The sequence below is a fragment of the Nomascus leucogenys genome, chromosome 21 (genome assembly GCF_006542625.1).
Source record: "Nomascus leucogenys isolate Asia chromosome 21, Asia_NLE_v1, whole genome shotgun sequence".
NCBI lineage: Eukaryota > Metazoa > Chordata > Mammalia > Primates > Hylobatidae > Nomascus > Nomascus leucogenys.
Window position 1 is genome coordinate 17,607,943 of NC_044401.1, and position 144,179 is coordinate 17,752,121.

Here is a 144,179-nt window from a genome sequence, read left to right on the forward strand (position 1 = left end):
TTACATATATATTTGGGTGTAATAATTTTAGCTATTGGGTTAATGATTGCAGTCCATTTATAACTGTATGTACGGCTAACTGGGTTGTTCAATGCAAAGCTATCGAATATAAACATGGAGGAGCTGCTCCCTTGCTAAGTATAATAAAAGAAACAATAACTTCCATTGTTAGGTACTTATGACAGTTTCAGCTTTGATATATTCTCTTTTGGTAAAAAAGAGCACACTTAATTTCTTCTTTGAAAATATGTATTTATTGTGGTTAGCAAAGCTAATAAAATAATTATGAATACTTGAAATGGTTCTTTGATCCTGGAAAGTGAAAGTATTTCCATTTGTGCATTACAGTATTGCCAGGACACTGGACATTTTCATAATATGAACCATAATAAAACAATATTTGGTATAATTAATGTGAAAAATTTTAAAGAAATAAAGGGCTGAAAGTAGACCACATGCTACTTGAACCAATATTTATTGAGGATTCGGTGTGCAGAAGATACTAGAATAGATGCTAAGGAAATTGTGGTGATAAACAGTCATGGACCATACAGCAGTGAAAGAAGAGAGAAGAAAAGTATACTTGACTATGTGCCTAATTAGAAAGATATTCTGCTAGATGGATGAATAAATATGTTTGTGTTTGTGTACATTCAAAAATACGTTTAAATAAACACTCTCAAGGTTAGTTACTTCATAAGTATTTCAAGGAAGAACACTTTTATCCAATAGTGGCAGACAGAGTTCTACCTCTATTTACAGTAGGAAAAGTTTGCTTCCGGAAGAGATGTAAATTCTGGGAACATTTAAGAGATGAGTGGCACTTTAAATAGCCTGTAAGAGACAGTTGGGACTTACACATGTCATGGAGGAGAGAAAGCCGTTCCAGTAATGAATGGAAGAGTAATTACTTTATAGTGATTAGTTTGATTTGTTTGAAAAGAGGAGACCTTGAAATGTTTGGTAATATTTTTAAACAAATAGATTTAAATTAGAGTATTAAAATACTTGACACAGTCTAAAGATTTAAACTTCAGACTGTTGGAAAGTAAAGCTCCTAGCTTTGGGGAGCTGAAATGAGTCATGAAGACAAATGCAGTTCGGGATGTTGAGCCTAACAGTAGTCTGTGAAGAAAACTGAGATGGGAAGTGACTGGAAATGAGATCATTTAAAAAGCTATTAAAATATTTCAGGTAATAAGTAGCAATGGACTGAACTCTGATAGTAGTATAGGAACAGGGAGGTGGGCCAAGGTAAGATAAATTATCAGACAATGTCTCATATTCCTGTTCCATTTCTATCTATCTTGCAAAATGCATGTCAGCTCAGCTTTTTTTCACACATTCGTATGTGAAGGCAAATTTAAAGTTAATAATCTTCTAACTTGATATCACTGTTTCATTTTCATTTTATTATGTAGAAATTATCTTGCATTTCTCTATTTTTTACAAGTTAGCTGTTGTAAAACATAAATTGAATAACAGTATTTTACAACAATCTAAGAATATGCCACAAACCAAACAGCACAGTTTGCAATTATAGTGATAAAATGCAGGCTTATTTTAAATCTCCTTATAGTGTGGATATGGGAGTCTGAATTTATCCACAAATTTCATGTGAATGTCTGTTACTTCTTAATTCATTTTGCATTACATATTTTATCAGATTTATCAGTACAGAAAATTTGCTTTTCTTTCTAGTGTGCTTATTCAAAATGTGTATTGTTAGCTTCATAAAACTTCCATGAAAGATAATACTTTGACTCAAACATGCTAAGCGGTTATCATGAACATATAACTCAGACAAATAAAGCAAATGTCAAACTCAATTTAGCAAAGCAATAGAGTGTATTACGCAGACACAGGAAGAATATTATCAAATTGCACTACCCATTAAAAATTGTCATAAGAAGATGTGTTGCCTCTAAAGTGATTAAGGGAAAATGATATGTTTGTACCATCACAGTCCTCTAGATTTTTTTTATATATCCAATAGAACCTCTAAAGGTGATACGAAAGGATGGGAACCTGAAACCGTGACATCCCCATGAGTATATTGGAGGCAATCCTTTATTTACAAAGCTATTAAACCAGGCCTGTATAAGATGGTTTACCTATCCTCATTCAGCTTTTTTATTCTCTTTCTGAACTTCAGACAATGGATATAGAGGAGGGGGTTTGGAGCAAAAGAGGGAACTCATTGGGTGTGTAGACATTATTCACATCTCTTTTGCATTTTATATTTTTATTTTTTCAATATCTACCGAAATTCGTTTTAGATATGCTTCATCTCAAGAGAGTAGTTGAATTATTTAAGATTTATTCATGGGTAAAATAATATCATTAAAATTATATCAGTATTTCCTGAATGTCTGAACTACTTCAATAATACTAGTTTTCATTTATTCAGGATGTTATAGCAAAATCCTATAGATGGAGTAACTCATAAACAACAGAAATTTATTTCCTACAATTTGAAGGCTGGGAAATTCAAGATAAAGGCAACAGCAGATTCATTGTCTGATGAGGACTTAGTTCCTTGAGCCTTTCTAATAAAGATACCAATTCCATTCACTACTGCTCTGCACTCATGATCTAGTTGTCTCCAAAATCCCTACCTCTTAATATCATCACCATGAGGATTAGGTTTCAACATAGAATTCTTTGGGGGACACATACATTCAGACTACAGCAATACTGAGTTGAAAAATTATCTGAGAAAGATTTAGAAAGCTTCTGTGGCTTTTGCTTCTTTATGCAAAAACAATATTTTGTAAACTCTCCATATTATTTACATAGTCAAAGTATGAAATGGTATTTTCTATGTATATGTATATGTACATATTAAAACAAGAGAGATAACTACTGTGAATACCAGAATATTATTGAAACAATCTCTATTTCATACTAAATTACTTCTGAGCTTCTTAATAACTATGATTTAAGTATATAAATATATTGTGAAGTAAGCCATTATGTGGAAATTTTAAAAACATTTTTCTAAATTATATTTTCTAAAGATAAGGCTGTGTGAAACATACATTCTGTTTAAATAAATTTTAAAATATCATATCTAAGTAACATTAAATATTTAACAAAATCATCCAGTATAAAGAAGGCCAGATATTTGGAATATTTCTTTGGATATACAAATGAATTCTCTAGAAAGCTTATAATGAGTGTTTATGCTTACTGTTCCCTAGAACGTATTTACCAAGTTCTTTTATTTTTTTGCATAAAAAATCTGCTTTATATATACTCAAAGGTAACTCAAGAAGATTTACCATTAGTTAATTTTTATTAGGAAACTTTCTACCCAATTAAACCTGACAGTCAACTCTTGAACTCCTATCAGTGTTATTTATGTGTTGAGATAATAAAGTCATATGGCTGCAAGAGGAAGGCAGTAAGTAAGATAAAGGAAATCAGATGGATTGCAGAGATATTAGAGCATAGACACAAAAAGAATAAGCCCAAAACTCATGTCCAAATGATTGTCCCCACATTGTAATTCAAGACTAGTGTTACAAGATAAACTGTTTTATCATTTTTAAAAAGAATCCATAAATGTCTATATTTAAAAATGAAAAGTGAAATATTAAGTTTGTGGGTTTTGTTTTTGTTTTTGTTTTTGCTAGGGGGAAGTAGGTTAAATAAAACCCGCTGTTTGTAACTGGCTAGTCTCCTCTCACATGGGAAGCCAGTTTCTCTAGAATATCCACTGGATTAGTAAAATTGCCAGGCATAAAATTCATAAGTAATTAAATAATAAAGGCAAACATTAGACTTCTAAATAGACACATATTCCTATTAAAGTATGATATCCAAGGCCATCTAATTATTATTAGAAAGACATCATAGTGGAACATCTAATTCATGATCAGTGAGCTTTACATTATACTTTCTTAATAATTATCTCATCTCTTGGTATTAAGGAATTTGGATTTTTTAAAGAAGTAGACAGCGAAGCTATATAAAAGATTCATTATTTCCAAGTTAGTAGTAGTGTGATCTATTAGTCATGGTATAGGGGAATGTGCAAGACTTTGTCTGCCACAGAACTTGGAGAAGAGAAGACTGCTTGTGTTTCTCTTTTGTTTTAGTCTTTCATATTTCAATTTTTTAATCATCTATCAACCAGGAATTATGTAATGATCATGTATCCTACTTATTGCTTAGGATTCAAAATATAACTGTGAACCAGCAAGAACATAACTTGGTGTTTTTTTATTGAAGCCAGGCAGTAATTAAAACATGATAAGTACTCAGAAAAGAGACTTAGAATGTTCCATCACCCTCTCTAATATATATCATGGATTATTATTCACTATGTAGTTCATGGTTCAATATTATACTTGGAAATGTGATGATGATGATGATGATGATGATGATGATGATGATGATGATGATGATGATGATTTTGAAACAGGGTCTTACTCTGTCTTCCAGGCTGGGGAGTAGTGGCAGGTTCACAGCTCACTGCAGCCTTCACCTCCCACAACCATGCCATCCTCCCACCTCAGCTTTCCAAGTAAGTGGGACTACAGGCACACTCCACCACACCCAGCTAATTTTTAATTTTTTCATAGAGATGGGATATCGCTATGTTGCCCAGGTGGTCTCAAACTTCGGGGCTCAAGCCAGCCTCCTACCCTGGCCTTCTAAGGTGCTGGGAATACAGGTGTCAGCCACTGTGCCTATTTTTTATGTATGCAAATTTATCTAGCTGAAATTAACTGAAGTATAGGCCTCGACACTCAATTCTGAACACAATTCTACTCAAAAAGACCTGAAACCATATGCATTCAGTTTGCTGTCCCTGTAGTTACTATGCAATCTTTATGAATTCTGGAAAATTTAATCTTGTTACTGGAATAATATTTGTATTGTAAAATATTTGCTTAGAAGACAGTGACACTTTTTAAAAAAATATTTGAAGGGATTAAGATAATTCCCAGCATGGTATTGTTGTGACTATGATGCTCAGACATTGAAACATGTTATCATATTGACTCTGCTTTCAATGTAGGATGTCTGAGCAAAGCAGACCTTCAACAAGGTCTGTGGGAAATGTTTGATTTGCTTGAGATAAGTATATGCCCCTAAGTTAAAGCTCAGATAAGGGGGTGATGGGATGAGGATTAGTTCTACTTAATTCTCTTCTGTAATACCTTACAAACCTTATGATAGTCTAAAACGAGGATCTTCTTAAAACAGTTTTCTGCTATTGCAAAATGTTGATTCTCAAGAGGAACTAGAAAAATGCTTAATATTGCTACAAATTATATTCCCTTTGCTTATCCAGTGAAAATGTCCACAAGCCCAGGCTTGCTGTTGAACTGGAGGTGCCATCAGCAGCTTCCTGCTATCCTTATGAAATGTGAGCAGTTCTGTATGTCTTTCCCAAACACTCTTCGCTTGTGTGCTCCTCTTTAATGTGTGTCTTTTTGGTGACTTTGTAACACAATTTGAATTGCTTTAAATAGAGTCATTCTTAAGAATTCCCAAGAAGTATAAAAGCAATTTGCACATACTTAGGTCTATCATTTCTGGTGGATACATTATTATTTATCTAGGGGGCTCCTTTGCCAATAAACAAACTAATAAAAAAAAATACTGAGGAGATTCTCTATGTGAATCAGGGAGTGAGATGGCAGTTATAGGTAACTCTATTATCTTGGTTAAATTGTCTAATTTATCAAAATCTTAATGTCTTTTTCTGTAAAATGAAGACAATAAAAACATGTTGTGTTGTTGAAGTTAATGCCAGTTAAAAATGTGGGTGAAATATATTTTTTAAAAAAATCCTAAACAAATATCAGGTAATATTGAAATTTTTCTATGAATTTTTATTATCTCTCTGATAATGAGGGCTTGGTGCATTTGGCAAAAGAGGGTCAGCTTGAATAGATATGCCAATAAAATTGTATGAGGGGCTCCAAATGAAATTACAGGAAAATGAGATTAAATATGATTTGCTTTCCCATTTCACAGACTGAGTTGTGGCTTTAAGGGATCTTTTGAAATGAGCTAATTTGGTGAGAATATTTAGATGGCTCTTCCTCTTGAATTTCAATCAGAGTGTTGAGAACTATAATTCCAATGGCATTTAGAAGAATCCTTATAGATGCTGAGTATCATTTAAGATGATAGCACGGCTCTTCTGCCTGTATTTTAAAATGTCAGCCCACATATTCTTCATCAGTATATATTCAGGACCAGTTGATGCCCTTAAAATAATAGACTAGTACTAGAAATATTGGCAGATTTTAGTATGGTATCCAACAGCAGAATATCTCCTAGATAATGCACTTTCATTTGATTGAATGTTGCTCTCTCATGACATTGTGCAGACCTTCAGACTCTCAGATCTGCCCTGCAGAAAGACAGGCAGGCCTCCACACACATTAAGAAACCTTTGCTCTTTCGCTGTGTCTTGCTTCTACTTCAATGCATGCTGAAAGAGTTTGTTCTGGTAACTTTGTGTATAACATCAAAGTGCCTGATTCCATTCTTCAATAGAGCTAGCCAATTCTTAATTAATTATTGATATTTGGTCTGAGAGATATTTTTCCTCAGTGATTTCTAAGAAGCAGTTCTACTATAAACAGTATAACAATGTTCTGATGTAGACTACAAAAGGATAAAAGTTTGAACTATTTTGTTTTCTACTCTAGTATCTTGTCCAGTTCAACTTTTTAGGAAGTGATGCAGCTTTAATTTTCAGATTAAAAAAATAACTAAAAGAAAAGGAATCATTGCAAGATGTAAAAATCATTGGATTGTTACTATTGTTGTTGTTATTGTTTTGTCTTTTTGTGAAATATTTTTTCAGTATTTAATCTTTGCCTACTCCAGGACTCAGTGTTGTGGTAGATTGAGGAGAGAGAGAAAGCAAGCACACTTTGGCGTAGAAAAAGTTTACCATTGAGTTGAAGAACTCTCTTTATAAACAAAAAAATTGAGGCCCACCTAATATTAATGGATTCTGATTTTTTTCTCATGTTTGTTTCATTTTACTTTTAGATAAGTTAAAAGATGAGGCTTTAAAATTTTTCATTTATGTGGAGGAGTGTAAAAATAAAACAAACAACAAAATAATTCTAGAAACTGTAGAGGCAAGTGCTTCTGTTATAAAATCAGCATTTTAGTAATGTGCTTTTCAAAGACTAATATACTATTATTCTGCAAGCTGTTTATAGTAAGACATTATCCAGGGTGTGTGCGTGTGTGTGTGTGTGTATATGTGGGCGCGCGTGCGCGTACATTATCCTTTGACAATAAGAAATATCACAGCACCAAGTAATACCCATTGAATAACTGGATATTTTGTTCTTTTTTTGTTAATTTTTTTGTGACCAACTTGTCTTGGATGTATCCAGCAACTCAAAATTAATTCACGCCTTCACCTCTTTGTATGCCCCAGATATTCTTCTTCAGGAAAGAGGATAAACCTGTAGCTCAAGCTTACTGACCTCCAAATATTAGTGACCTACACCACTTCTTTCTTTCATTTCTGATGTATTGGATCTAACTAAGAAACTTTGTTTTTTAAAAAAGGAAGAAGCAATTAACCAAACATGTAAACATTGTCCAAATGCTGTGGGAAAGACTATATCATGATCTTCTCAGGCACTTTAAAGATTAATTATATGAACAAGTGCAGTCCTGAAGTGAGGGGAAGGGGAGTTTGGCAGAATTCAGTGCAAATAACTAGGGCCATCAATCAAATGAGCCTAAATTCAAGTCTATTGCAAATATTTTTAGGTACATGGCCCTTAATGAATATCCTGATTTCACCTTTAGTGGTCCTGAGTAGTATCTTGTTATTCCAATGGTTGAATAGATTTTAAATAACCAGTTAAATAGAATGAGACTTTTAATAGTTTAAAATTTTATACAGATTTTAGAAAAGTCAATTTCCACAGTGATTCCTAAACCAAAATTTTTCCTTTCCTTTAGTTGCAATCTTTCATTTGTAGAAATTATTCTTTATTTATTATAGCCTTTCCTATGAATTAGTCGGGTAAAGGCCAAGCAGCATATGAGGGCAGTGAAAGTAAGTGGGATTTTTATCTATTTTTCTATTCGTCCTTGCTCCGTAATGATTGGTTCACCACTTGAGTAGGAAAATGAACTTGGGCTACAGATAGCTTAGGGCTGCAGAAAGAGCCAATAAATGTTATTACAAGAGGAGATGGAGAAAGCTCCACTGGGTGGTGGCAAAAGGAGTCTCAGTTGGTAAAAATAAGATATTATGTGATGGCTCAGACTAGAAGAAAAGGAACAGATGTGAAAGACAAGAAGACTTGAGTTCTAGTCTGTGTGTGTGTGTGTGTCTGTGTGTTTGTGTGAGCATGCATATATATATATATAATTATATATATCTAATTATATATATATAATTATATATATAAAATTACATATATATATAATTAGATATATATAATTATATATATAATTAGATATATTTATAATTATAATTATATATGTAATTAGATATATTTATAATTATAATTATATATATAATTATATATATATATATTTCCTATTTTTTATTTAGGAATTAAATGACCTTAGGCAAAATATTTAACCTTTTGGAGATGTTTTTTGCTGGGATGCTGTGGGGTGCTCATTTTAAGTGATGCTTTTGTCACTCAAATGAGATAATTTGTGCTATATAGAAGTATCTTCTCTGCCTACAGGTATCCTACAGGTATACTTGTTTCCATTACAGATAGGCTACGATTGCAAAGATAAGTGGGTAGGAATAAAAAATTTTTGGAGAGGTATATCTGACCTTTTTTTTAAAAAAAGTAATAACTGTTTTCTTTACTCATGTAAAAGCTCTAGCCCTTTTAAATCTAAGAAAATACCTTGGTCATTTCCGCTTTAGTGTCTATTTTCTTATATTTTCAGCCTAAGTAATTTGCCGAGAAGGAAAATTCTCTAAGACATTAATATGTAAATAAGAAGATTAGATATGGATGCAATTTAGCAGCATGTTTTGTCTTTTCTTAATTTTTAAACATTCACATGGACTTTTTTCTCCTCTCTTCCTAGAATGTCCTTATCTAACAGCATTCATGTGATTAAGTCAACTTTGCACTCTCTATATAAGCCACATTCAAAAACAGCCTCATGGCTTCAGAGGCAGCTCTTAGGCAAAGTTTAGAAGTCCACACATTATTTTAGGGTGGCTCTCCTGTTACCCCATTCCTTTTAGCCACCTATGCTCTGTATCATTCCAATAGCACCATTTTCTTAGCTTGTTATCCTCGTTGTTTTCAGATATTACTCTGATTCATCGCATCTTAATAAATAATTTTTGGAGATCATTGATGTATTGAGATTCTGATTAATTCCTGAATGTGAAATTTGAATTCAGTTATAATATTAGGAATGAATATTGTGGACAGAAGTTCTTCTCTTATATGAAACCCCCAAACTATATGAGTTATGCATCCTAAGCCTTCCATTTGCTAGCTCACTCTGACTGCTAACTTGTCATTTTTTATAAACACCAAGCTTTTCCATCAAGGAAGTGAATATTCTTGATGTGGCTTCTTTATACACTGTTAGATACTTACTTATTGCTAAGATTGAGATAAGCAATAAAGGAATGTTGTCGTTAAAGAAATCTGATTATGTAATGCATATTGAATTTAATGTCAGACGATATCATGTATCAAAAATACAGTTTGGTTGGGATTTTACCTTATTACATATACCACCTAGCATTTGTTGTTGCCTAGTTGTTTATTTGTGTAATATGATCTCTTTTGGCCCTAAAGAATGTGCAACCTTTATACAGTAATTAGATCTCTTGACCAGACTTAAGTAATGATTTGCATTCAATAAACTCCTGAGGGCCTTATCCATATGAAAGATGCCTCGACTATCAATGTGGAGCCCTTCACAGTAGACAGCCGGCTTGCTGCTCCCCTTCAAAGTGGGGTAGCATTCTGTCTGTGACCTTGAATTCTCAGTTGAGAGTATAATGATTTCTATTTAATTTTCTCATTCCCTTTTTATTCTTTTATGGTAATTGGATGCATGAGGTGTTAGAGACTGCTCTATTTGCTTGAGAAAAGCTGTTCCTCTTTCATGACTGAAATATCTATTTAGGATGTTCCATCAAATAACATGTCCTGGGGCTGTGATACACAATGTAATATATTTTCTAAAAGCTTATTTTAAAATTACATAATAGAGTCTAATTTATCACATGCTTCTGGCTAAAGAGAATCTTTGGGTGCTCAGTTCTTTTGAAAATGGATGCAGTTTATCTTCTAATCTCTGACTTGATTCATGAACTATGAGGAATTTTCATGCTATTTTTAGGGGTGAAAATTTAGTTGGAAGAAAGGGAATAAGGGTCTTACTCTGAAACTATGTTTATCCAGTTTACACATATGTTACACAGTTTACACATATGGTGAAACTATGTTTACACAATAAAAAACACATTATTTTTATTTAGAGGATAGATAGATGATAGGTAGATAGGTAGATAGATAATAGACACATACATACACACAGATCAGTTAAAAACAGCAATATTTTCTAAAGGTGTTTTTAGCACTTTATGAAAGGCTTAGGAAACTTCACTTTTCATATACCATATCATATAAGGTAGCTTTAGCAAAACTGATCAAGGTCCATATCTAGAGTTTGCTTCAAGTCACCCATCCTAACTACTCCTGAATATGATTTCGATTGAATCCGTGCTTTACATATCTTCTGATTTACACAGGTTGTAGTTCAGGTACACTGTGTGCTCTTCCACCTGCCCTAGCAATTAGGAGACTTGAAGCAGAAGGTATTTTGAGACAATTTTCTTTTAAGAAAAAGTAAGGTAATATTTTAAACAGATTTTTGCATGTGCGTGAGTGTTAAGTTCTTAGCTTTTATTTAACGGTCCATTATAAGGGGACATAAGAACATGGTGCAACTATTCCTTTAGCCGTGTGCACTATTAATAGTGTTTTTAATTAGTTAAATAGCAAGGGGAGATATTTTACATAATCTACATATTTAAGATGGAGACTTTAAAGGAAAGTCAATTAAGTCAATCTTGGGTTACTTTAAATAGTATATGTAACTTAATTTAAATGGCATTTTAATTTGAAATTAGTATTGATTTTAAAATAACAGTAAGGTGATGCTTGGCTTTTTGAATAAATTTTAGAAACTTATTTTCTTTACTGTTGAGGACTTCTTTCTTAAGAAAATAACCAAATAACATAATACAGTTGATCCTCATAATTGGTGATTTCTGTATTTTCAATTTTGCCTACTTGCTAAAATTTATTTTTAACCCCAAAAGTAATACTTGCAGTGCCTTCAAGGTCATTCAAGGACAGGCAAATACGTAGAGTGGCAAAAATATGTCAGGAAAGTCTGAGGTCAAATAAGGCAAAGCTTTGCATTTATTTCAGCTCTTATACTATAAACCATGTCCTTTTTTTCCATCTATTTAGGGCCACATTTTCTGTATTTCTGTTCATTTTGTTTGGATTTCACTGTTTGAAATGTCCTCCAAATGTAGTGCTGAAATGCTGCCTCATTTTCCTGAACTCAAAAAGGCTATGTAATTTATCTTATGGTGAAATTACATATGTCAGAGAAGCTTCCTTTAGGCATGAGCTCTGGTGCTGTTGGCTGTGAGTTCAATGTTAATTGTTCAACGAAGTGTCTTTAAAGAGAAACAGGCATAAAATAATCTATCAATCAGTTTGTGAAAATGTAATTAGAGGCTCTCAATTACTTAACCCTGTATCTTCCATATGGGGTAAAAATTCAGTATTCACTAATTCAGTGTTTCAGGCTACTAGACCATTACTAGGTAAATAATAAGCATCATCTGTGTATGGCCTAAGTATCTAAGCACCAGTGACTTTGTTAATATTAGTTTGCTTTATGTAGTTCCCTGTACAAGGCCATTTGTAGAAGCATATTTGGTTTAATATATCTGATGTGACTGAGGCAAGTGGCTTTTCCATTTTTAGAGAGAGAATAAATAAAAGGTTTTAGTTCATTTTTCATATTTTTCACCGCTCTGCATTGATCTCCTCTTGACTTTAAATGTTTCATCACAGGCCAGATTGTACACATGAAGTGGGAGAATGGCCCAATCCTATAAAAATTATCTGTAGTTGTATTTGTGAGAATAGGTTTTATACCTTAGGGTATAAATTAATCACTACCCGGGGTGAGAGAAAGACGTTTGCTTCTGTTCCAGGTCATGATATACTTTGAAGTTATATGTGCAAGGGGAGTTTTCTTCTTTATTTGAGGATTTTTTTATGGGATCATAGTTGTGATAAGACTAAAAAACTCAGCCTCACAGTCGACACCAAGATTATGTTTACTGATTCTTTTATTTCCCTTCATGCATTACCTATATAGCAAAAGTCTCCCTTATGGTTACCTTTTATCCACAGGAAAGGAAAGAAAGATACTATCAAAAATCATACATCTCAGATAAGATTCAGCATTAAAGAGCTTATGAAATACAAACCTTAGAAACTCTTATTAGCTTTGCTTTGGTGATTGAATTCATCCAACCATCAAAGAGAAATCTTTTGCTGTTGCTACAAATGATTCATAACTTTTGTTCTGAAGACAGATTTGTATTTGTAGAGCCACATATGCAGTCAGATTTTATGCTTCCTTTATTGGTACCCAAAGATTTGTTTGTAATTTAGTGCTACCTTAGCTCTCTTGCATTAGATGTCTGGAGAGAGGAAATAAGGAGCTGGAGTCATGATTTTTTCTCTAAGATTTTGGAAGCTGTATACTTACCCAATATCCTTTTGTTTGACTACAGTACTATAAAACTCTGGAAAAAATATTCTTAGAAAAAAATGCTGATGTGGCCTCAATTTAATCAGCATGAACAGTGGCACTATAATAACTTCTATGTAGCTAGTAAACCACTCTTGTTGTAACCATCACAAGAAATACTCTGATGAAACAAAGCCACTAAGGTCTTTGGACTGGCAAAAGTGTCTTTGATAACAAATACTGTTGTCTCGGTTGTCTGTAGATCAGAATTTAACGAGTTAATAATTATTTGTAATTTGAAGTTCAATAGTGCATTGAGCTATATTATAAAACTTTAAGGTCATTTCTAATGATTGGAGGTTAGAATTCTATATTTTAAGGTTTTGATTTGCCATTACAAAAGCACTTACCAGGTCAGGGTAGAACCAGGTCAGAGAGTCCAATAGCATATTTCTTTTTATGATTTCTTCTCCAGAATGCCAATATATACAATAGAAATGCTGACGGTTTTCAAAATTTGTATTGTAACTCTGTCTATAACCATTTACAAAGTAAATATTTTGCTCAGTAGTTATCTTTGGCACTCACAGGACACATTGAAATAGAGCCTTCTGTTGCCTGCCTTTTGAGGGCGGATATGCACAGTCATCACAATTCATAATTACGTCCAAAACCTCATCAATGTGTTTGGGTAATTAAGACAAGAGTTAATTATAAAAATAGGGTACTTATGGAGAATGGGAGCCTCTATAAGTATGAAAAACGTGAATGTTTTAGCAAGGGTTGCTATTATTTGCATTTCCTTGGGACAGCAAGGTACAGATTTAACATGTCTACTTTTCTGTCTTTCAAACACATGCCTAGCGGCTATGTTGAGCCCAGATAGATGCCTTTGCTGAAGCTTTAAGCCAATAAGACTGTATGATCCCTGATAATGAAGCTTGGTTACAAAATCACAAAGAAACTTAATAAAAGACTTTTTACCTTAATTCATGACCATAGTCTTTTCACCAACAATTTTTTTAAATTGGCCACTTCATATCGGAGGTCTTTTTGTTTCTTGCTTTAGAATATTTTTTGATATCTGAATAAAATTCAGTTCTTACTCCACCCTATACATCTCCATGTTTACGTAGCTTCTGGCTGCTTCTTTGAGATACATTTTATTAATCCATCTGCCCTCTCTCTGCAAAGTATCCTCCTTATTATTTCTTATTGCCTTTGTACTTTATCTTCCCTTTGTCAAGAAATTCTTTGCAGATATTTTCATGGCTTGCATCCTCACTTCATTAAACATCTCTTAGAAAGACCTTCTCAGACCACATACCATACTCAATAACCTTACAGTACTTTATTTGTATTCATAGAACTTTCAACTACCTGAAAATATCAATTGTCTATTTATTTATTTATTGCCTACTAGAAGGTAATCTCTTATAAAAATTGACATAGGTTTTTTTGCTTATTGATTTTTCATTGTATTTCATCACCAAAAATGTACAAAGTACATTGTAGGTACATAATAAATATTTTTGAGTAAATGAATAAATTAAACAATTTCATTGCCATATTTTTCTTTTTATCTTTTTGCTTCGTTTTCATCAGCAGCAGGAAACATAGAAACATTGCAATTAAAGTAAGGTAAGCCACGCTTATTTAAAGTAGGAAAAGGAGCATGTGTGTGTATTATTTAGGCAACAGACCCTGACCGTGGAAGAGAGCCACATCAGGTTCAAATCCTGGCTATTGAACTTGCTAATTGTGCAAACTTCAACAAATTATTCAACATCTCTATATCTCACTTTTTTCCTCTATAAAATGAAGCTAATCATAGGACTTACTATTTATTTCATCAAATTATTTTAGAGATTAAGTGGACTAATTTAGGTAAGGCCTTTGGACAAGTGTCTGTTATACAAATACTTATTTAGTTGGCTAGTATTGTTAGTCTCTGGGTTAAAATATTTGGATAAGAAAAAAGACTGCTTTTGTATACACTAGAGAGAAAAGTTTTAGTAGCATTTGTATCCAAGTGGGGGTTGAGGTGGAGTTGGACGATGATGATTGGAAATAATTTGATTAAAATATATAATTAGCTCTCTGCTTTTGCTAGCCAGTGAACTAACAAAGACAATTAATTTTATTCCAAATCTTTCAAATGCCTCCTCTTTTTGAAATGAATGAGTAATTTTTTTTAAAAAAACTCTATATGCATAAATCTGTTAACATGAGTTTAACAGTTTTTAGTTCACCTGCACAAATTAGCCATTTACATTGCTTTGTTTAGGGAAAATGTTTACCTGTGTTTTGTCTTTGGAAGCTAGGAAAATCCAACTTGGAAATAGGAGACAGATGGGAGGTGGATATTTACAACTTGTACCACTCCACGTCAATAAGCAAATGCCAATCAATATCTCTAGGTCAGACCTACCTCTCAACAAAACATTTACATGATGCATGCATTCAGTGACTGATACTGCTTATCAATCATGGTTCATTCCTTCTGGAGAGCTAAGATGCCTTTAGGATCCTTCCTCATACAGCATCCCAAGCACACACTCTACCAGTCAGAACTGATGTACATTCTCCATGAGCATAGAATTTTGTTTCCTTGGTTTCTCGCCAGAGCTCTAGAACAGTCCCAGCACTCAGTAGGTGCTCAGTAAATATTTGTTCAATAAGTGACTACATTGTTTTCTGTGATTTAGTTTTTTTTTTAAATTTCAGGTAATAAAATCATGTTATTAAGGCAAGTTTTGAGGTCTCCACACACACAAGAGACACTGAGAAGGTAATACCTCAAGTTGTTTACATTACATCTAAGGTTTTATAAATGAGATAAAGAATGTTATTTATAGGACTTCTGTCAATCTACCTGCTGTGCTAAACTATTTACTCCTCTGCTTCATTGGCTCTATCTATGGCTCAGTTTATGGTGGTGGAAATAAATTTTAAAACCTTCCCAGCTCTTCACCTCAGCCCAGGTATTTTTCCATGACCTACAGCCCCACTCTGACATTCATCCTTATATTTATTCTACCTCTTCTGGTCTCTTAGTCTTATTCATACTTTTACTTCCCCTTCATTGCCTCCTTTCTAAAGATCTGAGAAATCACCTTGGATCACTAACATGGCTCTAATCTAGGACTTTCTTTTCCACCCTTCTCTAGTTCTGCTCGCTTTGCTTCTGGGAACCATCATTTCATTGCTCAGCCAGGTGACCTGGTATATGAGCCATGCTTCCTGGGTATTCTACCTGACCAGAGCCTCAGCTCTCATCTTCTCACACTTAATCTAGATACAGAGTGAATAAAATCATTCTCATAGAACACAAACACACACCTTGTTCTTCACAGTTGGAACCACCTAAAACTTAATGACAGCAAGATAAGTGTTAAGTTCATAGTTCTGATGCCACATACATGTAATCTGATGTTTTGAGAATTGTCCCATTTTAGGGGATATAAGTACATTTAAAAGGTCACACAATAAAGACATTTCACTGTTTCCCAAATAGTTTCTTATTTCAAGCAGCCACTGTGTGCATATAATCTACGTTGAGGAATAATAGTCCTTTGTACATATTTATTCAACACAGTATTAAAAATATTAACATAGAATTTCTGTATGTGCTGCTCAGGTCTTGCAGAGGTAATTATTGGGATTTTGCTGTACTTTGTTTTGAGTGATAGAATATATGTTGCTATTTAAGAATTTATAAGTAAGACCAAACGTATCTTAATGAGAAATTAATTTTTTTGATAAGAACCAAAAGAAGGGTATTTGAAAATTTCTGTCTTATTCTACCTAATATTATAGTTTAGGAGTCTCCTCCATACAATGGGTAACCCTGGATGCTGGGACAGTCACCCACACTTCTCTGTGCCTTAATTTCATCATCCATAATGCCTGGGAACACCTAACTCATATAGTTTTTGTGAAGATCAAAGATATTGATATATGTAAAGCACTTAGTAAAGTGCTAGAAACACAGTGAATACAAAATATATGTTAGATATCATTGTAATTATAATTCTTATTACTACACACATTTTAATCCATAATTAAGTCTTAATCAGTTTTCTGGAATTAAATTTATAGAATATAGATTTGCAGGGGTAATTTTCCCTAAACCGTAATACATAATTATGTTTCTTTGAGTATAACAAGTGTGAAGTGAGAGGAACAAAAAAAGGATTGAAGACTGTTTTAAGAGATACTCTAATTCTTCTTCAAACATATCATTTTGACACGACAAAAATCTTATTTTCCATAATTATGCTTAATACAGAAAGGAAAACAAAGGATAAAAGAAATTATGTAGCTTGAAATGGAGGAGAGACATTCCTGGTGTGATTTTCCTTGGTATTTTTAAAGCACGAGAAATGAGCTGTGCCATAAACCTGTGGATAGAAAATACTCCAATTGTAGACAAAGATAAAGAGTGAGAAGTATACCAGATTCACCTGATGGTTGTTAAAATCTCCGTCTTCCCCATGATCTTTACATGCCTTCGTGTGGGATAGTGAATGCTAGTATACGTGAAATTCATTAAAAGACATGAGTATAACTCTTCAGCTACATTCCCCCGTCATTAGTGACAACGCAACATGAAGAGTGACTTCTATCATATGGGTTTTTAATTCAACTCTGATAATTTCTGAGGCTAAAAACATAAATGAAACCCAAGGGAAATACAGACATCTTTGTCATAAGTCATAAACTTTAAACCTGATTTGGTACTCAGGATCAGGCATGTAATGCGCAAGGCCCCATGCAAAATGAATATGCAAGCTTCTTGTTCAAAATTACTAAGAATTTTAAGATGGCAACAACAAAACCTTAAACCAAGGGGGCAACACTTCTGTGTTCAATGTTACTGTGCAGGACCTACACTCATGAAGCTATCCACATTTGTACCATAGTCATAAGCAAGAAATAAACTGCACAGAAATCTCAGTATAAAAGTCATGACACAGTGCTTGATCTTAACCTATTGTTACCTAATAAAATGTGTAATGTATCAATTTATTAAATGAATCACACTGAGGGATCATAAAATCATGAAAAAGTATCTCAAACACTCAACATTTATTATTTTAAAGGATGAGTACAAAGACATCCCTACATTCCTAATTCTCCTGCTCAATAGTTCAAACTGATTAGAGAACACCTACCTGCATAGTTTTCTGGAGATGTGAGTATTCCTCACACACATCTATAGAAGTTTGTCTGAAACTTTGTTTTTAATACTCCAACATCAGAATCACTGCTGGGTGCTTGCAAATTTTCAGATTTCTGGGCATTACTCCAAACCTATAATATTTCTGGGACTGGGTCTAGGAAACTAAACTTTATACAAGTTTATCTGATAGTATTTATCTATACAAAGAAACTTCTGATCTGGAGAATCATGAAAATAATAATAATAAAAAAATGGCATGTTAGTGCTGGTGCAATATGAGTCACCCAGTGTATTAGTTTGCTAGGATTTTCATAAGGAAATACCATAGACTGGGTGGTTTAAGCAACAAAACATTATTTTGCGATAGCTCTAGAGACTAGAAGTTCAATATGGAGATATCAGCAGGTTTGGTTTCCTCACATGATATTTCCTCTGTGCACAAATATCCCTAGTTTCTCTCTCTCTCTCTCTCTCTCTCTTTCTCTCTTTCATTCCTGCATGCATGGGCAAATTTCCTCTTCTTATAAAGACGCCAATCAGATTAGATTAGGACCCACTCTAAAGGGCTTCATTTAAACTTAATCCTTCCCTTGAAAGGCTCTATCCTCAAAAATAGATTCTGAGGAACTAGGGGTTAGGGCTTCGGGACATAAATTTTAGGAGGACACAATTCAGCCCATAGTACCCAGGCACCAAAACTTCCATATATCCTTGTCAGATTAGAAAGACTTGACCCTTTCGACGTATCTCAAAATAATAAGAGCTATCTATGACAAACCCACAGCCAATATCATACTGAATGGGCAAAAACTGGAAGCATTCCCTTTGAAAACTGGCACAAGACAGGGATGCCCTCTCTCACCGCTCCTATTCAACATAGTGCTGGAAGTTCTGGCCAGGGCAATCAGGCAGGAGAAGGAAAAAAAGGGTATTCAATTAGGAAAAGAGGGAAGTCAAATTGTCCCTGTTTGCAGATGACATGATTGTATATCTAGAAAACCCCATTGTCTCAGCCCAAAATCTCCTTAAGCTGATTAGTAACTTCAGCAAAGTCTCAGGATACAAAATCAATGTACAAAAATCGCAAGCATTCTTGTACACCAATCACAGACAAACAGAGAGCCAAATCATGAATGAACTCCCATTCACAATTGCTTCAAAGAGAATAAAATACCTAGGAATACAACTTACAAGGGATGTGAAGGACCTCTTCAAGGAGAACTACAAACCACTGCTCAATGAAATAAAAGAGGATACAAACAAATGGAAGAACATTCCATGCTCATGGTTTGGAAGAATCAATATCGTGAAAATGGCCACACTGCCCAAGGTAATTTATAGATTCAATGCCATCCCCATCAAGCTACCAATGACTTTCTTCACAGAATTGGAAAAAACTACCTTAAAGTTCATATGGAACCAAAAAAGAGCTGGCATCACCAAGTCAATCCTAAGCCAAAAGAACAAAGCTGGAGGCATCACGCTACCTGACTTCAAACTATACTACAAGGCTACAGTAACAAAAACAGCATGGTACTGGTACCACAACAGAGACATAGATCAATGGAACAGAACAGAGCCCTCAGAAATAATGCCGCATATCTACAACCATCTGATCTTTGACAAACCTGACAAAAACAAGAAATGGGGAAAGGATTCCCTATTTAATAAATGGTGCTGGGAAAACTGGCTAGCCATATGTAGAAAGCTGCAACAGGTGCTGGAGAGAATGTGGAGAAATAGGAACACTTTTACACTGTTGGTGGGACTGTAAACTAGTTCAACCATTGTGGAAGTCAGTGTGGCGATTCCTCAGGGATCTAGAACTAGAAATATCATTTGACCCAGCCATCCCATTACTGGGTATATACCCAAAGGACTATAAATCATGCTGCTATAAAGACACATGCACACGTATGTTTATTGCTACACTATTCACAATAGCAAAGACTTGGAACCAACCCAAATGTCCAACAACAATAGACTGGATTAAGAAAATGTGGCACATATACACCATGGAATACTATGCAGCCATAAAAAATGATGAGTTCATGTCCTTTGTAGGGACATGGATGAAACTGGAAACCATCATTCTCAGTAAACTATTGCGAGGACAAAAAACCAAACACTGCATGTTCTCACTCATAGGTGGGAATTGAACAATGAGATCTCATGGACACAGGAAGGTGAACATCACACTCCGGGGACTGTTGTGGGGTTGGGGGAGGGGGGAGAGACAGCATTAGAAGATATACCTAATGCTAAATGATGAGTTAATGGGTGCAGCAAACCAACATGGCACATGGATACACATGTAACAAACCTGCACATTGTGCATATGTACCCTAAAACCTAAAGTATAATAATAAAATAAAATAAATAAAATTAAAAAAAGAAAGAAAGACTTGAACTTTTCTTACTTTGCTGGTATGCTTTCTTCCAGATTTGTCTCTTTTTTTGAATTTAAGCTTGCTGGCCCTAAAAATTTTTATGAAACTCTCCCAGGAATAAAGATATCTATTCTCAGAATTATTGTGCCTATGTTTTTGCATTAGAATAATAACAGTGATTGCAGAAACTGTAAACAATTTCTGCCTACTGGGACTGAGTTGGCAAATAAGTTCTAAGAGACCCTCTGGTCTAGTTTTGCTCCGATGTACATCACTACTCTAATTGTACTAAAATAATGTTGCAGCACAGCTTGTATTGACCTATATTTTCTTTTGCTTAGATGACCCAACTTCTCACAGTCTAATATTCCATACTACACCACTGTCTTCAATTGTCTTTTGCTTTTGAACTTTTTTTTTTCTTATACACATACTTTAAGTTCTGGGATACATGTGCAGAACGTGCAGGTTTGTTACCTAGGTATACATGTGCCATGGTTGTTTGCTGCACCCATCAACCCATCATCTACATTAGGTATTTCTCCTAATGCTATCCCTCCCCTCGTCCCCCACCCCCTGACAAGCCCTGGTGTGTGATGTTCCCCTCCCTATGTCCATGTGTTCTCATTGTTCAACTCCCACTTATGAGTGAAAACATGCGGTGTTTGGTTTTCTGTTCCTGTGTTAGTTTGTTGAGAATGATGGTTTCCAACTTCATCCATGTCCCTTCAAAGGACATGAACTCATCCTTTTTTATGGCTGCATAGTATTCCATGGTGTATATGTGCCACCTTTTCTTTATCCAGTCTATCATTGATGGGCATTTGGGTGGGTTCCAAGTCTTCACTGTTGTGAGCAGCACTGCACTAAACATATGTATGCATGTGTTTTTATAGTAGAATGATTTATAATCCTTTGGGTATATACCCAGTAAGACTGTTTGTTATGAGAATTTCTCTTACTTCAGGTTTTACACTTTCTAGGTGAATAAACAATGACTTTTTAATCTTGTGGTTTGATAAAATTATCAAGGCCCTGGGACATTGTTTAACCTAGCTGTAATTGATTGTTCCTTTCTCCTTCTCCCACTTCCACTGTCCTTCCCTTTTCCTCCCACTCTCTCTGTCATGCTTTTCCCCCTTTCCCTCCATATCTGTGTATCTCTATATCACCTTTATTCTTCCATTTCTATATTCTATTCCTATTTCTTAGAAAACTGAAGATTAATCAAATGAAGGGCTGCCAATATTTGTACATGCTAGAAATGGTCAAGACAGTGTTAAAAATTTCTAAAAGGAGTAAGTAAAAGTAAATAGTTTTCGTTTTGATCTTTAAAACTGTTTGCTCTGCAAGAAATTGTTCATTTTAAAATTTCACTAAGAAATATAGTTAACTAATATCTTTGCTTATTATAAGACCACTAGTTCTAAGATTAGATGACAAAGAGATATTTTAAACAATATTTAAAGAATTAAAAATTAAAGACCAGAGTTAAAGCTCATAAATTTTGTTAGAAATTTTTATTTGATATCCATGATAAATAGAGGAATTTTTGAAAATTTACAGTGAGGTAGTTAATTTGACCAAAAAATTATTATCTGTCTTCTCTTTCATTTAATTGTATATATCTAAAGTCAACATAATATTCTAGATTTTGAAGAAGTAGAATCAAACTCTATTTCTTTAAGAATTCTAAATGTGTATATCGGTTTTGTGTTATCAAGTTATTGTTCTTACAAATTAAAATGATAAAAACAAAATTGTGTTTGATTGAATGAATTTGTAATTTGTAGATCTTTAGTTCACTTTGATATCATTACAAGTTTTAAATTTAATAAATTTATAAATATTTAAAGAATTTTGATATGTAACTTCGTAACCAAATTAGTTCTACATTTTTAAATGGTTAGAAAATCAGGTGATGTGCAAATGATTTTGGATAATGTTAGTTATGTGGGAGTTTTTGCCATTTTTAAATTTGGAAAGCTAATATGAAATGTGTGCTCCTGGAAAGAAACAGCTAGATATTTATTGGTTTCCTGTCTTCTACTTTTCTTTGGGTTAAGGGATAACAATAGTTGGTCACTTTGGTTAAATGTGATTATATAATGATTAACAATATGTTAAGTATAATAATTACAGAAAAATATGAGTTTTCATACAAGCTAACAAATACCATATGTCAGTTTGTTTAGAGAATCGCTACATATAAAATTATAAATTTAAATGTAATATGTGCATTGTCTTACTATGCAGATAAAGTTTATTAAACTAAATGTAAAGGCTCTAATTTTATTAATTATTTATGTAGTTGTACATTTGTATATGTCTATCTACATATATAAGGTATTATAAGATTAGTTCAAAAGCTTATGAATAATAAAAATAAAATTCAAAAAACTTAAAATTCTTAATAAAATCAACTTAATATCAAAACTTTATTCATAAGGAAAATATTTAGTAATAAATTATTTCTTCAGATTGTACGTGGATGATGTATAAAATGGGAAGAAATTGAATTTGCATTTGTCTTTTGTGAAGCAACCAAGTTATTTTGTACCCAGACAAAAAAAGTTTTTGTTTTCAAAATATGTTAACTCTCTGTATTTCTCATAGTCTCTTGAATCATTTCAATGTTTCCCTATTTTTAAAAGGGTAATAATCTGTTTTACTAATTGTTTGTTTTTCAAATGTTGCCTTTAATTATTTACTAATCTTTAAAAATTATAATTTATTTTCAAGTATTTTCTCCTCTTTCAGCTCTTAATCTTTCTTTTCTAAAACTCAATCCTCACATTCAGAATCAACATATTAAGAAGACTTTTTTTATGTTTCAATTTTTCTTTGGGAAAATTAAGTTAATTTTCCATAAGCTTTTTAACTAATCTTACCACACCTTATATATTTAGGTAGACATATACAAATGTACAACTACATAAATAAATAAATTTGCAGCTTTTACATTTAGCTTTAAGCTTAATGAATTTTATCTGGATAGTAGTTATGACAATGTACACATTATATTTTAATTTATTAATTACATAATTCAAACATTTGCTCCTTCACCTTATAAAAAGGAAGAAATTCTTTTTTTAAAAAGTTTATCTTTGCATTCACTAAATGCCAATTAACTAAAAGCTATTATAAAAAAGTATTTCACTTACCAAATTTAGGATTAAAGAGAAAAAAATAGACATAGTAAAAGAGGAGTTTAGTCTTTATTGATTTACTATGTAAAATATGTATTATATTCCCTTTATGGCTCAAAAGCTATGTTCATATCATTTTAAAAGAAACATTTGCAAGAGTAATTCCTGATTCAGCAATTTTACTTCTGGGTGTACATCCAAAGGCAGTAAAATCACTATCTTGAGGAGATATCTGCACTCCCATTTTTATTGCAGTACTATTTGTGATAGCCAAGATGTGGAAAATAACCTTAATGCCTACTGATGGATTAATAAAGAAATTATGATATATATATGTGTGTGTGTGTGTGTATGTGTTTGTGTGTGTATACATGTTTGCAATGAGATAGTATTCAGCTTTGATAAAGAAGGCAATTCAGCCATTTGGAACAAGAGAGATGAACCTGGAGGATGTTATGCCAAGTATATGTTAAATCTAAAAAAGTCTGTTTTATAGAAACGAAGAGTAGAAGGGTGGTTACCAAGGGTTGGCTGGGTGAGATGTTGGTCAAAGGGTAGAAACTTGCAGTTATAAGATGAGAAAGTTCCAGAAACCTGATGTACAGCATGTTCGCTGCAGTTAATAAAAACCTATTGCATACTTGACATTCTCTAAGCAAGTAGATCCTAAGTATTCTCAGTGTGCACACACACACACCCCCACACACACACCCACACACCCCTCACAAAATGAAGCAACTATGTAAGGCGATAGGAATGTTAATTAGCTTGATCATGGAAATTATTTGACAACATATACAATATATGTAAAAGTTGTACACCTTGAATAGATGTGTGTATACGTATTTGCAATGAATATGATATGCCTTGAATAGATATAATTCTTATTTGTCAATTATACCTCAATAAAGTGGGGAAAATAAGAGTGAGCGAAAGAGAACACTGTCTATATTTTGATTTTTGTTTTCTAGTTTCAACAACTTGTCGATCATGGAAAGAGAGTCAGGTACCCATCACTAGATGCTCTTTATCCTGGCAATTGGCTACTGTACTCACTGTTCATAAACTGTTCTTACTGCTGTAGTTGTCAAGGACTGCATGCTTAATTAACATGCATTTCATAGCAGGAGGGCTTTCATTCTCTTCCGTTCTAATAATGCTTGCTCACATACTATATCAACAGCAATTGTTATTGGCCTGATGCCCCTTGCTCTTTCTCCATAGTGCAGTGCTTTGACATCAAGTAACTACTGGTGGTTGTTGCTTGCAGACATTGACATTGAGAAGGAGATACGAACTTGAAAGTGTTTTTTCAGTTTCTATGATGGACTTCTCCTGATACACACACTGCTATTTATTTCATTTCTCTGTTCCCCTTTTCAACAATTGTTAAGAGCTAGAAATTGTAATGATAAAATATGAATAAACATTTTTTCCTGTAAAAAGCTTAATGCATTCTATATACTATTTCCAACTGTAACAAACCCTTTACAAGCCTCCTATCAGTCGTATGAATAAAAGTCCATTTTGACTTTTTGTTTATTAATTTTAAATGATCACTCAATTCAAACACCTGCAATATTTTTTAAGAAAACTGATTACTAATCTTTTTAAAGCTATTGTGCTGGGATGAACCACTGCTCATGCAGTCACGAGAGATTTAAAGGTCAGAGCTGCTGTTTGTGTTTGGCTCCCAAGAGCTGAACCATTTCACTTTATTTTTTTTCTGTAATTTTAGCTGTTGTAATTATGTGTTCCTGCTGAGTAAAGGGCAGAGTGGAACTTTCAACATATCAGGTACCTATCGCTACTAGTACAGCCCTCTAACTGAAGTAGGATGTTTTGTTTGTTTTTTAAAAAATATTTATTTAGAGTATGTGTGTGTGTGTGTTTCCCCTGTGGGGCCTTTCAGCAATTCAATGTATCTATATTTGTTTCTAATTATTTTTCTCCCTTCAGTTCCCTTCTCCTTCTCATCACATTAACTCAGATACAAAATAATATGTGCAATACATTTAATTATTTCCTCAGCGGAAAATTTCTGCTCTATGATTTAATTTTTCAAGATATAGGAAAGTTAAAGGCATTTATTTTGTTTCTTAGAGAAAATTATATTGAGGAATCTATTTGGGGTCTTAATGGGAGAGATTTTTCTTCAGATCTGGAAGCCTGTGGTAGTCTGAGAAATCACATAACAAACATCCAAGAAAAGCTAGATTTTAATGAATGATCTTGTGTCATTAAAAACCCCCAAAATGTAACACTTAGGCTCTACATCTAAGAAAAGGCCTTAACGAACCCTTGGGCTTGTTTTAAAAACTGTCATTTTGCAAAATACACTTGAGTTTTCTCATTGCTCCCCCAGTTTCTCCCTTTCTTTCTTTCTGCGGTAGTCTTCTATGTGCTTGAATACTTCAGTAGATGATGGAAAGTTTTTAATTATTTTCTGTAACATATTCAGCTTCTTGAAGTCATCATCTTCCATGCAGAAGACACAAAGGAATGAGCCAACCTTATAAGAAATTAAAAAGGTACTATATATTTAAAGTATCAGAGGGAATGATTCCTCCTCTCAAAAAAAAAAAAAAAAATCTATCCCTAGGTACTGCCAACTTCAAATCCTGCATTTTCTCCAGTAAGCACATACTATCTATTTTTGTTTCTTTCGAAGGCCCTCACACTGCAGGGGCTCTGATATATTCAAATGAAACTTCTTGAAAATAATGCTTTGCACCTCTTCCCTGCTGTACCAGAGGCATATAGTCTCAGACGGATATATGAGTTGTGCACTAAGAGTTTGTAAGTAAGTTGGTTATGTTGAACTTAAATAAATCTTCCCACTGATGGGGGAAAGAAAAAGTTCAATAAGATAGTTATATCTCCAGGCCAGCTCATCAGAACAAAATGTAACTAAAGATGAAATTATTTTGCTATTTTAGCTTGATGATCTTAAAACTACCTGCACATCAGAAATTTACCTGTGGTGCCTACTCAAATAAATAGATTTCTGAATTACTGTAACCTGTAAACCCTATCTTACCCAAAATCAGCACAGTATATCTAGAGATGTTTTGGTACAACCTGACTAAAAACAACAACAACAACAACAACAAAAAAATTCCATAGGAATTTAATATTTTAATGTGAAATCAATTGTACATGCAAAATGTGTATATTATGTCTAGAGCTAAAAGGAGGCTAAAATGACTACTATGCATTCACCATTTAGCTTAAGAGAGTATTATTATTTCCTTGGAAAACTTCCTATATGACTGTCCCCATCTTATTCCTTTTCTTCTCACCTCATAAGGTAATATCAACTTCAATTTTGTTATAATTTTTCCCTTGATTTACTTGATGGTATTTTGAAGCATACATATATTCATTTAGATGAATATATATCTATTTTTAAAATTATATAAATGGAAGCATACTTCATGTGTTTTTCTATGACTTTATTCTTTCAGACAACGTTGTATTTTTGAGATTAATTATATTTATGAACTTCAATTTATTCATGTTCAATACCATATTTTACTTGATATATCAAGATATATTAATTTAGTTTATTACTAACAGCTGTTTGAGTTCATCACATTTGTATCCAAAAGCCACTGCTAGATTCTAAACTCTTTCTTTCAAATACTATAATTAATCTGCAGATTTCGTACATTATTTATATGGACAATTTTGCCAACAGTTAATGGCATTTTGATTTCTATTTTTCAGCCATTTCCCATTCAATTGATTTCCCTTTATTATTACATTGACTAGGAACTTGTTTAATCCAAGTTTTCTAGAAAACACTCAAGCACTAAGTATATGCTAATCTTATATTTAAGTGGGATATAGTCCTAAAAGTGAAGGGAAAAATAAAAAGATAAGGCAGAAAAGTAATGACAATATAGTATGCTACCTAGCTGCTACCAAAATTGAACAAACAAAGACAAAACATATTGCTGTGGTATACAAGATATTTGTAGAGACACATAGGTAACCTCTGTGTCTTGGGACACTGTTAACAGGAGGAAGGGAGGGACACTCTTCTGCCAGTTCTCTGTCTTGCTTTGTGTGTCATGTTGTTCTACAGGTCATTAACTCTCCTAAACTTTTTAAAAATTAACAAATAAGAGTTGGATATATTTATGGAGTGCAATGTGGTATTTCAATATGTGTTTACATTGAGGAACAATGAATCAAGCAAAGTAACATACCATCACTCTTAAATTTTTGTGTTGTGTTACCAGACATCTTAAGAAGCCTTGGGGGAAACCAGATTCTCTGCCCTACACTCTGGTATTTCATATAAATCTAGATAAAGCAGAGGGAGCCAGAACTTCCAAGGGTACAATCAGTTTGATCCTAGGTGTGAGATCTTCTGCAGGTCCTGTCCAGGAATACTAAAATGTCTAATCCTGGAAAAGACAATGGCAGCCAAGATAGTTAACAGACAAGAAGATGGCCATGATCCACTGGCAAGCAGGAAAGGTGGGAAAGTGACACCAAAGAGGTGGGGGTGAGAGAAGATGAAACTGAGTGATTCCTGTACAAATTGTGTTGAAAACACATGCCTAGAACAATTTTGAAACAGGAATCACAGTGATTCCAGACATCTTTTTAGGTATTTTTCTCTGGCCTTTGGGGAGGGTTTGAATCCTTGCTGTAGGTTTTGTATTTGTTTATATGTTTGTTTTTGCCTTTCTTCAGATTAAGAAAATTCCCATCTATTTTTTGTGGTTATGGCTTTTGAAACTATGAATGAATACTGAATCACATCAAATGTGTTTTTAAAAAGTTCTTTGGATAATCTTATGGTTTTTCTCCTGTTAAAATGTGATATATTAAAAGAGCAGTGTCTTTTAGTTTATCTGTTTCCTTTAGATTAATAAGTATTAGTCATTAATATTTTGTTCAGAAATTGATGGTGTAAATGCATTCTCTGTTTTATAATTTGCCATCACTGGTTTCTCCAGCTTCCCTGATGAAATCCAGATCTTCATCCTTTGGGTAGCTGAGCTCTCAGTTTTCTTGCCTTTGTTGGGCTTAGCCCAACTTGACAGGTACTTTCAAATCGATGTGAGCCATTTATACTCTACAAGTTTACTTTCTCAGAACAAACTACACCATGTCTCTAACATGTTCTCTTACAGCTTTGATCACGATTGGTCCTTTTGCTCAGATTATAAACTCATGGAATGCAGAATATGTGCCGAAAAATCAGGCCCTTTGATATTTAAACAAAATAATGAAATAATTTTAGGTGTGAAAAAATATGAAGATAAATTTGGGGATACTGCAAGGCCTGAGGAGCGAATTACCTAGGTATAGGAAGAAAACCATTACTTGACCATTTCCTTAAAGGAACAGAGTGGTGGCTTTTGGGTTGAAAGTGCAAGGATAAAATAGTAGATGAAGATTCTACCTATTGCACAATTCTCAGGTTGGCAAAAGCATATTATTAGCAGCAGCAAGCATGAAGGGTGGCATTAGCTTGTCTGTTTCTCATATTACTTTGTCCTGGAATTCTGTCACTATATATATCCTTACCCAGTAGTCACACTAGGTATCCCAAGATGTAGGTATTGGAGTTGGGAAGGTGAAGTGGAAAACTCTGTTGAGTGCCATAAATTGGAAAAAACAAAACAAAAGAAAGAAAGAAACTAAATTTGAGAGAGAAAGAGAGTTCCTCTAATGCTAAGCAGAAGGAGCAAATCTTCTCTCCTGTACATTTCTACACAAAGAACAATAAACAAATAGAGACAAACACAGGCTTCGTGATATTTTTCTCTCACTTCTATGAAGCCTCTTTTTTTCTCGAGTATGTGTGTGTGTGTGTTTGTGTGTGTGCATGCATTAAGGATGTAAAGTAACAACTTTCTCATCAACCACAAAAATTATATTTTCAAACATATTTGGAAAAAAAATGTCATTGGTATGTCTTAACATCAAGAATTCAACGCATTGCCAGCAAGTGTTACCCATATTAACCTTTAGTTTAACTGTGATCAAGTAAAGAAATATGTCAGGGAATATACTACTTTCATGGTTGTGTCTTTTTCTAGAGTAGAAAAAATAATCAGGAGAAAAATGTAATGAGGAAATGATAACGCATGAAACCATCAGTGAATAAAGAAGTCATCTGGCAAATACTACATTTGAATGATAATGAAACAGGAAGAAGGATAAATACTAGATCAGATTTATTCAGATTACATTAAGTTAAAGAAGGCTATTAGAAATTTTTTAAAAATCACATTACAGTTTATAATGACCAGTTTTACAATCTCTCCCCCTATTTCATATAGGTAATTTTGTTATAATTCAATGAAGTGCCTTTGTTTTATGGCAATTTCATTTTTGTCTTCTATATTTGGCTTTTAAATTAAAGAATTTGGATAATTTATATTGTACTGACATCTGGTGGACTTGGCCTTGATACAACCAGGAAAAAGTAATGATTGGAAACATCCATCAAGGTCAATTGAACAATCCATGGTAGCCTCCAAGTCATACACTAAATCAAACAAGGATGAGAATGCTATTTTATGTTTGATCAACATCCCCTCACTTCTTTTAAAGGGAAACAGCTCTTGACCACATAATGAAGCTACTTTAATAGCAAACTCTTCTCCAATTGTCTCCATCTTTTTGAAATCCAAAAGGTATAGTATTTAAGATATTATTTTATGAGAAACCTGCTACTTTCTTATTTCATGATTTCTAAAATTTTTTCATGGTGGGGTTTCTTCCACTCTAGACATACTTAGAAACTAAGTAGATATATGATACAGACACACACACACGCACACACACACATATATGTGTATTTATATATATATATATCCTAAACACACATATATATGTGTGTGTGCGTATACCTGTGTGTGTCTTTCCACACGTATATTCTTATATATATCCCTATATATATATATATGCTCCTATATATGTCTCCCAATATATCTCTTTGCTGATATATACATCTCCCTATATATATATAAAATCTCAAAATATATAGCCCCTATATGTATTCATATCCATATATATATTTATATATAGTCATATATATATGTATATATACATATATGGTAGGAAGCTCTCGCCAAACTACTTGAAAGCAATTCAAATATGCAAGATATAAAGAAGGCTCACAGATTTCAAAATTATTGCGTTGTATTTTATCCAGTTTGGTTTTTTCCACTTGACTAAATTTAGTTAGCCAAAAGCAGCATGAGAAAATTACTTTTCTAAAAACTAAAATTTTTCCCTAATTTTTTTTCTTTGTTAGACTGCTGGGACCTACCTCTCATTATCCATTAGAACTAGAGGGACTCAAAATCAGTGAAATACATCTCCAAAGCTTTAGTATTTAAAAAGGCCTTTACTATCTTATGCTATCCCACGACAAAAGGATTTTGTCTGTTGTTTACAAGTTGTAGAGGAAGAAAAGGGCATAATTTTTGAATAATAATAAAAAGTAAAATTAGAACTATTATATATGATTTTTCAATAATGTCAGTACTTCATTATAATTGGATTATCAGTACATGACACTGCTGTCAAAATTATGGATAAGAAACCTGTTAACGTATTTTATTTAGGCTGTTTCACTGGACCCATTTTCTCTGCTTGTGTGGAATGAAGCTAACGGCTTCTTGTACACTAAACTCCTCAACACACATAGGTACTTAGAACAAGACTATAATTGTGATTATTCTGATGTTGGAAAATGCAAAATTACTGAGTCAAAAAAATGTTTAGTAAAATCTATATCACAAAATTGACAAGGTAATTCATATCACAATATCTTTTAATCTTAATTCCAAATAATATTTAAAACTAAGTTTTTATTTTTGGGAACTTATCTAGCACGTCCTCACCAGAGCACAGGTATAATTCACAAAGATGAGAAAAGAAAATCAATAGTTCCATGTCTACAGGAGATTTATGGGGGAAATATTTAATTGAATTGAGTGAACTTACTTAAGTGGGGATTTAGCCAATGAAATCATCTATTGTTTGCAAAGTATTACAAACTTAAAAATTTAAGTATATGTATTTATACATTATCTATATATGGATATCAGTGTAGCATGGTTCATACATAAACCATTAATTTGGAAACTGTTCAGTTAATTTCATTAATGACAATGCCATTTTCAAAAAAATAAGTTAGTTTGAGCATATAGGTAGATTATATTAATCAGGTAATTACAAATTTGCTCATTTTTTGTAGATACAACTTTGTATATTAATATACTGATGTAAACCCTACATTTTTATTTTATCTCATAGTATCTCTTCAAAGCTGCAATCCTATTTGTCTTTCCTGAAATTGCCATTTTATTGTTTTATTGCTTTCTATTCCAATGTTTCCAGATATAATTGTGACAATTTTCTTCCTTCTCATTTATATTATTCAAATCTCATGAAAAAATCCTATTATTATGCTGCTTTTTCTGCCTTTTATGCTCAAAAATGAATATTGAGATATTATGTGCAATGTTTTTCTTAGGAAAAAGAAATTTAGTGAGTACTTTTCAAAAGCCATCCCAGGACACTTACCATAAGTTAGTGAAGCAAAAAAGGAACTTTAGGCATCATTGTTTAGCTCTTCTTAAACAATCAAACTGTATCTATCTATGCATCTATCTATCTGCCTGTCATCTATCTAGATACACACACATATACAGTTATGTGTGTGTACATATATAACTACATATATATATATTTAGTTATATAGTTATATATTTCTATTGTTGTGGTTGTTAGGACTGAAGGCACCAGTTCCTGTTAGCATTTGTGCAGAAAAATATTATTATGTGTGCCTTCACTAATAATTTCCTTAGAGGAAAAATGATGTATGCTAAATACATTGTTGTCAATTTGAATAGTTATATTTATTACTCAAGATACACTATGTAATGCACCCATGTTAACTGGCATCAGTGACTCCATCTTCACAAACGGCAAAAATCTGTGTAACTTGGACAAAGAGTCTTCATTCTGAAGGGCTTATATATCACTGAAAAGAAAAAAAACTTTTTCAGAGGCTCATAGAACATTGTTTTATTCAACAATTAAAGAATTTGTGATTTAGCAAAGTGAATTATCTAATGGCATATGAATAGTGATAGAGTGACTTCCAGAACATAGTTGGTATACTTTAAATTTTTTAAACCATAGAATGCCTTTATACCATTAATTTATTCCTAAATGTGGATATCCAGGGTTAAGTATCATCACTTAAGGAAATTTACTGAAAAATAGGGTCAGTTGTGAAAACGAACAAGCACTCTAACAAAACAAACAAACAAGCGACAGTAATTATGAATGGCTTCTGTTTACAGTACAAATTCAAGGATCCTTATGTCGTTGACCTTTTTTTTAGAAGTAAAGATAAAGAAGAGACTTATTCCACCTTCATAGGCAAAAGCAGAATAAAACTAGATATCAGTAGAAGGATAGTAAAAAGATGATTTGAAAGCTCAAAATATAATCACGAGGTTTTTACCACACACTAATCACATAAATTTAGGTGTGAGAATTGAAAATGTAAAGAATATAGTATTTATCAGAAAATTACCAAAATTTTTTCCAATTGTGCACTGTATCACAGCATATACAGTATTGAATATCATTGTTAATAAATCAACAAGGAAAGTAAGTTTCCTGAAATTGCATTTAATATTAATACAGTGTTCTGACTACCACAGCTGGAGCATGATGTTACAACACCATCAACCTGTGAACTCTCCAGGTAATTATCCAGCCACTTGATCAATGTAATGGCTAAACTTGGTGAAGTAGGTTGAAGGTTACGTTGTTCAATGTGAATTATCTAGTTTTGCTCTACTAGCAAAGTGCTTTCCTCTTCCACTTAGCCGCAGCCTGACTCCTAAATGGAAATATGTACAAAATAATTGTTGTCTTATATTCCTATTTCTAACCAGCACAAATATAGCATCCAGATTGCATCACTTGACCTTTTTGTACTCATATATACCCGCTTTTGTATTAATGCATCATCTGGATTTAATTATAATGGGCCTAACTCCATTGTAACGAAGATGTCTGTTTCAGGTATTGAGTTGGAAGAATAAAATCTGAGGTGTCAGGACTATCTGTAAAATCCATTTTAAACATTTCAGCTGTGTTTATATGAAAATCTGATCACTGAGATTGGACATTGAAATAAGTGACTACGATGAACTGATTTAAAGCCAAGATCAGATATTCAAATCAAACAATTTACATTTTTTAGGTCATGCAAATAAAAAAATGTTTTCCACCATAGACAAGGTAAAACATACGATTCAATTTTTTAAGCATTCAATCCCAGTGCAAAGCATTGCCTAACTGACAAGCACAGGACATAATATTCAAAACCATCTTGGATTTCATCATAGCTTCAATTTTGACATTTTGGATAATGTGTGTAACTTTTCTGAAATTTGGTTTTCTCCTCTGGAAAATAGAAGTGCCGATGTCTCTTGACTTTCTTTTCAGGTTTCTCTAATAATCAAGTATGGTAATCGCATTAATTATCTATTGATACCTAACAAGTTACCACAAACTTAGTGGCTTAACACAATACACATTATTTGGTAGATACTGTAGGTCAGGAATCTAGGCATGGCTAAGCTGGATCTTCTGCTTCAGGGTCTTTCAAAAGGCTACAATCAAAGCACAATTTAGCACTGGGGTCTAATCTGGAGATTCAGATGGGAAAGGATATGCTTCCAAGCTGATGCGGTTGTTGATGGGATTCTGTTCCTCCTGGGTTGTTGGACAGGGGACCTCAGTTCCTGGCCACTTGTTGACAGGAGGCTGCCCTCAGTTTCTTGCCAGATGGGCCTCTCCATATGGCAGTTGAGCAAAGCCAGCAAGGGATAGTCTGTTAGCAAGACAGAAATCACAATCCCTTGTAGCCTAATCACAGAAGTAACATCCCATCACCTTTGCTATAACATATTAATTAGAAGCAATTTGCTAGGCAAGCCACAGAGGAGACTGATCACTGGGGCTGTCTTTCTGCCATAGGAATCTAAGAGTACCTGGTAAGCTTTGAAGAACACAAAAATGTAAAATTTTAAGTTGCGTATCTGAAAAGTAAAAAATATCTCTGCCAATGCATGTGTTTAATGGCAAGAAAAGCTCTAAATGCCCAAATTTCTGATATTTCCCCTACTGAAGTTACTTTTTCATTAATCTGTACATTCTTAACATTCATAGCTAAGAAACTTACTATCACGTACTAAATGTCTCTTCCCTGCCAAATTACTAAACTCAAAGTTTTAGTCTTCTCATCTGTAATAGTTCACTGTGGATGATTATTAACTAACATAAAATTAAGTGGCCAGGCATGGTAGCTCATGCCTGTAATCCCAGCACTTTGGGAGGCTGAGGCGGGCAAATCACTTGAAGTCAGGAGTTCGAGACCAGCCTGGCCAACATGATGAAACCCTGTCTGTAGTAAAAATACAAAAATTAGCTGGGCGTGGTAACTGGTGCCTGTAATCTCAGCTACTCAGGAGGCTGTCACGAGAATTGCTTGAACCCATGAGGGAGAAGTTGCACGGAGCAAAGTTCGCACCACTGCACTGTCCAGCTTGAGTAACATAGTAAGACTCTGTCTCAAAAAAAAAAAAAAAGTTAAGTAATGAGGACTATTAAAAACACTTTAATTATATTTTAATAGTAGAGTTAATGTTATAAGTGTAATATTGTTGCTATTGCCTTACATGTTTTTCACCATAGACTAAGATTTATAACAGCAAAAGATATTAAATCATTTACATTTCTCCACTTTTAAACCTAAATTCTCTTTCTGCTTTCATGTTTAATTGCACTTTGACATTCAATATGAGGATGAGAAATTATCTAATACATTACATACTTTTGAAATTTGAAGAAGTATTGAGTATGAAAGTAATTTTTTTGTTATTAGTGGAGCTCATCACAGGCTAGTTTATTATTAGCCAGAACTGCCAACTGAGAGGCCTCTAGAATGAACTCTTTTGCTTCTAGCCAATCCATGCCTTTGTGTGAATCATGCTTCAATGGTGTGTCTAGCTGGACCACCATCTTTAGGAACTGAAGAACACTCTAGCCCCACCGACCTCCGTTCTTTATGAATTTTAAATGTAACTATAGCCTGTTCTACACAATTTAATATCTAAATATGTGATATATCTTTTTTCTACATTGAAAGGGCAAAATCTTTCAAGGTACGCTCATGAGTATTTTGTATTTATAATTTTCTCCACTACTTACCACAATGATAATAAAAGTAGGCAGTAAATAAGTATTTATGGACTTTATTACTAAAAATCTAAATGTAGTTAGTAATTAAAAACAAAACAAAATTTAAACTTGGATTAAACACTATAGGAATTGATGGAGTCATCTCACTGAGAAGTGCAGAAGTTGGGCAGGCTTCAGGATTTGTTGGTCCAGAAGACTCAATGAGGAAATCAAAGACTTGATTTTCCTTTTCAAGCATTTCTAGAAAGACTTCTCAAATTCATGTTGACATTGGTATTAATTAGTTTATAACCCCACCATAGACAAATATTGTAGGTGAGAGTGTATATATATATAAAATATGTATATATATATAATATTTGATTAAACTCTATATATGTAATATATGCTTTATTTTATTTAATTTTAATCAATTTTAATTTAAATAGCCAGGCATGGCTAGTAGCTACTATATTGCACAGTGCATGTTTAAAGCATATAGGCTCCATGGAAAAGAAAAAGACACTCATAAAAACCAAAGAATACTCAAGAGGAACTATGGGGAAAATGGATCATAGATAGACAAAAAATAATACTCAGTACATAAACTAAAAATAGGTTGTTTCAATCAACTTGAGAGCTAATTCATGGTATAGTTGAAAACACTAAGTTATTAACCTGTAGCCATAATATTCTGTAGCTAATGCTTTCATAAACAGATTATAACAGTACATATCATCTCTATTTTCATGTAAAAGCCAGGGTCTTATAATACTACCCAGTCAAACATAAATTAACCAAAACGAGGTACTTAACCTCTGCCCCTATAGCTAAGTAAATCTAGCATAGAAAAATAAATAAAATGTTATTAATTATTTGGTAAATATTAAGAAAGGAAATCAGTTCCCAAAAGTTGGCTTTCTGGACTTGTCTATGTTCATCAAATGAGCCTGATAAAAGTGAAATTGTCCTTTTGCTTTGTACTGTATTTCAGAAGTCCTGGTGATTATATGCTGCTCGAAGAGAAAAACTATTTTGATTTGCATGCATGTGTTCAATTTTTGTGCTGTATTTATTAGAAAAGTAACAGGTATAAATTTGCCTTGGTGACACAGTGGCTGTGAAAGGTAACTGAATTATTTGGCTTAGAACTATTAATGATTAAAAATGTCAACCTTAACGTTGCATTAATGTAATATTTAAATTGAACTCTTTAAAAAATTTAATCTTGGCATCATGTAGATTGGCAAGTTCAGGAGCAAATTGATCACTTGGAATTTAAACAAATCTGCATTTGACAGACTGCACAATGCTTTTCCAGTACATGTTGAATTTTCTAGTATATGTTGAATTTCTCCCTTAATCTCCAAATTGACATATATTGTACTGAAAATGGAGCTTGATTCCCACAGTTTTCTTGAAATAAGCACCATTTTAGTTCTGCACGTTATAATGACTATAAAACATGTATAAGAAGAAGATAATGACATGTAGTCTTAGTTTTGGTTTCTGTTGTAGCTGCCCTAGAGGCGCCTGGGTGCAGCTTCCACTACAACATTCAGCTCCTTGCACTTCAAAGGTAATTGCATCATAGAATTTTACTCTCTAGACATCATGATCAGAAATACAAGTTGATAAATGTGAACATAACTTGCTGAGCTGAATGAACAGATACATTTTTGGGTTATATGAGATTGAAAAGATTTCAAAGTTAAGATTGCATCTGTTCCAGATAAACCCTGCCAACCAGGTTTCTACACACAAAAAGATAGTAACTAATGCAAGACATAATTTAGATTTGCTTACTTAGGTCCATACTTTAAAAATTAGTTTTGAAATATCCTAAAAGCCCTGGTAAAAATATTTCCAACCATTGAGCGAAGACAAAATTATTGTAGTGGCAGTCTTCTGTTGTATGATAGGCAATGTTACGTGATAGTCTTCATGTTATAGATAGGCAATAGGTGGTTGTTAAAAAAATGAATTTTCTTTTGTTAAGAGTTCAATCTCTGCTTCTTTATTAGAATAGTCTTTAATAGTACTTAATATTATAAAATAGCTGCACACTCTACTAAGGTTTGATTATTTCCATTAGTGTGCTCATCACTATGGAGAATAAAACAAGTAAAAGCCAGGGTCCCTGACCTCTAGTTGTTTATTGTGGGCCAAGGCAATTATTTAGTTTCACAAAAACGTTCTCTGCATCCTCTTCACCCTCTTAAAATATCCTACATTTTCTCATCTTACCCAATGGGCAATGTGAAAAGAACAGTCTTGGACTGCCTCAGCTGTATTCCTAAATCCAACACCTATCAACCTTAGTAAACATGAACGAATTGCTATGTTAAGGTTGGCTGCAAATACTTAAAGAAATCCCAAATGAAGAAGAACACTGACAATATAGATTATTGTGGGAATCTCAAGGCCTATAGAATTCTTAAGCAGAAGGAAAGTTCGGAGTTCATATGGCAAACAAGTGAGGAATTTAAGTTCAAAAGTAAGTTCAAATAGGGTAAATATGTTACTCCAAGTTACCCACTGACTCAGTGGCAGCCCCAGGAATAGATATATAATCTCTGTTATATGTATATATATGTTATATGTAATCACCTGTTACCAAGCCCAATATTCACTTTACCTCAAATAGTGTCTCAATGTAGAATTAAATTTTAAAGCAGACCTAGAAAAAAAAGTATTTATTTTTCGATTATCATGTGCCAAAATTGGTAAGAAAATGGCCTCTCACACAGATATGAATACATTTTATTAAAAGTAGCCACTTTATTGAAAATGTTTTTTTATGAAATTTTTCTTCATTGAAGCCTCATCAAAATTCGTTTTTTTTTCCCGCTCAGTTGTGCTTTCCTATTCTTCACAGATATTCCTGAAAGTGTTCCCAATATACCTCCCATATGCAAGTCTCAAAGTCTTAGATTCTACTTTCCATAGAATCTGACCCACAAATTCCTACCATTTTATTAAAAATGGCCTCAATTAAACTGCACTAACTGCAGTCCAGCTGAGCTGCCAATAGATGTTTTTGCTGGAAGAGTTCTAGTGGGTCAGCTGAAGAATGGAGTGCAACCAAATGCATAGTGAAGCTTGATCTGAATCCAGCTCACTGCTTTAACATCATATTTTAGACACTTTCAGTGTAAATTCATTGAGGCAGGGGCCGTGCATCACCTGTTTTATCTTGTATATCTATACCAGACAGAGTACTGGCGTATATTAGGTGCTCACTGAATATGGGTTGAATATAGTTTAATGAATCTATATCATCACCGCAGTGATTTTAAATGAATTGTTTTGCTGTTTTCCTATTTTCTGTACAACTCAATGTGATCAGCTGGGAAGTGTCATGACGTAAAATTTCAGAATTAAAAGCTTCCGGAATTTCTCTTGGTCAGGATAGATGTATAACCCATCACTTGCGGGATTAAAGATGTAAACACTTATCTCTTATTACGAATGAAAAATCTGCATTGAAGAGATTGCATAAATTTACCAAATTATGAAATAGCTGAAGATAAAAGGAGGATTAAAGTGATATCATTTGCACTCTGATTTCTTTACTTAGACCTCATTAGCCACATTGGCAAACATGCTGCAATGCCGAACCTGGCCCAAGTTCCAGAGTGAAGCCCTCAGTAAATATGTATAAAGTAATTGATTGAAAATATACTCAATGTAATTTACCTTGATGGCTTAAACATTTTTCAGAGCAAGTATACCGCAAAAATAGATTTTGCAACTTCTAATTTTTCATCTTTTGTTCTTCCTCTCTTCACTCTTTTTGTAACTACTCAATTCTCTAAAATTGTCTACCCCCTTGTGAACTTTTCAAGTGTATATAGCATCCAATAATTAAACATTATATACATTCTCAATTGAGCCTTTTCTATTCACAGCTGAAGATTTTTCTATCTCTTCTCATATCATAAAACTTACTGCCTTATTCCATGTATTTAGCACCAATTATTATGCTCCTGGATTATTAAATAACATTTTCATATGTATGTGACAAAATTTCTCCACAACCTTTGAAACAATTGCCACAGATTTTTGTTTAATCCCAAGGCAGGTTAAGTTATTGTTGATTATAGCTAGTGTAAGAATTTTTAAGGTATAAACCTATAATTACATGTAATTATAATCTTTATGCACGTGATTCAGATTATCTTAAGAATTAGAAAATAGAGGTCATTTATATCCATATTTAGATAAGTATGGTTGAGTAAAAAGTAAACTAGACTAAAAGTGAAAAAACTCAGGTTCTGATATCTAATTATATTTGTGACATTGGACATTGTTTGAGTATCTATTTATCTGAGAATACCACGATAAAAGACAGCTGTGAGAACAAGATAAAGTTAGCTATCATAAAATGCAGTGTTAAATTTGCACAGAAAAAGGAAGGGGCACCTAACTTACTATTTTTAAAAAGTGAACTGGAAAAAAATACCTGAACTAAGTCCTGAAGAAGCGAAGAAATGAGCCAGGGGAATATTGGGAGGCAAAAGCATTTTAACTAAAGATGTGTGTTATCAATGGCCTGGTGGCATGAAAAGGAAGGACAGTTCAGAGAATTGCATACATTTGCATAGCCAGGTTAGGCTAGCACACTTGGGTAAAATATCAAAGAAATTTGATTTCATTTTATAGGCTGTAGGGAGTAATCCAAGAGTTTAAAATCTATTTAAACATTCTATTCTGAAGTCTGAGCTATTATAATGTCAATACCGACATAAATGGGAAGATTTAGGGAAAATGGTAATTGGAAGTAGTTCAGAGATAACCAAAGGAATATTTGGCTACAAAATCCTCTTCAAAACTAGGAAGAGAAAATCTCCTCGCCAAACTGTGGGACAAGTGCCTTTATCACTCTTCTGCTTTTTTTTTTTTGTCACTGAAACCCCAAACTCCTGGGATCCAGGGTTCCTCCTGTCTCTGCCTCCTGAGTAGCTGAGACTCCTGAGTAGCTGGGACTACAGATGTGTGCCACAATGCTGGGCTAATGTTTTAAATTTTTAGTAGAGATGGGGTCTTGCTATGTTGCCCAGAGCAGCCTCAAACACCTGGCCAAGGAATCCTCCTGCCTCATCCTCATAAAATCCTGGGATTTCAGGCATGGCAAAATAAATTTTTAAAATACTTTCTCTCTCGCTCTAAGAGGGAGATGCTACACAGCTGAAAAGTTTCTAAACATTTCAAACTCTCCAGGTCTGCTCTCTCATCTGTGGAGACAGACATTCACCTGGGGAGTCTGGATTAGATTTCTGATTTGCAGAGCTTGTTTTATTTTTTTACATGTGTTGGGCTATATTTGACTTATTTTATTTTTAGTCCTTGACTTGCAGAGCTTGTTTTATTCCTTTACCTGTCTTGGGCTATATTTGAAGAAATAAATGTGTTGATTCCAATTATGACTTATTTTATTCTTAGTCCTTGGCAGTGATTAAACATTCACAATTGTTCATTTCTTGGAGTATGATTTGCTTTGTGATAATCTCTTCTATAGCATAGTTTCCAGGACCCTATCATAAAAAGTAAGGATATTTAGTGAAATATACAATTTAATTTTAATTTCTAATTATTCACCCTCTTGTCTGATTTCTAGACAATTTATTAGGAGCTATTCTTGTGGACACGACAATGGATAAATAATGAGGTCATACTCTAAGTTAGATCATATTGTCTCCAATACTTAATTTGTATTTCTCACAATGCCTAACATAATAACGGGCTCTTATTAATATCACTTTTTTAAATATTTTGCTGAATATCTATTATGTTCCAGTTGATCGGATAAGGTGATTTAGCCTCTGCAACAATTCTATATGACGATAATATTCCCATTTTGCAGGAAAACCAACTATGTCTTAGAAACCACTCAAATGACATAAGTTCAACTACTAAATCAAGACCTGAAAAGAATAGCAGTTTAAATAAGAGATGGGATTACAGAACATTCTCGAAATCAGAATAGACACCCAAGGGTAAGCTGGGTGGCTCCAGGGTGCTGGTGATGTGGGCTACTTCTTTTTCTCCACATGTCCAAAGATGACTCAGCACCATATTCACTGGGTCCAAATTTTAAAAAGCATGATAGAGGAAAGACATGAAGGGCACATGCTTTCCCATGAAGAAAACAACTCGGAAGTTGCATACATCGCTCTTACTCATTCCATTGGCTAGGACTTAGCCACAGAACTATACCTAGATATGAAGAATGTTGGGAAATGTCATTTTTAGCTGGCAGGAAATTATGTTTGATGTTAAAAAGAAGTCTGAGCTATGTATTTGTGGAGTAATCATTTAAAACTTTCCATCTTAGTCCAAGGGCTATGCCCTAAATCAGGGGCCAAAACTTATTATTGTAAATAATAATAAGCTGCTTATTATTGTAAATAATGTAATGGAACTCAGCCACACCTGTTCATTTATGTATTATCTATAACTACGTTCTCTGTACAGAAGCATACTTGAGTAGTCACAACAGAGGCTGTGTGGTCCACAAAGCCTAAGATATTTACTGTCTGGCCATTTACAGAAAACATTTGCCTTAATCTCTGGTCTAACTAATCTTGTTTGGTTCCCTTCGTTTGGTTCTCACTCTCACACCTATTGAATCTCCACCTTTTATGATTGTATGACATTGTCCTGTGCTTTGGATATGGGAGATTCTGACCATTATAAGCTCCATGGCCATGCTTATGTAGTTTCCTGTGGGATCTGGCCAATGGAATAAATTGGTGAGATCAAAGTGCTAGAGAAGAGGAGGGCGTAAATATTTCTTTTTTCCACAAACTGAATGCGTTGTTGCCATGCTTCTGAGTGTAGTTGTATTTGCCTACAGCAATAGTTCAGGTTAGGCAGTGCCCCTCCTGTGTTTTCAGCTCATTCAAGGCTCCAGTCATACCATAATTCTCCCTTTCCTCATCAGACCTGGGAGTGTATTCTGTTCTCATTGTTGCTAAACCTTGAGTGCATTCACTCGGTTTCCCTCAATAGCTTCTCTCCAAAATCCTTTTCTCATTCGCTGATACCATGATTGACAGTCACGTCTCTTCCAGATGACAATTCTTTTAAGTCTTTGGGTATGATAATATGTATTTTCTTAAATAAAAGTAATAATGAAAGTAAGAAGGCTGGGCGCGGTGGCTCACGCCTGTAATCCCAGCACTTTTGGAGGCCAAGGCGAGTGGATCACTTGAGGTCAGGAGTTTGAGACCAGCCTGGCCAACATGGTGAGACTTTGTCTCTATTAAAAATACAAAAATTAGCTGGCTCTAGTGGTGTATGCCTATAATACCAGCTACTTGGGAGGCTGAGGTAGGAGAATCCCTTGAATGCGGGAGGCAAAGGTTGCAATGAGCGGAGATTGTGCTACTGCACTCTAGCCCGGGTGACAGAGAGAGACTCCATCTCACAAAAAAAAAAAAAAAGGAAAAAGAAAAGAAAAGAAGTAGAGCAGAACAACTTAAAATGCTTGAAAGAAAGCTATCAATCTATTGTGGATCACATTGGCATGACCCGAGGCAGGCAGATCACAAGGTCAGGAGATTGAGACCATCCTGGCTAACATGGTGAAACTCCATCTCTATTAAAAATACAAAAAATTAGCTGGGCTTGGTGGCACGTGCCTGTAGTCCCAGCTATTCAGGAGGCTGAGGCAGGAGAATTGCTTGAACTTGGGAGGTAGAGGTTGCAGTGAGCCGAGATCACACAACTGCACTCCAGCTTGGGCAACAGAGCAAGACTCCTTCTCAAAAAATAAAAATAAATAAATAAATAAATAAAAACTCAAAGTGAAGGTAAAAGTTTGGATCAGAGAGACACAACAATGGAATCAAAAGGGAGGACAGACTTGGAGTGTGAAAAGGAATCAATGTACCATTGCCAGCTATTAAGATTCAGGAAGAAGGTCACGTGTAAAGGCATGTGGACAACCTCTAAAATCTGGGAACACCAGCAAAATAATGGGGACGTCAGTCCTACAACTGCAAAGAACTAATTATCAATGACCAAGCAAGAAAATGGATTCTTCCCTGGTGCCTCCAGAAGGAATGCAGACTGGTGAGACATATGCTAGACTTCTAACCTAAAGAACTATAAGATAATAAATAAAGTTTTAAGTCATTAACTTTAGGGTAATTTGTTACAGTGGCGATACAAAACTAATACAAAATTATTCCACTTATATTGAATTTAGTGAAACTTCCATTGAGAAATTTTATATAGACAAAAAAGAGCCATCAGGTTTATTTACCATTTATTCTATAATAGATGATTTGAAAACACTTTAAAGTGGATGAGTATAGATAGGTTACGTTCAAATCAGTGTTAAAAGCGGGTGAGTATAGATAGGTTACATTCAAATCAAAGTGTTATTGAAATGGCTATATTTGTGATGAGCAAATATAGAACATCAGAAACATGGGATAATGGAGAAAGGTAAGAAAAACAATGCAATCAATGGGTAATAGAGTCGGGCTGATGGAAAGCAGAAGATAGTGATTAATGCAAATTCAGGACAAGGTGGAAGTAATGCAAATTGATGAGTGAAAGCAAATCAATTAAAATGGAAATTTAAAATAAGAACAAAGGAATAGAGAAAGGATAGAGGAATAAAAAAGGAAGGAAAAATGAAGGTAAAGGTAGGAAGAAAGTAAAAAGTTAGAAGATGAAAGGTTGAAGAAGCAAACCTAATAAAGGAGAATCTCTTTTGTAAAAGCCACCTGAAAAACCAATGCTTAATTCCAGATACCCGATATCTGATCATTTATATACAGAGTCTGGAATCCTCCCTTTGTAGATTTACTTGTTTATCAAGAATGCAAGAGGCCGGCTACTCTTGACTCCTATCCCTTCATTCTGGCTCAAGTTTTGCATCCATACTCCAAATTCTCTTTGCTCATTCCTCTACAAACCACTTGCATCTTTATCTTTTTTTTTTTTTTTTTTGAAGGATTTACATTTTAGATTTTGTAGCCTCACTTTACCATGTGACTTTTTCTTACTCACATTTTTTTTAATTTAGATATTTGATTTTATCCTGACAACAATCAACATGTGTCAGGCGTGGATCCAAGATTACCAGGCAGCAAGGGCATGAAAGTGAAAACCAGAGATGAGGGCAAATTGGGGTCGCATGAGACATCAATCATTTGTATGGAAAGATAATTGCAGGCTGCTTCATTTCTTGGATTCTCACCTCTTGGAGCAATAAAACACAATAAAATACACTGTCTGGGAAGGAGGATAAATAAGAGTGACTCATTTCAGTGGAGAAGGAAAACGGAGTGCATTGATGATTGTAGCTATGTTATTTGGGCAAGTATTAGAATTGAGAGGACATATTTTCAGTTGGAATTAAGTTCAATTTAGGTCTTATTATTTTACAAGTATTTTGAGGCTGATTAGCTCTAAGTAAATAATCTAATAAGCAAAACTTATTTTTGCTATCACCTTCTGAATGGGTTAGTAATTTAGAAAACCATGCATAATTTCAGCAGATCCTATATAAACAGCTATTTGCATATTGAGGATAGTACTTTAATAGTTGATCCATTTTATGCTCTAAATCATGATCAATACTTGGAGTTAGACTGCATTTATTTTATCTTCCTGTTTATACTGACATATTTTGAACCCCTGATTACATGTATATTTTGCACATGTAGCTCAAACATGTCTATTTAAGTCTCTTGGGAAATTATTTACTTTTTTAAAGACCTTGAAAAAAATCCTTCAGTATGAAACAGACTTGCATTTTTTTCTTTTCTTTTTTTTAATTGTAATATATACATAAAATAAAATTTACCTTTTTAACAATCTTAGGTGTACAGTTCAGTAGCATGAAATATATTCACATTGTTGTGCAATCAATGTTACCATTGATCTTCAGAACATTTTTATATTCCGAAACTGAAACTTTATACCCACTGCACAATAGTTACTCATACCTGCTTCCCCCACCCCTGGCAATCACCATTGAACTTTCTTTCTCTATGAATTTCAGGTTCTCTAGGCACTTCACATACACTGAATTTTACAATATTTGTCTTTTTGTGTCTGATTTGTTTCCCTTAGCAAAATTTCTTCAAGATTCAACCATGTTTTAGCATGTGTCAGAATTTCATTACTTTCAAGGTTAAATAATATTCCATTGTATGTATATAGCACATTAGGTTTATCTATTCATTTGTCAATAGACATTTGGATTATTTTCACCTTCCAGCTGTTGTCAATAATGCTGCTATGAATGTGAGTAGACAAATATCTGTTCAAGTCCCTGCTTTCAATTATTTTAGACATAGAGCCATAAGTGGACTTGCTGGATCATACAGTAATTCGGTGTTTAACTTTTTGAGATACCTCTGTACTGATTTTCACCAAGACTGCACCATTTTACATTTGACCAGCAATGCACAAGGGTTTCAGTTTTCCCACAATATCGCCAACGTTTGTTATTTTCTGCCTTTTTTGGTAATAGCTATCTTATTGGTTATAAAGTGGTATCTCAGTGTGGTTTCAGGGTTTCATTTTTTAGGAGTACAAAGATGATCAGTTGTATTTCCAATCTAAGAGTTCCCCTGTGGAATTCACAAGGTGAGGGGTGCAGGTCACCTGATGAGGTACAGAAACAAGGTAACATATACTAAGAGCCAGTTGCAGTTTTGCTGGAGGTGTTTCATCTGGTGATTATTATTAGCTTTATAGCCTGCAGCTTCTTAAATACTGCTTCAGCTAGTGTCCTAATTTTGTGTCAAATCCATTTATAATGTTATATTGTGCTCAGAAGGTGAAACAGGGGTTGTTAAGTGACAGCTTCAGTTTCATAGATGCAGAGAAGGTCAGTATAAATAAGCTTTAATAGTAGAGTCATCCAGGCCGGGAGAAGTGGCTCACGCCTGTAATCCTAGCACTTTGGGAGGCTGAGGTGGGTGGATCACCTGAGGTCAGGAGTTATGGACCAGCCTGGTCAACATGGTGAAATCCCGTATCTACTAAAAATAAAAATAAAATTAAAATTAAAGTTAAAAAATTAGCTGGGCATGGTGGCACATGCCTGTAATCCCAGCTACTCAGGAGGCTGAGGCAGAAGAATGACTTGAACCCGGGCGGTGGAGGTTGCAGTGAGCCAAGATCATGCCACTTCACTGCAACCTGGGCAAAAGAATGAAACTCCATCCCCAAAATAAATAAATAAATAAATAGATAAATAAATAAATAAAAATAGTAGAGTCATCCAATGGAATAACAGCTACTAGGTAAAATAGCACCCCATCACTGAAATATTCAAGAATAATTCACAGAATATTTAAAAAGAAATTCCTGCATTGATTATAGACTAGTCCCAATACATGCCAAGACCTCTTTTACTTCTTGGATTTTGAATATATTAATTATCTTACATTGAACTATCTACATTACACTCCAAAAGTTGAGCACTAACCTTAAATGACATTTCCTAAGAGAGATCTTAAATGTTCTCACCACACACAAATAAGAATGTGAGGTAATCGATATGTTAGTAGCTTGATTGTGGTAATTATTTCACAATGTGTATATGTATCTCAAACAAGTTGTACAACTTAAATGTATACAATTGTATTTCCCAATTATACCTTAATAAATCTAGAAGAAAATAAAAATGGTAAGTTAATAAAAAAATAGTCTACCTCATGTCTGTGACATACATTTCAACTGCTCACTGATATCTGGCTTTTATCTCCTTCCAGACACAAAGAATATTGTATTTTTCTCACTCTTTGGAATTTAAGTATGACTACTTCTGGTGAATGACTTATGGGTGGAAGTGATGCAAATCACTTGCATCCTGAAATATTTTATTGCAGAAGAGAGATTCTGCAGCTATATCCTTTCTATGTCACAGTAAGCATGGAAGAGTGTGTTGAGAAGGAGTTTCCTTGACCTGAGCTCCTAAGTGATCACAGCAAATAATGCTCATGTACCCCTCTTCCAATCTCTTCTCACACAATCTAATTACATTAGACGTTTTTGTGTGTGAGTAACTTAAACAATTAAAGTAACAATCACATTGTTTTAAGCCACTAAGTTTGAGGGTTATTTTAGCTTACTTTGTACCACAACAAAATCTGACTTACACCGACAAATACAGTGTATGCTTGAAGTTGGCTTCTTGTTTTCTTTTTTTTTCTTTTTTTTTTTATTATACTTTAGGGTTTTAGGGTACATGTGCACAATGTGCAGGTTTGTTACATATGTATCCATGTGCCATGTTGATTTCCTGCACCCATTAACTCGTCATTTAGGCTTCTTGTTTTTATCTCTGTGTTCCTATATTCTGATTTACTGGGAATGCTCATATATCCGACAACATATTCTAATATCAAAATCCTAAAATCTATAATTCTAATATATAAAAATTTGTATTAGGTTATTACAGGTACAGGCAACCCACAAAAACTCCTCCAGGTAACCTCAGGCATTATATCAATTTCTGGTTTAAACTCCCAGGAAACCTGTAACCCTATCAGAATGTTCTCATGAGAAAAGTGATATTCAAGAGAGTGTCAGAAAGAATATCCTTTTACACTGATTTCTTCACGTAACTTTGGGCAATTCACAAACTTCTCATAGTCTAAATTGATTAATTTGAAAACTGAATCATAATAATAATTTCTCTAAAATATCTCTTCCCAATGTGGTTGTAGGTATCAAAAGAGACAATATGTAAGCATTATAAGTATTTTAGAATGCAGAAGCACATTCTGAAGGAAGACAAAGCCTTTAAAAAATAGAATCCAGCTTACACAGATAGCTATGCAGAAAAGCAATTTAAAACCAGCTTTCAAGAGCTTAGAACTTCTCTACAACCATTCAATGCATGAGTCATCAATAGATGTAAACTGACTTCATCATATTTCAATGGTACAATGGTAGAGCATGTGTAGGTCTACATTATTCCAGTAAAATAGAAACAACGCTATGTGCACAACTATATGCCTCTAGGAGACAATTCATACCAATTTACAGACTGACAAAATAGATGCAGTGGACACCATAAATCTCTACTCTCTAGTGTAGCCTGTGGAAGAGTCTATTAAGTTTTAAACAACCACTTTTTAAATCGTGAACAAGGTATCCTAACCTATCTAAAGTACAGTATAATATAGTATGTGCTCGTTACTGAAGTACTGCCCAGTAGAGTCCTATGAAACCATTAAACACTACTCTCAATATAAAGAAAGATTCCATTTTCAGAACATTCAAGTTGCTGCCCGAATTTAGCTCTATAGATTCCTGGCTCAAGCTGAACACTTAGTCATCCTGAATTAGAAATGTCCTGTGCATCTGACCTCACACATTATGCCCAAAGCTATAAATTGTTGTTGAGTTGTAATGTTCACTTACTCTGCTTTATTAGATACGAAATGATTATCATTGCTCAGGCTATAATTGCCTTTATCGAATTTGACCACTTGAAGACAATTGATGAGAGATGCTCTGTTGCTTGCATGCTGTAACAAATTTTAGTCAGAAAGCCTGATCTATTCTAGCTAGGGAAAAAATTGTATCAGAATAACGGCTTAAAGTTCACATACTCGACGTCTAAGTCACCTTCTCAGAACCACAAAAACTGGTAATTACACACATGGGTTGAAATTGTCTAATGTTCATATGCAGTTAGGCTTAAAATATCCATTTATATGTAAAATATAATATATGCCCTGTGAGCATTTGTTCAATTTTTAAATGCAGTATTTTAGAATATAAGGGCAGACCTGATACATTATTTGTATTAGAAAAATAAGTACGTTTTCCGTAATATGATCAAATTTTCTATATGAAATTTGGAATGATGTAGATTTTAGCTTAGGCAAGTAAAATATTGTATTTGTACAAATATCCAACTATCTGGAGGAAGAAAACGATATATGGTGGCTTTCTTACAAATTACTGTCTTATGTAATACTCTTTGTATTGTTTTTCTAGGGCTGTTGTAACAAATTACAACAGCTTAAAAACTAAAGAAACTTGTTTTCTGACAGGTTTAGAGGGCGAAGTCTAAAATGAAGGTGTCAGAAGGCCACACACACCCTACAAAAGCTCTAGGGGCGGCTCCTTCCTTGCCTCTTCTAGCTTCGGGTGGCTCCTCGGCTTGGGGCTGCAAAGTTCCAGACTCTTCCTCTGTCTTCACATGGTTTGCTCCTCTGTGTGTTTCAAATTTCCTGCTGCCTTTCTCTTATAAGGCCTCATATGGACACCTGTTACCAGATTTAGTACCTACCCTAAATCCAAGATAATCTTATCTTAAGATTCTGAATGTAACTACATCTGCCAAGACTCTATTCAAATAAGGAAACATTCACGAGTTTCAGGGGTTAGAAAATGAACATTTTTTGAGGTGGGGAATGGCACCCTCACTATACTCTTCTAAACTCACTATACTCTTCTAAAATGTTTTAAGCATTTTTTAAGTATATTTTATGTCACAGAGGTTATTCATATAAAAGCTGCAAACGTCTTTTAAAAATTAGTTATGGCAGCTTAATCTATAAGCTGAAATAGACATTACTTGCTCTATATTACAAGAATGTTATAAGAATAAAATAAAATATTAAATTTAGCAATAAGGTGAAATAAAATTATATACGTGAGAGAACCATAAAGTGTGAAAGTTAACTAAAATAGCATGCATGAACAAGGGGTAGAATTATTATATCTTCATTTTGCTTTGTTTCTGATAGTCCCCCTAGCTTGAAAAGCAAATGATAAGATGGAAAAAGAATACTCTGTCAATGATAGCTTTCAAATATTGGTTGGCCAAATTAGTTGACGTGATACATTTCATTTAAAATATGCGCTATAAAGCAGTATCACTAACTCTCAAATCTTTTAATGTACTATTAATAGATTTAGTATCTGTAAGTATTAGCTTTATTCACAGTCTGAATTAATTTTTTCAAATAAAAGGGATATGGTTTAACTTTCTTCAAAAATTTTACTTAAATTGTCATTAAATTTCAACTATTCTGTAATATTATTATATTACTTATGTGATGAATAACATGTTTTGAAATATGTTCTTCAAAATATGCTGCCATTTGACAAATACATAGTCTGTTCTTAGGATAGATTTTCTAAGAGATTCCCTAACTGCTGTGATTTGGATAATTGATAAGTTGTTCTGTGCACTATGGCAGTTTAGTTGGAACTGCTTAATTCAGTCCGCAATGCTTTAAACGTCTTCATACCGGTAAATCAAGTTTACTATCAAGAGACAGACAATTTCATTTATCAAAGATAATGAATTTGTGACCTACACATTTATGTTTAGACAGAATATTATCTTGGTGATGATTTGACTTAAATACAATGTGATGTCTTTCTCTAGTAATTCTTGTTTATCAATTGACTCGTTTCTAATTATATATTTTGACACTTTTTCCTCTTGTGGTTTCCTCCTCTGTCTCTTGAGGTTTGCATGCCCATATGGACTAACATCCTCAAATGCCTGCCCTTCCCCACTTATATGTCCTTGCTTTAGTTTAGCTTAATGTTTTGGGTGTAGTTAATATTCTCATTTTTTTGGTAATCACCGTTCCCTGCTTCTATGATAGTTAACCTGATGCTAGGTGTAGCTCAATGTAATATGCAGACAGATTTAATAGTCTGCTACTCTCTGAAAGTTCATGCCTTTCTACCTCCAACATGCTAAACTTTGAAGACTGAAAGAGAATTTGGCAATTCTCTAAAATATTCACAATTATATCACAGAAAATTATTCTAATTGTGAAAAGGCAGAGTAAATGGAAAAAACAACAATAAGAATGTTTTTGTGAGTGTGGTTCAATTCCATATGTACAAAAACCAAACACAACTCTGTAAGTTGAAAAACCATATTGTCTGACATCTCTAAATTTTTTTATGAAGATGCCTTTTGGTGGGAAAGTGCTGTCTAAAAAGTAAATGTAACTAGTTATAGATCATCATATTCAGCCTTTTTTGAAGGTGAAACACAAACCTACAGTATAAAATGACATGTACGACCCCAACATTTTATACCATGACTTCTAGATAGGAGAAACCATGAGCGACACCAGCAAATGAACTAATGAGCATCTCCCTTCTTCTCTTCCCTATGTATCATCAGCAATAGAAAGAGAAAAAAATCAGCATAATCTTATTGATAAATGAACACTCTTGATTCCTATCCTTGTTTCCAGATGTTCATAAACTAAAATTATATGCTTCTAAAATTTCCAAACATAATAGTTTATAGGGTCCCAGAAATCAAGCTTTGGGGTCTTTTTTTTTCTTGTTAAGTGAGATCAGGCAATGAAAATAGATACTCATACAATATAAAGCTTTCACGTTCCTGTTAGCCAGCCAATTTCAGTCAGCCAATTTTTTTTCAGCCACTCTTGGCAGCTGATATGCTATTTCCGTGTTTGCTCTTCATTATGCTTCAGGAAATACGAACCCTATCAAGGCAGAACTATATGGTGGTCTCCTCAGCTAACTGCTTAGCTGAATTAAAAGTAACGTACCTGTAATTTGCACACAAGTTTTATGACTCTAACATGGTAAGCCATGTTTGAGTTTTCATTAATGATCTCCTGAGTTTAGATCTATGTTCCTTTGATGCTTATTCAAGTGATGCCAAAATCGAATAGAGCATGCATACAAGCAGACACTAGTGAAAAAGCTAGTAGATATCTCTAATGATATATTTTTAAAATATTCTATCATATTAGAAAAGCACATAAAATTGACTTTTAAAGGACATTTCAATGAGATATGCGTAATGTATAAATATGAAGTACTAGTAACTGAAAAAGACAGATATATTTCTTCTACTTATTAGAAGTCAATTTAAAACTTCAATATCATAGATTAGACTATATAATCTCCATTCATAATGAGATCATCTTGTCTACAAAGTACACTTCAATGTTTACTTTGTACTATTGCATGCTTGAAATTCATTTTTCTTCTAATTTTTTACTTGAATCTGTAACCCCTTCATTTCTGATAAATTATTAATTTCTCTTTGGATTATTCTGTCTTTTTTTCTTCCCTTCTTTCAATAACACTATTTTTACAATCACTTCTATCTGGTAGGAATTCTGATAAGGCTCTGAAGTAACTAAGATGACTAAGATATGGTGCTTTCTATCAAGTAGTCAACTACCGCAGAGCTTAAAGAAGGTGACAATTATAAACATTGATTATCTTTCTAGTTCAAATAGAGATAAAACACATTTATACATAGAGATCCACACACACAAAGGAATATCCTACTTTGGCATGGGAGCTATTTCTAATACAAGAACAGTAACATAAATTTACAAACACGAATTTAGGAACAGATCATGAGCATAGGACAGCCCTGAAGGTTAATTCTCTTTAGCGTCTAGGTAAATTCATCTCCATGTGTATGAACCTGTGTGTGTGTGTGTGTGTAAGAGAGAGAGAGAGAGAGACAGAGAGGAGGGGAGAGAGAGGAAGAAAAAGAGTTTTGCTATATTACAGCTTTCTTAGGAGAAACAAAAATGGCAGTGTTGAAATTCTTAGCTATAATATACTATGTTGAATGAACTCTTAGGAAATATAGCCTATATTGTTACATATTAAATATGGCACCTGAGAAAATAGTAATAGAATAAGTGCACATGATTTTCTTTTTTCTGAATGAGAAATCATTAATCCTTACAGCCCCATTAAGCAAGTAATTTAAGACAAAGTGTGCTCAACATTTTAGCCACCCTTATCTCCAACCAAGATACTTGATATCCCCTCACAAATTTCTCAAAACCATATTTGTATTTGTTTGCTAGGGCTACCATAACACAAAAGCATAGACTGGGTGGCTCAAACAACAGAAATTAATTGTCTCATAGTTCCGAAGGACAGATGTCTGAGAGCAAAATGTTTGCAGGATTCGTTTCTTCTGGGGTCTCTCTCATTGGCTTGTAGATGGCCGCCTTCTCCCTACGTCTTCACATGTTCTTCCCTTTGTACATCTGTTTTTTCTTGTAAGCACACCAGTCATACTGGATTAGGTCTCACCATACTGACCTCATTTTAATTTAGTTATCTCTTTAAAGACCCTGTCTTCAAATACAGTCTATATTCCAAGGAACTTGGAGGATAAGACTTCAACATATGAATGGGCAGGGGCACAATTCAGCTCACAACGCCCTGTTCTGTTGCTTGGTGGAAACAAAAGCACCCTTTTGATACCATACACAAGATCAGAATCTTGACATTTTGTTGTTCTAAATTTGACCCATAATTTATCACAGTTCTTTGAGATCTTGAAAACTCTTGAGCAGTAGGTTTTATATTAAAAAAAGTTAATCAAATCCTTTCAATGGCATCAACCCAGCTAAGAAGAGTATTAGGAAGTATTTCGAAAACTGAAAGAAAATTTGGCAATTCTTTAAAATATTCACAATTATGTAACACTGAAAATTATTCTAATTGTGAAAAGGCAGAGTAAATAGAAAAAGAGCAATAAAAATGTTTATGTGTTTATGTGAGTGTGGTTCAATTCCATATGCACAAAATCCAAACACAACCCTATAAGTTGGATAACCATATTGTTATGGTCATCAGTGCTGAGGACCAGAACTTTAGAAATTATAAGGTAGTAGCTAGGGAAATTTTTATGTCTAGTGGTCAATTATAGCCACCCAAATTTCACTATATAGGAAATAATTTACATCACTCAGTATAAAGGCCAGCTCTTCCCTCATTATAATGGAGAAATCAACAATCCACTATTATGTCTAGATAAGTAAATAAATAAAAATCCTAAGAAATAAGGATGGGAGCATATTAGGGATCATAAGTATTTATGCACTATGGCTTTTTTGTGCCCAGCCTTGCAGTTATTTCAGTTTAAAAACTGCACTTCCAGTTACCTTTCCTATAGGTGAAAGATGAATACCCTCCAAAAACAATATTAAGCCTTGATTACAAGTTGCCCACCATGTTGGCAAGTGAAGTCACACTACTCACCATCTGTCTTAGTGAACATAGGAATGAAATTATTGACATAATTTAAATAGATGTTAGGATAATATCCTCACATTTTTGCCCAAATTATTTCTATCTATTCAAAATAACTTTATGAACATACATTTAACACTATAGTTTATGGTCATAAATTGGAAAAGTCAACATATGTGTGCATAATATATCTGTGTGTGTATATATATTTTCCAATTATCATTCTATAACACAGAAAAACATTCTGTGTTTGGGTATTTTGATTTTTCTTGTATAGTGTAGTGAACACCAGGAATTAAATAAATCAGCCATCATCCCATTTTTTTTCAATCTGTAAATTAGGCCCCATCTATTTAATGCATTTTCATGGAATTTGAAACTACAGGTAAATGAAAGAGAAGCCAGCTATTTGCTCTTTGGGGGCTATTTTGTTTTTCCTTCTTGCACAAAAAATGTTTATTAACATGAAGGTTCTTTACACTACATTCCAGTGCCTATGGTATCTATTCTCCAGCTTTCTGGATGTCAAAAGACAGAGTAGTAGCAATGCCTTTTGATTTCTAAATTCTAGATAGCAGTTGAGGGCACAGAGTTTATTCTTAAATTCAAATTCTGATCTTCAGAGTAGCTTCCCTGGGGGGTCAGTTCTAGTAGACAAACCTGCAGTTTAAGATTAAGGTCTACTTCTCCTCTAGTCCTTCTAAATGTTTGTAAACATCTAATTGTCTCTATTTAATCTCTATTAAAATACCTAATGTGGCTCCTGTTTCTTACACTGTATTTTGAGTGATAACAGTGGTTGGTAAGTGAGTTTCAGCCTTTAAGGAATGAAATCTGGTTTCACTGGATATCACAGCAGAGAACATTTTCTTATCCCTAAAAACAGAATAGTATTAATATATGGCATATAGGGGCAATATAGTTACTTAAATTGTCCCCTAGGGTTATATGGAATAAAGAACCTATTTATCTCACTGAGGTAGAAAGTAAAATGATGGTTACCAGAGGCTGGGAAGCATTGTGGGAAGAAAGAATAGAGGGATTGGGAAATAGGTAAAAACATAACAGTTAGAAAAAAGGAATAAGAGCTAGTGTTCAGGATCACAATAGGGTGACTATGGAGTTTGGAATGCTCCTAACACAAATAAATAAATGTTTGACTTGATGGATATCTTAACTATCCTGATCTGATTATTACACATTGTATGATTGTAATATCACATGTATTGTGTAAATATGTACAAGTATGTGTCCATGCAAATTTAAAAAATTTCAAATTTTAAAGAAGAAACTATTGTAGACAAGTATTTAGTATAACTGATAGATGATCAAAATACTATTATAGTGGAATTAATGAACACAAGAATGAAAAATGTGACAGCACTGAGCATTTTTAAAAATAAAAATTTTAGGGTTTTCCACTCTCACATCAAGATGTGGTCAGAATATCAGAGAGTTTCTATGACTACACACACATGCACATAAACACAAACACTCATAGTTCTTGTAAAAACAAGGTCAACAAAATGAAATATCAGGAACAGAATCTAATCATGTAAGTTACTTAATTACAAGTGGAATTCTCACCCTGTTTGGGTTGCTTCTGTAGAAGTTAAAGTATTAATTTGGAAACCATCTAGCAGCGGGAATAAAGACATTTCAGTGATATCAGCATCAAAACACCCTGACCTCCTGAAAACACACTGGCTATCACTGACAAGTCAAAGTCCCTAATTCCCTGTCTGATAAATTTATTTTTGCCTTGTTTTGAGACCTGTCCCAATGCAGCGTTTTATTGCTATTTTTGTTTTCTAAATTGTTTTTGCTTTGTTTTGTTTTATCATGTTGATACCAATTTCCCTAATAGCTAATCTCTACCACTCCTCATTTTTTTCAGGAAAATAACTAGACTGAGGTTCAAATGTGCCTTAAGGACACAGGTGGAAAATTGTATCCAGGAGGTAAAGGTTTACATGGAAAGGGAATTATAGAAGTTTACTAATATATATAGGCAATATTGTGACCGCCATACACAAAAATATATTTTAACAGTGCTAGAATAAGAAAAATAAATGTAATATCAAATTAAGCCAAGTGTATCAGTATAGATGCACTTATCACAGTTTCTGGGAGAAAGTCTAACAGATTGCTCAGCTGTTTAGCAAGAAACTTAGACCTAACGTTGTGCTACACTAAAGGAAGTGAAGAAATTCATTGGTATAATGAAAAGGGAAGCATCCGCAAGCTGGCTGAGAGCATTATTGAAGGGAGATGTCATGTATCCACCTATTTGATAAGAGTATCTTCAGGAAGACTCAACAGATGTTCTCTTCAGCAAGGCCTTGTAGTTGTGGCTGTCTCCCGCAAAACGAAAGCAAAGGTATGACTGTTACTATCGATGTGGGATCTTTGATTATACTGAGGATTATATAATCCAAGAACAACAGAGGAGAAGCATCAGTACTTAACTACCACATACTAGGAGAGTCTGATTATCATAGTGGGTAGCAGGGAGGCAGCAGTGACCACAATACTATTACACAGAGTAGTCTTTGCTATTACCTAATCGTGACTTCACCAGGACTGAAATAGATGAAAACCCTACTAAGAGAATACTTGATTATACAACTAAATAATAATAATAATAAAATAAAATAAAATTCAAAAAATTCCTAACAGAGTCCTGAATTCAATCACTATAATGAAAAATTATGGAATTTTTTCTAATTCTTGTACCTGTGTCATTCCACAGAACTTGGCCCCATGAGTTGAGGGGAAGCTATATATCTTGAGAAAAGCCTCTTAAATTGCCCTAAGTATCTTTTCTATATTTTCCACCCAGCATTCCCTAAAATGATTAGGGTCCATCTACAAATATTAATGGGTACTGGGGAAAAAGGTAGAAAGTTGGACATTGGTTCTGAGCTAATACCAAACCCCAGGTATTAGGATACAACTGTACTACACTGGTCAGAGGGATAGCTTATGGGGACCAGGTGATAAAAATTTAGCCACATTAATATAATCTATATATCTGAAGTTTTGTTTTGACTCTGGGTCACACTCTCTTGCTTCTTTGCATGTCTCATAATTTTTGATTATATGTCAGATGTCATTGTGCCTTAATGAGCCTTAAGAGGCTGAAGCTTTTCTTTTCTCCTTCCTTCCTTCCATTTCTTTATCTATTTCTCTCTCTCTACCTCCCTCTATCCTGCCCTTCCTTCTTTTTTTGCCATTTACCTCTTTTTCTTTCTCTCTTTTTTTTAAATAAGAATCAGCATTTATTTTTCCTGTAAACATAAAGAATGAGATTAAGGACACCCAATAAGAAATTGAGTTTGTCTGAAGGGTTGCAGTTAAATTACTTTAAGCAAAACTTGAGAGTGCAAGCACCAGAAATCTGGGAGAGCCTCTCCTTGAATTTCAGCACAGTACCTAACTTTGTTTCTCCACTGGATTAACATCTTTGATCATATTGTGTCCGGAATTGGTGGGTTCTTGGTCTCACTGACTTCAAGAATGAAGCCGCAGACCCTCGCGGTGAGTGTTACAGCTCTTAAGGTGGCGCGTCTGGAGTTGTTCGTTCCTTCTGATGTTCCGATGTGTTCGGAGTTTCTTCCTTCTGGTGGGTTTGCGGTCTCACTGGCTCAGAAGTGAAGCTGCAGACCTTGGTGGTGAGTGTTACAGCTCTTAAGGCAGGGCATCTGGAGTTGTTCCTTCCTCCCGGTGGGCTCGTGGTCTCGCTGGCTTCAGGAGTGAAGCTGCAGACCTTCACGGTGAGTGTTACAGCTCATAAAAGCAGTGTGGACCCAAAGAGTGAGCAGTAGCAAGATTTATTACAAAGAGTGAAAGAACAAAGCCTCCACAGTGTGGAAGAGGACCCGAGCGGGTTGCCACTGCTGGCTCGGGCAGCCTGCTTTTATTCTCTTATCTGGCCCCCACCCACGTCCTGCTGATTGGTACAGCCGAGTGGTCTGTTTTGACAGGGTGCTGATTGGTGCGTTTACCATCCCTGAGCTAGATATAAAAGTCCTCCACGTCCCCATCAGATCAGTTAGATACAGAGTTATCCACACAAAGGTTCTCCAAGGCCCCACCAGAGCAGCCAGACACAGTGTCGATTGGTGCATCCACAAACCTCGAGCTAGACACAGGGTGCTGATTGGTGTGTTTACAATCCCTGTGCTAGACATAAAGGTTCTCCCTGTCTCCATCAGACTCAGGAGCCCAGCTGGCTTCACCCAGTGGATCCCGCACAGGGGCTGCAGGTGGAGCTGCCCGCCAGTCCCGCGCCGTGCGCTCGCACTCCTCAACCCTTAGGTGGTTGATGGGACTGGGCGCTGTGGAGCAGGGGGTGGCGCTCGTTGTGGAGGCTGGGGCTGCACAGGAGCCCATGGAGGGGGTGGGAGGCTCAGGCGTGGCGGGCTGCAGGTCCCGAGCCCTGCCCCGCGGGAAGGCAGCTAAGGTCCCGTGAGAAATCAAGCGCAGTGCCGGTGGGTCGGCACTGCTGGGGGACCCAGTACACCCTCCGCAGCTGCTGGCCTGGGTGCTAAGCCCCTCACTGCCCAGGGCCGGCAAGGCCAGCCGGCTGCTCCCAGTGCGGGGGCCCGCCAAGCCCCCGCCCACCCGGAAATCCAGCCCCCGCCCACCCGGAAATCCAGCCAGCCTGCAAGCGGCGCGCGCAGCCCCGGTTCCCGCTCGCGCCTCTCCCTCCACACCTCCTTGCAAGCTGAGGGAGCCGGCTCCCGCCTTGGCCAGCCCAGAAAGGAGCTCCCACAGTGCGGCGGTGGGCTGAAGGGCTCCTCAACTGCCACCAAAGTGGGAGCCCAGGCAGAGGAGGTGCCGAGAGCGAGCTATGAGGACTGCCAGCACGCTGTCACCTCTCAATATTAGAAATTGAATTAAATTTGCTTTTCAATGCCGTTTTGGTTGGATATATCACCTCACTTTTTCAAAACTCAGAGGTAAGTTTAGGCCTTTTCCTTCAGGAGAGCTATTTAACTAAAATACTGTGAAACTTATTGATCTAAAAACAGAATACAAATAAGATGAACTTCAAAACTTTTAGAACACAAAGATGCCACACTGGGAATCTGACAGACCTCAAGACTATGAGAGCATGAGCTTTTGAGGCTGAGAAAAATCAGGGACTGTATTACCCCAACTGTGAGATTGTGAGAGTGCACATTAAAAGAATAACTGCACACTGAGATTCCAATACTGCATGAGACTTTGAGATAGTTAGATATTAATAGTGCAGGACTGTCAGATACTGATGTCAGGAGACTGCAAGATTTCTAGACCATATGATTTATTTCCACCCTCCTGTCCTGTCTCTAGTCTCTACTTTCTCAGCAAAATCCCCATTTAGGATAATTATTTGGCAGAGAGCATTGTCTTTGCTTTGGGTGTTACTGTAGATTCAAATCCAACATGCAAACCAATTTGTCAAAAGATTGACCAGTGTTTTCCAATCTAAGCAAAGGTATCATTCCATGGTAGGATTGTTCCTCTGTCTGTCTAGTACCCAACATCATCTGGTGTCAAGTCTAAAAACATCTTTCATTCTTTAGTTATCTAGGGATAGCTCAACTTTATGGAATTCGGGGCTTTGATATTTCTTTATTTTCAGATCTCTCTTATGGTTTTAAAGAAATGAATGGATTTTTAAAAGTTTATTTAGTGATAATGGTAACTTTCATTTTCATTTATATTCTAACTAGAAAAAGACCCATATAATATGTTTTAATATTTGGTAGTTGTACTCTTCAGGATTCTTTAGTAGTATAAGTGGTTTCTGTTTTGTGTTTCTGTTTTTGATTTCTCCTTGTTTTTCTTTTATCTTTACTGAAAAAAATAGTGTTATTAAGAAATGACTAGAATATGACAAGAACCTCACTGATAACAATTTTTTAAACATTATTTTGGCATATGCCTAGTTGTACCTAGAAACAAAGTATTTCTTTGTAACTGATAGCTCATAGACAGAAAAATATCCAGTTAATACACTCACATACTCATGTCAGTCTCTTCATCATTTAAAAATAATGTGTACCATGGGAATATTAATGAATTTTAAGTAAATGTATTACAGTATTATGTCAGAACATGAGGTACTCTCTTCCTCCTACTGCCTCCATAAGGGGACTCAAGGACATATATATATATGTGTGTGTGTGTGTGTGTGTGTGTGTGTGTATACCCTCATTTATAGTAGATTAAGAGAGTTAACTTCCACAGCCAAATATTTTGTAATCTTGACCAATTTCACTAACCTCTCTACTCCCTAAGATTTAGTTTGTCCATACATAAGACATAATGATGGCAAATACTTCAGAGTATTATGTCAGATGGAATGATCGGATGCAGGCAAAGCACTTACAACTCTGAATTTAATGGCTTTTTCCTTTTAATCCTCTGATCGCTTTGCCTATTGCCCTTCTTGTGATCTCTTTGCTTTTAAGTTAAAATAGATGCCTTTCTGATAGTATTCTGTAAATATTTGTAAATAAAACTCTGTCTCCTGGTCTTTTGTAATCCTCATATCTTGTAAAGAAAAATAATTTGCCAGGAAAAAAAAAACGTAAACAAAACTATTTTCTGTTGTAAAACCCAATTCCATTGAATTTTCTTTAAAAAATGTTCTTGAAACTTTAAAATAGTTTTCAATTTGTGATTTGATGAAGCAGGGTATAGAAGTGATTTCATGCCAACTGGTTGTGTGACATCAGATTTTCTCTGTTGTCTTCTTGTATAAGTTTCTTCAACTAAAAGTGAGAGAATATTTGGTTATGATCATTTAGAACCTATTTGTGTTTTAAATTACTTTGAAAATAAATACAGGTCATACTTTGTTTTATGACCATTTAAAAAATAAGTTAAATCTTGGAGCTTTGAGAATATTACTTAAATATGATTCCTTAAAATTACTAATGTTTTGGTACATACCCCAATAATGTGACTAGCCTGAACTGAAATAAGTATGGAAATTTTGAGGTTAGAGTTTTTCTAAAAACCTAGACTGATCATTCTTGAAAATTGCTCTTTAAATTGAGGGAATCAAAAATTACTAAAATAGTAGCAGTATTTGTCAAGGTATATTTAAGTGTGTGACAGTGACAAATAATAGTACTTGGAGCATTTATCTTCAAAGGAAGGAAAGAAAAATTAGGGCCTAGAATAAAGTCTATGCAGCATAGCTTGCCTGGAGCAAGGATTATAATCTTTGATCTGTCTCCTTCCTTAGTGGAACTCCAGGGAATCCACAACCAAGCCCAGTAGTTGTCACAGATGCCAAAAGCACAACTTTATCAAAGTAATGTGTTTGCCCTTGTGACTAATAGGGCTATATAACTAAATTCTGCCTGAAGTGTACAATGTGAGTTTACTGTGTGACAACTGGGGTGTTCTTTGGATCCTATTCAAATGTGACTTACTCCATTGTGGAAGAAATAGGCAATTCCTTCTTTCTGTATTTCTTTATGGTGAGTAGTATATTAATATTTGAAAAACAATGCACTGAAAAATTCAGTCAGAGCTCTGTCTGTATTCCTTCCCTGGCCAGAATTTAAGAATATTCCTTAACCCGGATTCTGGATAGAGTCAAGATAGTTAAATTCTATTACAGAGAAAAATTAAAGCTATCAGCTGATAATAAATTTGTGTGTGTGTGAAATAAGAAAATTCCTGTCATAAAAATAATTATCATCAGAAATCATAAAAACTATACCTGATAATTGCAAATACTTTTGTGAATGAATGAATGGACCTGGGCATTGTTAACAATTCAAATAATTTAGTTGTCACATATGGGCTATGAAATATACATTGCTCTTTATGTTACTGAAACTCCTTTCTCATGCACTAGTTTTCTGCAGAATGTGACTGAGTGTGGTCACCTATCATTGATATTAAAATATCATATGCTTATAATTAAGTTCTCACTTGGGAGAAATAGCATATCATATTCCTGTGGCCATGGATGGGAGTAGACCCTAGCTTCAACTTTTGCAGTGCCCTTAAAGACAGAAACAAATACACACAATAAAATCCTCAACTTTGAATCTTCATAAAACTATGGAACAAGTAGAGGTCTTAAAGGTAGACTCCTAGGGTTGAAGTATATTACTTAGGTTTATCACTTTGTTGAATATATATAAGTTGAGAATCATTTACACTTTTTATAAGACACAGACAATTGATGCTTGAATTGCTTAAATGAGTGAAATGGTGAAGATACAATGAAACTCACAACATAATATGTAGACATCACTCCCAAACACTGGGAAAACTTCCCGTCTGAGGCCACTACAGGGTATGTTCTAAGATAACTACAACTTGGATCTAAAAGTTGGTATAGGGTTGGGGGATGTTATGAAATTAATTGTATCCTCCCTCCAAATTTCTATATTGTAGCCCTAATCCCCAGTGTGACTATGTTTGGAAATAAGCTTTTTTAAATGTAATTAAGGGTAAATGAAGGTTATAACAGTGGAGCTTTTTGTCCTTACATAAGGAGGAAGAGATAGCACGAGTGTGCATGCTCAGAAGAAAGGTTATGGGAGGACACAATGAAGATGCCCATATGCAAGTGAAGGAGAGAAGCCTCACCAGAAACTATCCCTGCCAGCACTGTGATCTTGGGCTTCCAAGCTCCAGAACTGTGAGAAAATAACCTATATTTTTTAAACAAACCAGTCTATGGTAGTCTGTTATGGTAGTCTTGGTACACTAACACAGAGGATGTAGGAGTTTCGGGCGAGGAAGGCATAAAAGTCAACCAGAGTTAGGCAGAACACAATGGCTCACATTTGTAATCCCAGCACTTCAGGAGGCTGAGGTGGACAGATCACTGAGGTCAAAAGTTCGAGACCATCCTGACCAACGTGGAGAAACCCCCTCTCTACTAAAAATACAAAATTAGCTGGGTGTGGTGGTGGGCACCTATAATCCCAGCTACTCAGGAGGCTGAGTCAGGAGAATCACTTGAACCCCGGAGGCGGAGGTTGCGGTGAGGCAAGATTGCAGCATTGCACTCCAGCCTGGGCAACAAGAGTGAAACTCCATCTCAAAAAATAAATAAATAAATAAATAAATAAATAAATAAATAAGTCAACCAGAGTTATGGTGTTAATATCTATCAGTTGGGTGATCCCAGACTGGCACATGAGACACTCAAGAAATATTTCCTTGCATTGTTTTCCCAATAGCTATTATCAGTAAAGAAGCCTTATGAATAAATACTAGGTCTCTGGGTATGCTAACTTCCCATATTGTTACTGGATTCTGTTCAGACTCAGAAAACTTAGACTTCAAAACTTGCCAGACATAGTACCCCAAATCAACCTTATCTCTAGGGCACAACGAGATGGTTAAGCAGAGGTTCATTTGGATTGGCTCATCTCAACTAGCACAAAACAAAACCCATTTACTAAAGCATAGTTTTCTGTCTCTGGATAGAATTTCATATATCATAGCCCTTTGATGTGTTAAGCAGTTGACTCAAAAGTAGATATTTGTAGGGTTTTCTTTTTCCCAAACCTAGATGCTTTGTAGATAAAAGCCCACCACAGTCATCATCTTGAAAAAGTTTAAAACTTGGATATGCCCTATAGTCTGTTGACTGGTTGGTAGAGAGATGCTTACTCCAACATCCTTACAGTCCAGACTTGCATAGAACTTTAACCTTTTGATTCTGAAATCTTGACTCTAAATATAGGAAAAAGTTAATAATTGGTGAATTCAACCCTGGGGTTGGTATAAAAATATAAGAGATCATCAGCAAAAGACAAGCTTTTAACCTAATTCTGCCCTCAGTCTTTTGATTTATTGTTCTTTATTTATGACTGCTCAACAGAGACACTTGGTATTACTTTGTCTACTTTCTTGCAATTATAACCAGACACGGGATTGATTGACTCTGATCATATTTATTTCCCTGGAGACTTTTGTCTCTTTAAAACTTTATTTTATCTATACCATTGACCAAATATAATTCGTCATATTGCATAGTTGCCCACTAAAAACTCAAAGTTCAGCCGAAGCACCAGAGTATGTACTCTGTAAGTGTTTTGCAGTCCAAATTCATTGCAAAATACCATTGTAGAAAAGCAAATAAGTACGTGGGGCAGGGTCTTGGGAGTGATTTTTTTAAGGAACATTTTATCTCTTTGGTAAAGATCATTAACTATCATATAACAAATACATGTAATCATCCATGGTGAGTCTGTTTCTGAAAAACTCAACAATCAATAAAATAAGGATTATAGGAATTTTCTAATCTATTTAAAGTGTTCCAAGGACAAAATCATGATGATTCCAGGCTAAAGTAATAAATCATTTGCATGGAAAGGATAAAGCATGAAGCAACAGTGGGCTAGAGAGGACATCTATTGTCTCTAACAAGCAGGGATCAGGCTATTTTCCTTCAGATTTTCACTTGCTTTCCTCCCCTAATTATATAGTGATTCTAAAAGCTGAGGTTCTCATGTAAATGATGAGTGGGAACATGAGGCAACTTGACAGAAAATAGGCTCAGTAGCTATTCTTAAAGTTAAATATAGAGCACGTTTTTCTTATCTGCCATCATATTTTATGGCACACATGAAGTATTTACATTAACTACCCTTCAGGTGTTTACTGTGTATATCCTCCAACCCTTACTTCTCATGTCATCACCCAGGTAATGCTTTCAAAGTTTAAATATGGTATAGTGAAATCCCTATTTAAAATCCTTAAACCCCTATTGCTCTGGGGATAAAGACCTAAATCTTTACATAACCATCGTGGTAGCCATTGTTTACTTATCCATCCTCATCTCACGCCATGTCTCTCCTTAGCTCCACAAAGCACAATCACACTAGTCCTGCTTTTTATTCCTGTAACGTGTCAAGCTTTGACCTGCCACATGAACAGTGCACATGTTATCCTACACTGAAAAATTCGTACATCACCTCTGCCCCTTCAAAATTCCTTCATAAATGATACCTTTCTGGAACCAAAACTATCTATATGTGCTGAAGGCAGCATTGTTTTTCTCACATACCAATTTCCTGCAACTCCTAGCTCAGCTCAAATTCTTAGTATACTGTGGGAATAATTTCAAAATTTGGTCATTAAAGAAATCTATAACAAGAGATATGTCATTCTTATTCTTGATAACAAACAGATGTTCAGAGCAGCTTGTGTCCAATTATGATACGAATGCTTAAAATCTGCGTTAATATACAATCTCCACTCTTTGTAATCAGAGGCAAAGATGAGTGTGCTTTTTCAGTGAATTTATTTTAATGATGCTTTAATGGGTAGTACAAGCTACAATGAATAAAGTCAGCACTGACAGGTGGCACAAAATCCAAAGACAAGCTATCCTTCCATACTCTACAATGAGGGTTTTGTGGTTACATTTTTTTTCACTCTACTTTGTAATACCGCTTGACCACAATGGCCACAGCAACCACAAATCACCTCCAGTGTTTTCCTAAATTACATTATGGAATGAATGGCTTATCATAGAATCTCTTGTAGAAAGCAAACAAATGTCACAGGATAAATTAGGTTACACTGGAATAACCATATTCATTTCCTAGGAAAAGAGAAACAAGAAAAATTAAGAACATACACTCCAAAGACACAAACACTGTCTTTAGTGTATACAGGTTTTACCTTGTCATTACTATAAAATTGTTTGTGTGTGCCTATATGTGCCTGTGTGTGTTGTATGTGTAGTTTCTAAAATACTGCATGGAATTTCTAGACTTTATAGTAACAACTTCAGAAGTTGTCAGTTTAGGGTTTCCTCACTCAGAACTTTGTCAAAAGACTGTGATGTGCCTCACGGAGAGCCTTAAGGACACGTGCTCAATAAGTATTTGTAAATTACATTTTGTAAGCTTTTGGTCTATTGGCTGTATTCACTTTCAACAGTTTACTCATAGGAACTAGAATTTCCTTTAGAATACAGTGAATTATCTAAGAGCAAAAAGCTGTTGGATTTCTAATAAAGGATCACCCTCATCAATCCTGATTTATTGAATTATCTTTTATTTCTTCCGGTATCGATACTGTGGTATGATGCTCTCATTTATCAAACAAGTTATAGAATCAATATTAATTAATTGAATAATTAATTTACCAATTAAATTCCTTAGATAATGAAATGAATAAAATCTTTTCATTATATTAGGTAATTATTTTTAAGTATACATTCGAGAGAATAATATTGATTCTGTTAAACTCAATTGTTTAAAAGTTTGATACATTTTAAAATCTTATATTGAGATTATAATTGACCCAACTACTATTTTTTTAATTTGTTTAAATTACAGAGCATTAGTGGTATATAAGAAATACAAACTATCATAAATGGAATATCAAATAATAGTAATTATTATTAATAATAGTATTATTTATATCCAATAATAGAAAACTACATCATGACTTTAGAAGATTATCTTAGTAGTAATTATTTTCAAACTTATGAGAATTGATACGATAATTAATCTGTTTATTGGAACAAAAATCTCCAGACAGACTAGTGATTTTTGTCCATTTATGTATGAGTGAAATCGTTTTACCTTAATAGCAGGCCTTCTCTCTAGGACAATATTTTTATATATGTATTTCTAAATAGATAGGATTTACTTAAAAGATGCTTTATGTTTTACAATAGAAATAGAAAATAAAAGTATAATTAATTGATGTGTTAGTTGTTTCCCCATTATATATATACATATATATATGTATATATATATATGTATATATATATATATATAATTTTTTTGATGGAACATTCTGCCATAATACCTTACACTATATTTTTTTACCTCATGTTATAGAAACATGTATGTTATGTTTCTTTAGCTTATGAAAATATTAATGCTTATATGCAGGTGAGCAGTGTAAACACATAAATTATTTGAATAGTGAAGAATAACTGAATCATTCCTAAATTATCACATTTCTGATAAGTTGACCACCATGGGAAGATCTGCAGAATGAAATCAACTACTAAAGGTGTAACTTCTAATGATCAATATGATTGGGACAAAAATTAATAATGTGTCAATATTCTTAACATATTCTTTGGCATTTTATGAAACTGAATAATGAAAATAATAAGAAGAGGCAAAGAGGGGAATTTTTTTCAGAATAGAGTTGAAATTACTTAAGAGGGCTCTAGGGAAATTGTGGAATTAAGAAATGCCAAATGAACTGGATAAAACAGAGTTTTATATGACTGCTAACATTTGAGGGGGAGTCATCAACATGTAGGGAAAATTGACAGTGGGTGAGACTTTGAGAAAAGTATTAAGTATATTTTTTATGCATTAAGATTGTTTTCATTTTGATTTCCATGTCCTCAAGGTACGGTTTAATGATTAAAATGAGTTTTAACTCAAATTATTTGCTGATTTGTGCTTCTTTGAAACTATATTATTTAGATACTGAACAAGCTCAGTATCCACGTAACATTTGGTTACATACACCAATGTCTATAATAAAAACTAGATATCTCACTTCATTAAAAAGTCCAATATTTTTAAGGATGAGTTAATAGGTCAACATTCTTTGCTTATTTTTTTTAATGTAAATTTTATTAATGTATTATACTTATTAGAAATAAAGTCTGTGAATAAATGCTGTTAATAGTTTCACACTAAACAAGTCAATTACATTATGACAGAAAATTAAAACTATTAATTTTACTCAAATTGCAATGGAAACAGAAAAATATAAAATTTTTCACATGAGTTCAAATAAATGGAAGCTGTTATAGATAAGGAGCTAAGCAAATATCTATATCAATGTCTACCTGTCATCTCAAATCTATATATCTATTTCCATAATTTTATAACAACATTTTTCAGAGGTGCAAAATCTGAATGTTCTGAAATAAAAAATAATTAAATGACATATGCTGCATACATAATTGAAAACAGTATGGATTTTAAAGACTGAATTATATTTCTATGGATTTATCAGAGATACAACCATAATTTATGTTACAATTTAAAAAAATCAATCTTTATAATAATGTGTTAATACTATTCTGTTTTTATTGTGCAAGAAAGCATAGTATGTATATGTTCACGTATTTCAATATTTTTGAGGATAGACAATTGTGTAATCAAGAGCATACTAAATATGATTTTAATTTTTAGGGAGCTAGAACTTGAATGATTAAAGACATATTATCAACTTCTTGTTTACAATTCATAGTGTTTAATTTGTTACAATTTGTATTTATTTTTGTCTTTTTACAATATTCAGTAAAGTGGAGAAGGAAAAAATGTATTTCAGACAACTCAAGTATTTATAGTTGATATACAAATGTACACTGCTTAATTATAAATTATTACATTTGCTTGCTCCAACTTAAATAACTATAGCAATCCATGTTATCTTTACAGTATCAAAACAGTAAGTATCTGTCATTACTGATTTGATAAAATATAACTTCCTTTCTGAGTGCATTATTCCAGTGAAATTATACTTCTGTTGATGTCAAGTTATATGATTATCTAATTCTTTTAAATATAAGATATTCTGTGCTTGGATACCAACTTCTAATATTTTCAAAGTAATATCTACTATGAATTACAGGAACTGTAGAATAAAAATCAGTAAAGGAAATTGGGTCTAATACCTACAAATTTACTGTGTAAGTAGAGTGACCTTAAGATTTATGGTCAGAAAGCACAGGAGAGACAGAGCAAAGTTTTTTCTTCTTCCTCTGTTGATAATTGTGAGAAGATACATGGGCTCCTCAGATGTAAAATTTAACATTCTAAGATTCCCTGCTATTTCGTCCACCTTAGAATTGCAAAGATGTTTTAAAGTTATCCATTGTTTTCTACATTTTTTTTTGACCCAAGACAGCAGCAGTTCTGCCTTTTTGTGATGGTGAAATTAAGGCAATCACATAGACTATTTTTCTTCAAGAATTTTGTAAACACATAATTCCCTATTTCTCTCTTTAATCTCTATCTAATTTAAGGGGTAAAAGTGGAAGCAAATAGCCCAGTTCTGTGCCTATTCCACTAATGCAAGCAGGAGGGGTTGGTAATAGGAAGTTACACTTAAAGTCATGTTCTGGAGATATTGGAAGATGACCCAATAGGATTTCTTGGTGACCTAAATGTCAAATTTAAGACTGAGGCCAAGAAACGCTTTAAGGATAACTGTAACTCTAATGTCCCATGGCATGTCAACTGATGCCATAAAGAAGAGAAGAGGTCCCCAAAAGAATGACAGAAATTAACTAGTGATCAAGTAGGAAAATCATGAGAGTGGCATTCGGATGTAATGGGAAGAAAGTGCATCAAAGGGAGACAATCATCAACGAGGTCAAATGCCACCTAAAGGTCAATAAAGACAAAGACTCATAGAGATGAACAAAACTAATTAGTTTTTTTTTAAAAATGGCACTTGCAAGAACAGTTTTAGCAAATTGTTGAAGACTAAACATCAAAAAAAATTGCAAGGAGATCACCTACCTTAATTTTGGGCTCAGTTTTATGAGAATTAAGGGAGAAACAAAACAAAACCTAACAGAATTTGAAAAAGCTGTGGGGAACACAAGTGCCTTCAAGGGGGCCAAGTTTCTGTTAGAGTGAGAAAGTTATGAGGATGATCAGAAAACAGTTTGAGTTTGAAAACCATAAATAGAAGGAAAGGTAAAGAGTTACAGGAGCTGGTAAGGGTGAGATTGATAGAACAGAGTATTTGACGATCATACAGAGATTGGGCTCATGGGATAAAGTGCCCTCTTTTGTTGACTGATATAAAAAAGATAAAAGATATAATGAAACACTGAAAATAGGGTCATCTAGACATACATATTTTAATATTACATATACACCCATATATGTATATCCACCTGTTCCTGATTTTCTATTCTCATCACAGCTGGAATCTGAGCATTCCAATTTCAGAATGCCAGTCCCACAAACCAATCATCTTTCAAGTGCCCCATAGCTTTCCCAAAAGAGGAAATGCGTGTTACTTTCTCTCTGAGTGATTGCTTCTGTTATGGCACTTTCTCACTGGTGCAGAGCCAAAGCTAAGGGAAATGGCTGTTTGTATTGTTCTCTCTTTGCAAGCCAAATGGAAAATAGCAGCGTTTTTAAACACCTGTTTTGAGACTTCTCTAGTTACAGAAAATAGTTGAGCATGATACAGATAAGCAGTGAAAACAAACTGAACCCTTAAAGAATAGTACAATGATACTCAACTGTGAAGCAAAATTAAAACAAACAAAAAATTGCATGGATCTTGTAGGAGAGGTACACTGAATGTTAAATAAAACACTTCCTGAACTACCGCAGTTGCCTGCCACCCAGGATGCCATCTGCTACTTAGAGTGTGACTTTTCTCTTTTTTTAGGTATATTGATGGGAATAAACATAACTAGGTAAACTTGCTGTGGTCTAATTAATCAAAATTTCTGTAATACCTTGAATTAAGGTGGCAAGTCGGGGAAGAGACAGATTTTAAATACCTATTAGCCTCTAGTGAACGTATCTGTGCCCCAAGCATTTTCTTTAAATTAATTGACTATTTCTTAAATATACAGCCCCATGTGAAAATGTATGCAAATGCTCCTTCAATGAATATAATCAAAACATTATTTTAAATGTTGTTACATTTATAGGCATTTTTGCCAGTATGTTTTCTCATTAAAACCACATCTGGGAATCTGATGTTTTCATGTTGAAAAAGTTTTTTTTTTTTGAAGTATGTATTAAGCTCTTTAGAGGGAACTACCTTTTTGCTATAGTCGAGTGATAATGACTTTTTAAAAGAGGAAATCCTTTGACTTCGGTAAACGGTGAAATCATAATCATAGATCATGTGCTAACCCTTCCTTGCCTCATCTTACTCATTATTAATTCAATGTTTAGTATCTCCTGAATTTATCAAAATATTCAATAAAGCAAATTCACAGTAAATATTATTATAAGGCATAAACCCAATCACTCACACCAGTCTTAAATTCATACAGAATAAACTACTATTCACAGGAGTGACAATCAGATGTTTTCAAGCCTGTTTATGTTTCAGGACACAGACTCCCAGGCTCCCTCTCAGATGTACCAAATCGTCTGAGGAGTCTCATTACCTGTAGTTTATAAGGCCCTGTAAGTGATATAATGCGTAATGGAACTGGAAACACGGAGGTAAGTGATGTGAACATATTTGTCTGGCATAAGTGTACTTTCAGGAAAAAGAAAGCAATGATATGTAAGATACCCTCCTTTTGGTTATTAATCAGTATTCAAAAGTTATAATTATCCATCTTGAGACCTTAATATCTCAGCTTGAATTCGTTTATCAAATCCTTTATTATCCAACAGTTCTTTTTGGGTGGCAGATTGGGTTACATGTAGTGTAGGGTGAAAAGAAGATACCAAATATGAATAAGGAGACAGAAGGCATTGCAGGTATCTCTTGCATTTTCACAATCGTGTATGAAATAGCTTATGTTAGAGAAAGAAGCCAGTCTCCAGTTAACATTAAGTGACACCAGTGCTTAGTCTACTTCATTATAATTAAATTTCTAGATGAGAATAATGACCAGTATAACTAGGGAGGAAGGACAGTTTACAAGTTGAAAGAATTCTTCAGGCATATACTAAAATGGAATTAAATATTGGAAGTAAATTACCTTTAGTCTTGACGACGATGTAGTTACTATAAGTAATCAAAAATCACAAAGTGCCAAAGTGCTTCTGTGTACTCCAATACATGGGATCAAATGCTACCGGCTAATTCATCAGAAAGCTCATGCCACATTTCTTGGCTGCATTATGAGATTTTCTTAATGTAAGGTGACATACACAGGGGTCTGCACAGGGAGACTTGACATGAGCCTGAAAGTTTGTCTTCCAAATCTAACCCCTGTTGCTAAATTTTGAAATTCCATAATAATTTATCTTGGCCTTCTGTTAAGTCCTGTCTTCTTTATTTCTAAAATTACATGGAGGTACTCTTAATGAGAAATAATATATTATTTCATTAGCTTAATAGTATAAATTAATTTATAAATATTTCTGTTTCTGTTAAAAGAGATTAGGTGAGATTTGGGTACTTTATGGAAAACAAAACAACACCAAAATGAAAAAAAAAAAGAAGAAAGACCACCATTTTCATATTAATAATTTATCTTAAAGCAATCCTTTTTCCCTGGGCAGCACTTACTCTTCTGCCTTTCTAGCAAAACAGTAGGACTCCGGTCACTGCTACTAGCTAGGCACCCAGTATTCAGATCCCCAAATATCCTCAACATTTGGCATTCCTGTTCACATCGCATTCCCAATGATATGTATGATTTTTAAAAAGATTTCCCAAAAGAAAACTGATGAACTGTTTACCTCACTGGGACAAAGCTATATTTTATTCCATGTATTTGGGTATTTTGTTTATATAATATTTATGAATAAAAATATATAGTTTTCCTTAGAAAAAGACAAAATAAAATTATGAATTTGACATGTTCTATAAGATTTTAAAAACAAGGAAACAAAAAATACTAAACGTCCTTTGAAACTTTCTAGAATTAGAATTTGATCTAAATTTGTGACTTGGTAGATGTAGACAGAACAAAAAGGCATACATATTTCAGCCCAGGGGACTATGTTTTCCTCTGAACTAGCAGATTGTTTTCAGAAACATGCCACAGACTGCCAGGAGCTTTGCTCTGCATTCTATGCCATTCCTAGTGGGGTCAATGGATAATAAAGGTTCCCTGACACATTATCTAATCATGGGCGAGGCTTTTAGCTTTATTGCAATCACTTCAATAAAGTGTTGTATGATACAACAGAATTAGTAATGGCTTAACTTCCCTGAATTGGAGGTAGGAAGTACTTTACAAATTTGTCTCAGCTGCTTTGTGTCAGTGGCAAAAGGCATTTCTCTCTTTTTTTTTTTTTTTTTTTATACTTTAAGTTTTAGGGTACATGTGCACAACGTGCACGTTTGTTACAAATGAATACATGTGACATGGTGGTATGCTGCACCCATTAACTCATCATTTACATTAGGTATATCTCCTAATGCTATCCCTTCCCCCTGCCCCCACCCCACAACAGTCCCCAGAGTGTGATGTTCCCCTTCCTGTGTCCATGTGTTCTCATTGTTCAGTTCCCACCTATGAGTGAGAACATGCAGTGTTTGGTTTTTTGTCCTTGCGATAGTTTGCTGAGAATGATGGTTTCCAGCTTCATCCATGTCCCTACAAAGGACATGAACTCATCATTTTTTGTGGCTGCATAGTATTCCATGGTGTATATGTGCCACATTTTCTTAATCCAGTCTATCAATGTTGGACGTTTGTGTTGGTTCCAAGTCTTTGCTATTGTGAGTAGTGCCGCAATAAACATATGTGTGCATATGTCTTTATAGCAGCATGATTTATAGTCCTTTGGGTATATACCCAGTAATGGGATGGCTGGGTCAAATGGTATTTCTAGTTCTAGATCCCTGAGGAATCGCCACACTGACTTCCACAATGGTTGAACTAGTTTACAGTCCCACCAACAGTGTAAAAGTGTTCCTATTTCTCCACATCCTCTCCAGCAAGTGTTGTTTCCTGACTTTTTAATGATGGCCATTCTAACTGGTGTGAGATGGTATCTCATTGTGGTTTTTATTTGCATTTCTCTGATGGCCAGTGATGATGAGCATTTTTTCATGTGTCTTTTGGCTGCATAAATGTCTTCTTTTGAGAAGTGTCTGTTCATGTCCTTTGCCCACTTCTTGATGGGGCTGTTTGTTTTTTTCTTGTAAATTTGTTTGAGTTCTTTGTAGATTCTGGATATTAGCCCTTTGTCAGATGAGTAGATTGCGAAAATTTTCTCCCATTCTGTAGGTTGCCTGTTCACTCTGATGGTAGTTTCTTTTGCTGTGCAGAAGCTCTTTAGTTTAATTAGATCCCATTTGTCAATTTTGGCTTTTGTTGCCATTGCTTTTGGTGTTTTAGACATGAAGATCTTGCCCATGCCTATGTACTGAATGGTATTGCCTAGGTTTTCTTCTAGGGTTTTTATGGTTTTAGGTCTAACATTTAAGTCTTTAATCCATCTTGAATTAGTTTTTGTATAAGGTGGAAGGAAGGGATCCAGTTTCAGCTTTCTACATATGGCTAGCCAGTTTTCCCAGCACCACTTATTAAATAGGGAATCGTTTGCCCATTTCTTGTTTTTGTCAGGTTTGTCAAAGAGCAGATGGTGGTAGATATGCGGCATTATTTCTGAGGGCTCTGTTCTGTTCCATTGGTCTATATCTCTGTTTTGGTACCAGTACCATGCTGTTTTGGTTACTGTAGCTTTGCAGTATAGTTTGAAGTCAGGTAGCATGATGCCTCCAGGTTTGTTCTTTTGGCTTAGGATTGACTAGGCAATGTGGGCTCTTTTTTGGTTCCACATGAACTTTAAAGTAGCTTTTTCCACTTCTGTGAAGAAAGTCATTGGTAGCTTGATGGGGATGGCATTGAATCTATAAATTACCTTGGGCAGTTTGGCCATTTTCACGATATTGATTCTTCCTACCAACGAGCATGGAATGTTCTTCCATTTGTTTATATCCTCTTTTATTTCACTTAGCAGTGGTTTGTAGTTCTCCTTGAAGAGGTCCTTCACGTCCCTTGTAAGTTGGATTCCTAGGTATTTTATTCTCTTTGAAACAATTGTGAATGGGAGTTCACTCATGATTTGCCCTTCTGTTTGTCTGTTATTGGTGTATAAGAATGCCTGTGATTTTTGCACATTGATTTGGTATCCTGAGACTTTGCTGAAGTTGCTTATCAGCTTAAGGAGATTTTGGGCTGAGACAATGGGGTTTTCTAGATATACAATCATGTCATCTGCAAACAGGGACAATTTGACTTCCTCTTTTCCTAATTGAATACCCTTTATTTCCTACTCCTGCCTGATTTCCCTGGCCATAACTTCCAACACTATGTTGAATAGGAGTGGTGAGAGAGGGCATCCCTGTCTTGTGCCAGTTTTCAAAGGGAATGCTTCCAGTTTTTGCCCATTCAGTATGATATTGGCTGTGGGTTTGTCATAGATAGCTGTTATTATTTTGAGATATGTCCCATCAATATCTAATTTATTGAGAGTTTTTAGCATGAAGCATTGTTGAATTTTGTCAAAGGCCTTTTCTGCATCTATTGAGATAATCATATGGTTTTTGTCGTTGGTTCTGTTTATATGCTGGATTACGTTTATTGATTTGCGTATGTTGAACCAACTTTGCATCCCAGGGATGAAGCCCACTAGATGATGGTGGATAAGCTTTTTGATGTGCTGCTGGATTCGGTTTGCCAGTATTTTTTTGAGGATTTTTGCATCGATGTTCATCAGGGATTGAACCACACTTCTGTTAGTGCTTTGCACACACACAACTGGGACCAATAATAAATCAGTAATAGTTTAAATTGATCAAAACTCATGTTCTATGTTCACATTTTAAAATTTAGTCCAAAAACTCAGTCTCCAGAGATATCAAATACCCCTGATAATTCAGTAGTTTATTTTCAAGATGCATGGTTCAATTTGATGATGGCTTTTTTACTGATGATGGCTTTTTTACTAATGCTAAAGACCAATTTTGCATTGACATAAGATTTAAAGGTTGAATTTAGAGATTGAATATTAGAACAGTGCTTTAAGTAATTAATATTTCAAAATATATAAAGAACATGATTATAATTATGATTTGGGCAGATTTTGACATGGGTTTTTATTAGTTTATGAAACAATTTTGTCATCTTTAAACTTCAGATGAACAACTGTAACTCTATTAGGACCCCAAATCTAAAATTAAGTCTAGGTTTATTCCATGCAAAAACTAATCATCGGGACTCCACCTTCCATGAATGAGGTCATGGAGTCTGACTTAAAACTAGAGTGCTTTTTAGCTCCTAGTTTGATATAAGAATAAGACTCATTTGCATTATCTTTAACATCCTGTACTTTTTCTCTTTAAGAAATTACACTTACTTTAAAAAATGAAAGAAAAATCATCAAAAGGGTACAATTAAAATAAGCACAAATAAGAAAAATAAATTTATCAAATTTATTTTTACTGTATGTATTTAGGTTTATAACATGATGTATCACTGTACATATACATAGTGAAATGATGGCTATAGCCAAGCAAATTAACGTATCGATCATATGGATATCCATTGCTACAGTCAAGTAAATTAACATATCCGTCTATACCCTTTGTGTGTGTGTGTGTGTGTTTGTGTGGTAACAGTACCTAATGCCTACTCTCTTAGCAAACTTCCAGTAGTATATAACACAATATTATTAACTGTAGTTCTCATGCTGTTCATTAGATCTCAAGGCTTATTTAACCTCCCTGACATTGTACCCTTCAACCTTGATCTTCCCATCCTCCAAGCCACTTTTCTACTCTCTCTTTCTATCTGTTTGAGAATTTAGGGGAGACATTTGAGTGTGTGTCTATATGTGTTTTGATTCCACACATAAGTGAGATCATGCAGTATTTTTCTTTCTGTGCTTGATTTATTTCACTTAGCATAATGTCCTCTAGGTCCTCCATTGATGTTGTCAAAATAATAGTATTTCCTTTTTAAAGAATGAATAAATAATATTCTGTTATGTGTACACACACACACACACAAATATTTTTCTGTATCCATTTTCTTTATCTACTCAACTGAAGTGTCCACAAATTCATTGGACACTGTTTGTGGACTCTTTTTGTGGACACTTCAGTTGTTTCCATATCTTGGCTATTGTGAATAACGCTGTGATTAACATGAGAGTGCGTACATCTTTATGAGGTGGTGATTTCATTTCCTTTGTGTATATATGCAGCAAAATGATTACTGGGCCATACATTAGTTCCATTTTTAATTTATTTGGCATCTCTATATTGTTTTCCACAATGGCTACACCAATCTACATTCCCACCAACAGAGTAGAAGGGTTCTCTTTTCTGCACACCCTTGCCAACACTATTATTTGTTGTGTTTTTGATAATAACTACTCTAACTGGTGTGAGGTAATATTTCATTGTAGTTTTAACTTGTATTTCCCTGATGATTCCCAATACTGACCAGCTTTTCCTATACTGTTGGCCATTTTTACTTCTTCTTTAGAGAAATACCTATTCAGGTCCTTGGATAAATTTGATTAAATTATTTTGTTTTTTGATCTTGAGTTATGTGAGTTCCTTAGATATCTTGAATATTAACCTGTTATATGATATATGGCTCACAAATGCTTTCTTCCAATCAATTGGCTGCCTTTTCATTTTGTTTATTGTTTCCTTTGCTGTGCAGAAGCTTTTTGGCTTGATGTAGTCCCACTTGTTTACATTTGCTTTTGTTGTCTGTGCTTTTGGTGAGATAAACCAAAAATCCTTGCTAAGGCCAATATTAAGGAACTTTACTCCTGTGTTTTTTCTAGGAGTTTCAGGTCTAATGTTCAGCTCTTCGATATTCATTTTGAGCATATTTTTGTGTATAGTGTAATATAAGGGTCCAGTTTCTTTCTTTCATTTTTTTGCATGTGAATATCCAGTTTAACACCATTTGTTGAAGAGACTCCCATTTATCCATTGTGTCTTATTGGGGTGTGGTCAAAAATTGGTTAAGCATATATGCTTGGGTTTATTGCTGGGCTGTCCTTTCTGTTACATTGCTCTGTATGTCAGTACAGGCATATGTTTTTATGTCAGTAACCTATTGTTTTGATGTCCATTGCTTTTAATATAACTTGAAATCAGAGAGTGTGATGACTTCAACTTTAACTTTCTTATTAATATTATTTTGGCCTCTTGGGGTCTTTTGTGGTTCTATACAAATTTAAGAATTGTTTTTTCTATTCATGTAAAAAATGTCAGTAAAATTTTGACAAAGATTGCATTGAATCAGTATATCACTTTAGGTAGTATGGACATTTTAATATATTAATTCTTCCGATACACAAAAACTAGATTTTTTTCATTTACTGTGACTTTTTCAATTGCTTTCATGAATGTTTCATAGTTTTCAGTATAAGGATCTTTCACTTGTTTGGTTAATTATATTCCTAAGTATTTATTTCTTCTTGATGCTATTGTGAATGGAATTGTTTTCTTGACTTCTTTTTTGAACATATCATTAATTGGTGTAAAAAATTTAACTTATTTTTTGTATGTTTATTTTATATCCTGAAACTTTACTAAATTCGTTTATTAATTCTAACAGTTCTTCAGTGGCATCTTTAGGGTTTTTTATACATAGGGTCATGTCAACTTGCAGACAGGAATAAAATGAACCTTAAGGAAATCTTATTAATAATTATATTCCAAAAATTGGATGATCTAGAGAAAACTGATACATACTTAGAAACTTTATGAGACTGAATTAAGAAGAAAGAGAAAGCTTGAATAGATTATTAACAAATAAAGAGATAAAAGTAACAATCAAACACCTCCCAACAAAGAAAAGCCCAGGACCAGAAAACTTTATGGCTGAATTCTGTAAAATATTCAAATATGCAATAATACCAATCCTTCTCAAACTCTTCCAAACAATAGAAGTAGGAATAATAACTTGAAAATCACTTATGAGGCTGGCATCATCCTAATACCAGAACAAAAACACCACAAAAAAAAAAACTGCAGGTAAATATCTGTAATAAACCTAGAGGCAAGGATCCTAAATACTAGCAAACCAAATTCAGCGACACATTAGAAAGATTGTATACCATGAACGACCATAATTTATCCCTGGGATATAAGTTTGGTTTAACATATGCAAAGCAATTAATGAGATACACCATAGTATCATAAAGAAAGATAAATACCACATGATAAACCCCATAGATATAGAAAACATATTTGACAAACTTCAACATTGTTTCATAATAAAAGTGCTCAAAAAACTAGGTTGCTAATAGGTCTAGTACCATGTTAAGTAGTAGTGATGAGGGTGGGTATCACTGCTTTGTACCAGATCTTACAGAAAAAGCTTTCATTTTTTTCAGATTAATTACAATAAAAACTGCGAGTCTTTCATTATTGGTCTTTATTAGGTTAGAGACTGTATTTGTCTGTTCTTGTGTTGCTATATAGAACTGCCAAACACTGGGTAATTTATAAAGGAAAAAATTTTAATCGACCCACAGTTCCATATGGCTGGGGAGGTCTCAGGAAACTTACAATCATAGTGGAAAGGGAAGCAAACATTTTCTCCTTCACATGGCAGCAGGAAGGAGAAGTGCTGAGCAAAGAGGGAAAGCTGTCTTATAAAACCATGAGATCTCATGAGAACTCACTATCGTGATAACAGCAGCATGGGAGTAACCACCACCATGATTCAATTACCTCCCACCAGGTCCCTCCCACGACACACGGAAATTATGGAAACTACAATTCAAGATGAGATTTGGGTGGGGACACAGCCAAACCATATACCACCTTAGCCTCTCCCAAATCTTAGTTTGCACATTTCAAAACACAATAATGCTTACCTAACAGTCTCCCAAAGTCTTAGTTCATTCCAGCATTAACCAAATGTCCAAGTCCAAAGTCTCGTCCAAGTCTAAAGTCTCATCTGAGATAAGGCAAGTCTCTTTCGCCTATGAGCCTGTAAAATCAAAAGCAAGTTATTTAGTTCCTAGATATAATGGGGATAGATGCATTAGGTAAATACACCCATTTCAAATGGGAGCTATTGGCCAAATTGAAGGGACTCCCATGCTAGTCTGAAATCCAATAAGGCAGTAGTTAAATATTAAAGCTCTGAAATAATCTCCTTTGACTCCATATCTCACATCCAGGTCATGCTGATGCAACAGGTCATCTGTCACAGCCTTGGGCAGCTCCATCCCTGTGGCTTTGCAGGGTACAGCGCCTCTCCCAGCTGCCTTCACAGGCTAGTGTTGAGTGTCTGTGGCTTTTCCAGACACGTGGTGCAAGCTGCTGGTGGATCTAACATTCTGGGGTCTGGAGGACAGTGACCCTCCTCTCACAGCACCACTAGGCAGCATTGAAGTGGGGACTCTGTGTGGGGCTATGACCCCACATTTCACTTCTACACTGCCCTAGCAGAGATTATTCATGAGGTCTCTACTCCTGCGGTAAACTTCTGCCAGGATGTCCATGCATCTCCATACGTCCTCTGAAATCTAGGTAGAGATTCCAAAACTTCAATTCTTGACCTCTGTTCACCCACAGGCCCAATACGATGTGTTAGCCACCAAAGCTTGGGGATTGCACACTCTGAAGCAACAGGCTGAGCTCTACTTTTGGCCCTTTTCACTATGGCTGAGACTGATGGAACCAATTTCCAAGACTGCATAAAGCAGCAAGGCCCTGGGCCCAATCCTCCTAACCATTTTTCCCTTCTAGGCCTCCAGGCCTTTGAAGAAAGGGGCTACTGTGAAGACCTCTGACATGCCCTGGAGACATTTTCCCCATTGTCTTGGTGATTAACATTTGGCTTCTTGTTACTTATGCAAATTTATGCAGCCAGCTTGAACTTCTTGCAGGAAATGGGCTTTTCTTTTCTACCCCGTTGTCAGACTGAAAATTTTCCAAACTTTAAGCTCTGCTTCTCTTTTAAGCCTAAATTCCAATTCCAAACCATATCTTTGTAAATAAATAAAACTGAATGCTTTTAACAATGCCCAAGTCACATCTTGGATGCTTTGCTGCTCCTAAATCATCTCTCTCAAACCCAAAGTCCCACAGATCTCTAGGACTGGGGCAAAATGCCACTAGTTTCTTTGCCTAGCAAGAGTGACTTTTACTCCAGTTCCCAACAAGTTCCTTATCTCCATTTGAGACCACCTCAGCCTGGACTTCATTGTCCATATCACTATCAGCATTTTGGTCAAAGCCATCAACAAGTCTCCAGCAAGTGCCAAACCTTCCCACATCTTTCTGTCTTCTGAACCTTCGACATCTCTAGAAAGTTTCAAACTTTCCCACATGTTCTGTCTTCTTTTGAGCCCTAACTTCCACCTGTTACATAGTTTCAAAGTTGCTTCCACATTTCTTGGTATCGTTACAGCAGCATGCCACTCTCTGCAGTACCAATTTACTATATCAATACATTCTATATATAAAGAACTGCCCAAGAGTGGGTTATTTATAAAGAAAAGAGGTTTTATTGACTCAGTTCTGCAGAGCCTCAGGAAACTTACAATTATGGCAGAAGGGGAAGCAAACACATCCTTCTTCACATGGTGGCAGGAAGGAGAAGGGGTGAGCAAAAGGGGAAAAGACCCTTATACAGACATCAGATCTCATGAGAACTCACTATCATAGGAACAACATGAAGGTAACCATTCCATGATTTAATTGCCTCCCACTGGAGTCCCTCCCATGACATGTGAGGATTATGGGAACTATAATTCAAGATGAAATTTCGGTGGGGACACAGCCAAACCATATCAGAGACTTTCTTCCACTATGAAAATGCTTTTATTGGAGTGGAATGTCAACACACACACAACAGCAAGTGAGACATGGGAATTATACAACAGATTTTTAGTGAATAAAGATTTCACATTGCTTCTACTCTTTACCCAGTTACAGAAGACTCTATACTACTTCCCTCTCAGCCCAGTCCTCCCAACTATCCTCCTACTTGGCCATGGCATCCTGGTGCTCTTGATACTTGGACACCAGGTTGTTCATGCTGCTCTCAACCTCAGTGAACACTATCTCATCCATGCCCTCACCCAAGTACCATTGCAAGAAATCCTTGCACCTGAACATGGCCATGAATGGCCCCAAGATGCACCTAAACAGCTCCTGGATAGCCATGTTGTTGCTGATGAAGGTGGCAGACATGTGGCAGACTTTTGCAACATAACAAAGGCCAGTAGTAAAAAGCCCACAATTTATATTACAATTAGAAGAAAAAAAATGAAAGCTTTTTCTCTAATACCTGGTATATGGCAAGTATGCCCACTCTTATCACTACTATTTAACATGATACTAGAAGTACTAACTAGAGCAATTAGACAAAAAATAAATAAATAAATAAGATATCCACATCAGAAAGAAAGAAGAAAGCAAATTCATTTTATTGCATATTAGATATAAAACATTATATAGTACAAATTATCATATATAATAATAAATTCCATTGTAATGTAATGCCTTTTTGGAAATTATTTAAAATCCTGCCAGTGAATGATTTTCATATCATGTTAATGAGTTTAATTCATGCGCCCAATATGGGTTTCTTCACAATTTGAACGTATTGCTTATAAAAGTAAAATTTTTATTTTTGGCTATCTATTTTATAGCTGATTTTTAATTACAAAACTTCTTTTCTAATATTTTCTTGAGATAATAGAAGGGTGTTTATAATGCCATACATATAAGATTTTGACAAGGGGGTTATCAGGTTGTCTCATAAATTTTATTATAAGTTTGTTCTAAATTTTTAGGTTGTTACAGATTCTGTAAAAATCTTTTACATTTTAAATATTTTTATCTTGCAAAACTCTTCTGGGTTTAAATGACAGTGAATGCTAAAAGTTGAAACACTTTTTAAAAAAATACTTGTTTTCAAAATGGTGGCATAGATGCAAGCTGGCTTCACTCATCCCCACAGAAAACCAAAAGAAAATTATATAGCATTGAGATTAACGTCAGCAATATCCAAGAACTCAAATATGAGGTTGAGTCCATTCCTGGGGCCACAGAAAAATAAAAATACTTCCAGTAGAGGGTAAGGGAATTGGATTTTTATATGAATGATACTCCTTCCCCAACCTGCCTGGCACCAAGCACAAAGGAAATTTCCCCACACTTATGGTTTCTTCACTGGAAATAGTGAGACTGAGGAGGATGACTAGCTTCCCAACCATCTTGGGCTCTTTGACAGGAGAGCTGTTGATGAGTCAACCAAAAGGAAGCATCATGTGGGCCTGAAGAGAAATATATATCTAACAATAGTCAGAGAAAAAGGAGAGAGGCAGGAATATCATATCCAGCCCCTGAAACCTCTGCTCTGTAACTCAGCCAAAGGAAATGGCAAATTAGCGTGGCTATTCAGCAGAAACACATGTTAGCAGGTACACTCCACACAAGGCTCCTGAGCACAAGCCCCTTGCCAATACCACCACACTGATTATTTCTTTTTGGGGCCTCCTCCATTCCCTGTTGGCAAAGTTCTGGTTGATTGCAAGATCTGAGACAATCCTGGTCTTTAGACACCATCTAGTCCCAAAATAGAGGAAGTGACCTAGCATAATAAAATATAAGAAATTCAACAGATAATTTACGAAGACTCTCTAAGCAAAGATCACCAATAAAAACCAAATCAAGTCAGAGAGAGAAGACTGGAATAAATAATCTTTCATTGCAAAGTCATAGACATGCATCCACAAGGAACAACAGAAAACAGGGAACCATGACTTCCCAAACAAGCAAAGCATAGAACCACTGAATGGCCCTGAAAAGATCCCAATACATGAGTTATCTAACCAAGAATTCAAAATAGCAGTTCTAATAAAAATCAACAATCTCCAAAATTACCTTTTACAGAAAGGCAATTCAAAAATTTATCTGAGAAATGATGACAAATAGATTGAAATAATTTTTAAAAATTGAACATAAATCTTGGAACTGAAAAGTACACATGCTGAACTTAAGAATTTATTGCAGTATTTTCACAGCAAAATAAATCAAGTGAGGAAAAAAATCAGTAAGCTTGGATAGGCTATTTGAAATAACACAGACAGAGGAGAAAGGAAAAGAATAAAAAGGAACAAAGATCACCTATAAGAAATAGATAATTAACTAAAAAGACCAAATCTAAAAATTATTGGTGTTCAAGAGAAAGTTGAGCAAGAATATGTGGCAGAAGGATTATTAAAAAAAATTAACAACAGAAAACTTCCAAAACTTGAGGAGGACATAAATATTTAGAGACAGGAAGGACAGAGAACATCAAACAAATTTGACCCAAATAAGTCTATGCTAGGGCATGTAATAATCAAAGACCAAGAACAAAGAGATAAGTTTTAAAAAGCAGCAAGTTAAAAAAAGTATATAACATATAAAGGAACTCCAATTAATATGACAACAGACTTCTCAACAGAAACCTACAAGCTATAAGAAAATGGGTGATATTTCTCAATAATTGGAAAAAAAAACTGTCATCCAAGAATACTTTATCCAGCAAACCTGTTTTTCAAAAATGAAGGACAGTGTCTTTCCCATACAAACAAAAGCTGAAATAATTCATCATCACGAGACCCATCTAACAGGAAATGCTGAAGGGAGTTCTTCACTCTGAACAAACAAACAAATAAACAAACAAAAACAAGCAAAAGAAACTGAAACACTAATATACAAAAAGAAAACATTTGAAGGTATAAAACCCACTGGTAAAATAATGTGCAAAGAGACAACCCAGAATACTGCAACTCTATTAGTGTAATGTGCAATTCATACTAAAAATAGTTTTTAGTATTAAAACTAAAATACAAGTATATCAAAACAATAATAGGTACATCAACTTGTTAAGTGACAGGCAATGTAAAAATACATAAATTGAGATGACCAAAAGTTAAGTTAAAAGATGGGAAATCAGAGTTAAAATCTAGAGAATTGTTTTAAGTTCTTTTTTTTTTTAATTTTTTTTGTGATCTAAGTTGTCATCTTATTAAAATAAATGGTTAGAACAATTAAGGTATTTCTAAAAGGCTCATGGTAACCACAGTGCAAAACTCAATAATAGATACACTGAAAATAAAAAGCAAAAAAAAAAACCCAAAAAACAAAAACATACTACTAGAGAAAAATCATTGAATCACAAAGATGACAGTAAGAAAAAAAGAAAGGAAGAGTTACAATGCAAGCATAAAACAGGTAGCAAATTGGCAGTTCTTAGTTATCAGTAAGTAAGTTCTTAGTTATCAGTAAGAACACTGAATGTAAGTGGACTTAATTCTCTAATTAAAAGAAAGTGGCTGCATGAATAAGAAAACAAGACCCAACTATATACTAGCTATAAGAAACCCACCTCACCTATAAAGACACATATTTTCAAGGGGAAGAGTTGAAAATACGTACTCCATGCAAATGGAGACCAAAAAAATAGAAGTAGTTAAAATAGACTTTAATTAAAGACTAAAAAGAGACAAGATCACTGTATAATGATAAAGGGGTCACTGTAGGCTTAGGATATAATAATCATAAATATTTGTGCACCCAACACTGGAACAAGTATATAAAGTAAACATTAATAGATCTAAGGGAGAAATAGACAGATATACCATAATACTAGAAGACCTCAGCAACCCATGCTCAGTGATTGACAAATCATGTAGACAGAAAATCAACAAAGGACCATCATAGATAAATGACACTCAAAACGAAACAAGCCAGACATTTACAGCACCTTTTATCAGACTGCTACTGAGTGCACATTATTTTCATCAGCACATAAAACATTCTCCAGAATATATCGTATTTTAGGCCACAAAACAAATCTCAACAAATTCAAAGAAGTAGAAATTATATCAAGTATCATTTCTGATCATAATAGAATAAAACTAGAAAGCAATTACAAGAGGAATGTCAAAAAATGTACAAACACATGGAGATCAAACAACATTCTCTGAAATAACCAACAGATAATAAAGAAATTAAGAAGGAAATTTAAAAAAATATTGAAACAAATGAAAATGGAAATACAACATATCTATTGGATGCAGCAAAAGCAGTATTAGGAGATAAGATTATATCAATAAATGCATACATCAAAAAAGATGAAAGACTTTAAATAAATAACCTAACTATGTACCTCAAGGAATTCAAAAAGCATGAACAAATGAAATTCAAAATTTGTGGAATAAAATAAATAAGAATTAAAAGATCAGAAAAAGTAAATTTGAGACCAGAAAGGAACACAGAAGACCAACAAAATGAAAAGTTGTTTTTTTAAGATAAACAAAATCGACAAACGTTAGCCAAACTAATAAAAAAAGGAGAGAAGGCCCAAATAAATACAGTCGCAAAAAAGGGGACACGATGACTAAGACCACAAAAATACAAATAATCATTAGAGAGTATTACAAACAAATATACAGCATCAAGTTGGAAAACTTAGAAGACATAGATAAATTCCCAGACACATACAGCCTATGAAGATTGAACCATAAAGAAATAGTTAACTTCAACAAAGCAATGAGTAAGTGGATTGAAGCCATAACAAAATATCTCATCAAAAAAAGTCCAGGACCTGATGGCTTCACTGATGAATTTCACCAAACATTTAATGAAGAACTAAAACCAATTTTTCTCAAACTTTTCAAAAAAGTGAAAACTTTTTTGAATACTAAACTCATTCTGAAAGGCCTGCATTAGCTAGACACCAAACCCAGACAAAGAAACTACATAAAAAATTAAACTACAGGCAAATATCACTGACGAACATGAAAGTAAATATCTATCTTCAACAAAATTCTAGCAAATTGAATTCAACAGCATATTAATAAAATCATTCACTATGATCAAGTGGTATCCTTCCCAGGGATATGAAGATGGTTCAACATATGCAAATCAGTAAATGTGATAGATCACATTAACAGAACCAAGGAACAAAAACCATATGATCATTTCAATAGATGCTGAAAAATATTTCATAAAATTCAATATTCCTTTATCATAAAATCCCTTAACAAACTGATTATAGAATAACTATACTTCAACATATTAAACGCCATGTATTACAAACCCACAGCCAACATCTTGCTGAATGTAGAAAAATAGAAAGCCTTTTCTCTAAGATCTGGAATCATACAAGAATGCTCACTTTCACCACTTTTATTCAACATAATAATGGAAGTCGTGGCCAGAACAATCAGACAAGAGAAAGGAATAAAGGACATCCAAATTCGAAAAGAAGAGTTCACATTAGCATTAGCACAGATGACAGAATCTTATATTTAGAAAAAGCTAGATTCCACCAAAAGACTTTTAGAATTGATAAATTCAGTAAAGTTTTAGGATACAAAATCAACTTACAAAAATCAGTATCATTTATATACACCAACTGCAAACATACAAATAATATAAAAACCTAGGAATCAATTCACCCTAATATGTGAAAAATCTATACAAGGGAAACCATAAAACACTAATAAAAGAAATTGAATAGGATGGAAAAGATGGAAGGATATTTCATGCTCATAGATTAGAATTACTATATTAAAATGGCAATATTACCCCCCAAAATTTACAAATTCAATGCAATTTCTATCAAAATATGAATAAGGTGGTATTTCTATTACACTGTTCACAGAAATAAGAAAAATCTAAAATGTGTATGGAACCACAAAAGACCCCAAAGAGCCAAAGCAATCCTGACCAAAAGGAACAACATTGGAGGCATCACATTTCCAGATTTCTGAGTATATTACAATACCATAGTAACCAAATAAGCATGGTACTGGCATGAAAACAGACACATAGATCAACAGAACAGAATAGAGGACACAGAAATAAATGCATCCATTTACAGTCAACTCATTTTAGACAAAATGCAAGGAACATCAAATGGGAAAAGGACAGTCTCTTTAATAAATGTTTTGGGGAAAGTTGGATAGCCATAGGCAGAAGAATGAAACTAGAATTAGAAAGGAAGAGGTCATCATATACAGAAATCAAATAAAGATGGATTAAAGACTGTAGTTTAACACCTGATACTTATAAAACTACTAGTAGAAAACATTGAGGAAACATTCCAGGACATTGGTCTGGGCAAGTATTTTTTGTGTCAGACCTCAAAACACAGAAAACCAAAGTGAAAATAGACAGATGTGATTACATCAAGTGAAAAAGCTTCCTCCATATGGAGCTCAAACAACTCAGTAGTAAAGAAACAAATAATCTAATTTTTTAAAAGGGAAAATATCTGAATGGACATTTAATAAAAGAAGACATACAAATGGCCAAAGGGTCTAAGAAAAAATGCTCAGCATTATTAATCGTCTGCTAAATGAAAATCAAAACCACAGTGAGATATAATCTCACTCCAGTTAGAATGTCTTTTATCAAAAAAAGAAAAAAGGAAATAACAGATGCTGGCAAGAATATGGAGAAAGAGGAACCCTTGTACATTGTTGATGAGAATGTAAATTAGTATGTCTAATATGGAGTGTTCCTCAAAAAACTAAAAATAAATCTACGCTATGATCCAGCAATTCCACTACTGGGTACATATCCAAAAGAAAGGAAAACAATACATCAAAGAGATATTTGCACTCCTATGTTTATTGCAGCACTTTTTTCACAATAGCCAAAATACCGGATCAGCCTAAGTGTCCCTTACTGCATGAATGGAGAAAGAAAATATACTATATACAAACAATGAAATATTATTCAACCATAAAATATTAAATTTGCAGCAACATAGGAGGAAGAGGTCATTAAGTTAAGCAGAAAAAGCCAAACACAGAACGACAAATACTGCATGTTTTCTCACATGTAGGACTTAAGAAAATGGATCTCATTCAGATAGAGAGTAAATTTCTGGTTATAGGAGGCTGGGGAAGGTAGAAGGAAGAAGATGATAATGAGATGTTTATTAATGGGTACAAATACATACTTAGAAGAAATAAGATCTGATATTTAATAGAATAGTAGGATGACTCAGTTAATGTTAATTGATTGTATATTTCAATATAGCTAGAAAAGAGTAAGTGGAATGTTTCTAGTGTAAAGAAAAATATTTTAGATGAAAGATATCTCAGTTACCATGATTTGATTATATGAACGTATCAAATTATCACATGGATTCTGAAATATGTACATCTAATATGTATCAGTAAAAATATAATAAATCTACTTGTAAAAATTACAGCTTATTTTTGCAATATCAAATCTCTCAATTTACTTTGATGTTACTATATTGCCTTTTTTCCTGGCATTTCATGTAATAGACTATTTTTAGCAACTGAGGGAAAAACATTCTACTTAAAAACTGAGTTTTTTCTAAATAGAAAAAATCACAATAATGTAAACTTTGCTTTAAAATCAGTAGGCTGTATGCATTCATCCAAAATCTATTTTAATATATGACTCACGTCTTTTAGCTCAGATATGTAGAAATTTTATCACAATAATATATTTGAATAATTATTTTCTTTTTCAAAATGTGATTTTTTTTTTTTTTTGACAACAGAGTCTCACTCGGTCACCTAGGATAAAGTGCAGTGACACGATCTCGGCTCACTGCAACCTCTGACTCCCAGGTTCAAGCAATTCTTCTGCTTCAGCTTCCTGAGTAGCTGGGATTAAAAGTATGCACCACCATGCCCAGCTAATTTTTGTATTTTTAGTAGAAATGGGGTTTCACCATGTTGACCATGCTGGTCTCGAACTCCCAACCTCAGGTGATTCACCTGCCTTGGCCTCCCAAAGTACTGGGATTAAAGTGTGAGCCACTGCATCCAGCCAAAATGTGGTATTTTAAAACATTGTGCAGAACTTGATTGAAAACGTTTTTCAGACATTAGTAAAATATTTTTTACAATTTGTTTTATTTTTATTTTTACATTATGTCCTCAAAATACAGTAATCTCTTCAATGATAGAGACCTTGCCTGTAAAGATTTGCCAACCATCCAATCCAGTAAAATTTGCCATTTACCAAAGAAAGATGTTTAAACTTCATTAAATGTTGATGTTCGAGGTTTTTTGAAATGCAAAATACCATATTCACCTTAAAATAATTTTTTAATGTCACTTCTGTATTATTAGAAGTATAATAACTAGACTCAATTGTTGCAAAATTTTGTTTTACTGCTAGGAGAGTGGACAAATATACTAAGGTCTTATTTTTACTAAGTTTTTCACTCATCTGCTTAATAAATATAATCATGTGGAGACCTTCAATTCAGAATCTCATGAAATGCATTTTTTGGACTTTGTTTTACTCTTGTTACGATCATCAACATTATTTCAGTGGGAATTTAATGGCATTCATGATAATGAGCTGAACAGAGTTCCATGGTGACAATAAGTGAGGGACTACCTATATTTAAAACTGTGAGACCTTTGCGAATATCTTTTGAATAATAGTTGGGATAACTGAGAGACAAAAAGTACCATTTGTCAGCAAAAAGCTAAAGGGCCAAGAAATCTAGCTAAATTCTCTCTTAAGAACAATTTTGAATGAAGTAATTCATTATAGACAAGTAGAGAAACTCAATACAGTTCCAATTTGAAAAAGCTTTTGCCCAGAGTTGATTGATATGTTAAAAAAATGAAGACATTTCTGAATATAAAAAAGATGAACAAGAAAGCAGTCAAAACCAACTAGAAGTCACTGCGTTTTTGTTGTTGTTGTTGTTGTAGTTGTTTGTTTTTTGTTTTCCCCAGACTCTTTCATATAGTAAAGGTAAATAATCACTGTAGGAATCTTATTTTTATATAAGGTCAGGAGTTCATATGTCATGAAATTGAACAATAAATAGAATGTGTTATGTTCTAAAATAGAGAAGCAAAATGTAAGACATTTTTCAATTAAAAATGAAAATGATTATTATTCTTACACAGCTAAGAATAATAAATCAAAAGTCACCTGAAGGGGAATGTGCTTCTGTGTTTATTAAAATATGTAGAAAAGGTGTTTTTTAAAATAAAATAAGAATTAAGGGCAAGAACACTGACGTGTGTAAGGCAAAAATACACATTGAATAAGTGCTATTTTGCCTTAAAATTAGATTCAAATTATTATATTTATCAGGAGATCTCTATTAAAAAATGGAATGTGTTTTTAGTTTACGAACTTCCTCAAAAGATTTTGACCAGAGAAAATCTAAGAAAAACTTACCACAGTTTTATGTATAGTCAGAAATTAATTATCCACATTCTTGATTAAGTGCTTGGAGGTATATTCCCTGAAAATAACAAGATTTGAACTTTAAGATTTATCCATTACATTTGTCCTTCTAATGCCAATGTGCCTAATTTTATATTATTCATAATTTTCTCTTCTTACTGAGAGCCCAACAGATTTTATAGGCTTCAAGGCTCACAAAACTTATACCTACCCATGGAAATATTATAGCTTAGATTAAAGTAGCAGGCACAATTGACAAAACATTGTTGTCATCATTGTCAAGTACTTATGCTACTTTTCCATAGTATTATTGTGTCTCCATGTTAAAAAAGCACTTTGAAGCCCTCATTTTCAAGGTGTTCTGTGATATTTGTCAGTCTCTCTGTAAGAAATAACATGAGTTGCTGTAAATGCTTTTAGATCAAACTGATAAATGCTCATCAGAAATTGTTCACGAACAGTTGAATTGCAGCACTATTTGTACTTCTAATGTTGAAAGCCTGTAGCATATCTTCAATTAGTTATTATTTTTAACAGAGCTTCTAACCTGGAGAAAGGCAATAGTTACTTTCCAATAAGCAAAATCTTGACTTAAAAAATATGTTACACTTAACTTGTGATGTTACATTTTATTTGTAGATTTGTCAAGTAAATAGAAAATAATGGTTTTATCATCTCCTGCCAAAATGTGCATGCGCGTGCATGTGTGTATTTGTATGTTTGAGGAAGGTGGTATGAGAGGTAGAGGGGCCTGGGAGCAGGTTAAAAATTAAAGTAGGAGGGAAAAAAGCATAGAAAAGAGAGTAGACATCGGAGTCCTCAGCTGCTGAGTTAATTAAAATGTTACTGCCATTTTTATAGGAGTTTCAGAGGAAATCAGAGTCTAACCTGTCTCAATATATGAATCCTAAGGTCTCTGGCCCCACAATCTTATTCCTGAATAGGATCAGCCTAGAAATTTGCAAATTATATTTAACAAAATTTAAACGTAGATCCAGACAGTAAATCTAACCCAGTTTTAGCAGTCAGCATTTTTCTCCCCATCAGATAGCTTTCAGAGCCTTTTCACTGATGTTAAGATTAAAACAGAAAAAAAAAATCTTTAAGAAAGCGATAAGAAGGCTGCTGCTACAGTTTGGATATTTGTCTCCTCCAAATCTCATGTTGAAATTTGGTCCCCATGTTGGAGATGGGGCCTAATGGAAGATGTTGGAATTATGGGGGTGGATCTCTCATGAATAGATTAACGTCCTCCCTGGGAGGATCTGAGTGTGTTTTCACTTTAGTTTTTGTGAGAGTTCCCAGAAGGGTAGTTGTTAAAAAGAGCTTGGCACCTCCATTTCCTTTCTCTTGCTTCCTCTCTTTCCATGTGATCTCTGCACATACTGGCTCCCCTTTGCCTTATACCATGAGTGAAAGCAGACTAAGACTTTTGCCAGATCCCAATCTTCTAGTAAGCAGAAGTGTGAGCCAAATAAACCTCCTTTTCTTTTCTTCTCTTTTCCTTTATTGTTTTGTTTTGTTTCTTTTGTTTTCTTCGAGATGGAGTTTCACTCCTGTTGCCCAGGCTGGAGTGCAGTGGTGCGATCTTCGCCCACTGCAACCTCCGCCTCCTGGGTTCAAGCGATTCTCCTGTCACAACCTCCAAAGTAGCTGGGATTACAGGTTCATGCCACCACACTGGGCTAATTTTTCTTAATTTTTAGTAGTGATGGGGGTTTCATCATATTTGTCAGGCTGATCTTGAACTCCTGACCTCAGGTGATCTGCCCACCTCAGCCTCCCCAAGTGCTGGAATTACAGGCGTGAGCCACCACATCCAGCCAAATTTTTTTTCTTTATAAATTGGCCCAATCACAGGTATTACTTTATCGCAACACTAAACAGACTGAGACAGATGATTTTCTTTCATTCCCACAAAGGTCAATTACATATATTTTTCTTGTGCATACTCCCACATGTAATCTTCATACTTATCTTAGTACTTTATTATATTTGTATGAAATATCTTTAGTTTCAATTCTATAGCTTAGAAGAAAACATAATAATTTTGATCTTTTTTTATAAAATGTATATGAATATAGTTTTCAATATTAATATGAAATTATTTTTGTTTTATAATATGCCTATGATCCATACTTGCTACTTTACATTCTGCTATTTACTGTGTATATTAAATATTTATGTTAAATTTGAACTCATTGTATGTTTCTTAAAGTTGTTGTGTCTTCTTACATTTATGCCATCTACATACTGTTTGTGTGTAGACATTTGTTACATGTAAAAGATTGCATTAAAGGAATATGTCCCTCAGATGATTTTTTTCTGATTCCCAGAAAAGAGATGCTTCTTTATGTTTAATCCCTGATATGGTTCGACTGTGTCCCCACCCAAATCTCATCTTGAATTGTAGTTCCCTCATGGGAGGAACCCTGGTGGGAGGTAATTGAATCATGGGAGTGGTTACCTCCATCCTGCTCTTGTGATAGTGAGTGAATTCTCACGAGATCTGATGTTTGTATAAGGGGCTTTTCCCTATTTGCTTAGCACTCATTCCTGCCACCATATGAAGAAGGACATGTTTGAAGTAAGGTGCTGTTACAAGGAAACCTAAATATGTGAAAGCAGCTTTGGAACTGGGTAACAGGCAGAGGTTGCAACAGTTTGGAGGGCTCAGAAAAAGACAGGAAAATGTGTGAAATTTGAAACTTCCTAGAGAGTTGTTGAATGGCTTTGACCAAAATGATGATAGTGATATGGAAATGAAGTTCAGGCTGAGGTGGTCTCAGATGGAGATGAGGAACTTGTTAGAAACTGGAATAGAGGTAATTATTGGAGTGCTTTAGCAAAGAGACCAGTGGCATATTTCCTCTGCCCTAGAAATCTGTGGAACTTTGAATGTGAGAGAGATGATCTAGGGTATCTGGCAAAAGAAATTTCTAAACAACAAAGCATTCAATTGAAAGTCAAGCATAAAAGTTTGGAACATTTGCAACCTGATGTCATCAAAACAAAACATTTTCTGGGGAAAAATTCAAGCCCGTTGCAGATATTTGCATAAGTAATTAGTAGCTGAAAGTTAATCACCAAGACAATGGGGAAACTGTCCCCAGGGCAAGTCAGAGACCTTCAGAGCAGCCTCTCCCATCAAAGGCCCAGAGGCCGACAAGGAAAAAGTGGTTCTGCCTCCTGGGCCCAGGGCGCACTTTCTGCTCTGTGCAACCTTGAGACATAGTGTCCTGCATCCCAGTTGCATTGGATCCAGTCATGGCTAAAAGGGGCCAATGAACAGCTCAGGCTATTGCTTCAGAGGGTGCAATCCCCAAGCCATGGGAGCTTTCACATGGTATTGGGCCTGTGGGTACACAGAAGTAAAGAATTGAGGTTTGGGAACCTCTGCCTAGATTTCAGAGTATCTATGTAGATGCCTGGATGTCCAGGCAGAAATATGCTGCAGGTGTGGAGCCCTCATGGAGAATCTCTGATAGGGTAGAGTAGAAGTGAAATGTGGAATTGGAGACCCCGCACAGACTCCCCACTGGGACACTGCCTAGTGGAGCTGTGGGTAGAGGGCCACCATTCTCTGGACCCAAAAATGGTAGATCCACTTACAGCTTGCACTGTGCTCCTAGGAAAGCCACATAGACATTCAATACCAGCCTGTGAAAGCAGCTGGGAGGGAGGGCTATAACCTGCAAAGCCACAGGGGTAGTTTCCCCATGTTGTGGAAGCCCAACACTTGCATCTGCATGACCTGGATATGAGATATGCAGTCAAAGGAGCTAATTTTAGATCTTTAAGTTTGGACTGCTCTGCTGGATTTTGGACTTGCATGGGGCTTGTAGCCCCTATATTTTGTTCAATTTCTCCCTTTTGGAATGGGTGTATTTACTCAATGCCTGTACCCCCAGTGCATCTAGGAAGTAACTAACTTGCTTTTGATTTTACAGGCTCCTAGGCAAAAGGGACTTGCCTTGTCTCAGATGAGACTCTGGAGTTGGCCTTTTGGGTTAATGCTGGAATGAGCTAAGACTTTGGGGGACTGGTTGAATAGGCATGATTGTGTTTTGAATTGTGAGGATATGAGATTTGGGAGGGGCCAGGGGAAGAACGATATGGTTTGGCTGTGACCCCACCCAAATCTCATCTTGAATTATTGTTCCCATAATCCCCATGTCATGTGTCATGGGAGGGACCGCAGTGGGAGGTAATTCAATCATGGAGGTGATTACCTTCATGCTGTTCTTATGATAGTGGTAAGTTCTCATGAGATCTTATCGTTTTATAAGAGGCTTTTTCCCTTTTGCCTAGCACTGCTCCTTCTGCTGCCACATGAGAAGGATGTGTTTGCTTCCTCTTCTGCCATGATTTTGTTTCCTGAGACCTCCCCAGCTCTGCAGAACTGTGAGTCATTTAAATCTCTTTCCTTTATACATTATCCAGTCTCAGGCAGTTCTTTATAGCAGCATGAGAATGGACTAATACAACCCCCTTGTAAAGTTTGAGTGTTTGTGTCCCGCAAAAATCCATATGTTGAAATCCTAACCGCCAAGGTTAAGGTATTAGGAGGTGGGGCATTTGGAGGTGATTAAGTCATGAAGGCTGTAATACGATTAGTGCCGTTACCAAAGAGGCCCAGGGAAGATTGTTTCTTTATCCATCATGAGGACATAGGAAAGAGATGCCTTTTGTGAACTAACAGGTGTTCCCTCACCAGATACTGAATTTTCTAGTGCCTTGAACTTGAACTTTCCAGTCAGCAGAACAAAGAGAAATAAATTTCTGTTGTTTATAAACTACCCATTTTATGGGAGTTTTTGGTTATAGGTTTTTTTTGGTTATTGTGCTCCATTTTGGTTATATAAGCACAAATATTTGAAGACATCCCCCTACTTATTTGCATGACTCATTTTATAATTGTCTATTTCTTTAATTATACATGTGTATTTATTTCACTATGACTGATTGTAAGTAGACAAAAACACAGGCTCCATCTTATCTATCTTTGCATCAACTCTCAGCCCACTCACACTCTCATCTCTATTACTTCACTTTTGTCTAAAACATAATACAGATGTGTTATTTAATAAAGAATGTAGGACTGGGTACACTTTAAGTTATGTGTTTTTTTCATTTAGTTTAAAATGCATCATTTGATTTATTTTTTTAATTCAAATAAACCTAGGCAATAGATATTATAAGTATGCACATTCTTGGATATTAAAACTGAAGGATCCTCCATGAGGTTAAAAGTTGGCTAAAGTTCACGCAGCTGAAACATAAAAAAGCAACATTCTCAAATATTAGACCACTAACCCCAAAGGTCTTAAAATCTTCATACAATGTGCTAACTACCAAAAATTTAAAATTTTCTGAACACTGAGTTATTTAGCCTCACATGTTAGTATTCTCAATGTTAATATCTAAAATAAAAGAGAAAGGTAGCAAAAAGTTCAGATACTAATGTGATATTCTATGAGTGATGATTAACCTTGAAGAGAAAAAAAGGTTAATATTTTGTTATGAAGTCTCTTTCATATGCCTTAATTTCAATATCTTATTGAAAGTAGATGTGCATGGACAAAGACCTATATAATTAATTGAAGACTATTTTTCCTAGTATAACATGTCATTAATCATTCAGTAATCACCTATTATGAACTATTCCAAATGTATTTGTGCCATGATGTTCAGATTTGTGCATAATGTATAATTTCTTCAAAGCAACAAATCAATTTAAAGCTTATTGCTAATGTTCTTTCTTCTTTGAGGGGGTATTACATTGATATTATAAAATGTGCAAAATACAAAATGCACTAATCTTCAAGTACATAGCTAGAATAATATTTCAATATATAGACAATCATGTGTCTACTTCATAGGCTAAGATAAGAAACATATCTAGCTCCCCAAAAGATTCTTTATTCCCCGTTTCTTGGCAATTCAGAAATAATATAAATTCTGTCTTCTAGGACCATAAAGAAGCTTTATATGTTTTTGAGCTTCATATAAATGGAACCAGGCTACATGTGCTTTTTTCTTTCTTCTCTCAACTAATATCTGTGAGATCCATCAATATGTCATATATCACATTTTTATTATTCAATTTTTGGCCAACATGTGGGTTTTTCCAGTTTTGGGGTAACTGGGAATAAAGTGAATGTGAAAATTCTTGTACATATTTTTTCATCAACACGTGGGCTCATTTTGGGGTAGATATCTAGGAATAGAATTGCTGAATCATATGGAGGGCCCATATGTAAATTGTAAGTTGATGTTTTAATGGAAAGCATAACATATTTATGGATAAGAAAGCAATATTCAGAACTATATAGTGGAAACATTTATAGGTTTGAGCTTGAATTTTGTCAGCATTATATTAACAGTTGTGTAAGATAAACATTTTCTTTTCTTACACAGTCAACACATAACAGACAGTATGTCCCTTCTGGTTATCAAGGTGTGTGTGGGATTTTCTTTTACCAGCATCCAGTGAGTTATCCAGTGGGCGCCAACTGGGTGTCTTATAATTCAATTCAATGCTGACATTATCTACCTGGAGTTAGTCAGATCCCCCAGGTTAAGGGCTCAGTCACACAGGACTTTTTTCACTTCAGATGTCAGTTGCAAGTAACAGATTGTCAGCTATACTTCTGACCACCTTGCTATAAATTGGGATCCCCTCTACCTTCTCCCTGAGTTTGATTAATTTGTCAGGATACCAGTTTATTACAGAAGATATTGTAATTGCAAAGTATACAGATAGACAGCCAAATTAAGAGATTATGAAGGACAAGGCGTATGGGAAGGGGCATGGAGCTTCCATACCCTCTCAGGGTGCATCACCTCCCAGGCACCTCCGGGTGTTCAGCCATATGAAAGAACTACAAACCCAGTCATGAGGGGCTTTTATGGAAGCCTCAATACATAGTCATGACTAATTACTCTATTGGCCATTGATGATCAACTAAACCTTCAGCTCCTATCTCCTTCCTGGATGTTGGAGGGTGGGATTGAAAGTTCCAATTCTCTAATCACTTGATGTTTCCCCTGGCAACAAGTTCCCTATCCTGAGGCTATCCAGTAATCCATCAAGAGTTGCCTCATGAAAACAAAAGATGCTCCTAAGAATTATCCAGGAAATTCCAAGGGATTTAGAAACTGTCAGTGCCCCTTTCACTCAGGAAATTATAGAATTTTTAGGAGCTTTGTGTCAAGATCTAGGGACAGAGACAGATAGAGTTTATATGTCTCTTATAGTATACTATAGAATAGTAAATTGAGTTATTGAATTTTGAATTAGTACATATACTTATTGGTAATTTAACTTGACTTACTTTTACATTTTGATGTAAATATGAAGAAAATAGATTATCATGTTAGGACATAATCGTTTTGTAAAGGGAGCTCTATAAATTGTTCTTTTATTTTTATAAATTATAATACAATTTATAGTGCTATAATTTTGTGAAATCCCTGGACATATTTTCTTTAATAATTTGTAAAAATTATTTGCAGTACTCCCATCCTAAGGCAAGACTTTAATACTCCATCACTTCATAGCAAAGATGGGTGGATTTTGCTTAGAAACTGAAGGAAAAGGAATTCTTCATTGTGAGGGAAGCGGAGAGGGCTTTGGATGGAATAAACAAACTAACAGCCTATCTGTATCTATCAGTAAACTGGAATTTCATCATTTCTCACTTCTAAGCTTTGGCACAAAAGAGGAAATTGGGAAATATTGAGAGGACAAAACCTCAGATAAATAGAGAGGAAAGCTAACAGCAAATGGGCATGTGGTCTTTTTTACATTTATGAATCTGGAACAAAGGACATCACAAAATACTGTATTTCATGCAGAGAGGGGTGCATTGGTCAGGCATTTAGATCTGCATGTGACACAGGAATGATACTATATTCTTATGCAAAAGGTAACAGAATTGAAAACCTGTGCACCTGCCATGGTGTAGCCTTGGTGATGGGTGAAGTATTCCTGTAAGAATAAATGTCAAGTCAACTCCTGAAGCCAAGAATTGGGTGAAGCACGTGGTTTATTGGTTTTAGAGTACTGCTCTGATGGAAGTGGGCCAAATCAACCTTAGCCTTGAGTTTGGAAGGGTGGGGCAAAGAACCAAATCTTTGGTGTACCAGGAGATTAGTTACAACAGTAGTGAATACCTCAGCAGCCAGGGCAGATGTTTACAGGAAGAAATATAGTGGCATGTGTCAAAACTCAAAAACAGTCTGAGATAAGGAGTAATCACTGTCCAGGAGCCAGGGTCCTTCAACCACCATGGCAAGTTTCCTGATAACCAAAATTTAACTTAAAGATAGTTTGAAGGGAAAAGTAAGAGAAAAAATGGTGAGAAAGAATAACAAACCTCAATACAGAGTTTAAATTTTAAATCGAATAATACTTACCCAAAATGAAATTATTAAATTGTCCGCCCATTTAAACATAACTGACATTTGCTGCTTAGATACATTCTAAGTAGAAGCTAATATTTATTTTTTCCTCCTTCCATCTTCATGTCATTCCTCTGTATATTTAGATTTGTGTATGTGTGTGTGTGTGCTTTCAAGATGTAACTGTATTTATGATTATAGAAACAATGTAAGTTAAGCCTCCTAGTATAATTATATATCATTGGCAAAAAGCCCAGTTGTGATATGCAAGAATGATTTAGAGGGCAATAAATGACAAAACAATGTGTGTGCATCTTTTAAATGGGCAAAGAATCTTTAAAATAGATGGAATATGGATTAATTGATGACTGCAAAGCCTTGAATTGAGTCAAAAATTCTATGTTGAAGAATTCCTTCACAGACCCACTCATAAACTTAAATGGTTCATAATTTCTGTAACACACAACACACCTACAGAGGGCTTGGAATGTCTGTGATCTTTTCCAGGCAATCCAGAATATAAGAGACATATATTCATTATTATTACTATTTTCCTGCTCCCTTCAGGGAAGGTCACCCCATGTCAAGCAGCCTGTTCTCTCAGCCATTCTTTCCTGGCAAATCATCTTTCAGGATCTCAGTCAGAACGAAAGCAATTTAAACCCTCACAGGTGCTACTATTCCTTTTCCCTTGACATTTTATTACGACAAATGTCAAACATACAGAAAAGTGTAAACAATTTTATAATGATCACCCACATGCTTACTACCCAGATATTAACACATGTATTACATATATATTCTTTCCTCTCCCATTCATCGTTCCATCATATATTTTTATATTTTAAAGTAAGTGATGCAAAATTGGCTTTTGAATTATGTAAACCACATGCCATAATTAAGTAAATTTCATGCTATGCTCACTTATTCAGACTTTCGAATTTTATGAATTATTGAATACTACACGTATTCACGCACTGACCTGCTACTGCTCTATACCCAGGGGGATAAAAAAAGAGTGAAAATGTTTTAACAAATGCCCCTTTGAAGTAGAAATCATGTTCTCATTTGAACAATAATTTTTGTATGTCTTTATATTACTTCTAATTTTTAAATATTTTTGGCTTATACGTACTATGTCAATCTCTGAATCAGCTTATATAATTGCTTTCTTTCCTACATGTTATTATGGCTTCAGATCAGCAATATCCAAGCTATAAAAGCACAAACTGAAGAAAGGCCTTTATTCTGGTTCCAGATTTTGTGCTCTTTTGTTGTGCAGCAGTTTTCCCTTACCCATAATTTTGCTTTTTATGGTTTCTGAAAATATTAAATGGAAAATTTCAGAAGTAAGCAACTTATAAGTTTTAAGTTGTGTGCTGTTTTGAGTAGCATGATGAGATCTCATGCCCTCTCTTTGCCCCCCAGCTGCCGAACATCAATCATTGCTCTGTTCACCATCTCCATGCTGTCAACCTGCCCATTAGTCATGTAGTAGCCCTCTCAGTTATCCGATCAACTGTCATGGTATTGCAGTGCTTGTGTTCCGTCACCTTTACTTTACTTGAGAATGCCCCAAAGTACAGGAGTGGTGATGCCAGCAATTTGGATATACCAAAGAGAAGCCATAACGTGCTTCCTTTAAAAGTGAAGAGGTGAAACTTCTCAATATAAGGAAATAAAAAAATCATATGATTATGTTATCAAAATTTACTATGGTAAGAACAAATCTGTCCATGAAATTGTGAAGAATGAAAAAGTAATTTGTGCATGTTATTTGCAGAGTTTGGAACTATTTGAGGTTTCAGGCATCCACTGGATGTCTTGGAAGGTATTCCTCATGGATAAGAGACTGCTGTACTGCACTCTCTGCACAATTTTTCTGAAGTAAATTAAAAATAAAATTTAGCAAGTATTCTGATTATTTTCTACTTTGTTATGTGTAAAACTCCATTGCTTTTACTCTTCATCTTAATTTTGCCACTTAGTTCATACTACTACTATACGGGTCCATAGGGCTTACTGAGAAATGCTTGAAATTTCTCACATAAGAGTTTAAGTATTCCGTAATGTAGCTTCATTAATGAACATGTTGCTTGGAATTATCAGATATTTCTGCAAACATTTTTAAAAATCACCCTTTACCCACACAGCAAGCTGTTTTTTTGAATACTGTGGAACAGGCCGTCTTACATGTAAAGTTAAAAGAAGACATGTTTAAAAGAACATGAGCAGAATTTAGAAAGCCAGCATTTTTGTCAGTGTAAAATAGAATGCCAATGTTAGAGAAAATCTCCTGATATCAGGATCCAGAAGCTTCTTTGCTACAGAATAAGTCAAACGTCCAAACATAACATCAGGAAATAACAAAGCTGTTAGCAGTTTTCTTGTACATGCTAGGGACGCAAATCACAATCTGTCTTCCAGAAAATACCACCTGGAAACTTTGAAAAGGAATATTCCTGGAAGTCTCCCAAAAGACAAAGTCAGTCCTACTAAATTTTACCAGACTGCAAATTTGATGAAGAAAATTGTATAATACTTTCAACAATTGCATTCTCTAGTTTGCATAGCCAGGAGTGGGATTGCTGTATCAAAAGTCAAAGGCATACACAGAGGGTTTACCAAATTCAATTTTAATAAAAATTCCATACTATTCACTATAAAGCTTGCACTATTTTGAATCTCTGTCAACAGCAAATAAATTTTCAGATTTTACCACATTCTTGCTATCATTCGATGTTATTACACATTTTAAATTTTATCAATTGTGGTAGCTATGACGCAGTGTCTCTCCGGGGCTCTATTTTGTATTTCCTTGTTATATATGCACAAAACTTTACCTTTTTAGACATATAGATACCTATATCTTTGTATCCTATGCTATACAAAACAAACTCTTAAGAGGCTGTATGAGCAGTCAGCAAAAAAACTGCATGGCTATCTTGTAGTGGAAAAGTAGCAAAGCGGTGTTTAAGACCAGTGTCTGTAGTCAGACTACTTGGATATGAAGTATGTCTGCCACTCTATCTCAATGAACTTGGGAAAGTAATTAACCTATCTGTGCCTCATTTACCTAGACTTTAAAATTGGATATAATAACATATTATATGTTATCATATGTTAGAGTTAAGTATTATATTGAAAAAATACCCAATAAGTTCAGCACATAGTAAACAATGTACAGTAATTAGCAAGGAACATAGAGTGTTGTATTAACACCTCGGTCTGAACATTCCAATGGAATAGTTGAAGAAAATGAACCTCAGAAGAGCTGAATGATAGGCATTTTGGGTAACTTACTCCAAATATTTCTAGTACAAAAGTCTAAAAATAGAATACCACTTTTATTGATCGCTTAGCTGCCAATTTGACTTCCAGCCTAGTGGATACACTCAATTGTATAGTAATTAATCATTAATATGACAAACGGAAATGACAATCAGCAGCGTGTTTATATTATTCTCTCTGTTCCTTGCCAGTATCTTGTAAACTTAAAAACCACATTTAGAAACTAGTTAATTTATAAACTGACTAGATTGTCCAGAAGTCAGCAGCAGAAATTTTCTGAGTTAAAAGAAAAATTTCTTCCATGGCTTTAAGAAAATAACTTTTTAAAAATTGAGAAAGAGTAAGTTCAAACATAAATAATTTAACTTTTTTAACATTTAATTTAATTGTTTAATTTTTAATGTCTACTTAATGATGTTTATTTATAAATTATATATTCTTAAAATATATTTTAACCCCACCTGGGTGGACTTCAACTGACAATTTTCAGAAAAACTATTTGTTTTATAAATAGACTGATTTCTACATACAAACTAATTTTTTTATTCATTCATTCATATTTTTTTAAAAAATTTAAATAGTCAATGCAGTTCGTATTTTGGAAATAAAGGACCATCATTCAGCTTTTTTGACATTCATTTTTTCAACTATTCCATTGGGATATTCAGACAGTGAGGCATTAATAGAATACTCTGTGTTCCTTGCTAATTCCCTTATATTATTTAATATGTGCTGAATATGTTTCCAAGTATTTTAAAAAATAAATAACAGTCTTGGCCAGGTGCAGTGGCTCACACCTGTAATCCCAACACTTTGGGAGGCTGAGGTGGGTGGATCACTTGAGGTCAGGAATTCAAGACCAGCCTGACCAACATGGCGAAACCCCGTCTCTACTAAAAACACAAAAATTAGCTGGGCATGCTGGCACGCACCTGTAATCTCAGCTACTTTGGGGTCTGAGGCATGAGAATCACTTTTTCCCACGAGGCAGAGGTTGCGGCGAGCCAAGATTGTGCCACTGCACTCCAGCCTGGGTGACAGAATGAGACTCTGTTTCAAAAAATAAAAAAATAAAAATAAATTTAAAAATATAATAAGTAACACTCTTTATCATCAGTGTAAATCTGTGAGGTATGTAGATTTTCATCCCCATTTAAAGACTAGGTAAATGAGTCATTCCATCTAGTTCTGATAAAAGTTCTGATAATGTGTATATAATATATACACATTATATATATGTTATATATATAATGTGTATATATATAACCATATATAATGTGTATATATATAAAACATGTGTATAATGTGTATATGTATATAACATATATATATAACATATATATATGTTATCTTATTTACTTGTAGTTGGGTAGAGCCAGTAAATATTAATTATTGGGGCTCACATCAACTGATAATTCATGCTTATCATTTAAACAATTACTGTGAGGGTGAATTTTATATATTAACTTGGTTAGGTCATAGAGTACCCAGACATCTAGTCCAACATTATTCTGGGCATTTCTGTGATGGCATTTTTGATAAGTTTAATATTTACATTATTGGACTTTGAAAAAAACAGATTGCCATCAGTAATGTAGTTGAAGTCAGTTGAGGGCCTGAATAGTACAAAAAGAAAGTCCTCCCCCAAGCAAGGGAGAAATTATCTAGCACATTGCCTTTGGACTTCACTGACTTTCCCAGGTTCTACAGCAGGTGGCATTCAGACTGAAGCTGGAACATCAGTTTTCCTTGGTCTCTAACCTGCTGGCTGGCCTACCCTGTAAAATTTGAGCTTGCTAATGTCCATATCATGTGAGCCATTTCCTCAGAATAATTCATTTCTATATATACATACATATTCTATTATATCCATTTCTCTGTAGAACCATGGCTAGAACAATTACTATAACAAATTACGTATCCTCAAGACCTTTCTACTAAGGACAATAAACTTTTACTTTTCTTGCTCTTTTGGTAGTTGGGGTACAAGTACACTGGAATATACATGTATATATAAACACATACATACACACACATATATAAATTTATTTACCCTATTTTATCATAGGACAAACTTTGTTATATAAATGCTTATAAGTTTATATCTTTTTAAAAAATGTACTTTATTTTTTCTTACAAATAATAATTATAAATATTTATGGGGTACAATGTGATGTTTTATTACATACATGCATTGTGGAATGATCAAATCAGGTGTTTGTCACCAAAAGAAAATGATAAGTATGTGAGGTGATGGATATGATAATTAACATATTAACATGATAATTAACATATTAACGTGATAATTAACATGACAATTATCATATCATCACCTCACATACTTATTTCTTTTTGGTGATAAACACTTTTTTTTTTATACTTTAGGTTTTAGGGTACATGTGCACAATGTGCAGGTTTGTTACATAAGTATCCATGTGCCATGTTGTTTTGCTGCACCCATTAACTCATCATTTAGCATGTCTAAATGATGTCTAAGTATTTGTTTCTGTCCTCTTGGATATCCTTCATCAGTGTTTTATAGTTTTTCTTGTAGAGGTCAATCACCTCCTTGGTTAAATTTCTTCATGGGTATTTTATTTTTCTGTGCATAGCTATTGTAAATGAGATTGCCTTCTCGATTTTGTTTTCAGCTGTTTCATTATTGGTGTATAGAAACACTACCAATTTTCGTATGTTTATTTTTTATCCTGCAACTTTACTGAATTTGTTTATCTGTTCTAAGCATTGTTTGGTGCAGTCTATGTTTTATTCTAAATATAAGTTCATATTGTTTGCAAGCAGGAACAATTTGACTTCCTCTTTTCCAATTTGGCTGGCTTTTATTTATTTCTCTTGCCTGATTTCTCTGGCTGAGACTTCCAGTACTATGTTGAATAGGAATTGTAAAAGTGGGCTTCCTTGTCTATTCCAGTTCTTAGAGAAAAGACTTTCAACTTTTCTCTATTTAGTGTGATGTTGGCTGTGGGTTTGTCATATGTGTTTGTCATATGTATTTGTCTGTTCTGATGCTGCTATAAAGAACTGGTCGAGACTGGGTAATTTACACAGGAATGAGGTTTAACTGACTTACAGTTCTGCTGGACTGGGGAGGCCTCAGGAAATTTACAATCATGGTGGAAGGGGAAGCAAACACATCTTTCTCCACAAGGTGGTAGGAAGGAGAAGTGCTGGCCAAAGTGGGAAAAGCCCCTTATAAAACCATCAGATATCGTGAGAACCCACTCACTACCACAAGAACAGAAAGGGGAAACTGCTCCTAAGATTCAAATACATCCCACTGGGCCTCTTTCATGACACGTGGGGATTATGGGTACTACAATTCAAGATGAGATTTGGGTGGAGACACAGCCAAACCATATAATCATATATGACCTTTATTATTTTAGTGAATGTTTCTTCTGTGCTTAGTTTGTTGATAGTTTTTATCATGAAGAGATCCTGAATTTTATCAAAAGCTTTTCCTGTATTTGTTGACACGATCATATAGTTTTAGTCCTTCATTACTTTATGTGATGTGTCATGTCTATTGATTTGTACATGGTGAACCATCCTTGCATCGCTAGTACAAATTCCACTTGATAATGGTGTACTATCTTTTTGATGGTGCTATTCAATTTTTTTTGCCAGTATTCGGTTGAGAAGTTTTGTGTCTATGTTAATCAGGGATGGTGGATTGTAGTTTTCTTTATTTGTTATGTCCTTGTCCAGTTTTGGTATTAGTGTTATGCTAGTCTGATAAAAGGACTTAGGTAGAATTCCCTAATTTCATGCTCTTCAAGTTTTTGGAATAGTTTGAGAAGGATTGGTGTTAGTTCTTTTCACATTTTATAGAATTTGGTAGTGAATCCGTTCAGTCCTGGGTTTTTCTTTGTTGGAAGAGTTTTTGTTACTTAGTAAATCTCACTTTTTTGTAATTGGTCTGTTCAGACTTTCTGTTCTTCCTAATTTAGTCTTGGTAGGTTTTACGTTTCCAGAAATTTATCCATTTCCTCTAAGTTTTCCAGTTTGTTATTATGTAAGTGTTCATAATAGTCTTTGGTGTTCTGTTTATTTCTGTACTATTAATTATCATGTCACATTTTTCATTTTTTATTTTATTTGAGTCTTCTCTTTTTCTTTTTTGTTTAGTATACCCAGCAGTCAATTGATTTTGTTTTTTTCTCAAAAAGCCAACTTTTCATTTTGTCATGATGTTCTACTATTTTATTTATCTATTTCATTTATTTCTGTTATGATCACTATTATTTCTTTTCTTCTGCTAATTTTAGGTTTGGTTTGTTCTTGCTTTCCTAGTTAACTGAGATATTTCATTAGATTATTTATTTGAAATCTTTCTACTTTTTGATGTAGGTGTTTATTGCTATAAACTTCCATATTAGGACTGCTTTTGCTCTATCCCAAAGGTTTTTGTATGTTGTGTTTTTATTTTTATTTGTTTCAAGAAATGTTTGGATTTTCATCTGAATTTCTTCATTGATCCAATCGTTGTTCAAGATGATGTTGTTTAATTTTCGTGAATTTGTACAGTTCCAAAGTTTCTCATGGTATTAATTTCTGGCCTTATTCCATCTAGTTCTGATAAAAGGCTTGATATGATTTCAATTATTTAAAGTTTGTTGGGACTTATTTTGTGGCCTAACATACTCTGTTATAGAGTATGATCCGTGTGGCAAGGACAATGTGTATTCTGCAACTGTTGGATGAAATATTCTGTAAATTTCTGTTAGGTCCGTTTGGTCTAAATTCCAGTTCAATTACAATTTGATTTTTTGTTGTTGTTGTTGATTTTATGTCTAGATAATTCATCTAATGCTGAGAGTGGAGTGTGAAAGTCCACAACTATTACTGTATTGGACCTTAACTCTATCTTTAGGACTAGTTATATTTGCTTTATGTATTTGGGAGCTCAAGTGTTGGGTGCACATATATTTAGACTTAGATTGTCCTCTTGTTGGACTGATCCCTTTATCATTTTATAATAACCTTCTTTTTCTTTTTTTACTGTTTTTGCCAAAGTGTCTATTTTTTCTTATATTAATTACAGCTACTTCTGTTCTCTTTTGGATAAAGTATGTTTCTTTTGGCAGCATATAGTTGCATCACTTTTTAAAAATTCATTTGGCCAGTCTGTGTATCATTTAATTTGAAAATTTAATCAATTTATATTCAAGGTTATCAATGATATATGAAGTTTTATTCCTGTCATACTGTTAATTGTTCTCTTACTGTTTTGTATATACTTTATTCATTTTTTTCTCATTATTTGTCATTGTACTTTGGTAATTTTTTGTAGTGGGACCATTTGAGACCTTTCTCTTTCTTATTCATTTGTTTGCTTTAACAGTGAGTTTTATACTTTTGTGTTTCTCACTTCAGTCAAAATGGCTATTATTTTTCCCCCATTTGGTAGTTTGTCTGTTTACTCTATTTATAGCTTTTTTTCTGTGAAGAAGCTTTTTAGTTTAGTTAAATCTCACTTATTAATTTTTGGTTTTGTTGCAATTAATTTTGGCACTTAGCCCAAAATTCTTTGCCAAAGCCAATGTCAAGAAGAGTATTTTCCTAGGTTTTCTTTTAGGATTCAGATAGTTTGAGGTCTTATATTTAAGATTTTAGGTGTTATATTTTTAATCCATATTGAGTTAATTTATGGACATGGTGAGAGGTAGGGGTCCAGCTTCAATTTTCTGCATATGGCTAGTCAATTATTCTAGTACCATTTATCGAATAGGGTTTTCTTTTCCCATTACTTGTTTTTGTTGGCCTTGTCAAGGATCAGATCATTGTAGGTGTGCGATGTTATTTCTGAGTTTTTTATTTTGTTCCATTAGTGCGTGTGTCTGGTTTTGTACCAGTACCATGCTGTTTTGATTACCGTCATCTTTTATTCAACATAGGACTAGAAGTCCTAGCCAGAGAAATCAGGCAAAAGAAAGAGATAAAATGCATCCAAATAGGAAAAGAAGAAGTCAAATTATCTCTCCTCACAGACATTATGATTCAATACTTAGAAAACATTAAAAACTCCACCAAAAGGCTACTATAACTGATAAATGATTTGGGTAAGGTTTCAGAATACAAAATTGATATCCAAAAATCGGAAACATTTCTATACACCAATAATGTCCAGGCTGAGCATCAAATGAAGAACACAATTCCATTTACAAGAGCTGCAAAGAAAATGAAATACCTAGAAATACGGCTAACCAGGGAAGTGAAAGATCTCTACAAGGAGAATTACAGAATACTGCAGAAAGAAATCAGAGCCAACACAAACCAATGGAAATATGGTCCATGCTCATAGATTGGGAGAAGCAATATAATTAAAATAGCAATACTGCCCAAAGCAATTTACAGATTCAATGCTGTTCCTATCAAACTCCCAACATCATTCTTCAGAGAATTAGAAAAAAAAAGTTGTAGAATTTATATGAAATAAGAAATTAGTGTGAATTGGCAAAGCAATTCTAAGCAAAAAGAACAAAGCTTTTTTTAATATTTGAGTTAACTTCCGTAGAGGAAGACATTTTTTCTCAAGATATGCCTATGTTGATGGTTGGGAAGTGTACTTCAGCTTTGGTTCTGGATTCTTGCAGTAGGGTAGTCTTCATGTGATTTCACTGACTGTGTACTGAATCAGTGATGTCCGTAATTTCCTCGGTGGCTTGGCTGCAGTTCTCAGTATAGGCCGTGGTGAGGCTTTGCTGGGGAGAGAATGTCAGGTGGGCAGTCCTCAAGCCTTGGTGATTACAGTAGTGGCCCGAGCATGCCTGTCATTTAATGCCTGGGCAGCACATGTAGACATTAGTTTTAGCAGGTGCAGGTGGTCCAATTTTTGGACCCCCCCAGGCAGTTTGCTCAACTTGTTGGCAGTGGCAACAGTAGGCCAGATGGACAAGTTGGTCTCAGGCCCCTGGACATTGTAATGAGCTGGGCAGACCAGTTCCCAGGCACTCAGTTGGCATGTGCTGGTGGGTGCCAGTGGTGTTTGTGGCAGGCTAGATGGGCATGTCTTCAGGTTTCTAGGGGGAGCCCACATATGCCTAAGGTGGAGGAATGGTCAGGGAGATTTCCATGTCCACAGGCAGCATGCTTGTACATTAAAGGGGTGGTGCCAGGCCAGGCAGGCTTGACTTTAGGCCTTCAGTGGTGTCCAGAGTCACAGGCTGTAGTAGGTAGGGCCAGATGATCTGCAATGGTGGTTGTGGCAAGCCTGATCTCAGGGCACATGCTAAGGCTCAGAGGTCATTTTGATGGTGGAGAGAGGGTTGTTCTTCACAACCCCAGAGAGGCAGCTCTTAAACTCAGGGTACTGCTCATTTTGGTTGCTGGTAGCAGCAGCAACTGCATTGCTCTGTGACATGGGGAGGGATCCTCGCATCTGGATGTTAGCTCAAGCCCAGAAGTTGGGCTTCTAGTGTAGGCCAGGTTGCAGTCCACAGCCCCAGACATGCAACTCTTAGACTTTAGGTAATACTTGCTTTGTTTTCTGGTGTCAGCAGCAGTTGTGGCGGTGTGTGATCAGGAACAAGATCTGGTCCCCGTCCAGGAGGTAAAGCTCATAGGTGTGCTACTAGTGAGGGCAAAAGAGGGAGATGAGGCTTTTCTGCCCATAGTCTCAGGCAAGCACCTCTCAGGTTCTGGAAAGTATATGTTTTGGTTCCCTTTGTCCTGGGGCAGCCTTGTCAGTGTGTTGCATTGCCCCTTCTCTGGGAGCAGGACTCTATTTGGTCTAGAGTGCTGAGGACCCCACAGGACCTCAGCAACTGTGCCAGCTCTGTGCCAGTACAGCTCTCCAGGTGGATGTTCCGGGTGTCACTGGGGGTTTGGGGATGGAGAGGTGCAGGAACTGTTGAGTCCCAAAGCAGAATCCTGTCTGGTGGAGGCTGAGTTGTCAAAATTACAGTGTGCTGCAGCTGCTTAGGTCTTGAGGGTGGGAATATATGACCCAGTGCAGACTCCCTCTATAAAGCAATGTCCACATGGGGTCCCCAGGCTGCCACCCATGACAGCCCCAGGGCCTGTGTGTGTAGAGGAACTCTCCATGGCTAGGATCACAGTAGTCTGTGGTGAAAACGTTGACAACTGAGGGTTTCACTTAGCCTTCTCCACCATATTGAGCCTCTCCCAGCTCCCCGCCAATCCCAGAAGAGCTGAGTGCCTCACTTCCCTTTCCTGCCATGCCTCAATTGTTTTTCATGACTTATCAGTTGAATTTCATTGTTCTTTCTCAGATGCTCTATGCCAGATGTGATTATCTATTTGTAATTTTGGCTTTTTTTTTCGTCTGGAGACAGCAAGTGTCCAATATCTCTAGTCAGCCATCTGGCTTGAGAAATATGTAATACCTTTTTAAATACCATTTGTCCCCTTAGGTGTTTATATTTGGTTGCCAAAGTTCCTTTCTTGGTAGATATTTAACACTCTGAAGGAATCTTTATGACATCTTTTATTAATATTTTAAATTCAATAACACATCATATTTTGTCAGAATAAATACAATGTAAACTCTCAAAATTCAGATTTAATTTCTAAGTTCAAGTTTCTTCCAAAAATAAAGTGGAATATAATATATTCCACAAATATAATTCAGTGTGCTTAATATACCTCTTGTCTCTTACCTATTGTTTTTTGTGCCTAGATATTTTTCACTTTTTAAGCTTTGAAGGTATGGGTACAAGCCTCTACAAGGATGCTTCTTCTCAATATCACATTATACATTTTTATTTCTTTATTTTGGCTTGGAATATTATAACACTGTTAATCCTTTTCTTTTACTTTATCACTCTAAGAATTTGATATAAACCTCTGCAAAAAAAAGTGTTATTCATTTCAAAGTTGGAAAAAAAGTTCATATTTTCCTCTACTTACACATTTTGGAGCATCTTTTAGCTGTGTACACTGATGTAATCCCAAATCGGGGATAAGGTTTGAAGCCATGGCAGCTGCATAACTCTCACAATAATTGCTAAGAGAATACAGATGTCATGTTAGAAACATGGGATCTCTGTGCATAGAAATTTCTCCTTCTAAAAAAGTCAACATCTGCTCATTTTGATCATAAACTATGTTTGAATGGATAACAGAAAGATTTAAAAGTGTTCTGATCTTCCACGTGAAGATTTCTAACTAGATTTTTAAAATATGTCCATTAGTTAATTTTGTATATTAATAAATATTTTCAAAGTCATACTGAAATGGATTGAATAATGTATAATCAATTTTTTAAAAAAATTAGAAATTTAACTTAAAAAATATTTAAAACTACTTTTTTAATTATTATTATACTTTAAGTTTTAGGGTACATGTGCAAACGTGCAGGTTTGTTACATATATATACATGTGCGATGTTGGTGTGCTGCACCCATTAACTCGTCATTTAGCATTAGGTATATCTCCTAATGCTGTCCCTTCTTCCTCTCCCAACCCCACAACAGTCCCCGGAGAGTGATGTTCCCCTTCCTGTGTCCATGTGTTCTCATTGTTCAATTCCCACTTATGAGTGAGAACTTGTGGTGTTTGGTTTTTTGTCCTTTGGATAGTTTGCTGAGAATGATGGTTTCCAGCTTCATCCAGGTCCCTACAAAGGACATGAACTCATCCTTTTTTTATGGCTGCATAGTATTCCATGGTGTATATGTGCCACATTTTCTTAATCCAGTCTATGATTGTTGGACATTTGGGTTGGTTCCAAGTCTTTGCTATTGTGAATAGTGCCACAATAAACATACGTGTGCATGTGTCTTTAAAGCAGCATGATTTATAATCCTTTGGGTATATACCCAGTAATGGGATGGCTGGGTCAAATGGTATTTCTAGTTCTAATCCCTGAGGAATTGCCACACTGTCTTCCACAATGGTTGAACTAGTTTACAGTCCCACCAACAGTGTAAAAGTGTTCCTATTTCTCCACATCCTCTCCAGCACCTGTTGTTTCCTGACTTTTGAATGATGGCCATTCTAACTGGTGTGAGATGGTATCGCATTGTGGTTTTGATTTGCATTCCTCTGATGGCCAGTGACAATGAGCATTTTTTCATGTGTTTTTTGGCTGCATAAATGTCTTCTTTTGAGAAGTGTCTGTTCATATCCTTTGCCCACTTTTGGTGGGGTTGTTTTTTTCTTGTAAATTTGTTTGAGTTCATTGTAGATTCTGGATATTAGCCCTTTGTCAGATGAGTAGGTTGCAAAAGTGTTCTCCCATTCTGTAGGTTGCCTGTTCACTCTGATGGTAGTTTCTTTTGCTGTGCAGAAGCTCTTTAATTAGATCCCATTTGTCAATTTTGGCTTTTGTTGCCATTGCTTTTGGTGTTTTAGACATGAAGTCCTTGCCCATGCCTATATCCTGAATGGTATTGCCTAGATTTTCTTCTAGGGTTTTTTATGGTTTTAGGTCTAACATGTAAGTCTTTAATCCATCTTGAATTAATTTTTTTATAAGGTGTAAGGAAGGGATCCAGTTTCAGCTTTCTACATATGGCTAGCCAGTTTTCCCAGCACCATTTATTAAATAGGGAATGCTTTCCCCATTGCTTCTCTTTGTCAGGTTTGTCAAAGATCATATAGTTGTAGATATGCAGCATTATTTGTGAGGGCTCTGTTCTGTTCCATTGGTCTATATCTCTGTTTTGGTACCAGTACTATGCTGTTTTGGTTACTGTAGCCTTGCAGTATAGTTTGAAGTCAGGTAGCATGGATGCCTACAGCTTTGTTCTTTGGCTTAGGATTGACTTGGCAATGCGGGCTCTTTTTTGGTTCCATATGAACTTTAAAGTAGTTTTTTCCAATTCTGTGAAGAAAGTCATTGGTAGCTTGATGGGGATGGCATTGAATCTATAAATTATCTTGGGCAGTATGGCCATTTTCACAATATTGATTCTTCCTACCAATGAACATGGGATGTTCTTCCATTTGTTTATATCCTCTTTTATTTCATTGAGCAGTGGTTTGTAGTTCTCCTTGAAGAGGTCCTTCACATCCCTTGTGAGTTGGATTCCTAGGCATTTTATTCTCTTTGAAGCAATTGTGAATGGGAGTTCACTCATGATTTGGCTCTCTGTTTGTCTGTTATTGGTGTATAAGAATGCCTGTGATTTTTGCACATTGATTTGGTATCCTGAGACTTTGCTGAAGTTGCTTATCAGCTTAAGGAGATTTTGGGCTGAGACGATGGGGATTTCTAGATATACAATCATGTCATCTGCAAACAAGGGCAATTTGACTTCCTCTTTTCCTAATCGAATGCCCTTTATTTCCTTCTCCTGCCTGATTGCCCTGGCCAGAACTTCCAACACTATGTTGAATAGGAGTGGTGAGAGAGGGCATCCCTGTCTTGTGCCAGTTTTCAAAGGGAATGCTTCCAGTTTTTGTCCATTCAGTATGATGTTGGCTGTGTGTTTGTCATAGATAGCTGTTATTATTTTGAGATACATCCCATCAATACCTAATTTATTGAGAGTTTTTAGCATGAAGGGTTGTTGAATTTTGTCAAAGGCCTTTTCTGCATCTATTGAGATAATCATGTGGTTTTTGTCTTTGGTTCTGTTTATATGCTGGATTACGTTTATTGATTTTCGTATGTTGAACCAGCCTTGCATCCCAGGGATGAAGCCCACTTGATTATGGTGGATAAGCTTTTTGATGTGTTGCTGGATTCGGTTTGCCAGTATTTTATTAAGGATTTTTGCATCAATGTTGTTCAAGAATGTTGGTCTAATATTCTTTTTTTGTTGTTGTGTCTCTGCCAGGCTTTGGTATCAGGATGATGCTGGCCTCATAAAATGAGTTAGGGAGGATTCCCTCTTTTTCTGTTGATTGGGATAGTTTCAGAAGGAATGGTACCAGCTCCTCCTTGTACCTCTGGTAGAATTTGGCTGTGAATCCATCTGGTCCTGGACTTTTTTTGGTTGGTAAGCTATTAATTATTGCCTCAATTTGAGAGCCTGTTATTCGTCTATTCAGAGATTCAACTTCTTCCTGGTTTAGAACAAAGACACAACATACCAGAATCTCGGGGACACATTCAAAGCAGTGTGTAGAGGGAAATTTATAGCACTAAATGCCCACAAGAGAAAGCAGGAAAGATCTAAAATTGACACCCTAACATCACAATTAAAAGAACTAGAGAAGTAAGAGCAAACACATTCAAAAGCTAGCAGAAGGCAATAAATAACTAAGATCAGAGCAGAACTAAAGGAAATAGAGACACAAAAAACTGTTCAAAAAATCAATGAATCCAGGAGCTGGTTTTTTTGAAAAGATCAACAAAATTGACAGACCGCTAGCAAGACTAATAAAGAAGAAAAGAGAGAAGAATCAAATAGACGTAATAAAAAATGACAAAGGGGATATCACCACCAATCCCACAGAAATACAAACTACCATCAGAGAATACTATAAACACCTCTACGCAAATAAACTAGAAAATCTAGTAGAAATGGATACACTCCTCGACACATACACTGTCCCAAGACTAAACCAGGAAGAAGTTAAAACTACTAAGATATTTTAGGCAAGTGTTTAGACTAGGTAATGACTTACTCACTTTTCTTCTTTATTTACTATGGAGAATGGGCCATGAATCTATGTTTATTCACTTATGAAGTGATACTATGATAATCTAAAATGCTTAATTTGTCTGAAAACTGACACAATTCACTCTTTTCTCATCACCTTGTTTTATGTGATGATAGCTTTGTCCTTTCCTCAACTACAGAAATCATCCATATCTCAGATCTTACATGCAAAATCCCCTTTTCATAGAAATCAAGGAAATTCTAAGTTTTAAAGTCTCTCTACTGCAACTAACTCAATAGTTAAATATTTTAGCTTGTTGTGATAAAGGGTGACACATGTTTCTAATATAATTTTAATTCTTTGTATCTCTTCTTTTGATTTATCTATAGCTAAAGTTTCTACTAAAGTAATACACATATACTGGTATGATTACAGGAATCACACAAATACATATAATTATACTGGAATATTAGCCTCAGAACTTTGGACAGCACTGTCATGTTGTGGTGTGATGGTTAATACTGAGTTTCAACTTGATTGGATTGAAGGATGCAATAATTGATCCTGGGTTGTCTGTGAGGGTGTTGCCAAAGGAGATTAACATTTGAGTCAGTGGGCTGGGAATGGCAAACCCACCCTTAATCTGGTGGGCACAATTGAATCAGCTCCCTGCAAATTTAAAGCAGGCAGAAAATCGTGAAAAGGCGAGACTAGCTGAGCCTCCCAGCCTACATCTTTCTCCCGTGCTGGATGTTTCCTGCCCTCAAACTTCAGACTCCAAGCTCTTCAGTTTTGAGACTCAGACTGGCTCTCCTTGCTTCTCAAGCTTGCAGACAGCCTATTGTGGGATCTTGTGATCATATAAGTTAATACTTAATAAACTCCTTTATATATCTATCCTATTAGTTCTGTCCATCTAGAGAACCCTGACTAATACAGATTTTGGTACCAGGAGTGGTTCTAGAGGAACAGAATATTAAGTATGGAGTTTTTTCATTGGTTTTGTTGTTTCTGAAGTTGGCTGCTTAATATGATTGACTCAAAAATGCTAAGGACACTACTTCTAATAGTATGGAGAACACCAATAGTCCTTGGCATGAACTGTTTAGAAAGTTATGCAAAATAAATGATTTGACACTCCTGATTGACTGCTTATCAGAGGCAAGGAGGTTAGTAACTCTATACATAATATATTTGACCATATGGGAAGAACCAAGGAACATATTGAAGCTGGTTGGTTGCTCCTAAGTTCAGTGGACAAAGTGAGGAAAGTAAATGATGAACTCAAGGATTCTGTCTCCCAGCATCAGAAGCAGATAGTGAGCCTCAAATGTGCTAAGATTGCTCTGAGTGATTCTTATCTCCTGAAGAGAAAGAGCTGAAATTGTGGAAAAACAGACACAAGCTCTTATCATGTGAGTGGCTGACCTGCAACGAAAGGTGCATGCACAGCCTTGCCAGGTGTCTACTGTTAAAGTGGGGGCATTGATTGGAAAAGAATGGGACCCTGCAACTTGGAATGGGGATGTGTGAGAGAACCCTGATGAAGCTGGGGACACACAGTTTGTAAACTCTGATGAAGTTCTTTTGCTAGACGGAACAGCCTCCCTATCCCCAGTAGTGGCAACATCCCCTACCCGACCCATGCTGCCATCAGCCTTTCCACCTTTGTCTGAGGTGATAAACCCTGCACTGGGCAACAGCAATGGCCTCCCCTGAGGCAGTTGCCAGGCAAAATAATGTTGATTTTCCTCAGAAGCCATCCCCAAGACCCCTGTTTGCTTCTAAACCTATAACTAGACTAAAGCCCTGGTGGGCCCCTAGACGTGAGGTTAAGAGTATCACCCATGAGGAGATGTGCTACACTCAAAAAGAACTGCTTGAGTTTTCTAATTTATATAAACAGAAATCTGGATAACAGGCACGGGAATGGATATTAAGGATATGAAATAATGGTGGAAGGAACATAGAGTTGGATCAGGCTGAATTTATTGATTTGGACCCACTAAGTAGGGACTCTGCTTTTAATGCAGCTCAGGGAGTTAAAAAAGTTTCTAACAGATTATTTGCTTGGTTAGCTGAAATATGAATTAGAAGATGGCCCACTGTAAGTGAGCTGGACATCTCTGATCTCCCTTCGCTTAATGTAAAGGAAAGGATCCAAAGGCTTAGGGAGATTGGGATGGTGGAGTGGATTAGTCACTTTAGACCTACTCAAGCAAGCTGGGAGGATCCAGAATATATACCCTTGACCAATGCCTTGTGAAATATATTTGTGAGGGCAGCACCTGCATCTTTGGAGAGCCCTGTATGTCTTCATCTTTGAAGAGCCCTGTTGCTCTTCTCTGTATGTCAGATCTAAAAGTGGGAATCACAGTCACTCAACTACAAAATGTAAATACAATGGAGAATCCCAAGATGGCAGGGGCCAAGTGGTGGCTCTCAACCATCAAAGGCAAGGTGAGCACAGCTACCATAATGGACAGCAGAGACAAAGCAGCCATCAGAATAATTTGACTCATGTAGAGCTCTCACTTTGGCTAATTAATAACAGTGTTCCTAGAAGTGAAATTTGTAGGAAGCCTACTGCATTCCTACTTAATTTATCTGAGAAGAAAACTTCTAGGTCAAATGGATAAAATACTAATTTGAATTACAAAAATAGAGAATCATGACCCCTCAATCAATTTCCTGACTTAAACTAGTTTACAGACCCAGAACTCCTTGAATGAAGGGGAGGCTGGGTTCCCTTAAGGAAGACCCCACTACATTACCAACAATGTATGCAGTGAATCTTTCTCTCATCCTTCCCCAAGGAGACCTCTGGCCTTTTACCAGAGTAACTGTGCACTGGGGAAAGGGAAATGGTCAGAGATTTTAGGGACTACTGAACACTGTATCTGAGCTGATGCTGATTCCAGAGGACCCAAAATGTCATTGTGGTCCTCCAGTTAAAGTAGGGGCTTATGAAGGTCAGGTAATTAATGGAGTTTTAGCTCAGGTCTCACTTACAGTGGGTCCAGTGCGTCCCCGGACTCATCCTGTGGTCATTTCCCCAGTGCCAGAATGCAAAATTGGCACAGACATATGTAGCAGCTGGCAGAACCCCCACATTGGCTGCATCCCTGGAGGAATTGTGGAGATTAGTGCTGCCATCAAGGATTTGAAAGACATTGGGGTGTGATTCCCAACACATCCCAATTTAACTCTCCCATTTGGCCTGTGCAGAAGACAGATGGATCTTGGAGAATGACAGTGTATTATCGTAAGCTTAACCAAGTGTTGACTCCAATTGCAGCTGCTGTACCAGATGTGGTTTCATTGCTTGAGCAAATTAACACATCTCCTTATACCTGGTATGCAGCCGTTGACTTGGCAAATGATTTTTTTCCATTCATGTCCATAAGGCTCTCCAGAAGCAATCTGCCTTCAGCTGGCAAAGCCAGCAATATACGTTTGCAGTCCTACCTCAGGGTATATCAACTCTCTGGTTTTGTGTAATAATCTTATTCAGAGCGAACTTGATCACTTTTAGCTTCCACAAGGCATCACACTGGTCCATTACACTGATGACATTATGCTGATTGGATCCAGTGAGCAAGAAGTAGTAAACACACTGGACTTACTGGTGAGACATTTGCATTCCAGAAGATGGGAAATAAAATCAACTAAAATTCAGGGAACTTCTACCTCAGTAAAATTTCTAGGGGTCCAGTTGTGTGTGGCCTGTCAAGATATTCTTTCTAAGGTGGAGGATAAGTTGCTGCATTTGGCACCCCCTGCAACCAAGAAAGAGGCACAATGCCTAGTGGAGCTATTTGGATTTTGGAGGCAACACATTCCTCATTTGGCTATGTTACTCTGGCCCATTTATCAAGTGACTCAAAAGGCTGCCAGTTTTGAGTGGGGTCCAGGACAGGAGAAGGCTCTGTCACAGGTCCAGGCTGCTCTGCAAGCTGCTCTGACACTTGGGCCATATGACCCAGCAGATCCAATTGTGCCTGAGGTGTCAGTGGCAGATAGGGATGCTGTTTGGAGCCTTTGGTAGGCCCCTATAGGTGAATCACAGAAGAGGCCTCTAGGATTTTGGAGCAATGTTCTGCTATCTTCTGCAGATAACTACTCTCCTTTTAAGAGACAGCTCTTGGCCTGTTACTGGGCTTTGGTAGAAATTGTATGTTTTCCTATGGGTGATCAAGTCACCATGCAACCTGAAATGTCTATCATGAACTGGGTGCTTTATTTCCCATTTAATCATAAAGTGGGTTGTGCACAGCAGCATACCATCATCAAATGGAGGTGGTATATATGTGATTGGGCTCAAGCAGATCCTGAAGGCACAAGTAAATTACATGAGGAAGTGGCTCAAATGCCCATGGTCTCTACTCCTGCCAATCTGCCTTTTCTTTCCCAGCCTGCACCAGTGGCCTCATGAGGAGTTCCCTATGATCAGATGACAGAGGATGTAAAGACTAGGGCCTGGTTCACAGATGGTCCTGCACGATATGCAGACACCACCCAAAAGTGGACAGCTACAGCACTATAGCCCATTTTTAGGACATCCCTGAAGGACAGAGGTGAAGGGAAATCTTCCTTGTGGGCAGAACTTTGAGCAGTTCACCTGGTTGTGCACTTTGCATGGAAGGCGAAATGGCCAGTTGTGCGATTATATTCTGATTCATGGGCTGTAGCTCATGGTTTGGCTGGATGGTCAGGGACCTGGAAGAAGCATTTTTGGAAAATTGGTGACAAAGAAATTTGGGGAAGAGGTATGTGGATGGACCTCTCTGAGTGATCAAAAACTGTATATTTGTATCCCATGTGAGTGCTCACCAATGGGTGACCTCAGCAGAGGAGGATTTTAATAATCAAGGGAATGGGATTACCTGTTCTGTGGACACCACTCAGCCTCTATCCCCAGCCACCCCTGCATCACCCAATGGGCCCATGAACAAAGTGGCCATGGTGGCAGGGATGGAGGTTACACATGGGCTCAGCAACATGGACTCCCACTCACCAAGGCTGGCCTGGCTATGGCCACTGCTGAGTGCTCAATTTGCCAGCAGCAGAGACCAACACTGAGCCCTCCATATGACACCACTCCTCGGGTTGATCAGCCTGCTACTCGGTGGCAGGTTGATTATATTGGACCTCTTCCATCATGGAAAGGGCAGAGGTTTGTCCTCATTAGAGTAGACACTTACTGTGGATATGGAATTGCCTATCCTGCATGCAATGCTTCTGCCAAGACTACCATCCATGGACTCACAGAATGCCTTATCCACCATCATGGTATTCCACACAGCATTGTCTCTGACCAAGGCAATCACTTTATGGCTAAGGAAGTGCAGTAGTGGGCTAATGCTCATGAAATTCACTGCTATTACCATGTTCCACATCATCCTGAAGCAGCTGGATTGATAGAACGGTGGAATGGCCTTTCAGAGTCACAATTACAATGCCAGTTGGTTGACAATACTGTGCAAGGCTGGGGAAAAGTTCTCCAGAAAGCTGTGTATGCTCTGAATCAGTGTCTGATATATGGTACCTTTTCTCCCATTGCCAGAATTCACAGGTCCAGGAATCAAGGGGTGGAAGTGGAAGTGTCACCACTCATCATCACCCCTAGTGATCCACTAGCAAAATTTTTGCTTCCTGTTCCTGTGACATTACGTTCTGCAGGCCTAGAAGCCTAGAGTGAGAAATGCTGCCACTCAGAGACACAATGATGATCCCATTAAACTGGAAGTTAAGGTTGCCACCTGGACACTTTGGGCTCCTCCTACCTTTAAATCAACATGATAAGAAAGAAGTTACAGTGTTGGCTGAGATGGGGTGATTGACCCAGATTATCAAGATGAAATCAGTCGACTAGTCCATAATGGAGGTAAGGAAGAGTAGGCATGAAATACAGGAGTTCCATCAGGGCATAGATCCATAACATGCCCTGTGATTAAGGTCAATGGGAAACCACAACAGCCCAATCCAGGCAGGACTACAAATGGTCCAGACCCCTCAGGAATTAAGGTTTGGATCACCAGGAAAACAAACAAACAAACAAACAAAACATGACCTGCTGAGGTGCTTGCTTAAAGCAAAGGGAATACAAAATTGGTAGTAGAAGAAGGTCATCATCAGTACCAGTTACAACCACGTGACCAGCTGTAGCTATGAGGATTGTAACTGTCATGGGTATTTCCTCCTCTTTTTGTTAAAAACATGTTTTCTGTATGTATACAGTTGTACTGAGAAAATATCCTCATTTTATTTCCTTTCTCCTTTATCATGTGTCATAAGACTTATTGATTTCATATCTGCATTTAAGTATCATTAACTTTATGTAATAGCATTTGGGTTGGGGATTACTGCACCTCCTGTTGTGTGAAGAATAGTTGTATTATGTTAGGCATACTTATGACTTTATTATCGTCTTTATTTAAATATTATGTGTGATCTCAGGATATATGTATGCGTTCAAGTTGACAAGGGGTGGGCTTGTGATAGTTAATACTGAGTGTTAACTTGATTGGGTTGAAGGATGCAAGTATTGATCCCAGGTGTGTCTGTGAGGTTGTTGCCAAAGGAGAATAACATTTGAGTCAGTGGGCTGGAAAAGTCAGACACACCCTTAATTTGGTGGGCACCATCTAATCAGTGGTGAATTAAGTGAATATTAAGCAGGCAGAAAAATGTGAAAAGGTGAGACTGGCCTATCTCCCAGCCTACATCTTCCTCTCGTGCTGGATGCTTCCTGCCCTCAAACATTGGACTCTTTAAGTTCTTCAGTTTTGAAACCTGGACTAGCTCTCTTTGCTTTCAAGCTTGCAGGCAGCCTATTATGGAAACTTGTGATTGTGTAAGTTAACATTTAATAAACTCCTTTATATATCTATCCTACTAGTCTGTCCCTCTAGAGAACACTGACTAATACATGGGGGTAGAGGATATTCACTTAATTGAAAAATAAAAAATGGGATGTTTTTGCAGATGAAAAACAGTTTGTATCTAGTAATTCAGAAAAGGAAGAAATGATTATCGCAATTCATGGCTTCAGCTGAATGATACAACTCACCATTGAAGCTCGGTTTTAAGAGAATCATGCAGGCACAGAGTTATTTTGATACTTCCTCCTATTCCAACTAATACCCTACTTGTTCTGATTTTTGTCTGTCCTTCACAAGGCTAATCTATTATGATCATTTTAATCCTTTTTTTTCAGCTATCGTCTTTAAGTTTTCTTGATTGGAGTTACCAAAAATGAAATAATCCTCTTGCAAAATGAATTTTTGTATATAAAATGGAACTTTCAGATATGTATTTCTTCACTAATTAGTGTTAAGTAAGACTATAGTACTAACTAGTAACCAGACATTACTTTTACCCAATATTAACCACAATTCCACAGACATGCCAATAAGTCCAGAGTTCATAACCCCATAATTCCTGTATGTGGTTGCAATCTAATTTGGTGATAATAGCAAGAATCTTTAGTCTCATGGAATACAGTAGTCATTCCAGCAAAATATTGACCATCTTTGTATTATTCAAAACCTAATGAAGCTGAAAAATGTTAACTTTCTTTTGAACCTAGGTTAATTATACTCTTCTTTCAATTTTCTTCTAAATTCAAAAAGATAAATATTAGAGAAAATAAGAAACATCCTTATAGAAACTGTCAGCCATTTATTTACAAAACAAATTAAAATGTAGCACAATTTAATTATATGTAATATGTATATATCAAATGTTTTCTACATACAGGACACTGAACTAAGAATTATTATTAATGATAGAATGAGAATGTCAACATTTATTCTGTTAAATAGATCAAATACAGTATTAGAGACTAATAAAAATACTAGATGGTCTATAATTGCTATGATGGGCTTCAATAACAGACGTGCAAAGAAAACATATTCCAACACATCTGACAAACTAGGTACACTCATTTGTTAAGTAAGTTAAGTTAGTTTGAAGATAAGATCATAAGATACAATCAGTCAAAATGATTAAAGGAGTCTTGAAGAACATTTTAAGCCCCAGTGGGGGAAACAAAAACCTTAGTAGGGTAAATAGACATTATACAATAACACAAATAAGATATATGTAGTTAAAAATGTAATAATTGCTTTGAGACAAGAAAGCTTATCGGGGAATTATATCAAGTATTAAGGTTTATAGAAAGTCTCTATGAGGATGATGTTTACACTAACTGCAAGAGAAAGCCAAAGGACACATTCAGCTATTGATTATTTTAAGTAAAAACAAGGTTTTAAACAAAATATTACATGTCATATGTGGTAACAATACTTGGACTACAATGACAAGATCAGTCAAATGAAATACTAAAATAAAACAAGATTTTTACACTTTGGTATCTTATCTTCTAGTTCAAGGGAAATAAACGTATTAACTACTACATAAATAAATATGACATTCTAACTGATATTATATTAATGAGACATATTTGTGTATTTGAGTGTCCCTAGTCAATGAATTGTAGAGACACAAGTAGGAAACTGAAGAAAATCTTCCATGAAAATTAATCATGCTACTCCCAGAGAAAAGAAGATTTAAACAGCCAAAGGAGGTGATTTGGAGAAAATATTTTAAGTGAAAGAAAAAGGACTTAGAGCAGACAGCAATATGTATGTTTACAAGAAAGAAATGAAGACCAATATAAATGATGCACAAAGATAGAGTGGAGGTAGATGTATTTATAGTGGAATATTATGAAATTCAACCAATGAAGAGTTGTATGTACCTGTATGTCTGTGCTTATGAGAAAGATAGTTCAAAGACAGAGAAGTGATGAATAGTAAGGATAATGAATGTATCAGCATTTTAAAAACATGTCTTGCCAAAAAAAAGAAAGAAGCTAGACACAGATTTTTTCCTACCTTTCATTAAAAAATGTAAAATGGGTCATAGACCTACGGTAAAATGCAAAATTATAAAACTCTTAGAAGATAGCATTAGACAAAATCTATGTGATATTGAGTTTTGGCAGTGACATTTTAGATAAATACCAGGAGAACACGTCATGAAAAAAAATTAGTAAGTTGGACGTCATTAAAAGGTAAAACCTGCTATGTGAAAAACAAAACAAAATAAAACAAAACAAAAAACAGAAAAAAAGATAAAGCGAATCATTTGGAGATATTATTTGCAAAAGTCATATTTGCTAATGGATTGACTATATCCAAAATATAGAAATTAGTTTTAAAACTTAATAATAAGAAAATAAATAACACAATTAAAAATTGGTCACAGGTCTGAAGAGACACCTCACCAAAAGAGATACATATATGACAAATAAGCATTTCAAAAAATGCTTGATATCGTAAGTCATCAAGGAATTGCAAGTTAATACAAAAATAACAAGTTCTATATTATTTTAATAATGAGGTAAAACTGCAGAGTGAAAAACAAAGAAAAATACTATAAAAAACCAAGGAAGAGAGATATTTATACAGGATCAGCAATCAAAATAAGAGATTTATCAACAGCAACAATAGTCAAAAAGCCTACGTTATAATACTTTCAACATTATAAACGGGAATTGATGTCAATCTGGACTTGTATACAAGATTAGCTTATTAAAATCTATAGCACTGTTAAGATATTTTCAGACCAAACTAGATAAGAGATGTGTATATGTGTGAGAGAGATTAAGATTTTAGATATTAGTTGCCAACTCAAAGATTCCCTAAAACATATACTTTATGAAGAACATATACTTTAAGATACTTTAAGAAGAATATTGAAGCTAGATAAAGATATAGTGCCATAAAACCTGAAAAACTTTTGGATAAAACCAAGTCATATTTAATGAATAAAAATAATACTTGGCAATACTAATTTATGAAGTAAACATTTTAGATGATTCTAGAAATACTGGACAATATTGTGGAATTATCTGTTAAATAAGAGGTTTTTTTTTATATTGTACAGAAGGAGACCTGTTATATTGATGACTTTTAATGTTAGTTAAGACAAGAAGTTAGAAGAAAATTTACAATAAAGTACTTGAAGAGACTTAGAATAGATACATATTTTGAACATATTTCAGGAATAATATACTTAAAATAAGCTATTTCAAAAATAATAAAAGTGAAAAAGTTATACAAAAGAAGGACTATATTAAAATCTTAAAAATAGTTGGTGAGATAAATTTAAACATATCAGTAATAATAAAAAACATAATGTGCTGATTTTTCCAGTTAAAAGACAAGGATTGTCAAATTTGTCTTTAAAAAGACATTTTGAATTATATGGTGTTCAGAAGCGAAATGCAATGTAAAGAAGATAAAGATTAGCGAAGGTAAAAGAAGGAACAGAGATATACTAGGAAAACGAAACAAAAAAAACCTGTGTGTATTGTAGATACAATAATATGTGCTATGTATATGTATAATCCTACATTTAATGAAAATCAATTTATGCAAAAAAGCATTATTAGATATAGTGTCACATTGTTAAGATGATGAATTTACAATTAACTAGAAAGACAGTAATTCTAAATATGTTTATCCTATATCTTTGTCAGAAGTTTTCACAAAATTATGAGAAAACTGGACAAATCCATAATCATAGTAAGAGGTATTTAAACACATTTTAATTATAATTATAGAGGTCAGAACTTAAGGAAAAATAAACTTTATTCATATAAAGTTTTTAAGAATATTTGTCAAAAATAAATTATGCATTACTCAATAAATAATTTTTTGACAAATTTCAGTGAATTGGTATCAATCATATTTATCTAAACTAATTAGATCAATAACAATAGAAAAATATGTATTATTTTAATTGCTTTCAAATTAAAAACAATTGTAAACAACACAAAGGTTAAAATAGATTCATATCAAGGTGAGCTCTTCAGCGCTGAAGAATACGAACTAATGAAAATACAATTTATCGACTAGTAGCAGCACCTTGAGCAGTGTATTTTTTGAAATACATAGCATTAAACACTTATATCTGACCACAAGAAAGGCTAAACATGAAAGAGCTGAGCATCTCACTCCAGTTGAGTGTACAAAACACAAATAACAACAAACATGAGAAAAGGCATTTCAAGGAAAAAAACAGGGAAGATTTGCAAACCAAATTGTATTTTGAAAAATCTAATGAAACAGACTTCTGGGATTACTTAAAAAGTAGAGAAGTAAAAATTAATAATTGAATGTGTCAATAATTATAAAAATAGTCATGATTAAAAAGTCATCTGTTGATGTTTCAATGATTTTATTATATTAAATTTTAAATGTCAAACCACATATAAAATTACCTGGATAAAGTATAACTCATTAAAACTAACAAGAGAAGAAATAGAAATCCTGGACAGATCATAATCATTAAAGGCATTTGAGCAATATTTGAGGTCCACCCATTTTTTTTTAAGCAAAAGCAAAGGAAGAAGAAACACACAATAATAGTTATTGAGACTTACATGAGTAAGTTCTAAGTCATCCCATTACTGGGCATATACCCAAAGGATTATAAATCATGCTGCTATAAAGACACATGCACACGTATGTTTATTGCAGCACTATTCACAATAGCAAAGCCTTGGAACCAACCCAAATGTCCATCAATGATAGACTGGATTAAGAAATTGTGGCACCTATACACCATGGAATACTATGCAGCCATAAAAAAGGATGAGTTCATGTCCTTTGTAGGGACATGGATGCAGCTGGAAATCATCATTCTCAGCAAACCATCACAAGGACAGAAAACCAAACACCGCATATTCTCACTCATAGGTTAGAATTGAACAATGAGAACACTTGGACACAGGAAGAGGAACATCACACACCGGGGCCTGTCGTGGGGTGGGGGGAGGGTGGAGGGATAGCATTAGGAGATATACCTAATGTAAATGACGAATTAATGGGTGCAGCACACCAACATGGGACATGTATACATATGTAACAAACCTGCACGTTGTGCACATGTACCCTAGAACTTAAAGTATAATTAAAAAAAAAAGTGAAAAAAAAGAAACATTGCCATTTCCATTGACTTCAAAACAAAATAATGAGATAAAGAATAGCAGAGAAAATTCTTTCAAACTAATTTACTATGTCAGCATTGTATTGATACTAACATAGACAATGTAAGAAAAAAATTGCCAGCTAATCTTATTGAGTCTAAACAAGATATTAACAAACTAAATGTCTGTGCACACATGTGCAGACACATAAACACACTCTTATTTGCAGTCTCTAACCATTAAATTATAAAACAAAAATCACATAAAATTAGAGATAAATGAGAAAAAATGTTTTAAATTTATGTATAAAATGTTACAAAACATTGCTGAGAAAAGTCACAGTAGATTAATATTCTTGTCCAAAGATAAAAAACATAGAACTAAGAATGAATTTCCAGTTTATAGGATCCATGAAACTAGAGAGGAAAAGTTACACAATGCCATTAAAGAACAAGTTGACAAATCTAGAACACAGGAAAACTGACTGGTTTATTCAACACCACAATGTCATAAAATTTGAGGGAGAAATGCGCAATTTGTTTGAGGCTTAATTGCAGGAAACCATCTGTAAAAATAATGTTTTGACACAATGGGGAAAATTTAAACATAAGATGAGATCTCACTAATACCAAATAATAATTGTCAATTTTTTTATTATTATTATACTTTAAGTTTTAGGGTACATGTGCACAATGTGCAGGTTTGTTACATATGTATCCATGTGCCATGTTGGTGTGCTGCACGCATTAACTCGTCATTTAGCATTAGGTATATCTCTTAATGCTGTTCCTCCCCACTCCCCCCACCCCACAACAGTCCCCAGAGTGTGATGTTCCCGTTCCTGTGTCCCTGTGTTCTCATTGTTCAATTCCCACCTACAAGTGAGAACATGCGGTGTTTGGTTTTTTGTCCTTGCGATAGTTTACTGAGAATGATGGTTTCCAGTTTCATCCATGTCCCTACAAAGGACATGAACTCATCATTTTTTATGGCTGCATAGTATTCCATGGTGTATATGTGCCACATTTTCTTAATCCAGTCTATCGTTAGTGGACATTTGGGTTGGTTCCAAGTCTTTGCTATTGTGAATAGTGCTGCAATAAACATACGTGTGCATGTGTCTTTATAGCAGCATGGTTTATAGTCCTTTGGGTATATACCCAGTAATGGGATGGCTGGGTCAAATGGTATTTCTAGTTCTAGATCCCTGAGGAATCGCCACACTGACTTCCACAATGGTTGAACTAGTTTACAGTCCCACCAACAGTGTAAAAGTGTTGCTATTTCTCCACATCCTCTCCAGCACCTGTTGTTTCCTGACTTTTGAATGATCGCCATTCTAACTGGTGTGAGATGGTATCTTATTGTGGTTTTGATTTGCATTTCTCTGATGACCAGTGATGATGAGCATTTTTTCATGTGTTTTTTGGCTGCATAAATGTCTTCTTTTGAGAAATGTCTGTTCATGTCCTTTGCCCACTTTTTGATGGGGTTGTTTGGTTTTTTCTTTTTAACAGATGATAATAGCATTTTGGTTATTGGAAAAATGTCCATACATTTTAGAAATGCATATAACAGTTTGAGAAGGTAAATGACCTGAGGCCTAGCATCTGCTTTAAAATATTTCTGCCAAGAAATGGGGGAAAGACTAGGAGGGAGAGACAAAACAATGTGTCAACATTTGATAATTGTTAAATCAAGGTAATGTGTGTATAACTACATTCAATATTACTCTGTATTTCTGTTTACATTTCAAATTTTTTATGATAAAAAATTTCTAAAGTTTTGAGAATTCATATTTTAAAATTTACAGCAAACGGTGTGCCTAATTGTAAAAATGCTAGAAACATTTCCTTTAACATCTGTAGTAGGTGGGTATTTAACAAATTATTAGTTTTGAAGCTATTTGTAGATCTTTATGCTTGTTTTTATTATTGTAATTATTTTTACTACTAGTAACACAATTTTTAAAAATATCAAAGATATTCCAAACTTCTTTCTTTAAAAAGACACCTAATATGAAAATTTAAAAGATAAATTAAACTATATCTGATTACTAACCAGAGTATTCCTTGGAGAACTGGAATGCACCAACTTGCATTGGTAGCCAATTAAGCAGTGTCATAGCTATACCCTATTGTTTTTAATCATAATATTTTTATTAAGGTTAATTACAAATGTTTCTTATTAAAAACCTAGTAGAGACCATAGAGATAATTTGAATAATCTTCTTACACACTGAAGATCTGTGGACCACATGGATATAAGGTTTACCCTTGTTCACATAGCCAGTTAAGACTAAAGCCAGCACTTAGACACAGCTCCTATTTAAAATACAATTTAAAACAAGTAATTATATGCATTTTACAACTGTGTATTTACATAACAAAATTATTTATAATTAAAATTTTAATTAATTAATAAGAAGCCTGCTTAATTATAGGCATATGCTTATATGAATACCCAGAGTGTTTAAGCCTTAGTCATAACATAGCTACTCTGGTTCACTTCTCTTCATTCTTAGGAAAAATATTTCTCTCACACAGAAATAAGAATTATTTAAAATTCTTTTTCTTTGATTTAATAATTTTATTTCCTCTTTCATACATTTTCTGTACATTGTTTTGAACTTACATGTCAAATTCTGATATTCAGGAAAGGGAATTTCCATATTTTTTTAAGAATATGAGCTCCAGAAACAGGCAGCACACATTATACAAAGCCAGGTTACACCTTATATATGTAAGGGAAGAAATGAACAGTAAGATATTCACAGGCAATCAAACTTCCACAAAATGCATTTAAAAATACTGATTTAATTGATTATAACTGCATTTGAATACAGTAAGCAACTATTAGTGAAATCTTTTATAATGAGGAGATGTTAGCATTTTGCATCTCATCTGATAGCATATGTACCAAATGCATCTAAGGAGACGCATATTCCAACGATATCATATTTCTAATATACTTTCATATGGCATAATTAAAGAATCCCATCCTCCTTTCAATGGTGAAGTAAATTTCATGGTTTTTCTCATTTCTGTCAATGTGTTTCACTACTCATTTGGAGGCTAAAACGATATGACAAAACAAATAAAAACAAAAGTACTGACACTGCAGTGTTGTTCCTTGAATCATTTTTATCTTCATACTGCAACTTTTACAACAATAAGTATGAAAAAGTAAAGATCCCTAATATTAAAGAAAACCAACTGTGTACTGTAAGAAAACACACACACACGCACACACATATATCTCCTGCTAGAAAAAATAAGAACATTTATGTCACTTAAAAGGAATTGGTCATCTCTTACAAATAATTGGCCTGAAGACTAAGTAATCAATAAACTGAAATCACATTGAAGTAAATGGCAATTGTTTATTAAAAGATACCAGAATAATTATGAGAACTATATAAAATTTCAATTAGAACATGTGTAAAACATAACTCATATTGCAGTCAGAATCGGTTGTGTATGATGCCTCTGGACTCAGTGTAGGAATTCACTCTGTCACCAATTGGACAAGTACTCCTCCAATCTCTACTGGAACTCTTCCAGCTAAAAATAGTCCCTCTAGTCACAATATTTCAGATTTCCTTGTTGAAAGTGTAAATGTAAGCTAAAGCTCACCTCTCACGTCTTCCTCACATTGCTCTTAGTTTTGCCCTAACAGCTGTAACAACTAAATCCATTTTCAGTTTGTAGCCCGTTAATATTTGAAAACACTTACACTGTCTTTTCTCAGACACTCTAAAATAAATATCTTTTTATTTATTTATGTATTTATTTATCTGAGTCTTGCTCTGTAGCCCAGGCTAGAGTGCAGCGGTCAGATCTCAGCTCACAGCAACCTGTGCCTCCTGGGTTCAGGTGATTCTTCTGCCTCAGCCTCCAGAATAGCTGGGACTACAGGTGCATGCCACCACGCCTGGCTATTTTTTTGTGTATTTTTAGTAGAGATGGGGTTTCACCATGTTGGCCAGCTTGGTCTTGAACTCCTGACCTCAAGTGATCTGCCCGCCTCGGCCTTCCAAAGTGCTGAGATTACAGGAATGAACAACCATGCCCAGCCTAAAGTAAATATCTTTAGTGGTCATGGTTGTTTGTCTGTCCATCATCCATCCTTACCTTTCTGCTTCATGATAGAGCTTAAATTTTGTTCAATTGTCTACTTTTATTTTTTCATGCAGTTCATGCTTATCAAGAAAAGATACCACCCACCAGTTCCTGAGATTTGTCATGACCAAACTAATCACAGGAATTCCAATCACTTTGACAATAGATTCAGAAGCCTACGCTTAAGTCAATTAGCATGTGTCACTCACCTGGCAAAAATTATTCATTCCTAGATGAACACCTGACCTACGCCCACTCAGAGGGAAGTAAGAAAGTATCAAGTCTCACTTGCCAATGCAGTAAGTTTTGAGCAACAGGGGACCCAATTTTTGGAATTAATGACCCCAAGGATACAAAGTTAAGACCATGACATTGTGGAAGCACTGACAAATCCAAAGATTGAAATCTGATGTACCTCTGAACTTCAAATTAGATGGGTTTACAGATTAAGGCCATTTGATAGTTTCTTCCCCCTATTGCTCCTTAAAAATGTATGCATGTGTGTGTGCGTATATTTCTCCTGTGGAAAACATTCCCAAGTCATGTAATCAATAAACATGATAATGTAAAAAACAATTTCGTTTGTTTCTATTTGTGTTATTTTCCCCACATAAATGTTTCTATATAGTGAGACTCATGATGGTGTAAAATGAGCAGGCAACAGTGTCACCATGGAATGTCATTCTCGCTGACTTATCCCACAACTTTTATTCCTTTGGGTTCAGATCCTGGGATGCCTTGTTAAAATGTTAAAACCTTATCCTAAAGGAATAGATCTATTGCTCAGCAATCCTTGTCCTTAAATCATTTTATCAGTAAAATCATCTAGTCAGCCACTTAGCTTAAGTGAAAGCCCACAGAGGAAATCAACATTACCTATGTTATAATTTTTCTGGGTCTATCTCTTTTACTGAGAATGAAGGCTTAGAGAGTGTTGTGAATTTAGAATTAAAAATATACGTGACTTGGATAAATATGCATTATTATTCGCTTACTTTAAGAGTTACAGATTCCTTCGATTAAAAAGCCAGAAAGACATTATGTTAATGTATCTACTAACAATGTAAGAATCTTCGCTATTCTTTTAGAAGTCCAGTAATTTGTTTTTCTGAAATTGAACATATTTGTTTACTGTCTCGGAGAGACAAATATATTTCTAGAATCTTTTGAGGCTTTGATATTCTTTGCCTGGATACCAAACTTTTTCATGCATAAGCATTTTTATGTACTTCCAATGTTTTAGTTTGATTTTGTTCTTCCAGGGGCTGAACAAACAGCTCATTTACTTTTTTTTTGTTGTTAGTGTTGTTGGCAAATATCTTCCAGTTACAAGGGTTTTATTTTTTATTGCTTTTATTTGTAATCACTGTAAATGATACATTATAAATGAAACAAATGGTGTTTCTAATCAATATTTTAAGAGACATGGTATATTTATATCTAAAAAGTTAATTTCATGGATTGTGTTTTTAAATTCTACTTCCTCAAATTTCCTAGAAACTTAGAATATGGAAGAAAGAAAAATTTAGAAATTATCTTAAAAGCATGTTCTTTTATTTTGCAATTTTGAAAAGAGAGAAACAGAAGCTGTGTTATTCATTTATATTCACCATATTTGTTGATAACAGAGCTAGAATACTTAAGGTAACTCAACTTTTAGTGTTATTTTACTATTGTGCCAGTTATCTATTGCAATAATAATTCTATGTAACAAACAATTAAACAATAAACATTTATTAGCGTACTAGTCTGTAGGTTATCTGAGCCATTATTTTTCTATTCCAGGTTGGGCTCAACTGTTCTCATCTGTGCTTGATTATGCATTTATGGTCAACTGATGGGTTAGCCAAGGGCTGGCGTTCATGTCTTCTTCATTGGAATCTTTCACATCTCTGGACACTGGACTTGGCCATTTTGGCTGACTATGCCCCATGTGGTCTTTCCTCCTTCACCCCAAGCTTGTCCACATATTAGGGGCAGCATTATAAAAGTGTGACTGAATGCACACAAGACCTACTGAGGCTTTGGGTTGTAACTCATATACCCACACTTCTGTTGCAAGATACAAAGCCAGCTCAAATTCAGGAATTGGGGAAATTGATTTATTTCTTAATGAAGAAGGAGCAAATTCACATTGCAATAGAGTGCATAGAAAAAGGGTTAAGAATCTGGTCATATTCACAATCTTTCTACTACAAACTACATGGACTTTTCCTTTATTCTCTATTTCCATTCCTTGAAAGCTCTGTTTATCCTCAGCTTCATACATAACCTCAAAAGTAGCATCACCCATCCCCAAGTTCTTTGCTTTTTACTAACATATGCAATGCTGACAAATTACTATTCCATAGTGTGCTTTTGGTCATAATCTATGGCATGACTCATTATCTTTATGGAAACCCAATTTTTGTCTTCTCTATGCTATGTCATTACTATTCTACGTATGATATTTGATATCTGATTAATCAATTTTAGTGCAATTATTTTAATATAAAACATAAAAACGTATTTTTAAGAAAACATTTTTTTCAATCTGACAAGCAAAGCAGAGATTTTCCAAGCTGGAATCGGCCAGAGCATTAAGGTTGTCTTGAAAATGGAAACCAAGTGTAAAATCTTAAGTTGCCTCTACCTTGCTAATTAGCACTGAAGTCCTTCTTGCCGAGATACAATCCTCTTTAGTTTCTATTCGTGCATATATGCCTTGACAAAAATAAGCTGCCCAACCTTTTCCAGCTTAAATTCTAACAGATAAAAAAGAGACAATAAAAATATATTATCATGTAGTTATAAGTTCCATAAAAAGAAATAAAATTTTATTAGGGAAAAGGCAAGAAATCTCATTTTGTTATAAATTGGCTACTGCAATGAGACCTGGGGTTAGTGAGAAAGTTATTCCTTATCATTATAGTAGTTCTCAAGTGGCTTTATGGCGTTAGAAAGACTTATATGTGAATCTGAGCATGATGGTTGATTGAGTGCATGGCCTCAAGCAGCTCACATAACGTTCTTGAGCCTTAGTTTCTTTATTCATAAAATATGGTTGTTTGAAAATACTTTGAGGAATTGGCATAGGGCTTAAACAAGGCAAAACATAAATTAGATTCTCAGAGTGCCTTTCTTATATCAGAGGCCACAAAACATTTGCCATTTTATAAACTGTATTAGTGCTCAAAACTACATAAATGTGAAAGAAATGCAGATTGTCTTCTGAGGTGGCTTGAAATCGTTTTGACTAAGTTTTATTGGGGATGGTGGTATATTTCTGAACTTCTTATTTGTATTCTTCTTTGTGCTAGATTCAGCATTTTCTACTGCTACTATACTGCATTCTTTCTTTAAAACTCCTCTGACAGCACCTCTGAGATGAATGAATGGTTAGTGTCAGTGTCACTGACCTATTAAGAGGACCAAGTCTGGAGCCAGTACAGCTGGTTTTCAGTCTAGATCTGCCACTTACTTGCTGTACGATTTGGGTAGAAACCATTCTATCTTTCTGTGCTTAAGTTTCCAAAGCAGGAAAAAGGGATGATAAAAATAGCACCTACATTATGAAGCTGGTATGAATGTTAAACATCTCAATGTTTTAAAGTACTTAATACAGTACCTGACACATTAGAAGTCTTCCATCTTGTGTAGTATTATTATTATCTAAAATAAAGGGTTGTTGGCAGAGCGCGGTCGCTCATGCCCATAATCCCAGCACTTTCAGAGGAGGACGTGGGTTGAGGTCAGGGCTTTGAGACTAGCTTGGGCAATATGGTGAAACCCCGTCTCTCCTAAAAATACAAAATTAGCCGGGCGTGGTGGTGGGCCCCTGTAATCCCGGCTACTCAGGGAGGCTGAGCAGGAGAATCACTTGAGCCCGGGAGGCAGAAGTTGCTGTGAGCTGAGATCGCGCCATTGCACTCCAGCCTGGGTGGCACAGAGAGACTCCGTCTCAAAAAAAAAAAAAAAAAAAAAATATATATATATATATATACACACATACATATATATAAAAGTATATATACATACATATATATAAAAGTATATATATATACACATATATAAAAGTATATATATACACATATATAAAAGTATATATATACACACATATATATAAAAGTATATATATACACACATATATATATAAAAGTATATATATACACATATATATAAAAGTGTATATATATACACATATATATATAAAAGTATATATATATAAAGGGTTGTAAAACAGATTGAGAGTGAAATAACGAAGGTTCGTTTATGGGAGTATTTGTCTAATGAACATTACAACATATAATGTGTGCTAAATTAAGACATTACAATTGACTTTTTTTTTTTTTTTTTTTTTGAGATGTAGTCTCTCTCTGTTGGCCCAGGCTGGAGTGCAAGAATCTCTTGAACCTGGGAGGCAGAAGTTGCTGTGAGCTGAGATTGCGCCACTGCGCTCCAGCTTGGGTGACAGAAACTCCCTCTCAAATAAATAAATAATATAAAATAAAGGGTTGTAAAACAGAGATTGAAAGTAAAATAATAAGGATTCGTTTATATGTATTTGTCTAATGAACATTACAACATAGAATGTGTGCTAAATTAAGATATTACAATTGCCTTTTTTTTTTTTTTTTTTTTGAGACGGAATCTCACTCTGTCAGAGTGCAGTGGCGGGATCTTGGCTCACTGCAACCTCTGCCCGCCGGGTTCAAGTGATTTTACTACCTCAGCCTCCTGAGTAGCTGGGATTACAGGTGCTCGCCACCATATCTGGCTAATTACAATTGACATTTAAACTATTTTATCAGTGATAATGGTTACTGAAAATTTTGTTTCTGTTTACTATCACTTGATCACTACGTCTCACAGTTTTAACACAATGTTATATATTTTTATTTTTAATAATATATATTGCAAAGTACCTTATTTCTTGGTCTTATCAAACATTTAATGCCTACGGGTCATCATGGACATGCATTGGACAAACTCTAGTGAAGTGAGTCTATGTATGGTAGGACTTAGGTAAGGGGGAGTAATGGTGAATAAGTATTATGGTGTATACACAAGAGCGATAGAGAATGTTACCGTATTTAAGGGGTGATCATCATATATACGTCTCCAACTTATTGTGAATTTCATTACTGATACACGTCAGGGACTTTAGAGAATGTGCAAGTAGGGCAAAGCACAGGAAGGAGCATTACAACAGTTAACATTGCCGACTACATGAATTAACTGGAGAAGAAAGGAGAAAATCATAAGTGAAGAACTCCTCTGAATTCACAAAGCAGAGGCAGCAGCAGATAAAAGAGGAACTCAAACAAAACACATAAAGTATACCAATTTGTTTCAGTTCAGTTCGGAGAACACTGAGGAGAAATTTAAATGGTTCCAATAAAAATCTATTCTACTTCAAACTACTATATATTTTTATTTTTCTCAGCATATATTTTTATCACCACAAAAAAATATAAAATTTATATTCTATATAAATTTGAGAATACTATTTCTACTCATGTTACCATTTCACATATTACTCAATTGAAACATGGTGGTAAGACTTCTTACAGTTCTGCCAGTCCAGCTGCCTGAGTGGCCACCTACATTAAACTCTGGTTTTTGACTTCCAGAGTTAGAATACCCAGGCCAGCAATGGCTCAGATTATAGCTCTCAGGTGGCGTGAAAAAGGTCTTTCTTGTATTAACTGCAGAGAACAGAAAAAAGCAACTAAACCTCCAGAATCTAGGGAATGGGAACCTCACAAACCTCTTCCACAGATATATACATATACACAACAAACTGAGCTGCCATTAGCATTCAAATTTGTAGGTGAAAACAAATCATATAGGAATCAAGACAAAAAAACTAAACTAGTCCAGGAAACAAATTGTGAGGCAAATGAGAGAATTAAAGCATGCGATATACTGACTTGGATGACTAGTGTATGATAAGTACATCTGAATGCTTTGGATCTAGTAAATTTTCCAGATTCCTTTGGCTGTGGACACACAGGTTAAAATACTTTATTGAGCATTTGTGATGATAGAAAGGACTAAAAGCACTGGAAGGAGGTGGTTCTGAGTACACAGAAAAGAATAAACCTTTATGTCCATATAAAACTTACATTAATGCTAATCAGAGCCTTGCTTATAAATCTGAGCACATCAAAGAGAATATATATGTATATGCATATATGTGCATATGTTTATATTTTGCTCTTGAGCTTTCGCTATGAGTACATTTATAATGATGGTAAGTAGGTCTTCTTTTAAGTCGCTTATAATTTAAATATATTAACATTTTTGGGCACGTAGTTTTTCAAAACTTTTAGATCATTAAAACTTTAAATTCTTATGTGGAATAATTTGCAATCTACTATAACTCTACAGATTCTTCATTGCAAATGAGACTATAAGACTTTAATTACTCGTGTTTGATAATCTAGTTTGCACTTTACCAAATATTTGATATTACATTTAACCAAACCTATAAGGACAAGGAGAAAAACACAGAAGATAAAGGCAATGGTTGGAGCCAAGGGGAAAGTAGAGGGAGGTGAAGGAGGAGAAGAACAAGCAGGAGGAGGAAAGAAACCTGTAGTTACAACAACATAACAGTAATCTAGCTAGACTATGAGAGCCTCAAGAATGGGTCCTTCTTCTCTTCTTTTCTTTGAATTTCTGGAATTTGGGGCAATGCCAGGCACAGTGTAGGTGAGCAATGAATGCTTGCTAAACCAACCTAAACTGACAGAATGACGAAGTAAACAATGCCTTCACCAGTTTGTCCACCTTCTTCTGGAGGCTTTATAGAGAAGAATTAAGCAAAGTAATTTTTTTAAGGTTCATTTGAGTTAAAAATTACTCTGAAATAGTGTCAAATAAAGAGCAGTGCTACCTATAGGGTAAAAGAAAATATTAACTGTAATAATACTAAGAAAGACTTGGCGATTGTGAACTTGGGAGAGTCATGATAATATTTCCATAATTCTAAATGTAAAGCAAACTGTAATGTTATGTACATATGTCCTATTTCTGGATCAAAGTCACATACAAAAATAATTGATAACCTAATGTTTAATGCACAATAAGTAAATTTATTTTTTTTAGGTTTTTGAATGCCAATTTTTGAGGTTTGTGAAGGTAAGGAGATTCCCAGCCGCCCACCCTGCCACACACATCCTTCTTTGTAATGCACAATTAATGATGGAAATCTATGCCAAAAATTGTGGTATGCTGGGCTCTGGCACTTGTGTTACAACACTTGCTACAATCATCTGGGTATTTATTAACCTCTTTCACTCTCTTAGAAACTTGTCTGCTTTTCACACTTATTTATTTCATGAGTTCCCATGCCAGAAAAAAATTGTATGCATTAAAAGATTTAAAGATGAAAAAGCAACCAAAGATAAAAAAGCAACATGGTCTCTGGCCTCACAGTTTATATTCTAACGGATAGAAGAGTCAATGAAACAAAGATACAAAAAAAGTAATTACAAATCGTATTAGTTGCAATGTAGAAAAGCAATTATCCCCTCAGTAATAGAAAATATATTCATTGATTAATAATTAATTTGACTTAAGAAAAAGTTCAGTTAGTTTTTTTGGCATTTTCTTTGTACATATAGCAGAAAGCAATTTTTCAAAAAGAGGCAAAAGTACAATTTCTTCCAAGGAGATTTCTCAGCTTAATTTTGAATAGAAGAATTTATGTGAGTGTATGTGTATACAACATAAGATAATGCAGTACACAATATGTGAAAACAATATAAAACAATACAAAGGGGTATTTAGAGAGGTTTAAACAAAGTACTATGAAACAGTAGAAAGAAAGACTTATTCCAGTATAATTTGTTGACAAATATGTTGATGGAAAGCAAGAGGTAGTGCAAGGGTTACAATAAGAGCCAAAGCCAAGGAATTTGGTTATGGTAGACTAATCTTGAACCACGAATATTAGGGAAATATTTAGTAATTCAGTAGCCAACAACCATCTAAGCCTGTATGATAATTTTGTTTAGGCTAAATTCTAAATAAAAATTAAATAGATAGATTTTTTGTGTGTGTGCATGTGTGTGCACATATGACAGTTGACGTTCTCCCCATAGTTTTATGATGGCAATTCATACACAAAAAACTAGAGATCTTTATAACTGACAGTCAGATATTTGCTAGAAAATTTTGAAAGATTTGTGACAAGGTGCAAAGCTCCTGAAATTTTCCTGGGACTGATTTTAATAGAAGTGGAGAAGCATGAATGTTTGAAACTATTTTAAATCTTTCCTTATATACAAGCAAATCTTATATATAATACAAAGAAGGAGAAATCAGACAAAATTTCTGACTTTTTAAACTTTTGTTTAAGTGAAAGAACAGGAGAACAAATTGTTGTATTTGACATTTCCTTTTGGGATAGCTGAAACATTAAAGAATGGGCCCAAGGTGACTGAATTATATTAGCTAGTTATTCATAAGTGAAACACTCGAGACATTCATTCCCCTGTTGATAGGCTATCATCACTTTTTCATTTTTTTTCTGTCAGGTTTATTACTGACAGTGAAAAAAAAATGCAGATAAAACTGATACACTCAAAGTAATTTGATTTTAAAAGATTTATTTTGTTTTCTAAATTGCAATTTAATATAATCTCTAATGGGAGTTTTAAAATTTTTCCTTTCCTTTTAATTTTTGTCATGGTGTTAACAGAAATTTTGTTGTTGTCTTATATGCGCTAAGCTCCTGGTATCAAATTATATTTTGGCAAAGTCACTTTTCAACTGTATGTAGCATATTTCTTATAGACCTCAATGCTACTTCACAATGGACTGTACTAATTCTTCCTAAATATACAGTATGAATACTCTGCGATTGGATCTACTTTTAAAACAAGATAAAGCATAGGCTATTTTATAAAATAGTAAGGAAAAAGGAAGAGACAAAGCAACACAATGATTTTGGATTAAGAAATCTGGTTACTATAATAGCATTTTAGTATATCTTGTTCTCAAATCCAAGGTAAACATTAGAAATGACTGTGTTCACTATCTCATATTTAAAATCCAACCTTCTGTAACGCTATTCTTTTCTTTATTCTTATCAAATAGTACTCCATTTCCTAAACTGATTAGTTCTCAAAACAGAACTGGTACTTTTTTAAAACTGCACTATGGATTACTATCCCATCAATCAGAATGACATTTTTTTGTCCTCTTCTTTTACATTCACTATATCAATTGTTCAAAACTAATAATTCATTACTGATTCTTTAAAAGCTTCCCATAGACAATGCAGCCTGAGCAGATTACTTAGACTTCTGAGCTTTTATATCAAGGCAAGTTTCTGTCATTGGCAATAGATCGTTTACTGCCAAGTAATATTTCTACAATTGTTTTTCAGAACTTCTTTATAGGCCAATTTTGGCAGTTTCCAAGTAGCAAGTATTTATGTCGTATCTCTCTATGTAAGATTTTGAGGGCAAGAACCACATTTTAAGCCATTTTTTCCTCAAGAACACAATTCAGAGTGCTGAAGATATGATGTTTTCTTTCTATTTTTAATCTGTGAAATTTTGCAGTAATATTTCTATCTATGGAGAAATAAAAATAATGTTTACCTTCATTTATTTATTTACATATCCTGTCAATAATTACTGATTACCTACTAGGCACAAAACACTGGGGACACAAACACTAACATGACACTAGTTTTACTGCCAAAGAATCACGATAGTAAGCAGTTGTTCCTTCTACCTGTCCCATGTTAACTAGATTCACATTGACTGCATCCTTAGGGAATTCAGTACCTGTTTATTTACAAGGTTGTAGAATGAAACTAAAACAAATTAAGCATAGTTTAACTTCCATATTCAGGCTACCAAAAGAGATTTGATTTCTAGAAAAGCTGAACTTTTAATATGTTGAGATTTCAGCATATAATAATCTAAATTTCTCCTAGACATTGGTAAGAAATACTAACAAAAATAGATACAATGTCATTCAATAAAATTAACAAAGTAATAATATAAAAATGCTAGATAGCATTTTGAGATGAACAGGTTTTTTGGTTTCTTACAGTAACTGAAATATGAAGAGTTGTATCAATCACAAATGCACTTTGGGAGAGATGATTGCACCATGCTAGGATGTTTTACATAATTGAAGAAACTAATTAATTCTAGGTGCAGCTAAATTACAAAGTTTAAATACAATAATTGAAAACAAAATTGAGAAACCATTACAAAATTCAAATTGCCATTCTACAGCTACTGGTTTGTTAATATAAGTATACATATGAATATACATGCACACCTATATTACAATATCTAATTTTTTTGCATCTTTTATTTTTTTAACTTCTATTTTTGAAGAGAACTTTCCTTTCTATGATAGATTATTCTTTCTCTGTTTGACCTGATGAAGAGATTATGAACTGCGGAATCAGAGGCATGCTTTTTAAATTCCAGTTGTCCAAATTTACTGCTGCATAGCCAGAGTAAAGTTACTAAAAGTTTTTTGTGTGTCAGTTTCCTCATCATTAAAACTATCATAGTAAAATATATTCATGATATAGAACAGATTGATGTGTACATTGTTTAGTAAAAAGTTTGGTACTTTTTGCTATTGTGCACTCAAAAGTCATTTTTTATTATTGCAAGATTGTGAATTTTGTACAGATGAAATCTATAGCATATGAATACTAGACTGGAAAAAGAATTAGGTGATAAAATATTTCTTTTTTTGCCCTGTTTTATAAGTAGAACTATGAAGTGGGATGACTATTTTAATAGTCTTATTAAGTGGAATGGCTATTTTAATATTTCTATTGTGATAATATCTGCCTTAATCAAATTATTTGGGATATTTTTAAGGTTATGCAATGTATAAAAGGAAATTAATAATACTCTTATGGAGATATTGATAAAAGTACATTGTAAATTAATGTAAGATGTAAGAAGCTGAAGTATGGGAGGCTTGGGAATAATAGGTCAGCCTTGAGTGTCCTTTGTCCTAAGTTATTCTATCAGAATTTTTGAATTTAAACAGTTTTGATTTATCTATTACTTTTATTTTTCTGTTACAAATGCTGATTTTTTTTACATAGCTTTTTGGGTTTTTTGTACATTGAATTTACTGTAGGCCTCTGACTGCTAAAAATAAAGACATGGTGGCTCACGCTTGTAATCCCAGCACTTTGGGAGGCCGAGGCGGGCAGATCACGAGGTCAGGAGATTGAGACCACAGTGAAACCCCGTTTTTACTAAAAATACAAAAAACTAGCCGGGCGTGGTGGCGGGCGCCTGTAGTCCCAGCTACTCGGAGAGGCTGAGGCAGGAGAATGGCGTGAACCAGGGAGGCGGAGCTTGCAGTGAGCCGAGATTGCGCCACTGCACTCCAGCCTGGGCGACAGAGCGAGACTCCTCCTCAAAAAAAAAAAAAAAAAAAAAAAAGAATGAGAAAACATTGCATGGAAGATCTGGGAACTACATAATGTGTGCTTGCTGGGTACAAATAGACTAAGAAAAAGGCAAGGGTGTTTACCAAGAAAAAAAAAATATGATGCTTAGGCTAGGTCATACTGTGATCTTGAATGTGTGTGAAACCATTGCTAAGTTCAGAATAAAAACACATTCTTCAAGATGGCTACACGCATTGATTACTAAAAATACAGTTTGGATAAATCCATACATCTAAGGGATCTTGCCAGCTCTATGAATCCAGCTCCCAGTTTTAGACCAGTACTGTGTAACTATTCCCATCGGTTGATGAGACAACTGAATCCCAGAAAGCCTTGGCTAGTACACTAAACTGGCTTTTCAATCACAGTTAAAACAGTCTCAAAGCTAAGAAAAAGTGTACGATACTTAAATACATGACTTTTCTTAGAGCAGTTCTAGACTTCATTAAGATTCTTTGCTATCTGAGTTGCAAAGATGAGTTGTTTAAGAACCATGAACTCCTAAATCATATGACTATCACCATTTTTATCAATTCCAATTGATTAATCGCCCCACAAGTATTAGTGGATGTAGATCTACACCGGAAAAAAGAAAAATGATCATATAGAACCAAAACCTGCAATCAGTAATGCACCCTTTTTAGCAGGCTTAAATATCTACTTTCCCACATAGATGCTTTACAGAGTCTCAAAAAAACATTCCTACCATTCATATTAAGCTTTCTTATGCTTTTATATGCACAGCATCTTAGTGCAATCTTACCTTGGTGGTGACA